We start from the raw sequence: 144,179 nt of genomic DNA on the forward strand, positions 1-144,179 counted from the left end.
ACAGCAGCGATATAATCTGGCTAATTGCAGGACAAGAGCCAGAATTGAAATGACTATCGGAATGCTTAAGGCCCGGTTCCAGTGCCTGCAAAGACTCAGGGTCACCCCAGAAAGGGCATGTGACATTATTGTGGCATGTGTGATTCTTCACAACATTGCCACAATTAGAGGAGAACACTGTCCTTCTGAACCAAACATCAGCAGTGATCCAAACCATGAACATCCTGACCCTCCCACGGACATACAAGATGGAAGCGCAGTCAGAGACACCATATGTCACAATCATTTCTTTTGACCCATCACCTCAACATGTTGAAAGAGGAATAAACAGATTTTTTGTTCAACTGGCTTTATTGGTCGCCTGTATTTCCTGTACACAAAGTATTAAAAGATGTAAACCTCATAAAGTGTCTCTGTTGCTTCCTCCTCTGTAACAGCTGTCAATGTTTCTCCATTATTTTCCTGTAGTAAAGAAATAAACAACATTGCTGTTCTACTGTGAACTCATAATCTGTGGAGTATTACTCACAACTGCATGTTGGTCTGGCTCAACAGGAGGCTGCACCAGATGCAGTACACCACCACCATCAACTGATAGAATATGAGGTTTATACAGGTCACTTATAACTTACAAGGGACCAAATGGCAATTAACAAACATACCAATCAGCTTACACTTCATTGTCATTATGCTCTCAAGGACAACCAAGACTGAGGGAAGGCAAAATCAGTAGGAAAATAACTTCACTACAAAATAATTGTTACGTTCCCCCCGAAAGGGTCTAGGCATGTGAGTGAGGGGACCAGTAACAAATGAGTCCAGAACAGAATGAAAGGAAAACAGACCAGTGTTTTCAGTAAATAAAATAGTCTTTATTATAGATCATCTTAACATGAAGAGCCGGCAACGCCGTTTTACCAATAACACTTGGAAAAAGAGAAAAAGGGTTGCAACAACAAAGAACACAACAACCAAACAAAAACTCCACACCACGAGGAGGTACTTCCAGGGGCCCACAAGCTCACCCTGTCACTAACAGCAGCTGGCTTTACTGCTGCCAAGGCCCACAAGCCCACACTACTCACGCAAAGCAGCTATGCTGTTTCCACAACTCCACACTTTGAGCAGGCTAACCGCAGAGACACCAGAGAACACCCCACACCCTGCTCACAGCTCATCCCCAGCTTATATGACCTCCGAGAGGTGATTGCTGACTGGGCCCAGGTGGTAAATGAGTCCAATGAGCAGCAGCTGTGTCCTGGGGAGAGAGAAGAGCAAGAGAGAGGAGGCGGAGAAAAACACCACGCCCACACAAGGGCAGTATCAGGAGGCCCAGCTAGGGCCGTAACACCCCCTCCCATAATTACAAACCAGTGGTTTGTCATAGAATGTCCTACCCAGCTTTTAAACATATCACCTACTATCCACCATAATAACGGTTAGGCATACCCTGCCGAATCTGCCAAGACCTTTTTGATGGGTTGAAAACACTGCACGGGGTTGGCTCAAGTCCCTCAACATAGTGTCCCAAATGACAGCCAAATGTTTTTTGAGCCATCACATATGGAGAACCCATCAGGCAGCTAGAAGGCCTTACAGCAACACTTCTCTGACGCTTCTTCGCTAGGTCATGGCAAAAGGCATGCTGGTTAGCCAGAGGTGCAGGTTGAAATGGTTGTGTCACACACAATCTATCACACTGTAGGTCATCTGGACCCGAGAGACCGTCATCAGGTGGCAGATTACAATTAGTTGATCTCTGACAGTGACCAAATGACACCACTGAGCAATTATGCTCCAACTGTTGCCTAGGACTGGCAACTTTGTCGGTTTGTGAACCACAGTTCACTCTTTTGAAAGCAGATCGATTTTGCTTTGAGTTTGCTTTCAAACAGTGAGCAACCAGGTGGCCAGGTTTGTGGCAGAAGAAACAGAGCTTTGTTTTGGCTCTTGAAACCACGCCTGTATCGGCTTTGTTAGCTGGCACACTCCTAACTCTCAAGACTGACTGTTTCTGTTTGTAGGCTCCACAATTTGCTATTAAATGGCCAGACTTTAAACAAAAAAAACACTTTCGTTTCACACTGGAATGGGACACAAGTACCTCACCCTTTCGGTACTGTGTAGCTGGCACATCACTAACCTTCACTGGGGCATCGCGCCGGTCATACCTACTGACACTGGTTTTATGGACGAGCGCGAACTCATCAGCCAGCGTCGCAGCCTGCTGTAGCGAGGAAACCTTCTGTTCATTAATATATGCCGCGATGCGCTCAGCAATGCAGTTCTTAAATTCCTCTATGAGCATTAGTTCCCGGATCGAAGCCAGGTCAGTGGCTTTACAGGCCGCACACCACCGATCGAAAAGAACACCTTTTTCCCTGGCGAAATCAAGATAGGACTGACCCTGACCTCTTCTCAACCCCCGGAAACGCTGCCTATAGGCTTCTGGGACCAGCTCATAGGCCAGCAGGATAGCCCTTTTCAGCTTGTCATAGTCCAAGCTGTCCTCAGCTGACAACGAGGAACAAACTTCTTGAGCCTTACCCGCCAGCTTACATTGGAGCAAAATGGCCCATGAATCCCGTGGCCAGTGCAAGGCCGTGGCTATTCGTTCAAACGACTCGAAGTAGCTGTCGACCTCAGTGTCACGGAACATCGGAACCAGACGACTGTTTTTCCCTACGTCAAACGGGATGTCCGCCTGACGAATGGAGGCGGTCGGAGGAAGGGAAACCTGCCGGAGTTCCAGCTGTCGCAACCTCACAGCTGTCTCTGCCTCCACCTCCACCTTCCTCAATTCGACCTCCCTAGCCCTAGCCAGTTCCGCGTCCAAACGCCTAAGCTCTAGCTCCCTTTTCAGCTGGAACTCTCTCTCACGCTGCTCCTTCTCCAGCTGGAGACGAGCCAGACGGACACGGAGCTTAGCATCCAGCTTCGAGTCTTCACTTGATTCAATGGAGAGGGGTTCGAAGCGAGGCACTGTCATGGGTTTGTTCTCAGGCAGCCCCTGATCAACAGGTGTCGACACCAATGGACCTACAGCTTGAGCTGGCGCCTGCAGAACGGGCTGAGACGCTGCACCACGCTCACCCTTAAACACTGCAATATCAAAGGTAGCCATTGACTCTAAAACAAAAACTACCTGAGGCTAACAATAACAACAAAGAAGCACCACCTCCAATACACAAATGAGAAACAGGCGGGAAAAGCGTGGCCACAGGTTAACCAATAAATAAAAATACCGCCAACCCTCTCCCCAGACCTGCCTACTAAAATCTTAGCCTAGTTAGCTTCTGGAGTGTACCAGGCTCGAGGCAACTTTAAAGGCTAAGCGTCAAGTGCACAAAGCACCGACAAGCCTACCCCCGACAGGGAACTAATCCCCACCCGGGATTACTCCGAAAATAATAAAGGAAAAATAAAAAATGAGTGCCTGAAGGAGGAGCTTACGCTCAGCTAGACACTCCCCTTTGCTAACTGGAGAGAGAGCGCAGCAGATACCATACAACTAAACAAGCCACCGGCAAACAACTCACTAAAACTCAATTGTTGTTCCTTCCATTCATATCCCGGACGAGCCCCCACTTTGTTACGTTCCCCCCGAAAGGGTCTAGGCATGTGAGTGAGGGGACCAGTAACAAATGAGTCCAGAACAGAATGAAAGGAAAACAGACCAGTGTTTTCAGTAAATAAAATAGTCTTTATTATAGATCATCTTAACATGAAGAGCCGGCAACGCCGTTTTACCAATAACACTTGGAAAAAGAGAAAAAGGGTTGCAACAACAAAGAACACAACAACCAAACAAAAACTCCACACCACGAGGAGGTACTTCCAGGGGCCCACAAGCTCACCCTGTCACTAACAGCAGCTGGCTTTACTGCTGCCAAGGCCCACAAGCCCACACTACTCACGCAAAGCAGCTATGCTGTTTCCACAACTCCACACTTTGAGCAGGCTAACCGCAGAGACACCAGAGAACACCCCACACCCTGCTCACAGCTCATCCCCAGCTTATATGACCTCCGAGAGGTGATTGCTGACTGGGCCCAGGTGGTAAATGAGTCCAATGAGCAGCAGCTGTGTCCTGGGGAGAGAGAAGAGCAAGAGAGAGGAGGCGGAGAAAAACACCACGCCCACACAAGGGCAGTATCAGGAGGCCCAGCTAGGGCCGTAACAATAATCCATTATGGTAAAGAGTTTATCAAATGAATGAGTAGCACTGCAAAGGTGACTGTGAAGAAAGGATGTATGCACATCATGTATTATTTTGAATTTACCCCCTATGTAGGCACTTGTGTCTTGCGGGGTTATTGACTCAGAGGATGTCCCCGCAGAGATGCCTTCGGCCACAGGGCGCCCACTGTTTTGGCTGAGGGCCAACTGCTCAGCCTCTGTGAGTGGTGGTGGTGGTGGAGGACCCCCACCTGTTTTTTGGGCCTCCGCTTTTTTTCTGTTGGCTATAATGGGGTCACATTTGAGCATACAGAGTAAGCAAATATGTACTTGTAATGTGCTCAGATAATTTCAATAAGTGCTTACAGAAAGAATATTAATGTAGCCTCTAACTACAATTGATTTACATCGGACAAACAGACCAAGCACTATGGCTCATAATACAATTACACCTTACCTGTTTGGACTATATTTTTATATTTCATTTTTACTTGCTGCCAGGCACGTTTGGGGCCTGTTGGGTTGCACCTGCGCTCACATCACAACATAAAATGTATACAATAACAAATAAAATAACATATGATAAAATAACGTGTTAAACGGGTGGAAATCCCTAGATCAATGTTTAAATTAACACTCACGCATTGACGCTGTCGGCTATGTTTTGCCATGCATGCTCCCTTTCTTTTGCAGCTGAGGCTGTGTTACTTTTTTTCCGCAAAATTTGCATGTTATCGGCATATGCTGCCATCAGAATTTCGGCCTCAAGCGCTGTAAAATACATTGACCGCGCCTTCTTTCCCTCCGTCTCCATGGTGACTCGCTTACTCTGTGCTCCGCTTATCAGGGCTTTATGTATCCTCGTCCGCGCGCTTCACTTGGGGTTTAAGCAACTCCGCGTTGATTGAACTACTTGTTATCAGCCTTTCTGAAACCGAATATTCCGAGTTGGACAGTTCGGGGTTACTCAACCCTGAGTATCGTTTTTCACTCTGAGTTTTCTAAACCGGCCTCCTGAAATAGGGCCCTGGAACTAAAATATAACCCAAATATCCCAAAGTACTCTAGAGTTCAACGTTAGGCCATCTCTGTCTGACAGCTAAAGCATGGCAAAAACTGAGGCATGTAACAAGACAACGATCCCAAGTGCAGCAGGAAATACTAAATTGCAGAGACTTGTCGTGTTTTTGATCTTTAGTAACCTTATAGCAAAGATAAAGTTCAGTTTAAAGGAAATTGTGGAAGAAGTTGCAATACTATTCTAATTTTACTGCATTGTCTAAATACAAAGTGTTTTAAATGGATGACAGACTTACAAGTCAAATACACTTTGCATCTTTTAATCCTAATGTGAGAAACACCAATCACATTAATAGAACCCCCCCCAAGGGGGGAAAAAAAAAAAAAAAAAAAAAAAAAAAAAAAAAAAAAAATCCAACAATACATTTCAGCAATAAAAAGTATGTATTGAATAAGATACACCATCTGAGACAACATTTACCAGCAAATACTCAAAGTTAAAGAGTAGAGTTTCAGTCCCAACATGTGATGGCAGACCTCCGTTTTAAATGAGGCCATTTAAGATTACAAAAAAAAAAAAAAAAAAAAACCCCACACACAAAAAAACTACCAAAAAACACATTTAAAAAAGTTAAATGGGGACAAAAAGACTTAAAATACAATGGTGATGATTTGAAAACAAAATTCTGTTTATGGAAAAAAAAAAAAAAAAAAAAAGTGCAACAACTAATGCTTGCTGAGCTGCAGTTAGAATACTGCGGTAGTTTTTCCTTCTATCCAGATCAATACCAACACTGGCTGAAACTGATTTGCTTTCAACACTGCGGGGGGGAGGAAAAAAATGCAGCCTCAAAAATAAGCTGCAAGAAAGATGCAACTCCGCAATATACAGAGGGAAAAGTCCAAAAATGCCAAGCGTGCAACTTTAAGTTTTTATCATCTTATATAAAATTAAGTGTTTAAAAGGTTTGTGATAAAATGATTTGTACTGATGGATGTTGCCACTTCCATTCATTCCTGGAAGTCTAATTGTAAAATCAGTACAATATGGACAAAATTGAGTGTTCAGTCTCATATTGATGAGGGAATGTAGCATGATAACAACAGACAGTCAAACTATACCAGACAATGCTTCACCACTGACCCTTCTAAGAGTGAGCTTTTATAGTAGTAGAAGTATGGCATAGTTGTTGCTAACGGGATAACAGCACTGAATATGCTCTGAACAACAAGAGCATCCGAGGCATCTGCAACCCAGCAGACACAGTGATGAATAGCAAAGCACTTCTCCAAACCCCCAGCCAAAGGAGGTGGTATGAGCCTACAGTGTGTGTCCAAGTTGAAAACTACCAAATTTGTGTACACCTGGTACTTTTTATTCAATGTAAAATGTACTTTCTAAAAACCAGTAAGACAACTCAAAAGCATACATGACTTCAAGGGTCAACATCAGCCTATCACTCCAGCCTGATCTATGAGATAAAGCCTTGCCAACAGGCAGAAATGAACACGCAGGCGTTAAACTTGTTTAAACTCTCAGTAATAGTGGCATATTTGCAGTCTGCTGCCTGGGTCATTTTTCCCTGGGCTGAAGAAAGGGTAGACAGGCTCCTCAAAGCAGGTGTCAAACATGTACAGCCTCTTCATTGTTACAGCATCATAGAAGCTAAGACGCCCGTTGTCATAGTCCAGGTACACACCCACGCGAGGAGAATTCCAGTAGTCGGCAACTGGAATGCGTCCGTCCTCCCCATTGGCGTACAGCCGGTCCTGCAGGCACAGGCTCCAGTATCCTGCGGAGGGTGTGAGGCTGACGAAGCCCTTCCTGTTGCTGCACTCTGTGGTCACTCCCAGGTACCACACACCTTTGTCCCTCACATCCACCTCCCAGTAGTGCTGGCCACTAGCATACTGGGCTGTGGAGAGGACGCCACAGAACCGATTGAAGCGGGCAGGCAGGTCTGGCTCCTGGCTGCGGACACGGCCCTCCTCCACTTTGGTGTCAAAGTCCGAGATAAGCAGGTTCGGGTGAGCGGTGTCTGGGTCCAAGGTGAGGTTCTGGGGCACTATGGAGACGCCATGACAGATTAAATCACATTAGTCTTAAGCTGACCTGATACTACATTTTTAAAAGAGCAGACTTGGTAGACAAACTGCCTGCTGAAATTGATATTTTTTTATATTGTCATTTGTGCTTAGAAATATAATCATTTGTATGCTGATAAAAATCATATCCTTATTAGGACTGATAAAAGTCTGTGTGCAGAAAAAAAAAGGTAGATTAGTTGACTATCAAAAAGAATCATTAATTGCAGCCCTATTAGACAGTAACCCGTTTCAAAAAGAAAGCATGCAGAAAAGTTAACCTGCATTACTGCAGTTTCTTTAGAGACTTTAATATATTCACCATCCAGCAAGCTTTAGGCTGAAAATGCCCAACCTCATGCCTAAAAATCTGTCTTACAGTTCAAATATAGCATCTCTTAAGCACTAACAGTACATGATTCTTCAACTTACTGGTGTGCAGCACGTGCATCATCTTTTTCCACATGATGAGCTGAAAGGGCCCTGAGAAGTCTGTAAATTCTGTCGGACAGTTAACCGGCTCCAAAGAGGTGAAAGGCTTGCACTGTACAACTCTGCAGAAGAAACATGGAAATTAACATGCTGGGTTTTTGTAAAGCATTTTTGTAATAAATGAACAAAAAGCTACTTACTCATTAAATGTCTCAGCAAGGCTCTGTTGCAGGGGGGGGAAGAAAAGAAAGAATATACTTAATTTGTGGTTTAATGTATAATTCAAACCCTAACAAACAAGTTTCATAACATTTCTGTTGCTTTGAGCAGCCCCATGTGCCCATATGCCATTTTAAGGACGCTTTGATCCTTAATCCTTAGTGCACAGTGGTAAACTGTCATCAGGGTGTCTGCAGTTTATCACAAATTAATATTTAAAGTCCTTTTATAAGAATATGAAATCAGACCAGTTTCATGACCGTTTGGCTTTGCATGATGAATGGCCACGCAGTATGCTCACATCCACAGCAACTCTGCTTTTAATGGTAATTTGGAGAAGCTTGTCAAAATAAAGAATGTTGGATGATGGCGGCTATTTGCTGGTGGGGTTTTACTTCACGTTTGACTTCCCATGTGATATTTAAATACAACAATTTGGGCTCCTGAGTATCTACAGTAAACAGTATTTAAGGCTACTCTGGTTGACTAGGGGCGTGTTCCTAGGTCTAATTTTATAACTACAACTCTGTGCACCAAATTTTCCCATCGCATTGTTAACCTAAAGACAATGGCTGTGCTTTTATTTCAGCTTTAAAATGTATGATTATCACCCAGTTATAAACAAGCATTTTCACTTTTGCGTACAGTTTAAAAAAATTAAAATAAAAGGGGGCACATGTTTGTCATAGGCAGCATGATTGCATTAACACAAAAAGGTAAAGGCAATAGTGCAGCTTTTAACAGAAGAAGCCTGATAAAAAGGAATGTTACAGGCCTGCCAAAGCTGTATTTAAGACAGTCTCATTCTTAAGAATACTGCTTTATCCTTTTTGAAGCAAAAGGGTTTGGGATGGGGAACTCAGCAATAACGTTATCCAACTCTTATGTCATAGCCATGGTCTGACAATTTACAAGTTAAACTTTGAAGTCAACTGACCTCAAAGTTAGTTTTTCCATTGATCTGGCTGTGGATAGCTGCTATAGCTTTGTCCACAGCTGCTGCTTCCGTTTCCACAGTCTTCAAGTTATCATCTATAACAGCCATGGTGGCCACTTCCTCAGCGTCCAGGCTCTCAAGCAGCGAGTCCCTCTCGTCCAGCAAAAACTGGACCAAGGCACCGACGTCTGCTTCAATCTTTTCCTTGAGTCTCTGCTTTTTCAACTAGAGCAAAAGAAAAGTATAAGATAAATGTGTCGCATTCAGTGTTGGGTAAGTTACTTTAAGTAATTACTTAATATTGTATTTAAAATACTTAATTACTGTGTCGGGAAAGTTACTTAATTACTCAATAAGTAATTAAACTAAATACTTCTGTGAAGATTATGAGTAAAACATGTTATTTTATGACCATAGTCAATGTAGTTGAATTATGTTAACAGTTGTAGGACATGTATTATCCTTTAGTTTAGATGGTGTGCTGTGTATGTAGTCTAGTTCTCATTATACTCTTGAGTTAACAGAACATATTCACATATTAGTTTATTAGATAAATTTGCATCACTCTGTATCCTTGATCTGCTGTGAATGTCTCACACTGTGTTCTTGACATGTTTTATTGCTGAATCATGAAGAGAAAGGAGACTCTGAGTCTAGGGCAGAAGAGATAAACCACATTCTATACCCCCACCTTTGCAGGAAGACAGGGAGGCAAGGTCAGGAGCCAGTCTCGCTAAGAAGTAGAAAAACATGTGAAGATGTAGCTTTTATGACTAGGTGGGGCTGTCAGAAGCTATAAAAGTCTGTGAAAATCGCCACCATTTTGAGAGACATGTGCCTAACCCTCTGGCCGCATCTCTCCCGTCCGGACGTCTTAATGCTCTGTGTGTTGAATTGTATGGAAATAAATGATTGTTGATTGAGCATTTATACACCGAGTATTGTCCTTCCTTCAGCCCAAAGATTAAAAGAACTGGGAGATTACAACACTTCTTAAAAACCCTATAAACCTTGAGTGGACAAACAATAGAAATTAAAAAAAATAAATAAATAAATAAATAAAATAAAGTTATTATTTAAAGAGTTTAAAGACTGAGACTACAGTACGCAGCGGTAGCATCTCTTCCACAATGTAGCCTGCAATCATTTTTTTAAGCTCACCTTCAGATGCTTTCTGTGCTGCTGAAGTAAAATCGCGGTGTTATCCATGGATGATGAACAAGGATCAGTCAGAAGTGTTCGTCTCTGCTCTCGTGTCAGGCGCTTCAGTAGATCACTCCTGGTATTAACAGCGGCTGATTTTTTTTTTTTTTTTTTTTTCCCTCCCCAGGACATAGCTTACACCTTACTGTAATGTTCTTGTCTGCTTGTTTCAGACGAGTGAAGAGACAGGAATATGTCCATTTCATAAAACAGCCACTCGCTTCAGCCTAGTCCGACATCTTCCGCTTTAGAATACGACTACGCAGCAAACTGGCACGAAATGACGTGCACCTGGACTACAGCGATGTTAAAGCGGCAGAGTTTACTTCTACGTTTAGAAGATAAATTATTGAAATTAAATGATATTCAGCGAGTTTTAATTTTACAATGTAATGCAAGTACATTGTAAGTAACTAATTAAAATACCTAAAAATGAACAGTAATCAGTTACTCTACTTTTTCAGTGGTAAAGTAATTTAATTACAGTAACGCATTATACCCAATGCTGGTCACATTGCAGTTCTAGTGATGCCTACCACAAACAACGACACTGTTGGTTTAAAGTATAAATGACACACGATCTGTGGTTTAAGTCAACTTTTAAATGTGACCATGCATTTCCAAATAATATGGCAGAGTCATTTGTGCAAACAAGCATGTCAGCCTGAGCAAAGCGTTATAAACAGAACTGAGAATCTGCTAGAGTCATCCTGACAAGGCTCTTACCCCCCAACAAAAAACAAAAAAACCCCAAAATAATATTGACTGACCAGAACTATAATGTTAACATAACTTCAAGACGAATGCTCAAGAAATGCATGTTCAGCAGTCCACTAAAATTTCACCGTGCACAACTGAATGTTTGCATGCAATATGCAAAAAATGGCCACTTGAACACCAAGTTCACAAACAGAGCAAGTAAGAACGGTCATTCCATACCCTCAGTTCACTTTTAGTGAGCTCATCAGCCGTAACAACTTTTACACATTGAGACTTCTGCCAGTTGAGCTCCATTAGCCTCAGTTTCAGTTCCATCTGTAACAAATGTACAGGAAGACATGTAGTCAGGAAAGCAGGGCAACAGTGCAAATATTAGAGATGCAGTAAATAAGAGTCTAGGTTACCAATACATAATAGGAGACTACTTAAAAATAAAAAAAAAATATAATAATAATAATAATAATAATAACAATAACAACAACAACAACAACACTACTGCTACCTTCATGTCAGTCACAACTTCTGGCACTGGTGCCACATCATGGTGTCTGAAACGAAACACTCAGCATGTTACAGAACAATTTGTTTTAATCAAAAATAAATAAACATTGGACTCACTGTGTCATCTAGAACTTCCTTTCAGACAGATGTTTAGATTGTGTTTCTTACAAATCCCAATGGATTAACTTTCCACAATATAATTATCCAACAGAGCAAATGTTATTTTACACAATTCCTCATCTGAGGATAAAAAAGGAACAAATAAACACAAATCATATGATTGTTTTGCACAGTGTGTCGTTTATAAAGAGTTTCTTGTTGTTTGAATTAACTGGGAAACTGCTATGACAGAAAAATAGCAGTTTTAGAACCTCTCATAGTGAATTAGAATGGTTGAAAGTTTTCAGCGAGTCCTTTTTTAGTTATATGAATAATGTTTAAAAAGTGACTCGTAAATACCTAAGACAGGAACTAGCCACAATCAGTTTTAAGTTTCAGTCATCTTTCACTTTAATCAATGAACATTATTCGTGTCACATCAGGTCTCCGACAGATTACAAAAGTGAAGGCTATGACATCAATATGGAGACAAATTTGCCTCAAGAGGGTTGTAAAAGTGTATGATATGATCCACAAGCATAAACTAAGCTTTACAAATGTGTGCAATGTTGTGTGTAACTTATGGACTCATGAGCATGTGCTTCAATAAATAAAATATAAATACTGATCAGTTATACACAGTCAAGTTGAGCTCACAAATCCAATAAGTTTTCGAAAGGTAAAATTTTCTGTGTACAAATTATTCATCCTGAGGGAAATTGAGGGAAATTGGTGTAGGGTCTGGTGTAATTGAGCGTAGGTCTGTGTCAGTGCACATTTGTGTTCAGCCGAGAGAGAGTGTCCCTTCACCCAGTTAGGCAAAAGTCAACAGTCTTTAGTCGATGCGGGTGGCCTTGGGGTGGGGGAGAGAGTCAGTCTTGTTATCCAAGGAGAATTTTGTTATTCAGCTTTTGCCTTGAGCATCCAGCTGGCGCCAGGAGGGCCGCATGAGATGAAGATGGTAGTTGTTTTGTTTAGTGCGAACAAACTGCTTCCAATTTTGAGACCATCCTCTGCATTAAGTATATGCTCCATATTATGAATACAGATATAGTCGAGGTAAAGTGGAATAAATCCTTTGTTAATCTGAGCATTCTCTAATGAAATCAGGCCAACATTGATATTAGCGTAATTAATTATCCTTAACATTTCAGAATGTGGCAGGCTACTCTGTAGGGTCTGTAATTGTAAATCTGTATTTTCTTGTAAAAGGGATTACCAGCTGTTCTGTTTATTTAGAAAAAAAAAAACAAAACAAAAAACCCATATGCATGCAATGGAAGGCCAGATGTCCCAGTTTTACACTGGGATTTGAACATAGCTTATATTTGTGGATCTTGTGGAGCAGGGAAATTATTTTACTGCTATTGGTAAATAATCATTACTATTGCATTAATAATATAATTTACAGCATTGATATTGTATTCAGAGGTTTAAACAGTGTGTGTGTCTTTCAGAAAGACTAAGTTGCAGGAGTTGACAGGAAGTTGTAGAGAGTTTGCAGAAGTGAAAGCAGAGTAAGTTATTTTGAGGAGCAGGTTAGACGAGGCTATTTGAATTATTAGGTTATTCAAATTGTCTGTTATACTTTTATATTCTTTTAGTAGAAGTTCCACCCACACACACCCCCACACACCCACCCACACAGAGAGAGAGAATCATTTATAGGTGGAAGTTTAAACAAAAACCATAGTACACATTTGTAAAGCTTATCATGTGGATCATATCATGTGCATTTGGTCAGCTAAAGGCGTGTCCACATAAGCACCAATGCACTCATCCTCGAGTTGTTTATAATAACTTTATTTATAAAACTCTTTTAAACAAAGTTCTGAACAGTTATTTGAAGATAAAGATACTTTTTAAGTTGCTTTTTTGCAGACACTTTGTAGTTGACTAGTAGACTTTCCAGGCTCTGGTTGCCTAGGTACCACCACATGCTCATTGACAAGTTAGCTTATTTTGGATAATCAGCATTTCCTCTACTTAAATGTAGTTAAAGAAATTTGTTTCGCCTACAGTATGACCTGAATTGAGCAACCAAACCCAGAAATGCAGGAGAAAATGATTAACAGTTGTGGCAGAGGGAAGTTTTCCCTATAGAGCTCTAAAAGATGGGAAATCTTTTAGAACCATAACCAACATGCCCCAGTGCATATTTAAATAAAATGTTTAAAGCACTTTTGCATTGGCTTCACTTTTCAGAGGTACATCCTCTATATAATCTATGTGTGAGCCCCACCCACTTTGTCTGCCCTTGCTATAAGTCGCTTAATGCAGTGGTCCCCAACCCCCGGGCCTCGGACCAGTACCGGTCCGTGAGACGTTTGGTACCGGGCCGCGAGAGTTGAGGCTCAGGTGTGAAATGTATAGTTTTCAGGGTTTTTAATCTGTTTTCAGCATTATTTTGTTATCCTGTGTCTTTTCACGTGTTTTATGAATAAATTCTCTTTTTCTGTACCGGTACTAGTTTTATTTTGTTGTATTTATCCACGACACCTTAAAGGCCAGTCCATGAAAATATTGTCGGGCATAAACTGGTCCGTGGCACAAAAAAGGTTGGGGACCGCTGGCTTAATGTCTTGCTGAGGTCATTGCACACTGTGTGGCTGCCCCTCCTCAATACTGGTCTCAAACTAAAGTTAATTCACAGATGGACACTCGTACACTAGGCATTCACAATGATGCTTCCAAATTTCGTTGCCTTGTACCTGTGATGTGTGCAATGACCATAAAGTTGAATTCTATTCCAAATGAGTCTTGGGTACATTAGTGCCAAAAACCTCATTCTACAACCCTCCTGGGATCTTACTATGAAATGCAGATATACTGCAGTGCTTCCCAAGCTTGGTGTGGGGTCATAAGCAGCTGCCAGTCATGCTATGGGTCCCAATTTCCAATGATACTGGTTACATTAGTAAATGCTTGAAAGTTATTTAGGCGATACAGGATTGAAAAAACAAAAACCCCACAAAGCCACAAACTAAAAGTAAAAATGTGAAATTATTCTGCTAATATTAAGGTAATACCATTAAGCATGGCAGACAAAACATAAGATGAAAATGGTGCTTTTTACATCGCCCCCTTATTATTCCTAAAAATCTGGTTCATACTGTCCAGTGTACTAATATCTGTCATTAATAAAATCTTTTCAGGGCACAGAGCTGTGGTGTGATATTTGTAAAGTCAATCATAAAACCCAACCTGTGTGATCTAGATTCCCTGCAGACAACACAGATAGGCCTCTTATCGGTCTGGCAGTAGAGTTTCAGCTCTTCACCATGATGCTCACACTTTTCACCAAATTTCACAGGCTTGGAGGGGGCAGGACAAGCACCCAGGCACTCCAGATCGTCCAGTTTGGCCACCAAGTTCTGCACCAGATAGTTTTTAGTGAAAGTCCTCTTGTTGAACACCTGACGGAATAAAGAAAGAAGCTAAGGACGACTAACCAAGCACAAGGTTGCGTACATCATATCATTTTTGGAGCTAAGCTTTTAACCTGCCAGCTCATGTGTTGACAGGTTGACTATCGTTAGCTAAGGGAAGGAGGAAAAAAAAACCCCAACAATAACAACCAGCTATCCTAGCAACTGCAAAATGCACTGCGTAGGTATCCGTTATTTTAAAAGCAGTAGCCAAACACGCGGTGTTATTTCTCGTAGATATTTATAAAAGAAAAAAAAAAAGACATTGGAAGAAACACTGGCACCGCCGTGTTATTGTATTTACCTTCAGACGAGGTTCAAAAAAAGAAAACCAAAAAGGCGTATATAATGTATTAACTTACCGTTCGGCACTGAGGACACTGATACCCATAGTCTCCGCCATTTTCATCCCAGTGCATACAGATGCAAAAGCGGCAGAAATTATGGCCGCATTTCAGAATAACGGGGTCCTTGAAGAAGTCCAAACAAATAGCACATGTCAGTTCCTTCCTCAGGTCATCTCCAGATGCACCAGCAGTCGCCATGTTTACAAACCAACCAGCAGCGGAGAACTGCCACTGCAGGAAGTGAAGGAAGAGGATGGAGGGAGGGAAGTGGGCACATTTGTGCAGTGTCGCTTTCGCTCTCAGCCAATCAGTTTTCACTCTCTCTCTATTCAATTGTATTTCAATTATATACCCTTTATTGGCACAGCAGTCAAATGAACCATAGTCTTCAATCTAAGAAATCACAAATTGCACTTTTATTTTACTGCTTCCCAGAGGAGCATTTAAAACATTTTCCCCTACAGACATTGTGGAGCCTAACTCATTTCACTGACAGTCATAATTGTGCCATTTTTTCCCTTCTTAATCGTTCCTACTTTGCCTAGGAAGGTGAATTAACAATGTGTGTGCTTACAGGTCAGCTGCTAACTGAGCTACTTTAACTTATTACTCACCAGTCCAAATAAGCTCTTAAGTCTGTGATAGCAAATGGAAAATTACTAGTACAGTGGGGGAAATAGTCCCTAATTTTTGTGGTAGTTTCACTTTAATGGTGAGACAGAATATCAACTAGAAATCTAGAACCAAAACACATTATATAAAAATTGATTTTCATGCCACTGAGTGAAATAAGTATTTGATCCCCAACAACCCAGCCAGAATACTGGCTCCCACCAATTGGTTGTGTGCCCACGTGGCACATAGATTACAGTTAATCAATTAATCAGTCAATTAAATAGAGATAGTACTGATCTCAACTCATTATGTGTATAAATCACCCCTATTCACAGCATAAATATCTTCCAACCTCTCCCCCCATCATGGGTAAGACCAAAGGACTTCGGGACCAGACTGTAGAGCAGCAAAAGACTGGGATAGACCAGAAGACCATCATCAAGAAGCTTGGTGAGATGGTGACTGTTGGTGTGATTCTTTGTAAATGAAAAAAGTATAAAATGGCTATCAGCCGCCCTCAGTCTGGCGATCCAATGCAAGCCCTTGCCTCATGGGGTGAGGATGATTATGAGAAATGTGACGAATCAGCCCAAACTACAAGCGAGCAGCTTAATGATCTCAAGGCAGTTGGGACCACAGCCACCAAGAATACCACTGGTAACATGTTTTCCTGTATAACATGAATAACTGGATTGAAATGTTGAAGCGTCCGCAGGGTCCCCCATTTAAGAAGGCGCATGTACAGGCCCAACTCAAGTTTGTCAGTGAACACCTAAACGATTCAGAGAATTGTTGTGGGAAAGTACTATGGTCAGATTAAACCAAAATCGAGCTCTACTCGATCAGCTTGCAATCAACTTGACACATCATGTTTGATGGAAGAGAACTGCTGAGTGTGACTCAAAGAACACCATCCCCTCAGTCAAGTCCACAGAAGTGGAATCATTATGCTTTGGGGTTGATTTTCTGGTCAAGTTATACGTCGACCGCATTGAGGGACTAGTGACGGGGGAATGTAGTGTAAAATCTTGGACGAGAACCTCCTACTCTCAGCCGGAACACTGAAGATGGGTTAGTGATGGATGTTTTTTTTCAGCAACAAAGAAGTGGCCTAAAGAAGAAGCGCATTAGGGTCTCCAGACCTGGAGCTTCAAGTTGCCAAGTGGCTGCCAAGAAACCTGAAGGATTAAGGGAGTATCAGTAAAGAGGAGTGAGCCAAAATCCCTCCTGAGATATGTGCAAACTTGATGACCAACTACAAGACACATCTTACTGCTAAGCTTGCCAACAATGGTTTTTGCACCAAGCTTTAAGTCATGTTTTGCTTGGAGATAAAATACTTTTTTTGCTCAAAGACATGCAAATAAATTACCAACTTATATGTAATGTGTGTTTTTTTTTAGTTTTAATTGATATTCTATCAACTACTATAAAAACGAGAGAGAGAGTTCATTTCCTTATAAGTAAGCAAAGTTACAAATTCAGCAGGGCATCAAATAATTACTTCCTCCACTATATGTTTTTGTTTCTATGAACATAAACCAGTAAAACAGATGATTTTAACATGACAGAGACAAATTTGGGGAAAGCATTCTCAGTCTCAAAGCAGTGAAGTCAAATCAAGTATCAAAGCCGCTAAAGTTCATATGATCCACCCCACCTCTAAACCTAAATGTACTGATTAAATCAATGAAAATAACAAAAGGCACCGGTAAACAGTATTTATTCTTAAATACATATACATAAAAACCCATTCATAAAAAGACACAAAGTAAATATCAAGTCTGATTGTGCTAAATTTGTCATATTATGGGAATAACTGGCTGTGGGGTATACATTACATTGCATAGCTAGTAGTGGCGTGTGAGGGAGGCGATGCAGAAAAGTGCATTTGATACCAAATATGGTGTTATTTCCAAGTTCATCAGGGTAGAATTAAAAAAGGAAACGAAAAATAGAAAAATACAAACACATACGCAGCTGGCAATCAGATGTATAAATCCTGACATACCTCGAGGATTCACACCTCAGCTGCTTTCCGGCTCATGTCCAGCACATCAACTAACCCTGATGAATAGTAGAAATAATTATACAAGGATGACTAACAACACCATAAGAAGACAAATATTCAGGAACACTTACATCAGCATGTCGTATATTCATAGCAGAGTAAGACATAGTTTTAACAATACATATAAACAAGAACCTTCACCAGTGACATCGACAAAATTATGAGATTATATCAAAAGTCTCAAATGTGATATTTTCCATAGTGACATACTGATCTGTGAGCAGCTATTTTCTTTGCATCATTTGTTTGGGAAAAACAAAATGAGTCAGAACACTGAAATCCCACACAACACTAGTGACAAGTAATATGAACATAATGTGGGAAGAGCAGGGGATTAAGTCATTGGATATGGATACAGTATTTGAATGTTCACAGCACCACACTTATTAGCAGTGTAACACACACGTTGAAAGTGGCTCTTGAGAGCTCTCCAGTCAGCAGTAGTAAATTGTGTTATAACACACAGTCCATTCTTTGTAAAAGAAATAACTCCTGAGATGAGTGTCTCGTTACAAATGTACCTCAATCAGTGTTAAATAAAGAAACAAACAAACAAAAAACCCTCAAAATGACAGAAAGTATTAGAAAAACACAGAGCAACAACACTGTGAGGATAGCAGTGACAGCAGTGAACATTGTGCTATCAGACGCAGCGATGAGCTGAAAACTAAAGTGTCAAAACTAGTAATATTTAAAAAACTAAAATAAAAAGGAGCAACAGAGATGCCAAATACATGCAGGAAAACACTCTTCGGTATATGGTAAACATGATGAGGAACAGTAGATATGGTGGAGGAATAAAAAAAAAGTTTAGCTGGTGATTAAACATTAAATTATATCAGTAGTTGTTTTCAATTCCTGGAGTTTGATAATAAGAGTTTTGCAAGGTTTAATTCACAGATAAAACACAAGTGGTGCCATCTTGTCTTTATGACTGCCCCAACAAATATCTTAAGACTAAACTGTAGGCTTAAAGGCACAGTTCACCCCAGATTTAACATGAATGTGCTCATACAGCAAAAGTTTTGCAGCCAAACACTTAGTTCACAGAAGTCCAGTATTTACCTTTTGTTTTCTATTATCTCCCACCAGTGGATGGAGTTTCTAACAACCTCAGCTGCACAGCATGTGTACATTAACCTATTTTATCCTCAGCATACTGCAGAAATGATGGGATAGTTTATCATTCATATTTTTTAAGGAAACATCAGAGCGTTCTTTGTGAGATGAAATATTCTTTCCTCTGATGCACATATCGTTAATATCTAGCCTCCTTTCCCGGAGGTACACCCGCGGCGCTAAAGCTCTCGACTTGTCCTGTGTGACGCTTTATCGTAAATGTTCACTGGGTGACTGGGACTGTCCTGAAGGGATGTATTTGCTTCAGGCACTTTAACACCACAAAGCCACTCAGCGAGCACAGCAGTATTACGCTACTTGCAGGACAAGTCTGAGTATTAAATAATTTTTTTTTTAAAATGTTGTTGTTTTGCTGTTGCAGTGATAAGTATATATTCTGTACTGTAGAGCGCACCCCCATTTACAGGCACACTTAATACCATACGTGATGACTCTTGAGTTTTGGTGTTATGAAAGCAATTTAATGCCATTTTTTAAATATATTTTTTAAGATATTCCAAAGAAAAACTTATAAAAGCTCCCATATATTTCCTACATGTCCATCTGTCTGTCCGTGCATTCATTGCTCAGACCTCTGAGCTGTTGCGGCAGTCTTGCATCCTCACCACCAACATGGGCTCTGTACTGACAGACCCTTTCACCACTTCCTGCACGCCCTCCCTCCATCCTTCCTTCCCATCCTTCTGTCTGGATCTGAGCACCAGCACGATGGAGACAATAATGAGGACAATTAGCAGGAGGCCGATCAGCGCCCCTACCACAGTTACCAGACCCTCCTCTTCGTCATCTGCATGCAGCTCCCTGGGTTCCAGGCCATCAGCAAAGAGTTCATTTGGCCCCACTGGCCTACGCTTGGTGCGATCCAGAGCTATGTGCATGATGTTAGTACCACGGTTCTTATCCACTCCAATATCTTCAGCGATTTCAGGAACTTTATTGGCAGCTGACCTCCTCCAGCGGTGGCCTTTTGAACTGGATGGGGTCAAGGCCACATCATTGCTTGTGGAAGTCACAGAGTGGTACTCTAAGCTGCGTTTTCCAATCCCTCTGTTAGCATTCTCCTTGGAGCGAACTGTGTAGATGGTGTGAATGTACCATTCACGACCTGCAGCAACCTAAGAAGCAGTAAAAATGATGGATATTTTTAGAATTATAGTCACCTTAATTTGATGCAAAAGACACAAAGACTAAAACCAGACACCTAATAAAATAGAAACTGTAATCCTTAATTGTTCAAACTTAACTAGTGCAATGAAAATCTGGTATCTATAGCCAATTTATAGTCAGTTTTCTACTGGCCCTAATTTAAGTAATTTCTTAAAGATTGAGATTTTTTACATCCCTCCAAGTAAAAGTATCACAAATGCATAATCAGGATTATGTTATTCTCCTCATATCCTGCAAAGTTGCAGGGCCTCACAACTTTGTCATTCAGGTTATTTCTGTAGCTTTTGATTCATACAAAAAATGAACTGTTGGCTTCAGGAAACATTAACATATAGGATACCTGAAACATGGCTGCAGAGTCCAGTCTAAAGCCATCAGACCCTGGTTGCCTGATGAGTGACATGGCCAATGGATCGTCCGCTGCCAATACAGCATTAAAACTGACATCGCCGAATGCCCGTGCCCGAGTCTCCGGCTGAGCCTTGTCCTGGTGGAGTATTTTAGATTGAAAATCAAAAAGGGATGGAAGATTGTTAAATGTTATTTTGCATAATGAAATGTTATCATTAGAAAACAAGAATACTCACAAGAATCTTGAATCTATACAGCAATGAAGGGGAGTCTGCCAGGCATCCAAATTCAAACTTGGTCGGGTTATATTTGGGTACATATCCATCGGCGCCTGTGCAGAGGAACACCTTCTCGATGCTACAGAAGAAAGAATTTCCCAGGTTCTGCACAGGGTCCACCATGACACGGCCGTATACTGTATCACCTGAGGAAAGACAAACGTAAAATCTAAATCGTACCTTTTTTTAAAATTGTATTGTCATTTTTGTCCAAAAAAGAAACCATAGATGCATAATCTGCTGCCACTGCTTTAAGAATTATTCTCAATCAAACCAAACCAAAACTCTAAATTAAATGCTTTTATTAAAAGCTCATACGATATTTTCTTTTAATAATATAAAGCAAATCATTTACTTGAAGCAACCCTATGTCTGCATGTAAGGTAAACATTTCCTTTACAAAACTGACAGAAGCAATGTGAAATATTTTAGACTAGTATAGTTCTACTAGTATAATTCTGTAAATCTTGGGACCTAATAGGCCTTACCCTCAGAAAAGGCAACATCACTCTCCTGTCCAAAACCCATGGATCCATCAGAAAGCCATAGGCTTCTTTTGGACAGCAAGAGCATCTGAGTGTTGAGACTGAATTCTACTGCAACTGGATCACTCACCTAAAAATGTATGCACATATTTAGAAAGTGATAGCGTCATAAAAGAAGACAGATTGCCAGTTACAGCTGGAGACAGAGAATGGAATAAATAAATGAATACAAATGAATAAATCCTTCCTACAACGAGGAAACATGCCACTCTTGAATCTTAATCTTAGCTGATGCTGACTTACTTGCTGGAATCTGATGTCCAGATCAAAGGTGACGGGTTCTCTGGGACTGCATACAGGTGGAACGGTGTATTCCATATTTTGGGATGTTGTACAGGGAATCAGCTTCACTGTGTAGGTACCAGAGTAGTCTCTCACCTATATGCAGCAGCGGGGAGATATATAAAAACATCAGTCTGCATCTGCCCTTGTAGCTGCTTTGAAACAGACTACATGTCTCAGATTACATCGTGGCATTTAAACGTTTCATGCAGTCTTACTGCAAAATCAGAGGTGAAGGTCCACTGCTGGACTGGTTGGTTGTAGGTGGGCTCACTTCTCACTAAGGTCAGATTAAATGTCAGGCCAGTGTGGTCCACACTCATCACCATGGATGACATTGAGACTGCAGGGTAATTTTGAGAGCAAATTTTATACTTTATACTAAAATAATGGTCCCAGAATACAATTCTGATACGATGACAACATTTCAGTCTCACCAGATCGTTTTATTCTCCCAGAAGAATGAGACCTCACAAACAGACCCCTAAAGTGAGCCTTGGTATGGAAGTTTACCACCAAACGTCCCTGCTCATTGATGCGCATGCTCATAGGATACAAAGCACCTTGAAAAACACACACACATAATATACACATTCTGAATTTTGCAAGAGCTGGTCTTGTTGATGTGGAGAGTATCCTGTGCAAGAACAAAAACACAAGCTATAATATTCTTTCTGTCTTGGTGACATACCGTGTAGCTCTGCCTGTGGGGGGCTGCCGATGCCATCCTTCCAGAGGATGGCCGTGTCATACACAAAGGTGAGGCGCAGCTCGGACTGTAAATCAAAGTGCTGCCAGCCACCAGCAGCCAGAGGGGAGTGGAACACATACGATACATAAAGAGGCACACGCAGGGTCACATAGGACTGCACCAGGTTCAGCACCTGTAAAGATGTTTCAATGAAGAACTGGTCATTTGATTTTTTTAAAATGAAACAAGCTTATTGAATTGAAGGGTGAAAAGACACTACAGAAATCCTCAACATTGATGAAAAGAGGTAAAATCTTTTCAGATTAAAGGGCGATTGTAGGTCGGTAAGCTATAATAAGTGCAGAGAAGATGTAACAGATGAACACACTGTTCTCCTCCACAAGGTGTTTAATGTTTGAACTCTTTCACTCCCACTCAGTGTTTCTACAGAGATGCAGAAAACTCCTGTGTTGTACACCAAGAACCACAGTGGGCATTGGTGTGGGATTGCATTGTTTTTTAAAGGTTTTCCAAACACTTCAAAGCTTATAATTCATGTTGATCATTGATGAAATAAAGATGTGAAGGATGTTTCCAAGTATTTAAAAGTGATTTAATTACATTTTGCTTTTTCTGCTGCTACAAGATACATGCAATGTCCAGTGTTCCCTGGTAACAACAAAACAAAATCACCACTAGGTGTCTCTGTTCACCAATTTTGTTTTAGCAATGTTGTCTGACTTCACAGCTTTTGAACTATTTTATGTTCCTTAAAAAAACACAAAATAGTTCAGTTTGACAGAAGCTGAAACTGTAGTCAATTATCATTGTTTGGCTTGAAGGGAAAATTACTCGATTTGCATAGTCAATAACAGAAGTGGATTCAGAGGGGAGATTAAACGATGCGAGAAACTACGAGAAGCAAAAAATGATTCCGTAACAAAAAAATTTTGTTCTGTCTTTTCTTTTTCTGATCAACTTTTGCTTGTCAGTTGAGGACAGATGATTTAAAATCCAGTCGTATTTCTAAAACAGCATTTACATGCAAAGCACTGAACCAGTGTTGAAAAAGGAAATCAAAAGCTGGCTGATTGAGAAACAAACTCGCTCTGTCCACAATTTCACTACAACGGCTTCCTAAAATTAGCCATTCTTTCCTTACTTTCTTGAAAAATCATTTTCTTGCACTTTTCTTGGGCATTCAAAGTTCCACTTTTTCAAATACACGCACTCCACAAAGAACAAAATAACCTAGCAGTTACACAGAAAAGCAAAGCTGTTATTGAAAAAAAGCAAGAATAAATCACAGCTCATGATTTTTTCACCCAAAACTCAGGCAAAAGTTTGATTTCTGAGTTCATTTTTTTTCTGTGCTCTTTGATATGAGCAGCTGCATGGTAGCACCTGTCTTTTTGTCTTTCCACAGTCCTTGAGGAACCTTACAAATGACATGGACTAGACACTAGTGGAAGGCTTGCATCATGTGCAGCTAATTGGTGTTTGCTGCATGCTATGACTAGGGACAAGTACATTCATGTTTCCATCTATAATTCCCTTTCTCTCTCTCTCTATCTCTCTCTCTCCCTCTCCATCGCTGTTTCTCACACACACACACACACACACACACACACACACACACACACACACACACACACACACACACACACACACACACTTAGCAGTCTGATCAACAGCAAGAAGCTCCCAGATAAAAAGCCAGTGGAACACTAACGAACAGCAGGACATGAGCAAGGGAGCAAGGGTCTGTCTCCACAATAACAGGAAGCAAGAGGATAGTCCTTATAACATCACAACATTTGCAACATCTGCTGCAATGATGCAACAACAGAAAACAGCAACAGAAAACAGATTGCCACATTGCCAAAATTGAATGCAGTGCTTGACTTGGTAGTGAGCCCAACAGAAAGCCAGTAAAAGTACCAAAAAAAGCTTTAGAAAAGCTTTCAGGTAACTAAGAATTGGGGATATTGGTGTAGATGCCCAGGACTCAGAGATTTCATGCGGATGTAAGCTTTAGTGCTCTGTGTTGAGAATAGTATTGAGTATTTATGAGTGACGGACTGGCAGGTTGGCAATTCTTTGTATAAGTGTGTGTGTTTTATGTGTGTGTGTGTTTACCTTCACACTAAAAGCTGTCAATCAAATGCTTGTGTATAAAACTGGCAAACACACACACACAAACAGCAAATGAGACATAAAATGCAGGCAAACAGCTCTGGTGCCATTGAGTCTGGGTGTCCTCCTCATTCACAAGGCTGCAAATAAACTGAACATACAGGCAAGCACGCATACAGGTGAGCACAAACACTCACAAAGGAGAACAGTCAAACAGATGTACACGCAAAGCCCAGATTGGAATTTATGCATTGTGGAGAAAGGTACACAAGCAAACAGACTCACCTGTCCATCAGTCCCTATGGTGCCTCCACAGTCAGTAAGCAGCTCAGACATGTGGTAGTAGCTGGTGAACTCCCAGAGACAGGCTTCCAGGTTGAGGTTCCTGTAGAAGCGCAGTGTGCTGTTCCCCCGCAGAGAGCTGCTGAACTGATATGGCGCAGGGTCCCCCATGCTCTCAGGGCTGCCCGTCGATGCAGTGATGAAGCCGTGAGCTGTGGTGACCTCGGTGTAGTCAAGCAAGTTAGAGCAGCGGTGGTTTCCGACCCGGGTTCCATCGGGACTGAGAGTCAGTTCAAAGTTCGTGAGGCGGCGAGTTGAGATCACTGGAAGCATTCCTGCCAGACAAGGACATTTTTGATTTTGAGCGTGCCCAACTACCTTTGATATTTGAACTGAGAGAAACGATTATTGAAAAAAAAAAAGTAATGCAGAGGAAAGAAAGAGTATATAGACAGTTAAAACTGATGGGGGGTGAGGGGTGGGCATAAAAAAGGAGAAGTAAAAAGATGAAGCAGAAGGAAACTGATTAAAAATCAAGAAAGGATTGTTAAGTAGCAGGTGTGCTGGAGGGTTTCTACAGGTTCGGTACAACCCGGCGAGATCTATATTCTGGCTGTCACGCTCCTGAGGAGCCCCAGACGTGAATATTACACACACTACATTACACCTCACTTCATCTGTGGTACGAGCTCTGCCTTCAGCTCCTACATACCATCTATGTGAGGCATGGTGACAGTCACTTTGATGAGGTTAGGGTGTTTTGGGTCGTCTGCTCCAGTGTAGCGTAGCTTGGCAGAGAAAGGCTCGGCACCAACAGTGCCCATCTTGCGTGGTTGACACATACCTTTTAATGACAGAAGAGCAGAGAAGAGATATTCTAAACACAGGAATAGACACAAGACAGTTACAAAACATTAGAGAAAGCAAGATATAGTAACTGGCAATGGCTTACAGCTAATTACATGTGATAAATCCTTATGTAGTTATTCTTTTTTTTTTTTTACACATTACAAATGCAATATCCTCTTAAATCCCTTTCTGTTCATAACCTGCCCGAACTACTACTGAGTCATATAGTGATTTCCATATTTCTAAGAATACCCTGTGACCACCCTGAGAGAGTGAGTCTGAACTTGTTCCATTTGGGATGTGTAGGTGGAATGAGTGCGGCATAAGTGATAGCATAGCAACAGCAAAAATTATTATTATTTTCTTTCCCATTTGAGAAACGAGTGAGAGCTCTGACCCATTCTCATTGCACATAGCTTGTAGCTGCATTGGATTATGATTCATTAGGGCTATTGTAACCAATGAAAATGGTCTGTGGGTGTGTGTGTGTGTGTGTGTGTGTGTGTGTGTGTGTGTGTCTGTATGCCACTTGATTAATCTTTTAAAATAGGACAAAGTTGCAAATTAAACAATGTGTAAAATTGGTTCAGATCTTACCAGCTACAATAAAATTCCACTACATCAATTACCCAATAAATTATTCTTTAAAACTACAACATATGTAGAGGACACGGATCGTTTTCTCAATTAGGCGCTTTTTGTTTTATAATTAAGTACAGCAATAAGACTTACTTAATTTGATCAAGTACCATTGTGATTACAACCTTTATTTTTTTAGTTTCCTTGCTGGCATTAATATTTTTACTTAAAGATCTGAATACTTGTCAAATAATTTAAATCATAATTGAGAGATAAAAATACTGAACTTCAGGCAGTTTAATCACCTTATATCAGTGCCGACCCAAGTCAGCGGATTGCTCAGCTGTGGATCCAGCTTGCAAATCTTATATGGGGATCCCTATTTAGACCGCCACAGCCTGCGTACAGTTGCTGCTTCCCACTTGCATGCAAGCCGCTTTGCAACCCACCTTTGTCTCCAGCTCATCATTTTCATCTGTGTTGTCAATGATGGTACTTAAAGAACATGTTTTTCTACCCATGTTGAGTACTCAAAGAGTTTTGTTAATAAAAGCCTCATTCAAACATTTATGTGGGTCAATGAGGCAAAGGAGTTTTAATATAGCACTCACATTTGCTCTGATGCATTAATTGGAGTGTGAGTACGAGTGCGGGGATGACTGGGGATTCAGCATCTTGTCCAAGTATTGAATACCAATCCTTTTTTATCAAACGTTGCCCCGACTGAACAAAGCTGTAATGTATAGTAGGTTGTTTTTGCGATTCTTGTAGAATAATTCTCCAAAAAACACCTGGAAACATCAGGCCCAGATAAGATTTAATTCATTTTTCAGTCCTCACCTTCCACCCGGCTGATTGTGACAACGGGGCTGCTGAGCTCTAAGCCCTCATCCCCGTTCGAATTAACAGCTCTAGCAGCACACTGGACCCTGGAGCCTGCTTGGAAGTAGACTGAATCCAATGTGATCATCTTGGAGGATGTAAAGAATGTGTCAAAGTCCACCTCCCTCATGGGACTGGTGACGCCATCAGGGCCAGCTGGGGCACTGATGAGCCAGCGGTAGCGGGTCAAGGTGTTGTTGATGTGCTCGCTGACACAGATAGAGCCCGTCCTGTCATAATCTGAGTATTTTGTATTGCAAGCCTGGAGGATGGATAAGGAATTTAGCAGGAGTGGGTGGGTAAGCAAGGACAGCAGAGAGATGGAGAAAGATACAGTACATGCCAGAGGAAAGAAGGAGACAGATAATACAAACGAGTAAGTGATGGTTGCCAAGGAAATCCAGATGTTTCAGTGGTTTATATTCTCACATTTGTGGTCTTGGAAATATTTTTTTTATATTTAGAAAGCTACAAATATTGGATCGAGGGTTAAACCTCAAATAGATTCTGTAGATTTCCTTTGTAAACCTGTTGACACTGAGCTTCCTGCCACAGCACTCGACACTTCAATTTCGACAAGACTTCTTCATTTTGCCTCTCCAGGGAACCTCCTACGCAGCTGACCACACTGCACGAAAATAAACACACACGTGCACTCTCTCTGTCTCTCTCTCGCACATGCAAACACATACACAGTTCTAGCCACATTCAGCAGTCACCTGAGGAGCAAATGACTTAACACATCACGACAATCCATTAAAGTTTCTCACTGAACACGTTTTCAAGAGTGGCAGAGATTCTCCTGTGTATGAGAGCATGGCGACTGTGGCCTACCAAGCTGTGTAATGTTTATTTTAAGAACAGAATAGCTGATTCCTGGTGGACAGTTTGATCCTGAGGAAAAAAAATGCTACTTTCGTTACTGGAGAAAACGTAATAAATGTAACTGTTTTCTATTAAGCTGATCTCTCCCAGGTGTTTCTAGAAGGCATGTTGTCGTAGAGTGAGCAAGACTATTCCTCCAGGGCCACTTGTGTCCCTAAATACTATTTAAGCGTGACTCACTGTGACACAGATGAGTGGATAGCCGGCTGGTGGGTGGAGGCTGTCTTGTGTCCTGGCGACATCATCGTAATGGAGCAACGACGCCACATGAGGAAGGGAGGGAAAGGTGACATCAGCCATGCTGTTGATCTCCTCGATGTAAACGATCACTTTAGTCACCTGGTTCAGAAAAAGAGCTTTAAGGAGTACTGACACAGAGGTGTTTCTGAGTAACGAGTTATCAGTGAATGTGTTTAAATTCTTGGACATTTCTCTCTTCAGACTTTGTTTCCCCTTTTATTTCTCTTTCTACTCCTTACTTCTCCTCACTTCTTCTGTCTTTTTTTTTTTAACATAATCTATTATTCATTGCAAAATGTTTTCATTGCCCTCTTGGTTGCAACTATAGTAAAGTGCTGCCGGTGTCTGGGCCAGGACACCCTTGTAAAAAAGATCCCTGATCTCACTGGGACTGACCTGGATAAATATGGGTCAAATCAGAAAAAAAAAAGCTTTTAATCTTTTACGTTTTCATTAAGCTTTAAATTCCTGAGCCGTCAGTTTGGATTTTGTGTGATCGCTCTGTGGCGGTTAAGCACGCGCACACTTCTGACCTGAGTTTCAGCCACCATGTTTTCATCAGGCTTCAGATGGAGCGTAAACGCTTCCCTCATTTCTCGGACTCCGTCAAAAAGCACCTGCACCTCCACCACATTTTGCTTATTCCCCTGCTTGAACTCAAGGACTGGGCACACACAAATATAGAAGAACACAATCATCAGGGAAACAGTTTAAAATGTACACGATATAGCACAAATAGATCGTTATTAGGGAAAGTGTACTGCACCGATCGATATCTTTTCCTGAGATAAAAGTAATCGACTTGCAAGGCCAGATTTCCACCTCTTTTTTGCCAAATTTACATTTTTACAGGAAATAAAAAGGCCTCGCAGATTAGCCCAATGCACATTTTATTGCTTCAGAAGAATATATCACTTAGCTAAAAAGCATTGCAGGTTTCTATTTGCATAGTGCCAAAGGTGGTCCATCTCCTTGCACGGTAAGTAATAGAGCTTTGCATTAGAAATGTGCTGCGGCGAGAAAATATTGTGCAATATGAGAAATTCACGGCTGTATGATTCAAAACTGCGGGGAAATTTTAACGGTGGGTAGGCAGGTATAATTTGAATTGACTGAATGTATTCTATAAATATTTCAAGCCTTGATTAAGCTTAGAAAAGTTCACTTTGGGCTAAAAGCTGAACAGATAGAACAAAAGACCTCATCCTGCTGACATGAAGACTGCTGAAATTTTATTAAAAATTACATAACCTCCCACTGGACTATAGCAGAAATCACCTTTCTCCATTTGAGATAAAATTATAAATTAATGACCCTTGCCCAAATAAAACCCTATGCCCACTTTCATTAATCTAACATTCCTATAGGGACCCTTGTTTCACCTCTCTGGCTGCCGCAAATGCATAATAGAAATCAATCAGGAGGATATGTGTAGGTCATTAAGTGCAAATTTGGTGTATCTCGTGATTACTAATGGTGCTGTAGAGGTTTGTATTTATTAGTGAGTTACTGAACGTTCTGCTTCACATGTTTCAACGCCACTAACGTGCTGAGAAAAGGGAATGAGGAGAGGAAGACAGCTTTTGGTCTTTAATAGCAGTTCAAAAAAAGAACTGTGCACTGCATTGAAGCTATTTTATGCATCTGGAGCTTTTAATCATATCACACCATAAGAGGATATATGTGGGATTTACCTTGAGATACAGGATAATAGTCTTCTCCTGAGACAGCTGACCCATCTTTAGTGTGAACGCGAACCACCGACACTTTTGATGTGTCACCCACTCGTACCACAGGGATCTTCACAGTGGCTACAGCGCTGGCTTCCTTTGGTTCATTAACACTGAACCTGGTGTCCAGAAAACGGATGATGGGTTCTAAGGTGGACAGAATTAAAATGTAAAGCAAACTCATTGAAATGTATGCAACAACTTTTACAACATCAGTTCCAAGTCGATCAGAAAACTGTGTAAAATGTGAATAAAATACAGAATGCAATAATTTGCAGTAATTCATGCTTTATTCAGAGTAGAACATAAAAAACATATCAGATGTTTCGACTGAGATATTTTACTATTACATGAAAAATATTGGCTTATTTTGAATTTGATGGCAACGTGTCTTCAAAAAGTTGAGACAGTGGTAAAAAAAAAAGGCTGGAAAAGTAAGTAGTGCTAAAAAAGAAACAGCTGGAGGAACATTTTGCAACAGGTCAGAAACACGATACGAGAGTTTCTCCAAAGAACAGGTGGGCAGAGGTTCTTCAATGTGCAATCCCCCCCCCAAATAATAGTAGAACAATTTCAGAATATTGTTCATCAACGTAAAATTGTGTAGATGTAAAATATATATCATCATCTACAGTGCATAATATCATCAAAAGATTCAGAGAATCTGGATGCAAGTAGTTTTCAGGCCTCCGAGTGGACGGCATTAAACACAGGCACGATTCTATCATGCAAATCACTGCATGGGCTCAGAAACACTTCCAGAAATCATCGTCTTTAAACACAGTTCATTGTGCCGTCCACAAATGATGGTTAAAGAACATTTAACCAGTTCAAAATGGATTTTAAATAAAAAATGTATTTAAAATGTGGTAAATCATTGAAAGTGGTAAACCTCGTCCTCTGGAAGAGGAGAAATACCATCCAGCTTGTGTCAGCACTCAATTCAAAATCCTGCATCTATTGCACCGGCAGCTTGCACATTTAGAAAGACATCAGTGCTGAAAGTTATATACATTTATTTATAAGTCTTAGAGGAACATAAGCTTCCATCTAGACAATGTCTTTTTCAGGGAATACGTTGCATATGTCTGCAGCTATTACTGTCTAACAGCATTTATAGTAGTATGGGTGTTGACCTGACCTGCCTGGAGTGCCAACCTTTCACCAACTAAAACATTAGGTGTATCATGAAATTAAAAATAGGAAGAGCTGCTGATCAGCTAGAAGCCTATATCAGATAAGAATGGGACAACATTCCTCTCCTTAAAATCCAGCAGCCGGTTTCCTCAGTTCCCAGATGTTTATTAGATGTCTATTAAAAGAAGTTTAAACATTTGATATGCTTTCCATGCTCAGTTGTGAATAAAATAGGGGTTTTGAGATTTGCAAATCACTGTGTTGTGTTTTTACATATATTCTACAATATTCTACAAAAATTTGATTGTAATTACTACATGGTCATCAAGAATGATGATGTATTGGTGTACTTATTTTCTCTGCGAGTTATATTCAAAGCCAGTGCTCTTCATCGGCTTCTATTTTTTAAAGCAGTTAATTTCTGACCTTTTTCAACCTCTGCCTTCTTTCTTCCACTTACTGTCTGCCGTATCCTTGATTTTCACAAGCGTCTCGTTTAGAGCTCCAACTGATGCGCCAAAATGTGAATTGCTCTTCGGGTTTCCTAAAACCAGCCGGAGCTCCTCTCCATCCTCATACAGCGTGTCATCAACCAGAGACAGAACACACGGCTTCTCCACCTCGCCTAAAATGTACAGCAAAACGTGTCACAAGATGTGACATGTCAAAGAAATTGAAATGGAAGAAAAAAGGCTTCTACTCTTCTTTTATCTGTAGAGGATATAAAATCTTATTTATACAATTATTCTTCCCTTTATTCAGTCCCTCAATGGTTTAAGGAAGCTGTTTGCATGCTGAGTATGTTTGAAAAAAAAAATTAAAGAGAACAAAAACAAGAAAAAAAGGGAACCGTTAAAGCAGTATTGGAGTATGTGGATTTCTTTCTTTTTACATTTCTGCGAAACTTGTTTATTCACCTGAAAAGGTGTCAGCTTTCAGAACGCAGGGAACAAAAGAATTTAAGGAAAGCATGCATGATGTAACAGTGCAGTTACTGAAGAACCTGGTAAGAAACTGATGACAGAGGCATCTGTGTTTGGCCGCTCATCAAAGTCTGAGGCGACCTGCGCAGAGGCCTGACGGGTGTAACAGCGGACAGAAGATTTATGTCTGATGTCACCACTGCGGTACACTGTTGCTGTGATCTGGCCGTCGCTCTCCTCTCCAGTGTACACCGACTCACGAAACTGGACCTTTGGCACTGTAGTCAAACAGGATAGTTCAGTCATTTCATAAGATTAACGCAGAGATAATTTCTCCCTTGCTGGAATTGGAATAAGCCGCAAATGAAAGACCAAATCAAATAACATAGCTGTCACATCAAGCTAACAGTGGTAATGATTGCAGTGGAACTATGAACACACAGTGACAAATTAATTATAACTTTGCGTTTACTAAAGCAGCCAAATTAAAATCTGAAGAAGTTTGACAAACTTTCTAAGGCTTATTTATATATTTCTATACACATATATTAACAAATATCATTATTTTTATTATATTATTATCAGTAATATAAAGAACAGAAAAAACAGGCTGGATAGTGATGCTCTAGCTCAATGCTAATATCATTTTCCTACAGTAATGTGTTCCCAGTGCATTTCCAACACTTTGACCGTGTGAGTTAATCACATTAAACATAAAGTTAAGATGCCTTTATGAATGTATTTATGAAAATTCTCAGCAATATAGAGTGACTCACAGTCAGACACTGAGTCATTTATGAAGACTGTAGCCTTTCCAGGTTCTCCCAGGATGCCATTCACTGGCATGCGTAAGACCAGCTCAAAGCTCTCAATCCCCTCCAGCTCTGGCTGTCCCAGGTCATCCAGGATGATTACCCTGAACGTCTGCGTGCTGACGCCTGGAGCAAAGTCAAGGTTGTGACTGATGCCCACATAGTCAATACCGGCTGTAAATAAAATATACAGACAAACAGAATGCAGGTAAATGACAAATAATGCTATTGGTCAATTCAATTATTCTTATCTGTCAGAAGCAATACTTTAACTGTATGGGAGCTCACCTTCTGCAGAAACGAGCTCTGCCTTGCGAGAGCTGACAGTAACGGCTGCAGATTTGGACAAATCCGTTCCCGTCCTCCACACTTTGATCTCCACGTACCCATCGCTCTCATCCACATGATACTCTACCTCCCCAAAGTAAAACACAGGAACTGGGGAGAAAAGACAATAAATAAATAAATGGCTGTAATTAATGGTTCTTGATTCCAGACTACAGCTTCATAATATCCGTTTAGTTTCAATGATTTCTGTCTTTAACCTCCTAGGACCTGGCGTCCACATATGTGGATATCACATTTTGGGTTATTTAGACTAAAATAAATTATTAAAAAAAAATTGCTCTACATGGGCCTGATATCCACTTACGAGGACATTATACTGCTACTGTTCTATCAAAATTTTAAACAAATATCCTCATATGTGGCTCTTATTGTTCTTAAAAACAAAAATAAGGTAAAGAAAAAATCTGGTAATTCTTTGTTTTTACATTCATTTGGCCCCAATATGCCCAAGTATCAAAGAGAAATTAAAAATGCATGCCGTGGAAGAGTTTGGATCTGAGGAGGTTAAATGTATTAGTTGACTCATTATTTTCTTTAAATATTAACACTCTGAGATATTCAGTATTTGGGGACTTTTAAGGTCAGCACACATTTTTTCTTCATACTTTAACTTGACAGCTGACGTAGCATATATGAGCTAAATCAGCAGTGGTACTAATCTATAGATCTGTATAGATCTCCAGCAGCCACTTGCAGCCTGGCATGATTCATTTGTATAGCCAGTAGCTGGACAGAACGGTCAAAAAGCGGCAGGCCATTAGTCTGAAGCTAAACTGCAGGGGAGTGTGACCTTTCAACATCTATCGGCCTTAAATCCACACATTTCTTTATTTTAATTGTTTCTCCTGACAGAGTAATTAAGTACTTTTAACAAATATGGATGCTGTTAACACTGAAACAAAGCCTGTGTGTGTATGTGTGAGTCTGTTTCCCTGACTGTAAAGTAGTGAGATGGAGAGACAAAGAGAATGCGGCCCCCCAGACTGCTCAAAGGCTTGTTTGAACTAGGATTGTTTCCTGAGGCAGCAAAGTGGAGGCAGTCCAGTGTGTATTTGACAGTTTCATCTCTCACAAGCCGCCCCCCACCCCTTTCCCTCGCACCCGCGTTGAGTCATAAAAAGTGACAGAATAAAAGTTCTTCTGTCTCCATTTTAAACTGGCCTGTTTCTTATATTCCGGCATATAATCCAAAAATAGCACGTGTGTTATTGTGTTTTCGTGTCTCGATCAAATACTTAACAAGCCAGAGATTTTTTTTTTATTCTGAATATTACTCTACTGATATATGAACTTTCATATTTTATTTATATACTTTAACTAGGCCACATAACAAAAGCTAAGTGGAGTACTTAACAAAGGGACCGAGAAAAAAAAAATCTGCAGTTGCATGTTGACTGCCAGCTTCACATAACAAGTGACAGCTCAGGGTAATAACATCCAGCGAGTATTGCACATCAAGTGCAGCCTGTGCCCTCTCTCGCCCCATCCAAAGACTTCTTTCCTCAATGCATCTGTCTTTCTCATTTACCTTTTCTTCCTACACACTCACTGTTATCTAACAGATGCATCACTGCAAACAGAATGTGTGTATTTGCACAAAGGCAGAGTAAAAGCAAAGTAACAGACTGCGTAGGTAGGAAAAACACATGGATAAAAACGTCTGACCGTAAACACTGATAAACAAGGGGCTTGTAAGAGTGTGGACGTGTAGCTTATCTTTAAACACTAAATGCAAGCAATCTGGCTCCAGTTCCTTCTGTGCTCAGCGAGGACACTTCTGCTAAGATGCTAATAAACATGTCTGTATTCACACATGTCTTGACTGCGCTCCCCTCTGCGTGACACCACAAGAGGGAGGTGAGTGATGACTGATGAATGAGAAATGAATTCTCTCTCCCCTCTGGGACAACGCCTGTGGTTTAGCACTCTGAAGTGTGTGGGGAAGGTGTAAAGCCAAATTATGATAATTACCAGTGTGTGGGTGTCTGTAGCCATTTGTGTGTCACTGCACCTTTAAATGCAGTTTATAGTACATTCTCAGCTGTCCTGTAAAGAATGGGCCCTTTTTTGCAGGAGGCTCGCTAATACAAACTGTCTGTATGCAGTATTTCACTTGGTATGGAGGCTTTTAGGTAATAAACGTCATATCGAATCGTGGAATGATTAAGAAGGTAGGTCATATCTAACTATAATAAACAAACCTTTGTCTTTTTGTTGGCATTTAGCTTTTATCAGCTAGAATAGTGGAAAGGGCTTAAAACAGGGTATCGTGACACACAGGGAACAGGCTGGCTCACATTTGAACCCATGCCCCTTCAGCAGCCTTCACCTACTCCTCCAGGTTTTCTACAGTGGCACCTGTGAAACCTGTTGGTTTTTGGTTTTTTTTGTTCTTTTTTCTCCTCCTAGACCATCAAAACTTGGACCAAACCCCATCACACACAGACTGCTCGAAGAAATTAAAGGAACACTTATTAATCAGAATATAGCATCAAGTCAATTAAACTTTTGGGATATTGATTAAAACAGTGCTGTAAGCTAAACAGCAGAGGAGGTTAATCAGCTTTAGCAGCTGTACTAGAGGGGCAACAATGAGACAACCCCCAAAACAGGAGTGGTTTTACAGGTGGAAGTCACTGATATTTTTTCCCCCTTCTCATCTATTTTGAATGTTTTTTTTTTCATTAGTTTTGCATTTGGCTGGGTCACTTCTGTTGGCATAAGATGACACCTGGACCCTACAGAGGTTGCACAGGTAGTCCAATTCATCCAGGATGGCACATCAATACGTGCTGTTGCCAGATGGCCATGGAGGAGAGTCCAGTGGATGAACAGTTATTGTGGGATAGCTGGACGGACCAATAGAAGGTTGTTAGCCCAACTGCAGGACCAGTATCTGCTCCTTTGTGCATGTTGGCACATTTCAGTAAACATGCAAACTGAATTTCAGTGGTCATATTTCATATAAAAAAAATTAAGAAATAATGGGTAGTTGAAGACTTATACTGTAGAAAAATAGTATTGCTGATAGCAGCACAAACAAAAACTCTCTAAGTTCTAAGTTCTGTTCTAAGTTCACCTTCTGAAATGCAAAGTAACCCGACTGTTTCACCCCAGTCAGGGCGTACAAAATAGCCAGAGGTATTCTGCAGCTTTGGTGTGACCAACACTCAGGCTGCCCTAATATTGAAATGAAGGCCTGGGTTTCCAAGAGATACTCAGAGCTAATCTACAATTCTACAAACTCAGCTGTGGCCATATGCACCCATCCGAAAAGTCTGCGCGTTCGTCTCTCCTTGGCAGGGTACAAGGAGATGACAACACTCACTTTGAGTCAAAATGTGCATCCATGCAGAGCGCAACACTCAGGGCGACAGGTACTGTAGAGTTTAATCTGATAAAGTACTAAATCAAGCAGATATCTCTGGGACTTTTTTTCTCAGATGAAGTGAGAAAACCCTGTGTGTGTGTGTGTGTGTGTGTGTGTGTGTGTGTGTGAGAGAGAGAGAGAGAGAGAGAGAGGTATAGTGGATAAATAGATGGAAGGAGAGCAGCCAGGTGAACTTGACTCTAACCTGAGGGAAGGAAAAATGGGGCTAGAGAGAGGACTACCAGTCACACTTAAGTGTTCTTTAAGTGCTTTTCTCACCATTTACCTTACCTTACCTTCACACATAAACATCCATGCAGATGCAAGGAACCATGTGACACAAGTAAACACATGCTGCAAACTCTTGTTTCACTATTTTCCTGGCCAATTGGAGGTTGCACTAAAGAAAATGAGGCTGCAGTTTGACTGCCTGGGTGCAGGTATTAGAACACTGTCAGACAGCGTATTATCCTCTGGGAGGCTAAAAATGACACATAATCTCTCACTGGAGTTGGGCTCTCACAAACACATTTCCATTCCTTTGAACTCAGCACCAAGTCTGAAGTCTTCTGACAATTTACTACCAATCAGACCATGTGTCGTGTTTCTTGTTAACTAGCCCCCAGATGCCTCCCTGCACATATGCACAGTCAGTCAATTTGGCACAATTGTTTGTATCCCTAAATGAGTTCTCAGTTGTAAGTCGTCATTGTTTTATTTATCCCAGGCTGCTGTTTGGCAGTAGCATGATGAGGCCTCTGTGATACAAACAGTTCATGACAAAATGAAAGACTAAAAGGAAAGCAAGATTATAAAATGTCTGTAAAACAAGACTTCATTTTTCTACATTTTAATCTTAAACCCAATAAAGAGCCTTGCCACAAATTACAGAAAATGAGTAAGGATGTGTTCTCAGCTTGATTATATATCTTACAATTTTTTTGATTTGACTTTTTCCTTTGTCCTAAAACGTTGGCTCTTACTCTGCTGCTTTAAATCTGCCAGCCTGTATTTGTCCAGATAGATGACAAATGGGTGTCTGAACAACAAGCGTGTAAGCTGAGAACCACGTTGTGCATAAAGGGAATGAAGACTGTCTTTATGGCCTTTGTTACATCACTGGTATTTGACCCAAATTCATTATAGACATTACAGCCTTATCTCCAAAAGAGATACAAAAATTGTGACTTTTACCGACTTTCACTTTTTAATCGATTTGGTGGCATTTAGCAAAAAAATCCAGAGCACAGACATCATTCTGTCACCGTGAAGTCTCTAAAGTAAATCAATGCAGAATAGTGAGATGGTGGAGAACGCATACAGATTGCAATAGGTATTTCCCAGCAGGCATGTCAGTCCCCAGATAAATCATCTACACATTTCTCTTGCTTTCGGAATATTTAATCTACTTTGGTCCATGCGATGCTGTAACTGGATGAAAGCAGACAAGGGACGCGTGTGATAATGCAGTCCCACCGGACTTGTGCTTGCTTCTCGACTGTAATTAAAAATTGTCAGAATAGCAGCGTGACAGGAGTTTGATTCCATCTGTCTGCTGTGAGTGCAGGGTCTATTTCAGCACTCTAATCCTGCATGCCTTAACACCCGCTAAGTCTGTGAAACAAGCATAATTAAGAGAAATTCTGTGATATGAGGGCTCTGAAGAAAATTCAAAACAACAGAAATCCATGCACTTGTTTGAAAGAGTGCATATAAGCACGTGTGCTTTAACATTAAAGCCAAGCTGAAATAAATCAAATCTTCTAAATCTCTGGAGTGAGACAAGAACCTTTTGCAAAGTTCGCCACAGCCGCTGTGATTCAGGTTACGGTACATCACATCTGGCAGCAAAATGGTTTGACCACAAATAGATTTTGAAGTTTTCTCTATGAAGCTCTTAGAACTTCTAGAAATGATCACCTGAAAAAGATAAAGTTAGAAAGCTATTATTAGAATGCATTACCATCATCCGTATCTTCCAAGATGTTAACTTTGGTGGTGGGGTAGTGCATTCCCAGACGTCCTCCCACAGGCAGTGACAGAGTAACGTTGAAGCTCTCCTCTCCCTCGTACAGGGAGTCGTCTATGATCACCACGCGGCACAGCTTCTCCCTGTCACCTTTGTTGAAGCGAAGGAGGCTGCTGTGTTCCTCAGGACGGGAGATGTAGTCCGAGTAAGAGAGGACAGTGGTGGGAATGGTTCCTGAGGCCGAACCTTTAGAAAGACCAGCAACAAGAATGGTGAGTACGATGCACAAAAGCATAAAAAGAATAAAATATGATTGAAAAGACCTAATGAAAAGACCATAAATGGTATCCTCTGTACAAAGAAGATGTGTTATTGATACAAATCTTTTAATACAGTGTTCACAAAAAAAATTAAAGGAACAGTTTGAAAACGCAACAGATCTCTGTGGGAAAAAATCATGCTAAATAATAATATGGATATGGACTGGGTAATGTGTAAGAAATGAATGGATTGTCTAACGGAAATGAAATGTATTAACCTACAGAGGATTCAATCAAAGTGAAAAAATGATGCAACAGGCTTTTCCATTTTGCCGAAATTCCATTGCAGCAACTTAAGACACTCCGTAGTTTGTATGGCCCCCACGTTCTTGTATTCTTGACTGACAATGTCGGTGAATGCTCCTAATTAGATGACGCCAGGTGTCCTGGAGGGTCTCATCCCAGATCTGGACCAAGGCATCCTGGACAGTCTGAGGTGCAACATAACAGCATCACAAGGACTTAAAATGATGTCCTAGAGGTGTTTTACTGGATTTATGTCAGCTGAGGGTGGGGGCCACTCACTGCACCAGCGTAGGGTCTAACAATGGTTTCACGGTTTGTTCGTCTCTCCATTGGTGAACGATGTTACAAGCAGCATAATGTTCTCTGCGTCTTCTCCAGAGCCTTTCACATCTGTCACATGTGCTTAGGGTGAACCTGCCCTCATCCATGAAAACCACAGGATGTCAGTGGTGGTCCTACCAATTTTGGGGTTCTTTGGCAAATACCAATCACCTTCAAGGTGTCAGGCAGCGAGCACAGGGCCCACTAAAAGATGTCGAGCCTTCAGGCCATCCTCATGAAGTCTATTTCTGATGAGAGACATTCACACCAGTGGCCTGCTGGAGGTCATTAGTGTGACCTAACGGGAACAGGATGGCAGTGCTCTTCCTGTTTGTCCTTGTACAGAGGAGCAGATACTGGTCCTGCTGATGGGTTAAGGACCTTCTACAACCGTGTCCAGCTCTCCTATAGTAACTGCTTGTCTCCTGTAATCTCCTCCATGCTCTTGAGCCTGTGCAAACCTTCTGATAAACCCTCACCCTGGATGAGTTGGACACTGCACCTACTGTTCATGTCATTAACACCAAAGTAGCTGAAACTAATTAACAACTGTCTGTGCTACTTAACTGACCAGATGATATTCTCTGATTAAAAATAGTTCCTTTAATTTTTTTGAGGTGTGTATAAGAACTTGGATTAAGAGCATAAAAATAAATATGAAAATAATGAAATGAAGAAAATATGAATATGTTGTGTATCTCAGTGCTACAAATCTGTATTTGAATTTCATAAGATTCAGATTTTCAGCATAGCTAAACTTTGACTTTTAATTGCAGCAAGTCCATTAGGTCTGTCGGTGTATGGCAAGGAGCACAGAAGTAAATTTCCATCAAGTTCTGGCAAATTTGTTAGAAATCTTTCATTTTTCATTAACCGTGAAAAGCAAAAAAATAGTATGGCTGAATTATTAAAGGGGAAGCGGATGTTGTGGAGCATGTAAGGAATCAAGAATTCTTGCAAAACTTAACAGCTAAGTGTGATCCTGCTGTGCTTAGGCTGCTAACATGTGATTTGTGAAAATGCAAATGGTGTGTAAACAGCTTCTTTTCCAGAGAGCTGACTTGACTTTAAACAGATTTAACGGGTACTGTCAAACTGCATAGGTGAGGAAAAAAGCTGCACCCGACACTCCACCTACACATCAATATAACAAAGACATCGCCTGTCATCCAGACGCATATATCACAAGACTGAAACATGCCTCACTTTTTAGGTTTTAACAATTACATGATCTATTTGTTTTGTAATTTGAAGTAAGGACATCTGAGACTTCATTATACAGGTGAATATAACGAATGTAAATCAGACCCAGCTTTTTATACCGTTAACCAAGTGGTGCGATCACTGTCTGCAAATATGGCAGGATTGCAACGTATACAGGGGGGGAAATGGGTTAGATGAGGTGAAAAAAGGCCAGCCTGTACCCTGCTGTGTGTAGCAGACCACCATGAGCTCCTCGCTGATGTCTCCACTGCGGTGCACTGGGATGAAAAGCTCTCCAACATCTTCCTCTACTGAGCGGATCTGTTCAGGGAAAAATACAGTCGACTCTGTTTGGAAGGGGAAAAGAGAAAACGAGACAGTGAGAGAGAGTGAGAGTCAGGGAAAAAAAGAAAAGGGTAATGATATGTATAACAATCTGCAAAAATCCACAGTGCATTAGGCCATCAAGGACTCATACAGGCTTTTGTTCTGGTTCTGCATTAGCGAGCTGCAGCTGACATTTTCCTTTCATTTTTTTTTTATTCCATTGAAGTGGTGGTCCTGCAGTGTGCTTATTCATATTCGAGAATAACTCTCCATCGGTCTTTTGGTTTGGTGTAACCAGACGGGCTCTTCAAAGAGACCGCTTTGGAAGTTTTTCTTCTTGTCTCACGTATCGCGGACAATTACACAGGCAAGAATCTGAATTTATACCACAGAGTCAATCAGCTGGGAGTTTCACCCATCTACAGCTCCATACTCAGAGGGGTCAATCATCTCTCTCATATTTTCTTCCCCGCCTTTCTCTCCGTCTCTGACTGGAGTTTGTGATTGAGGGAGAAACTTTGAGCTAGTGAAAGCATCATCTATCAAAGCACAGAACTTACTGGCATTATAGAAACAACAAATTTTGGAGGCTATTTTCCACAGACGCACTGGGACCAATAAAAATGCTAACAGAGTGGCCGAAGCTTCAGCTCGTCCCAGTTCTTCGCGTGCCTTTGTTTCGTGCACTCTCTGAAAGAATCGATGACTGAATGATGGGAGGTGAAAAACACTGACGAAAACTTCAATTAAAAAGGCGAGGACTGGCGCGTGAAACAGATTTATATCTGACTCAATGCCCGGCGTAAAGAGAGATCAGCAACCTGAGCTGGCTGTTTGGGATGAAGTCATCAACATAAGACAATCTTACACACAGCGGGGGGAGGAGGTCGAACATTTCTTTTATCTTACGATAAGTCGCTAAATTGTTCTCACAGTCTTCTTCCACCTCTCCGACTTTTTTTCATTCTGTTCCTGTCCACAATCTGTCACTCCCCGGGGACTCATACAAGGAGACTGAGGTCCACCGCTTACCTATTCCACACACACGAGTAACGTTACAACCTGATTTTCTTCCCTCTTTCCACACACGTACTGTACACTTAGTCTCCTCCTCGCACTCTTCTATTGCCTCTAAATCCACCTACGGTTTGGAAAAGCACATTTTCAGCCAAGTGGGTCAAGTTCACCTCCTGGAGGAAAACCCACAGTCTTTTTTTAAATCATTCATGGGGATTGGAACATAAACACAGGCTTTTATGCTGGGTGTTAAAACAGCGAATACTTGCACCTGATTTTGCTATTGTTTTTGCTTTTGTTTTCTTTTACTCCAGCTTTTCTTTTCTTCCTATGCCTTGAACCTCTCCATTATTGATAATTTCATAAATATTCTATGGATGCTGGGATATTTTCCTTGTTGCTGCTGTTTGACTGCGTTGTGATAAATGTGCACTTTACTCATTACCACCTTGCAATGTTGGTCATGGACAAAATGGAGATGCACATGTATAACAAATGAGCCCCTAAAAACCTGCAGTTAATAGCACAATATAAGCAAAACACAATCCAGCATAAGAAGATGTAGCTCCTTGCTTGAAAGCTCTGTGTTTACGACTAGAGACAAGTGTCCATGATGACACACAAAAATACAAGTGCGTTCTTGTTTGTTTAGCAGAATGACACTGGTGCAAACGCAGTAAAAGTTGTCCTGATGTATTGTGTTCTTAATGAGAACACAAGAACTACACGACCACCTGTAGCAATGTGGCTGCTGCTTAGAGTATGCAGTCCAACAACAGGCGTTTCCCTTCATCTTTAGTCATCATTGCGTATGCATTACATATATAAAGAATAAAATCGTAGCAATCACATGGGCAGACAGCAGGTAAAAAGTAGAAGCACACTCACACATCTCTATAAAGTATGTGTTCTTGCTTAAAACACCAGAGAAAAACTCCAAGCATCGACACAGACAAGTGCAGTTTGTTCGCAAACTCCACTCCTTAATTTTGGAGCACTTTTACTTAACGATCCTCTCTCCTCCTCTAAAGCTGATATTAGCCAAGCTGACATGTTCTCCGGGGAGTGACTCTCTGGGATAACCAGACGACTAGACAAAGCCCGTTTTCATCATTAGAGAAAGAAGCTGGAGTACAGCTAACACCACAGGCATAGCTAAAGCTTCACTAACCCATTAGAGTACAGAGTGGCACATCTCTGCCACATTAGACAGTCCCCCGAGAAGACGGAAAACAAACCAGCCCCTGCCCTCCACACACTTCGTAATTAACCCACTGGGGAGGATAGATTGAGGAGGGAAAATGTGGCATGGGGAGTGATACTGAGAAACAAAGGACAAAAAAAACAAATGAGAGAGGGGTGAGAGCAACTGCAGTATGTCACTATAATGGACGCTTCAGCGTTTCCATCTTTGGTGCTCAACTGTAATTACTTGGAAGTTGCACTGAGGAGGGGGGTAATGCATGCAAAAAAATGAAAGTAAAAGCAGAAGAAGAGTAAATCTCGTCTGGATGGAGCAGAGGAGTCAGTTTGTCGCACCACTCAATATTCCATTAACATTTCAATTTGCAGGAAAAGACACAAAGAACTATGAGAGTGAAAATGGCAGATTATAACCTATTTAAGAAAGAAAGCGAAAGACATTGTGTGTGCGTAGATGTGTGTGTGAGTGTGTCAGGGTGTGATTATTCTTCTTTTTTTATGCCTTATTGGATTTTAAGAAGCACAGATTGTGCTCAGTATTTCCATTGGGTATAAAAAACACTACTACCATTAAGAGATGAGTATTATCCTTATAGTTATTTTTCACTGGCTATCATGACAAATATGTATTTCTGCTCCTTTCCTCAGGGCAGACCTGACAAGGCCTTATATTAGAAAATACTTATATTGACAGTTCTTGATTCTGCGTGTCAGGCATATGTATTTTTCAGCCTTCTGTAAAGAAATACTTGAGTGGCAGAGGAGAATTTTTGTGCTATGCTTTATGCATTGCAGAAACTTCAGTGAATATTCAGCCTTATTCTTCGATCTGGGTTAACAAAGGAATTATTTCCACTATGCACAGTGGTTTTAATTGATTTTAATTTGTAATGCTGGGTACATCCTTCTGAATAAAATAACATTTTAGTTAACCAGTAATGACAAACAATGTTGTCTCAGTTCTTTCTACTGCAGCTCAATGTATAGAAGTAAATAAATCATTTTCAGCTTTCATGTTGTGTTGTCTGTTGAGAAAACAAAGGACACACATCAGATTAGCAGGAAGAGCAAATTGGATCTAGAATGAAATACTGTCATGACCCTGTGCCTTCTCGGCTGACTCTGTATGGCTACAAGTGTTTTTGTTGTGCTGCATCTCCCTCTCTCCCCTTCCGCGCACTGCGCTCTACCGGGGCGGAGTCATGACGGCTCCAGCCCCTGGCTCGGACACCTGCAAACAATCCTCTCACTCACTTCTTAAGGCGGCTGCTGAGAGTGCTTCCTCGCTGGATTATTGTGTAACACTCGTCAGTGTCATCACCTATCTGAGCCCTTTTCCGAGTTTCTGTCGTGCCACTACTTACCTGCTTTTCCTCTCTGTGCCAGATTTCTCGCCAGCCTGAGGACCGCCGTTCGGTGACCTAAGACCGGAGCCCGAGCTGCCTGAGCTTCAGTAGATTGTGTATATAGCCGTTCCCTTCCCGTGCCTGTGTTCCCCGGAGACCCTCTTCCTGTGCCCCCTCACTTGTATATACCCGCACCTGGTGTCTACGTGTAAATAAAATTGTGAACCTTAGTGACGGTCTGCCTCCGAGTCTCTCCTGAGCCTGACAAATAAAATGACTGTAGATGCATGCCTCTGCCCCTCTTCCTTTTCTGTCCAAACACATATAATAAATACAGGTAACAGATTAAAGGAAAAACTGCAGTAATCTGTAGTAAGGGTGTCCGGTGGCTATGCTGCTGTAGCCATTTTGCCAGACGTCCTTGGTGCCATTTCATGTAGTTTCAACCTTTATAGTAATGTGCAAAATTCTTGCGCTACCCCTTTTCATTAAGAGTGCCGTCTTGACAACCACCCTCACACTGAGCCCATTTCTGATGAGGCTCAGTCAGCAATATATTTTTTCCCTATTTCTTAAAAAGATGACTTTCAGATACTGTAGACCTGCACTAGGCCTGCCACTTGTTGTTTTGTCTTCCACATGTCTAGTTTACTCTGATTTTTTGAAGGACACACTGTACAACATGTCAAGATTTCACGTTTTGGGCTAATAGTTCTTTGGGAATCACCTTGTTGAGGAGAAAACATTTTCTGCCTGTCAAGCTCTGTTATTGTTGGCAGATGGGAACAAATTATGTTTTACGACCGCTTGCCAGTAAAGTGCCTAAGGATATAATTTAAAATAGTTTCTTAATTAATTGCATATCATGTGTAAACATAAAAGTGATTAATCCCACGCGTTGAGTTCATTTTTATGATTCATAAGTTCATGTTAAGTGGCTTAACAAACAAATATAAAAACATACCTGGGAAAATGGTCAGGTAAAAATCTGAGCTCTTTGGAAGCCAAAAAATGAAAGAAAAAATGAAGACACAAGGGGCTACTACTACTGGCTAGATAGTTTAGCACAGTAATATAATTTATCACATGCCTGTATATGTAGGGAAGACTTAACTAAATGAAAGGTATCATGTGCATTATTGTTTGACCAATAAAACAGAACATAAAGTTGCTGATCAGGCTGCAGGGAGGTAAATATGTACATACATTTTCAAACCAGCAGCACAAATCAACACATTTCAAAGGTGGGCACCAAAGTGTCACTAAGTCAGTGCTCAAGCAGTTGTAACGAACTGTCACAAATGTGACAAATGGCAAAAATGATGATGCTGTAGTGAAGGAGGCCTTTGACTTTTAGGATATTAAGCACTTAGTATTGTTAGATTAAAGTATAGATTTTTCAGTTCTGGTCAAAAATGTGTTTTGCAAAGTCAACATGTGATTCTAATTAGTCCCTCATTTAATGCTTTGGCCAAATTTGGCAATATCCTTAATTACAGCTCTTAGAACATTAATAAAAGCTGCAACAATTTACTTTGTAAAACCATATCCTGTTATTTGTTCATGATTTGTTCTCTTCCATTTCACAGTCAGGAGCTAGCTTACCTGAAGTAACTCTGGCCATTATCATGCTTTTCCTGGTAATGTCACTAAGTTCATCTGCCTACTTCTCACACATCCAACACGCTTTTCTCTTTTTTTCTAGTACACTAGAGGCCATGTGCTCTTCTTATGAGATAATCCTCCACCTGCATCATTTGTGAATAGTTAATATTTGGCCTCCTCTGGACATTAGTTCATTAGAATTCATAGGAATTACCTTAAGGTTGGAAGCATTAAAGGGGCCTTGTTGTAACATCTTGAAACGGTGTGAGCAAGGATAATATATGTGCAATATTACATCATAATTCAGTAGGTGATTCTATAATGTGTCTGCAAATTATCAAGTCACTAAAGCTCTCAGAAAAATCGAGTTATGAGAGCAATAACTGCCTTACTTAAGTAAATGTATTTTACCACTCATCACCGCTGATAATTGTCACATAAAACATGTGTGTGTGTGTGTGTGTGTGTGTGTGTGTGTGTGTGTGTGTGTGTGTGTGTGTGTGTGTGTGTTGAAGGCAGGGTAAAAGGTGCATATGGGAAGGACTGACCATCACTGGGATCCAAGATCTCAACTGTTGCCATGACGGGGAACTCTATCACTCCCATCACCGGCTCCGATAATAAAATTTGAAAGGTTTCTGCCTGCTCGTACTTCCCATCATTCAGTATCCAAACACGCCACGTGGCTCTGGTCTGTCCCGGGTTGAACTGAATTTGCCGCTGGGACCTGCCCTTGAAGTCCTCCTCCTTCTTTGCGCTGCCGTCCTGGGTGCCAATCCCTGAGAGGTGAAGGCGGTGATGGGCATGAAAGAAGGAATAGACAAGAAAAGCAAAAAAGATGAGTTAAAAAAAACCCCAAAGGAGCAGAGACAAAGAAAATGACAATGAAAGGATGACAGGCGGGAGAGAGAAACAGATGACAAACAGATTAGATATTCACACCCTTTAATGTTGTTCAGAGAGGTGAGAAAAAGAATGCTTTGCTTCTATTTTTTTTCTCCACTGATCACTACAGTGCCTCAATGTGTGAAATGAATTTGTGACTGAAGGATTTAAATAAGCATATTTTAGCTTACTGAGATGGATTAGCTACCATAGTTGTTAGGTACGCATACATGAATGGGTATATGTGTGTGTGTGCGTCACGACCCTTTCCCTTCAAATGCCGCTCACTTCGTCTATCGAACGTCTTTCATGTGAATCCACTTTGCAGCAATCCATCAGACATTCATGCTTGTTGATACATTTCATAAAATGAGGAAAGCTTGCTGGTACCAATGGGGTTACACATTAAACAAAAAGGAATCCAGGTGGCACAGGCCATAAAATAAAGCCTTACATTTGGAAATATGCTGCTCAGATTCCTTCCTCTATATTCATAGAGGAAGGAGTCTGAGAACAAGGTGTGCATAGCCAGGCTGATGCATGTGTTTGTACATAAAAGGATTTGTTTTCTTTTTCAGATACCCCCCCCTCCCCACCACACACACACACACACACACACACACACACACACACACACACACACACACACACACACACACACACACACACACACACAAAAAGAGACAAACGTATGCAGATGGGCCTGAATCCATTCAATCATACGCACAACGAGATCGGAGAGGCGAGTATTGTATGCAAAATCTGAGCTGAAAATAAACACACATGCCGGAATGAAAAGTTGCACAGTCACAGTCTTTACCATGCCTGCGAGGACCTTCAGACATTATAATTATTTGCAAAAGCTCTAATATTGCTGTACATGATTTTGGAGTTTCTTCTATATTTTTTTCTCAGTCCACCAAATGCTTCTCTTTGGGCAAAGTGCTTTGGATGATGTTCAACAATAACAAAATCAAGTGAAGCACACTCACGGTCAAACCCTGCCGAACTGTAGCCGGCAACGCATTTAGGGTAACATCTGCTGTTGCTGCGTTTTTGTCAACAGCCCCACAAGTATCACTCGGCCTTTACGTTTCCTGTTTTTTTTCTCTCTTTTTCTGTTTTTTTCTCAACAGGAAAAGCCAAAGATGCTTCTATTGCTCGGTGCAGCTAAACTATCGCAACATAGAAAATCAATTTCTCTGGGGGTGTTGAAAGCCTTTCCGGAAAATCTAAGACATGCCTAGCGGAAGTGCTGTCAGGAGAAGTCTTGGATCCCTTTTTCTTACTTGCAGTGCTATCATCTTAAGCTGGGTGTGTGTCTAAGTGAGAGCTGGCTGGTGCAAACCGGAATCCAAATGTGAATTCAAATATCATTATTGTTACAAAACTACTGCTAAATAACGGCATTGTTGGATAGACTATCAAAGCTGGTTTCATTTGCTATCAAGCTTAATGTCCTGTTCCAGTTTCTTCACTTGAGTTTAAAGTTAAATAAAGCACAAATGCTCGGTTGATTGATTTCCTTAAAGCACAGTGGAAATCCCATCAGCTTTTACAATCTTAAACAAGACATGACGTCTGTCAGCATGGTGACCTTTCCCATAATGAGTGCTAGTAGTCATTAATCTATTATTTTGTGATTACCACTGGCGATAGATCCACCTCGTGATTCTGTCTAGCAATCTGTGTGTGTGTCGTCACGGCAAAATGTGGTCCTGGAGACATCAACTGAAGTGTGAACTACTACAAAGACAGTCTGAGTAGTTTGACAAGTGCTTTTGTCTGACTGTCACTATGGTGAGCAGCTTTACTGAAAACACCAGGCTCAAAATGTAACGTTCAAAATTCAGTCATGAAGCTCCGCAGGTGTCTAGTAGTTGGGATCAAAATCAAGGCCGAGTCTGAAGATGAGTGTGATCTGAGCGCTCGCTGAAGACTCGCAGGGCTGAAACATCAACATGCTAATGACTGTCCGTCCTGGTATTTTGCCACTGCAAGATGGTCACTATTATTCATCATTACGCAGAACTTATGGGTCAGACCATATCTGACATGCTGAAACACAGACTTACACACCCACGCAGAAACACAAAGTGAAAACAATACTCTTGCAGTTGGTAATGAATGCAGCGATGGCAGTCTTTGCATTATTAAAAGCAAGAGTAGGACTGAAATCAGTTTTGCAGGTACTTATATGTGCTGTTTAATGTTCTGCAACCAAGCAGCTAATTAGCTATCAAGCTTTCAAAATGAAGTTACCCAAGCACTAGTTAATGTTTATAAGGTTGTTGTTCAGAGTCTGTGGGTCTTGTGTTATGCAGCAGGGTGATTATTTTCTCACTTTGACTGTCTCTGCTGCATAGAAAGTTGATAATGGTGTTCTGTCAAGTGAAATCAAAATAATAGTGGGCAGAGTCATTAAAGTAAAAAGAATAAGTTTCTTTCTTGCGTTTGAATGGGATTACAGGGCAATTAATTTAGAGGAAATGGGCAATGATGAAGCAACACATTGAACTAGACCCTAATGTATAAAATTATTGTCCATTAGTACTATTTAAGTAAAAAGAAATGTGCATTTTCCATTTGTAGTTGAGTTGTATTTGTATTTGGGAGCATGGCTCTGTTCTGGGACTTTCTCATCTTTCCATGTGCAGACATGGAAAGCCTGAAGCAGATCAGGGGAGGTCTGAAACAGCACAAAAACAAAGAAAGGGTGAGTTGTAAAGTGTCTTGTTGGGGGACGCAACAGCAGTAGACCAGCTGAAACAACCTAAATAATATGGACAGAGTGTCAAATGTATAAACTAAATGCAAAGAATAGTATCAGGTGAGCCATCAGCTAATTTGGGACTTAACTTTGTGGTGACAATGTCTCTCAGCAGTAGTATTATGTCAACCAAACTGGGGATTAGTTTCAAGAAAGCTCGTTCACAAATCTTTCATTTATGCTCTACCATATTCATTATGCAAAAAACTTTGTTTTGAATGTTTGAAATGGCTACAAACAAGTTCAAAAACAAGAACCCGTCTGCATTAACCTTACTGAAATATTCAGACAGTCTTTACTGTCTATTTACAGTAAAATAATTTCCATTGCTCCCAGAAACTTCAGCTAAAAGCCAAACAAGGGTTATTACTGGTCAGAAGAAATGGGGTCACTTTGTAATGATTAAAAGAGAAAAGAAAATAATAACATACATCAGGGAAGACATGTTGGTGGGAAAAGAAACGTGAGGTGGGAAAGGTGTTGATGGGAATTTGTGACCAAATGCTGAGGGAGAACTAAAGCCTTCAAGCCCTCCCACTCCTGTGCAGTGTGAGTGATTAGACCATACACTGGGTTGACATGTTTTTGTAATGTTGTTGCAAATGTAGAGAGAGAGAGAGAGAGAGAGAGAGAGAGAGAGAGAGAGAGAGAGAGAGAGAGAGATATTGATTTTCAGTGTGTTATGATTATGTATGCTTTATGCGAGTTCTTTAGAGTTACATTCTAAAAATCTCATTTGGAGGCCAAGAAACATGTTAGCAATACAGACTACATGAAGAATTTTTTAAAAGTTGCTTCAGCATTGATTCATGCGCGTTGTAAATTTAAAATAAATCTGCGAGACTCTTAAAGGTCTGTAGACGATTCAGAGCAGCAGCCTCGCTCTAGGCAGCTTCTCTGTCAAGAATGCAACACATGTATCTGTTCCGAGCACAGAACAAATGATGGTGCATTTTGATAAAGAGGAGATGACAGTCAGTGCTGTTGTCTGATATGGAAATACTGTATCAGGACTTGTTGTCATTTGCATTGAGACGAACGTATGCAAAGAATCCTAAACGAGACAGCAAACTTCATCAATAACAAGGAAAACTATCGCGCAATGCAAACACACTGAATGGCCATCATTTCAAGAAACACAAGATTAGAACTTTAAAGAAGGGAAGTATGTTTGCTCATAGCTGAGTATTTCTATCTGATCTTCCTATTCTGATGATTTGTAGATCCACATCACATAAAACATCTGTACACCATGGCGTGCCTACTGGAGAGAGGAAGGGCTGTCCTTAAAAGGGTGGTGTCTCACTACACCACCCTCGATGGACTCCCTGGAGGGAAGAGGCACACAATTCCCGAGGTTGCGCTGGGGTTTCTTCTCCACTGGAGGATACATATCCTCTCGAGTGTTTTTGATCTCCATCGCACTGTTGCTTAGAGCCAGAGCGCCTTGTGTTTGTGTCTCCACAACAAGTACAGACTCGCAGATCCAAAGAGTTGCTTGCAAACACAAACACATCTTCTTTTTCTAGCTGCAAACTTTCCTTGTGTTTATTCACTGTTGTAGTTTCTTTAGCTTCTGAGTAACCTCAGCATGGCTCATTGAAACATGCACAATTCAAAAAAAAAAAAAAGCATGATGATTGCATGTTCATTATACTAGACTCATTTCACACTGAGGCAGCAAAGGTGGAGACTTGCGCAAAAAAGATGGAGGGGTCCAACAGATTCTTTTCTCTCCTGGTGAAATGCAATTATCTCTTCATCCCTTCTGCTTGGCAACAAAAATGAGGTTGGAATATGTCCCACAGGAGATAATATATCTTAACCTGGCAAAAGTACACCTCGTTAACAATTCATCTCTCAGGGCAAGGACAGACCAGAGAAGGACAGTGCTGAAATAAAAAAAAAAAGTCTTCAAAGGATGAGCTTTGACTTATGCAATAAGTAAAAAAAAAGAAGAATGAGAATTCAATTCCATCTTGTGTCCCTATGGGGTCCCTCATATTGCTCATACAGCAAGGAAGACAGGAAGCGAGAAGGAAATGGAAAAAGTCGAGGAAAAGAGAAGGCAAAGAAAGGAAATGAAAGGAAGGGAAGGAAAGATGTACAGGAGATGTGGATCTGAGAATGGAAGGTTATGTGGAGGGAAAGTGCGAGAAGGTGCAAAAGCAAGTGGAGAAACAGAGCTGAACCAGCATATGCACCGAAATGTGTAACAACCAAACAAAGGATACAACAGAAGAGGAAGGCAGAGTGGGAATAAGCAGCCAATGAGCACAGCATTGGACAGATATACGACTCATATTTCCACCCAATATACTGTCCAAAATTTGGAGTGAGACTGAAGGGGAAAAAGGTAGGTATAACACAAATAAGGGAACTTATAGAAAAGAAACAGTTGATGTCAAACACCGAAGGCTAGACTATTAGTCAGTAACGGCGCAAGAAAAGGAGAGATGGTGCCTTTGATGAGTAAAAGGAGGTTAGAAGCAAAAGGACGTCTCTACCGTAAAATGAGGTGAGGAGAGATTACGGATAAAAGGGAAAGAATGTGAGACGAGCTAAGTGGCCCGACGTCACTGGGACGGACGCTTTGGCAGAAGGAAAACAGCGACGGGACTTAATTAGCGGGATTTAGGCTGCACGTTTATATGTTTGGTCGAGAGTGGAATTTTATTGTTTTCATAAGAAATGAGAAAGCAAGGTGAAAGCTTAAAAAGTAAAAGAAGAGGATATGAGGATAGAATTCGGTCTAATCCGCATGGCCTTGTCCAGCCCTGTTCTGCCTGAGCTGTGCTTTGCGGGAGCATCTTTGAACCCTGATCTTATCTCTGTGTTCCTCCTTCACTGATCCTCTCTACCTGAACATCCTGTTGTGATGGACCATGTGTAACAACTCTCCTCCACTGTTGCCTGGCACCACACCAGCTTTCATCAGCTAACCCTTGCAACAGCAGCAGCAAGCTTCTGGCAGCATCATCGGGCAGCTTTCTCTCTGCCTTTCAATCCTTGACACAATCCTCATCAAATCCAATGCAATTTTTCCAACTATTTCCACATACGTTATTTACTTTTAACATTTCTTTTTAGAGCTGTAACAGTTTCATGATGGGATCCATGAGTCTGTCAGTAGAATTAATAAAAATATTATTTTCAGATGTAAATGTTTTGCTGCATTTTCTTTCTGTTTTATAATAACACTATAGTAGCTATTAAAGTCATGCACCTCACCTCAGTCCAGCTCGTGTTTCCCAAGGCCGGACCAAAACCGCAGAACAAGCAAGAAATGAAAAAATAGCTGTTCTCCTTGTATTTGTGTAAAAGACTTTAGACACTGGCTGCCACTTATTACGAGTCTACTGAAAGCTAGCAAAACTTTAATGCCAGCTGCCATACGTGTCTTTCATTTCATCATCAAGGTTTCCCTCTTCTGCTGGATCTGAGCTTTGTCCATCAAAACGGGCCTCGTAACGAGCCCTCCTGAATTTCACTCAGAATTCTGTCCATTTATTTCTTTTATAACTGCAAATGCAACAACACTCATGTGTTAATATTTTGCAATGAAAATAAAAAGCGAAAAAGCTCATAAGTTTGTACCATTCTAACAAACCTGAAAGTCAATATTCGCTATGATCGCCTTTATTCTTCAACGCCACCTGCACTCTCTTAGGCAAACTTTGTTGTAATTTCTTTAAGTAATCTTCAGGGACAGTTTTCCAGGTTTCTTAAAGGACATTCAAGGTTCTTCTTTGAATGTTGGTGAGGTCAGGCCATGACTGATGAGTGTTTCATTGTGGTTTTCTTCTTGGTCCAGGTATGCTTTTACTGCTCTCCCCGTGTGTTTGGGATCAATGTCAGGCTGAAAATTGAAGCCACTGCCAATCACATGCTTTCCTTCAGAAGTCTGATGCTACTTTTCTGTTCATAATTCTATCAGTTTAGACAAGAACCCCAACACCACTGGCTGAAATGGATGCAGCAAACCATGGCAGAGCCTCCATGGTGTTTTACAGAACGCTGCAGACTATCATTGTTGTCTCTCTCCTGACCTCCTCAGTACATACTGACAAAGACGAAACAGAAATTTTAAATTTGGGATCATCACTCCATCAGAGCTGTTAGCACTGATTTTTAGTCTAGTTCTTGTGTAATATCTGTTTTAATTCTTTAAGAATGGCTTCTTGACAGCCACTCTTCCACTGAGACCATTTCTGCTGAGACTTCAGCAAAAAGCACCTGGATCACGTCGAGGGTAGGATACATCTCACATGTACTGTGTCGGGTTTTGCTGGATTTTTTTTCCATCTGTCTTAAGGACATGACTTTCAGATACTGATGATCTGCTATAGATATTTTTTAGGCTTGCCCTTTTTCTTTGTTCTCCATTTGTTTGGTTTCTTCCAATTTTGAAATATGAAAAGGTCTCAGCTAATAGCTCTTTACCTGCCAAACTGTGTTATCTTTGGCATTTTTCATAAATAACCTAAAGACAGGAACAAATGATTTGCTTTGCCAACAGGCTGCTAGTAAAGAAAGTGCCGAAAGATACAATTTGAATTGGTTGCTTGCTAAGTTGACAGTTATGTGCAGGCACGACACTGGCCCTTGTGACTGTTTTATATATCTCACTGCAGTTTTTACATTTTTGCAATAGAAATTAATTCGTTTTAAATACTAAACATAACTATAAATAAATACATGTCTGTGTATAGCAACAACAACAAAGCAACATCCCTTAGTTGACAGTTACCAATAACAAGGGGAAAATGAAGAAACCTATGAAGAAAAACATGTTGGTTATTTTTTTTACATTGATCACTGTTGCTCTAGACTTCACCATATTTTATTATTAGTGCCTAAACAGTGCCACAAAGGCCACATTAAAACAAATAGACTGAAATTTGAACACTCCATGTGTATTTGCACTTAGAGTGATTTAGGTTGGTGCTGTGGAGGAACGGTGCACTTATTCTCTTAAGACTAACGGCACTTTCAGCTGCCATCTTATTCCTCAAGGGATCACCAGAGCAGATGGATCTGCATCTTCTGATTTGGCTCAGATTTTATACACAGGATGCCCTTTCTGATGCAAGATGCTCATTTATCCAGGCTTGGGAACAGCAGTTGAAATTTGCTTGTTAATGGCCCCCAGAGGCAGGGTTTATGTCACTCTCAAATCACTATTGGTTAACATGTTCACACATAAGGTGAACATGTTACCCACTACACTGGGGTACAACTCCGATGCTCTTAAGACTACAATAAACATTTCTTTCTTCTTGATGTTGCCTTCCTCTAAAATGTACTAACCATGTAAGTGCACATGAATAACACATTCATGCATAGCGGCACGTCAGCATGCCATGTTAGACATTCCTTTTAAAATGCTGGCTTGAAAGTCGATGTGTGCGTGTGTGTGTGTGCGTGTGTGTGTGTGTGTGTGTGTGTGTGTGTGTGTGTGTGTGTGTGTACTATGTGAGTGTGGTCAGAGATAACCAGGTGCTCACACACCAACTGTGCAAAGAGATGAGAGTCTGAACGCAAGCTTTCATGTGTGCCCAAGAGATACACTTAAAACCTTCCCAAGAGGAATCAAATATACACACCAGCACACAAACACACACACACACACACACACACACACACACACACACACACACACACACACACACACACACACACGCACACATACAAGCACACACACAGGTAGATGAGTCTTAAAGCTAACATTAACCGCTACACTGTGATGCTAACACCTGACCCCGCGATTAACAGAATAATGATGAGAGGTGAGAGAGTAAAAGCTGCTTACAGCTGCTACTTCTCGCAGGGCAAACGAGCTGAAGCATAACAAAGTACTAAAAGGGCCGTTCAGGGACAACATCATCACCATCCTTTTAAACTTGAAACCTCCACAAACAGTCAGACATAAGCACAAAAACATGCTGGGCTGTTCTTTCCAACACAAAATCACCTCCGTCTGTTGGTCATAAGGCTTATTAAGAACTCAGGCAGTGATGTTTGTGCGACTGGCTGGATTTAAGATTTGACTGACACACACCAGCATGTTCTCCGCCCACACTGTGTTATGTACATGGATGAGTGTCACAGGCAGCATGATGCCTCCTTTATTTCAAATCCGATGATTCACTTACAGTGGGGCAAAAAAGTATTTAGTCAGCCACCGATTGTGCAAGTTCCCCGACTTAAAATGATGACAGAGGTCAGTAATTTGCACCAGAGGTACACTTCAACTGTGAGAGACAGAATGTGAAAAAAAAATCCATGAATCCACATGGTAGGATTTGTAAAGAATTTATTCGTAAATCAGGGTGGAAAATAAGTATTTGGTCAATAACAAAAATACAACTCAATACTTTGTAACATAACCTTTGTTGGCAATAACAGAGGTCAAACGTTTACTATAGGTCTTTACCAGGTTTGCACACACAGTAGCTGGTATTTTGGCCCATTCCTCCATGCAGATCTTCTCGAGAGCAGTGATGTTTTGGGGCTGTCGCCGAGCAACACGGACTTTCAACTCCCGCCACAGATTTTCTATGGGGTTGAGGTCTGGAGACTGGCTAGGCCACTCCAGGACTTTCAAATGCTTCTTACGGAGCCACTCCTTTGTTGCCCGGGCGGTGTGTTTTGGATCATTGTCATGTTGGAAGACCCAGCCTCGTTTCATCTTCAAAGTTCTCACTGATGGAAGGAGGTTTTGGCTCAAAATCTCACGATACATGGCCCCATTCATTCTGTCCTTAACACGGATCAGTCGTCCTGTCCCCTTGGCAGAAAAACAGCCCCATAGCATGATGTTTCCACCCCCATGCTTCACAGTAGGTATGGTGTTCTTGGGATGCAACTCAGTATTCTTCTTCCTCCAAACACGACGAGTTGAGTTTATACCAAAAAGTTCTACTTTGGTTTCATCTGACCACATGACATTCTCCCAATCCTCTGCTGTATCATCCATGTGCTCTCTGGCAAACTTCAGACGGGCCTGGACATGCACTGGCTTCAGCAGCGGAACACGTCTGGCACTGCGGGATTTGATTCCCTGCCGTTGTAGTGTGTTACTGATGGTGACCTTTGTTACTTTGGTCCCAGCTCTCTGCAGGTCATTCACCAGGTCCCCCCGTGTGGTTCTGGGATCTTTGCTCACCGTTCTCATGATCATTTTGACCCCACGGGATGAGATCTTGCGTGGAGCCCCAGATCGAGGGAGATTATCAGTGGTCTTGTATGTCTTCCATCTTCTGATGATTGCTCCCACAGTTGATTTTTTCACACCAAGCTGCTTGCCTATTGTAGATTCACTCTTCCCAGTCTGGTGCAGGTCTACAATACTTTTCCTGGTGTCCTTCGAAAGCTCTTTGGTCTTGGCCATGGCGGAGTTTGGAGTCTGACTGTTTGAGGCTGTGGACAGGTGTCTTTTATACAGATGATGAGTTCAAACAGGTGCCATTCATACAGGTAACGAGTGGGGGACAGAAAAGCTTCTTACAGAAGACGTTACAGGTCTGTGAGAGCCAGAGATTTTCCTTGTTTGAGGTGACCAAATACTTATTTTCCACCCTGATTTACGAATAAATTCTTTACAAATCCTACCATGTGAATTCATGGATTTTTTTTTCACATTCTGTCTCTCACAGTTGAAGTGTACCTCTGGTGCAAATTACTGACCTCTGTCATCATTTTAAGTGGGGGAACTTGCACAATCGGTGGCTGACTAAATACTTTTTTGCCCCACTGTATTGTCAACATTCAAAAGAGGGGACAAAATGCGACTTTGTCACTGCTGCCATTGTTTTCAGTTCCGCCTGTTTGTTTGTCTCTTAGCAGGATTACATAAATACGACCAGGCTGATTTTCCTGAAAGTTGGGGGAAAGTCAGAGCACGGGTAAAAGAGGATTACAATAAAATTCTGGTGTCTGTGGCCTACACACACCATAGCACCACCAATGAGTGGGGTACCTTTATAAATACAGATTGTAAACCAGGAGAACAATTTTCACGTCAGTGTTGGATTTCATGGCTCAAACCAGAATCAGAAGACATCATTTTCCATATTGGATTTTATCTGTATTAGAAATTATGAAAGAAAAAAAAATTTGTGCAATTCTCAAAAAATGTATCTTTAGCTCAAAGCTTGCAAATATTACCTTATAGATTTTTCAAAAGTATTTCTCTCTTACAGCCCATTGATAAAGCTGGCAATCAAATAATTAAAATCATGTATTATATAGACAGGGTGTAGGCTCTGGGTCAAAAAATTGATGCCAATGGAATGACTTACACATGATCTTTTCTTTGTGAAAGTAGGGCGTAACTTTGGCTGGAAAAAGAAGTACATTGTATAAAAATCTGTGTGTACTCCTATCACTTGTCCTCAGTCTGGATGAATGGTGAGAGTTGTAACATCTATGTTTCTATGATCTGTAGCGTGAGTAGAGAGCAGGTCGAGGAGAGCCTGGAGAGGTGGAGATGTGAACTGGAGAAAAGAGGAATGACAGTAAAAGAAAAGGAACACAGGTGTAGCAGTAAATCTGCAAGGAGCAGAGTGTAAATACCTGGGATCATCCATACAAAACAAAGGGCAATGACAAGAGAGGAGAAGAAGAGAGTGCAGAGAGGGTGGAGATGAGTGTCAGCGGTGATTTGTGACAGATGGATTGCAGCAGGAGTGAAAGGGAAAATTTACAAGATGATAGTGAGACCTGCTATGATGTATGATAAGACAGCAGGTGGCAGAGCTGAAGATGTTAAGATTTTCCTTGGGAGCGACCAAGATTGAAAAGATCAGAAATGAGCACATCAGAAGAACAACTGAGGTGAGCAGTTTGGGGACAAAGTTGGACAGGCAAGGTTGAAATGATTTGGACATGTGCAGAGGAGGGATAGCGGATATACTGGACAAAGGATGTCGAATATGGAGCTGCCAGGGGGGCGGAACAAAGACAAAACACCACAGGGGCGATTTATGGATGTATTGAAAGGGAATATGCACAGGGTTGGTGTTATAGAGGAGGATGCTCAGAACAGGGTGAGATGGAGGCAGACGATCTGCTGTGGCGACCCCTAAAGGGAACGGCATCGACCGGAAGGCTTGCTTAATTTATGACCTCAGTAAAGATATTCCCAGTGACTTTATGGTCTTAATTGCTTGACTCAAGTCAAAATATCATTTTGTGAATTACTGTCCCATAAAGAATAAAGGCTTCAAACCAGGATTTTACAAAGCAATAAGCCAGGTCACAGTGCTTTGTTTTATATTCAGGTATTCGGGCACCTGCATGGACACAGGATTCAGTTTCACAGACGTTACACTGTAGCAACCGAGCACCATCAACAAGCAAAAATGCACTTTTTTCAAATAACTGAGTGTTTTTGACTCCAATAAATATTCCAAATCATTTTTCTTTTGCATCGACTTAATGTCGTCTTAATCAATTCCCTGCTCTTTCCTTTATTTTGCAGCTCAGAGTGCTGACTCATCAAACCTGCCAGCAGCTTGACAGTGATCGACTGAAGCATATAGGCCTGCTTTCCACTTCCTCTACTGTTTTCAGTTGCGCTATGCACTACAAAAACCCCCCCAGAAGAAAACAACACAAGTGGTCTATAATAGAGTGCAACTAGCATGCCATGAGTGATACCCAACTCTGCTTTTGGATGATTGCGGGAGATGGGGATCAGGGGCATGGGGAGCAACCACCTGCACGCAGATGCATCTTTATTTGGAGCGCAGAGTGTCAGAGTGGTGCTGTGGTTAGCAAGGCAGAAAACTTGCTCAGGCAATGGGAGACATGCAAACTACACACAGAAAGGTCCCCGCTGATTAGAAAGCTGTTTATATGAGGCACTGCTAACCAATGCACCACTGTCTATTCAAAACAACATTCTGATAAAATAAAATGACAGTTTATTGATGTGAATAAATAAAATAACATGTTTATTTTTATTGTATACATATAATGTTATTAATAATTTGCTTCTTCAGTTAGCTAGATAAGTGATTAAGACATAACAAAATAAATAATAAACTCATTCAAAAGACTGAAGTCCACAAGCCGAGCAAACAGACATTTGTCAAATAGCTAACAATGACCGTGGCATTAAAACTGCAGGGGACGGTCGGCCATAGTAGACAGAGTGAAGTCCAAAAGTCAGAAGAGAAAAACATATAAATATTCATTCACATCTACAGCTTTGTATTACTTAGAGACAAGGTGATAATGGGGTGAGATTTCTCTTGATATGAATGATAATGACCTAAGTATGTAACAGGAACTTAATGTACAACCTCAGTAAAAGCCATAAAACTGTCAGTGTTTTCTTTGCAAATGTTGCCATAGCCATCTGGTCAGTGCATTTTTTATTGCCTTTTGACATGCACGTGTTTTAATATTTATTTCATGTCCTTTCTTAACCGTCTGGGACAAATACAGCAAATGAAAAATTATGGGTTGCATTACACCGGTTTCCTGTATGCGCCATTAAAGACAAAAAAAAAAAGAAAAAAGAAAAGAGTTACATCTCTGTACATAGCAAAGCACTGACCTTGCAACCATCTCAGCTTCCTAAATCTAATAAAACTTTTTTTTTTGCAAACTAAATTGGCTTGAAGCCAGAAAATATTACTCTGACTTTGAGGACAAATCTGGTCAAAATGTGCGTTAAAAGGAAATTCTGCAATAGATTTTTAGCTTCAATAGCATTTTCATTTTGCGTGAATGTGTGAGCTTTTGTTAAAAAATTTTTTGTTGCAGAAACAGGAATGTGTAGCTATGAAAAGCCTGGCATTTCAAAAGACACTGTAAAGCACTGAAATTTTAATTGAATTCTACGGAAAAAAGACAGTAAGAGAATATGAATTTGACATCAAAACTAACAGGCCATGCTGGAAGTACTGTAAAGTTGTACTCTTTGCTTTTACTAAATGGTTGCCAGCATGCAAGCATGTGCTGTGGAATGCAAAGCCAGAGCACCACCAAATTATTACAGATCATCTCTATGGGGGATGATCTGAAAGGTTTTCAACAGTTGTTTAGAATTTGCTTGCATGCTAAAGTCTCAACCTCTGCATTTGACGAGAGATCAAGGACTTTGATAAGTTGGCTATGAATATAATATAAAAAATTGAAGCAATCCACCGGACATTATTGTTCAATGCCATCCCTTGAAGACAAAATGCTAGACGATAGAACATATGTCCTCTGATCAGAAAGGGAGACTAAACAGACTCACCAACGAAAGACGTCTCCCCCAGGTATCCTCTTCGTCTGAGCACCACGTCCAGAAATTTCTCCTCCTCATCCACCACATAGTACTCTTTCTCCAAAGAAATCCAGGCCCAATCCAGACAAAACTGCTGTCCTTTCAACTTGTTCCCACCTGAAAAAAACCCCAAAAACATAAAAACACTCCTGACTGTAAACTGTAATATTTTATTAATAGTTTCTCACTTATTAGAAGTTTAGCCATTGATTGAATTCTGTCCCTTCAACAACTCGTACAGTTTTTCTAAATATGGGAGTATTACGGTATTGTGTATGTGCTGAGGTGGATCTGGACCTGTTTATTTCTCTGACATAAAGACTACATGCTGCATTCATTTTCATTTTGCAAAAACTAGAAACTAGAAAACTATGATTGGAAATTCTGCCACCCGTGGGGGTAATTACCGTAAAACTGAACGAAGACTAAGGGTTTTAATTATTTTTCAACGCACAGTCCGAATGTTCACAACACATCTGCTGCAGATTTATGAAAAAGGATCGGCACAATTTTATACCAGGCAATCTTCTTCTTTTTTTTAATGTGCCCTATAATTATATTTCAGCTTTCCTTTGGTGAACTGCTTTTTTCTCTATCTTCTCTATCATCTTGATGATTCAAGCACACCAGCTAACCAGTGTTATGAAAGAAAAGTTTGTTGAACAAATGGATGTATTAGTGCTAGGTTAATAGAGCACTCAATAGCTGCCACTTCAACAAGTAGGCCAGGAGGATGATGCTTTGTGGAGCTGATTTGCCCATCTACTGCTTGCAAAAGTGGATTGGAAAAGGTAGAGGAGGGTCGATTTTCTTTTTTTTTACTTTTGTGTAGAAATGAACAATACCTAACTCTGCATGCCATTCCTGGAAATTATGCCTGAGTGGGTGTTATAGTGGTAGAAGATAATGTAGAAGTGAAGAACTGTTTATGGAACCGTTATTTGTAGACCGTCAGAAAGGAAATCTCATTTAGCTCCTCTGACGACAATTTGCACAGCTGTTTGTTCTTCCAAGTCATTTATGCAGCTTACATTCAGAAGCAGAATTGCTGTTGAAAGCACACAAATCATAGCAATTTTACCTCCATCATCACAGAGGCATCCCAGTGCCTCTGGGGGAAAAAAGAAAAGTCAGTTGACTCTTTAAAACTGTAAAGTATATTTACTTAAGAGTATAATCAAGACTGGAAAAGATATCGAAAATTTGTACTTCTACTGTGAATTCAGGTTCTGCTCATGATCAGCAGAGGTGAAAAGTTAAGTACTTTCCAGCATGGCACAGACACATACGCACAACATGCTGAGGTGAGGAGACAGCTAATCAGAGTTCATGCATCCTCAAAAAAGCCTGTAGGCCAAGTTCAAGCTTCATTTAGCAGGTGCAAATCCAAAATTGCACACATGCGCATCTCTTCGATTTTAACTCCACTGCAGCCTGCAACCTTGACTTTCATCCCGGCTCTCTGTTAGTAAATGCAGCATAAGCCTTCTGAAGTCGTAGTTGTGTGTGTGTGTGTATGTCTGTATGTGTGTGCATGTTTGTGCATGTGTGACCTCTCACACTGGGAGAATATCTGTGGACAGACAATAGCGATCTGAGTCAGTGGGCTTCAGACTGTCTCATTCCTCCAGCCTTTTGGAGGGATAAAAGACCTCTCACATATGCTGACCGTACAAAAAAAAAGCAGCTTTGAAATCATCCTCAATAGAGCTAAATTCGCTTTGCAGCGTCTTTCAAAGGCTTTCCAAACAGAAACTAAGCAGAAGCTTTTTTTTCTTCACCAATTAGGGCTTCTAGTTCCAGAGCAATACATTTTGAGGATCAAGTTGCTCTGAGAAATCTGAAGATAAAACTTTGATACTTACAGTTCTGATGCTGCATTGTGATGTAGGATCTATTTCATGGCACAATCACTGACTGCCTTACTGCTGTGTGTTTCCTCCTTTCCACTCTATTTTCTAAGATTTGTTATCCAGTTTACCAGCACACTGCTACACATGATGTGAACTACTGTATCTCATTTGGGTCCTTGTAGCTTGACTCAACTTGGATAACTTAGATAATGTTGCATAATTAAAGCGCCACCTATACTTCTATATATTATTACTGAATCAAGTTACTACACATAATCTGAAAGGGTTGTTTGAAGCGTCGAGCTGTGGAACTTACTGCCAACTCTGCCTCTGCAGGGTCTTAAAAGGGCTATTCAGTGTTTTGGTTTTATGCCCTGAAAAAACTGTTTGGTTCAATCTCAATGCTTTCATTAACCCCACTGTCAGGTGGAACAAACAGCCCTCTTTAGAAAAAGAAACACAAAAAAACAAACTCCAGTATACCCACTGCATGCTACTCGAAAAGCACTAAAAAGGAAGCATGCTACTCGAAAAGCACTAAAAAGGAAAAATGCCAAGGAGTTACAACTTACAGAGTTATAACAGAGCAACCTGATTAAATTACTGTGTAATTGCAACTGTAAGCTGCTATAGTTGCAAAGAAAAAAATGCATAAATACATAAATTAGGTACATAAATTGTTAAACAGAAAAGCAAATCTACACTAACATTCCCAGTACTGACTGGAGACAGATAAAAAATAAATTGGCTGTTGGACAGAGTTGAGAAATGAAATAATAAATATTGGAATACATTTGGCTAATGCAGGTAATATCATGTCAAAACAGTAAAAGTGCCCTTTTAAAAAATAGTCTTTTCAAAGCATGCATAAATCTCATAGTAACCAAAATCTCAGTTTTTCCCCTTCAATGTTCTCCTTTTAATGATATTTAGATCTTTACCACCAGAGGAAACCCTATTTGAAGCTAAGGCATCAAAACAACTGTACCTTCACACAGGCCTGAGTATCAGCTTTGTTCTTGAATATACTTCAGGGACCAGCCTAAATTCTCACACTTTGGGCTTAGGGAGGTTTTCATGTCACAAAACTTGAGGCTATGCAAAGTCAAGAGATGTTAGCGTTAAAGTCAAAGTGGAGTTTAAAGCAGTTTTTGATTTTGTAAAGCTGAATCTCATTAACTCCTGAATCTGACTGAGCCAAAGCTCTCAGATTCAGCTAGTGAGCTATCTGAAGTGAGAGTTAAGCGAAAGGAATATATCAGCAATACTGCAATAAAAGTAGATTAGGTTTTAGAAAATGCTGCTAAGGCAAAGGGTTTCTTTTTTAAATTTATTGATAATAAATGACTATTAATATTGATAATAGTCACTAACCCCCACTATAACAACTTTATTGACATATTCAAAGTCTTCCTCCTATTTTACACAGTGTGTTGCTATGCTGGGTATGATGGAAAAACACATTTACAGTATTTTTAAATTTTCTAGAATTTTTACAGTTTATTGTGTTTTCTTTTTGCAACCCTCCATCTTTTTTTTTTACAGCAATGAAACATCTTTCAGCTATAAACAGACATAAACAGACTACCTTGTTACCTGGCGGCACTCAATGTGTTATTCAATGGTGTAAAGGCGTAAATTTAGCAAATATCAGTGTTACAAATTATTAATTGTTTTAAAATCTCAAGTGAGTCATGGTATTTGCTGCATCATCCTACTGACTGGGGTCCGTGCAGACCCCAGAAGTATATTTTTGTAATATCTCATAGATATATAAATATATCGAGAGATTTTTTTATCATTCCATTTTTGTATGACTTTGTGAATCATTTTGTTCCTAACGATGCTACATCATTCCTTTTTATTTTTCTTTGATTTGTGCTTTTTAAAAATCCAAATGTTCTATGAAGTTTTAATAAAGGGAATGATTTGCTCAGTTAGTGCTTACAGTGAGTCTTAAATTAAAGTGTCACACAATATCCGGGCAGTAGGGACACTCTGACACTCATTTAAGGAAGAAAAACTCAGATGCTATCACTTCATTCATCACCTGGTTATCATAATATTGGAGACATCCACAGATCTACCTGAGCGAGATAGAGGTCCCGATCATGCAACACATAGCTACACTTAAAGCCATATTTTGAGAAGCAATGATCCTCCAATGTACCTTTGTTCGCGATTTGCAGGCAGGAAGGTAGCACTATTGGTTCCTACTCTAAGATGTTATCATGGCCTTAGCAAAGCATTAGGCAAATTGTATGCTATAACTGCCTTTAGTGTGTGTTTAGCCTTAGTTTCCAATGTTTGTACAACAGTAGTGAGAGTCTGGCAGTAAAGAGCCAGACTGGTTGCTGGGTGTGGGTCTCCGCCAGGACTGCTGCTTCTGACCGATTCTGTTCTCATCTCTGGTTTTCACAGATGATGTGGTTCTGTTGGCTTCATCAAGCCATGATCTCCAGCTTGTTCTGGGGCTATTTGCAGCCAAGTGTGAAGAGGCTGGGATGAGAATCAGCACCTCCAAGTTTGAGGCCATGGCTCTCAGCTGGAAAGGAGTGGAGTGTACACACTGGATTCAGAATGAGTCGCTGCCCCGAGTGGAGAAGTTTAAGCATATGGGTGTTTGTTCAAAAGTGAAGGGAGAGGGCAGCATCAGATTGACAGAGCCATGGTAGTGGTGTGGAAGCTGTACTGATCTGCTGTAGTGAAGAAAACACTGAGCATGACGGTAAATCTGTTGATTTACTGGCAGATCTGCGTTCCTACCCTCGCCTTTGGTCAGGAGCTATCTATAGTGACTGTAAGAATAAGATCACAGGTGCAAGTGCCAGAAACAAGTTTCCTCAGAAGAGTGTGCTCAGCCTTAGAGATCGAGTAAGGAACTCAGTCATTTGGGAGGAGTTCAGACTAAAATTGCTACTTCTCCAGATGAAAACGAGCCAGCTGAGGTAGTTTGGGCATCTGGCCAGGATGCCTCCTGGGCACCTCCTAGTGAAGTGTTTTGGGCATGTAATGGAGGCTCCGGGGAAGACCCAGAACATGCTGCAGAGATTACATCTCTGGACAGCTGGTTGTGTGTATAATTTTATAGTGGGGTTAAAGTGACCACAAATGATGTGTACTTGAAATGAATGAAAACTAAGTCATAACAGATCTAAAGATGCTGAAAAAGCTCTAAAATAATTTTGTGAACTGCATTTGGAATAATAGCTCAAAGTTGCATTCAATAAAACTATAGATTTTCATTTTACAAAATATGCAAATTAACAGTAACTTTTGTTTCTTTTGATGGAATTAATTGTGTAACTGACAAAGCTTTGAGATTGCTACTAGTATTATTATTATTGCTATTTGTCTATGCAATAAATTATTCCCCATTCAATGTTCAATGTCAGTAGTATGAGGGTTAATTTTGGGTTATTAATTTTTTAAATATTTTTTAAATACAACATACTGATTTATTTATATTTAAATGTATTTAAATTGTGTAATTATTGGCTGTTGCTTCTAAGCTGTGGCAATATGTTAGAAATATGCAAAATTAAAACAGCTCTGGTTTATTGTCTTACTATAATACTATTTGCCTGCAAACTCTTCTTACATGATCAGGAATTTAACCACCAACATTTGCACACAGCTACAACTGCAGGTTCTAATCTACCTAGCAACCACATAATAATTTATTACATTATATTATATTATAACAATTTGCCCATTTGAAGCATTTATGATATTAAAATGATCAAAAGCAGATTATCATTTTATTTCAGTCAACTCATTTAAGTGCAGAAAACTTGAACTAGGCATGATATATCATGATGTCACCATGTTGCCTAGCAACCACTACCAACAGGTTAAAGTCACAAACAATAAGTATAAAATGCAGATGCACTAGTACACTACTACCACTTTAACAATAATAATGGATTGCATTTATATAGCGCTTTTCGGGGCCCTCAAAGCCACTATTCATTCACTCTCACATTCACACACTGGTGGAGGCGAGCTGCAGTTGTATCCACAGCTGCCCTGGGGCAGACTGACAGAAGCAAGGCTGCCATATCGCGCCATCGGCACCTCTGGCCATCACCAGTAGGTGAAGTGTCTTGCCCAAGAACACAACGACTGAGACTGTCCTAGCCGGGGCTCGAACCGGCAACCTTCGGTTACAAGACGAACTGCCAACTTTTTGAGCCACGATCGCCCAACACACAGCGGTATAGATAATGCATGTTCAGTCACATGGTTTAGGGTGTGTGTGCATGTGTGTGATTATTTGTGCTTTTAATGAAAGTGGCTACTGTAACAACCACCAAATAAATGTCTATGTTTTGGGTTTTTTTATTTTTAGAATTCAACACCAAAGTTTGTTTTTTAGCATCTTTCCTAAAAATCAGGGCTGCCTTCAGTTGTGTATATTTGTGTGTGTGTGTATGTGTGTGTGTGTGTGTGTGTGCTTGAGATTTCACACTCAAAATCAAAGGAAATTTTTCACAGCAAGATTGTGCGACACACTACTTCTCTTCTGCTGCTGGCGGTGTGGCCTTTCTCTCACTGTTATGTCTCCATCTGCCTTCTGTACTCCTTTGTATTTCAACCCCCAACTCCCTCTGCAACTGGCAAACAGAGCTATATGCAACCAACAAACTGAATGATCTCTCACCGTGGAAAACTTTTGAGAAACATTGGTCTACGAAGGAAAAACTAAATCTAAAATTCTATTCGTTCAGTTGCCATAATGTTCCTCTATTACAAACCACATTGCATGTTTAAGTGCTGGGACAAAAATAGACTACCAATAACATTTCAGTAGTAACAGAAGCCCACGCATCATCCACCTGAAAGGAGTGCCACACTACATAAATTTTGATGGTTGACAAAATAGAGATATCTCACACCCCCCAGGATGTTTCAGTAGCTTTTAGTTTATCCTGACAGATATGTGGCAGTCATTCTACTGAGAGGCTTGGCATGCGTGCAACTAGTGGCAAAGAGGATCAGAAAGACTGTGATGGGTTTTGCACTCAGCTGTTCCTTTCTTCTAAGAGTAGTGTCTGTGTGTGAGAGTGTGTGCGTGTGTGTGCATGTGTGTGTGTGGGGCTAGGCTTATAGCAGACAGAAAGCAAGTTATTTTGCAAGTCTTTTAGCAGCACTATAATGCAGTGTGTCTGTGCATAAACTGTACATGTGTATTCTGCTACATTTACACTTCACTCAAGGCAATCAGCATGATAGCGGATATCTCCAGAGGTGTAGGGAGTTATCAGTAATCTGACCAGGAATTCACAGCCCTGGGCAATTTCAAGCATTTAAAATGCTGCTCGACTCAAAGGCAAATATAAGCCAACATGTGTGAAGTATTTTTGTTGTTAATTTGCAAGGATCAAGTACATTTTGACAATCTTTGTATGTGTGTAGGTAATTAATTCTCCTAGTCATCGTGTTTAGTATTAGTATTTATTTATTTATTGTCATTGTCAAGAACAATGAAATTGCGTTTGGGGCTTCCATACAACCCAAAAAAAAGAAGAAAATAATAAATACCCCTTAAAACCCAAGTGTACATATTTAACCCAGTGTGACTCCAATGCAATAAGACAATCCTTAGCAATAATGTTCGTAGAAATTCAGACAAAGACCTGAGAAACATGACAAAATACAACAATGCAACCCATTCAATATTATTGTACTGTGAGATATGATATCAGATATGATAGTTATCTATTTAAGAAAGAGGGGGGGGGGGGGGGGGGGGGGCAGGAGGGGGAAGAGAATAAAGATATGATGCACCAATGCAGACCAGTTCATTGCTATTAAGAAGTTGGATATGGTTATTGTCCGTGAGAGGGGGGCAGAGAGTTCAGGAGCCTCACAGCCTGTGGATACAGGCTGTTGGCCAGTCTGGATGTTCTGGCCTGTATAGACCTGTACCTTCTCCCTGAGGGCAGCAGATGGAAAAGGTGGCGCGCAGGGTGATGTTGGTCCCGCAGGATACTGTGCACCCTCCTCAGACAGCGAGTGGGGAAGATATTACTGATCTCTGGCAGACTTGTTCCAATAATTCTGCCAGCTTCTTTCACCACCCGCTGGAGTGCTTGCTGATCGGCCTTGGTGCAGCTGGGGAACCACACTAGAAATCCATACGTCAGAACGCTGCTGATGGCACAGTTGTAGAAGTTCAACATCAGAGATCTGGGAATGTGTGCGCTCCGCAGTCTCCTCAGGTAGTAGAGGCGCTGTTGGGCCTTCCGTACAACTGAGGTGATATGGTTGCTCACAGGAGTTCAAACTAAACCAAACGTAAAGCTGAATCTTATGCTGCTGTTTGTGCATCAGAGAGCACTGTGTGTGCCTGTGGGCTACAAAGGAAATGAGTGCACATACATTACTTCCCACCTACCCACTCGTAAGAGATAAAAGTTGAGTGTGACAGAATAATGCATTGTTTCCTGCCTACCTTCAATAGCCATTAGGCATGAGAGTACCGCAGAAACACCTTAAGCGACCTTGCACATGAAACCATTTGAAATTGACATTTGGGGCAAAGAATACTCAAACCTTTGAAGTTCTTGCAATACAGTTAATAAATGTGAGGTTTTTCACTGATGTCTACAAAGACAGCCTTATACAACCTGCGGCATAGCTTCAAGGGTAAAGACCTGGGGACAAAGACAAGGTGGAGTGTAATATTTAATTAGGTTAACTTAAGCTTCCTTGCATTCTCTCTCTCTCCTGGCTTCCCAGAAGTCACTTCTTCTCAGCTATTCTGAGTTTCTTCCCTTACATACACTTTGAGCAAACAAGAATGGAGAGAGAAAGTTTCTGGAGGAGGATACAGATAGGAAATGTTCTATGTAGAAGTCTTTTATCAAGTGGTGTACATAAAAATGTCTCACCAGCACGTGTTCTAAGTTACTACTGGCATAGCTTACGACTGTCACTACAGAAATCAAGAATTACTCATTTTACAGCTTCGGGTGCTAGCATTTCTTCCTCCTCCTCCTTTGGACCACATCAGTGCTAATAATCTTGACATGGTGCTTTACTGGCAGTGCATAGATGAGATTTTAGGACCTCTGTTTAAATGTTGGAGCTATCTACTGCCACTTGGGAGCAGTGTCAAAAATATGTGGCATAATTTGTTTTAAGAAAACAAATGATAAATTCATCTGTTTGTCAACAACAATAACTATGACAAAAAATCTTGTATTGTGCACAGGAGGCCGGACCAGAAGTAGGTTTCTCAGGTGTGTTTATATTTGTCTGTATTTAAAGTCATGTGAAAAATAAAGTGGACCCTCTTTTCATTTGTGTATGAGGGCATAAAACCAAATCATTCAGTCCTTAGCAGGTCTATAAATTAAATAAATACGACCTCAGATGAATAACAACATATTACATCATATTATTTATTTAACAAAAGCTATGGGAAAATAAAAATGCCCAAATGGGTGAAAAAAGCACACACGTAATCTTTCCACAGAAATTAAAAGAATAATTAGCAGCCAGGTGGTTTTAATCACAGCATAGTTTTTAGCAGTTCTCAGGTTTGGTTCAGGAGTGCGTTAACAAACTGACAAGGAGAAAAGACATTCACAACGATCTTAGAGAAGCAACTGTTACTGCCCATCTAATCTGGGAAAGGTTATAAGATTATTCACAAACATTGAGGACAGTTCCTTCCCATTAGTGAATGTTCCAGCACATTCACCCCAAGGTTAGACTGTACGAGAGAGAAACTGCAAAAAACAAAACAAACCCAAGAGTTACATTTAAGACTCTACAGCAGGGGTGGGCAATTCCAGGCCTCGAGTCCTGCAGGTTTTAGATCTCACCTTGGGTCAACACACCTGAATCACATGATTAGTTTGTTACCAAGCCTCTGGAGAACTTCAGGGCATGTTTAGGAGCTATTTAGCCATTTAAATCAGCTGTGTTGGTTCAAGGAGGCATCTAAAACCTGCAGGGACACCGGCCCTCGAGGCCTGGAGTTGCCCACCCCTGCTCTACAGGCTTCAGTTAGCATAAGAGTACAATTAGAAAAAGACAAGAGTTTTGACTAGTTTTGAAGGTTTGCCAGGTCTCTAAAAACAACGAGGCAGCACAGATTAGGTTTGCAATGTTGCATCAGAGCAAACCAAAATAGTTCTGGAACAATGTCCTTTGGACAGATAAGGCTAGTGTAAAGATGTCTGGCCATACTGCCCAGTGCAATGTCCAGTGAAAACTAAACAAAGTATATGAACACAAACATCTCATCCTCACTGTCCATCACAGCCGTAGAGGACTGATAATCTGGGCTGGGCTGTTTTGTTTGCAATCATTGAGTCGACCATGACCTCCCCTGTATACCAAAGTATTCTAGAGACAAATGTGAGACCATCTGTTTGACAGTTAAAGGTTGACAAGACTGTGTCGTGGCACAGGAAAATGATCCCGAGCACAGCAGCAACTCGACAACAGAATGGCTGAAAAAGAAAAGGATAAAGATGTTGCAGTGACCCAGTCAAAGTCCAGACCTCAACATGATCGAAATGCAGTGGCAGGAGAGCCGTGCATACATAAATGCCTGCAAACCTCAACAAACTGAAGCAATGCTGTAAAGAAGAATGGGTCAAAATTATACTCTGCAATGATGTGAGACACTGGTAAAGTCTCGAATCATCACTTCTTGTTTTTCAAGCTTTTGAATCGTGGGTTATATTTACTTTTTCCAGACACTGCTTCTGCTTTTTGGCTTATTTTTTGTTAAATAAATAATGACACTGTATAATATTTTATGTAGTGTTTACAACCTAGAAAGGAACAATTGATTTTTCATTCTGTCCTGATACATAGAACTTTAGATTTGAAAAATGGTGTAGCTTCTTTTTCACTTGATTGTATGTGTAAGTGACTGCAGTGTATGTATACATTCTGGGCTTTTATTTTTTATTTTTATTTTTTTTATGAATGATGACATTTAAAAGCATTCATTCTCCTGCAGGATCTTTTAGTGCTCATCACAAAAAAGGAACTCTAGCATGCATATCAATCCAGCTTCAGCATACATCTCCCCATTCCTCCAATGTAATATTTAACAGAAAGATGAGTTTAATGTATCGCAGGACAGTTACTGGCACTCCTGAGAGCAAACTGTGCCTCAGCAGAGATGATAAACTAGCTACTGAAAGCTCTGGTTTCTTCTTTTTTTTTTTCCTTCTGCTCTCATTTCCTTCCATCATCTCCTCAGCCTCCTTCAAACAAAATTTTATTCTGTCAGTAAATCCTCATTTGTATTTCAGCCAATACAATGATTATGAATAATGTTTACTTTTAGATGTAAGGAAGTAAAATTGTATTTGTATAGCACCTTTCAAGATAAACATCACAAGATGCCTCACATTAAAAAGCTGGATTTATTTAATTTTTTGAATCTGAGCGATTTAATAAATAATGAATAAGGGATCAGAAAAGCTCTCATTTTCACATTAAGATGAGACGCTTATTAATTTTAACAACAAATTAAAGCTTCATTAAGATGCATTAAAAGATAGAAAACAGTTTGGTGAGCTGGAATGGTAATTTTCTTCTAATTGTACTTTGTACAGTGTGAATCACACCCTTATATGACAGAAGAAGGACAGGGTGAAAATTGGAGAAACTGCGAAGAAACAAAAGAGTGAAATGTGTTTAAAAAAGGCAACTAAGTCACTAAAAATGAATAAGATCCAGTGCTGATAACTGGAAGCAAAATAATGTATTCATATAAATGGAAATGTTTACATGACAAGAAAAAAAAAAGTTTACTCCAGAGATTCGAGGATGTTTAGCCGCGTTTCAGTGTTTGAATTACATGTCAAGCATCAGCTGTCAGCATGGACAAACACAGAATCAAAGATGATGAATATGCTGAAAACCCCCTACACATCTCTCAAAATCGAATGCTCTCGTTTCAAGGTTCTAATGAGATGCAGATCATCACAAGCGACGCTGCGCAATGTGCCGTAATCCTACAACAGAAAGAGCCATCAGCACGTTGACATCCACACAGCAGGCGGGGACAGACGGCGGCAAAAAACAGCGAGGGTTAGACAGTAAAACCGAATCCTGATGCCTAGGACAGCCTCGACGCTCATCACAATAAACCGCAACACCTTTTTAAAATTTCACTCGACGAGACAGGGAGGTAAGCTCGTACCTCGGGAGGAAAGAAGGACAATGATGGGGAGACAGTCAAAAATAACACTACAGAACAAAATATATAATGAACACAGATGCCGAGCTGTGTAAAAGAATTGAAAATGAATGAAACACATTGAGCACAGATCTAATAGTGACAGTGTGAGAAGAGGAGATGAAGAGGATAAAGATAGGAGAGCCGGGCCCTGGGAGAAGAGTGACAGTAAATTCTTGAATGCAGACAGATGAAGAGAATCCTCTACTAAAGCCAGGGGATGCTTTAGTGTGTGTGCTAGTGTGTGCATGTCTGTGGAGCATGCTGATATATCACCTTGCCATTCTGCCCTGATCAGTACACATTGCTTTAACAACAACAGAAAAAAAGGCAAACAACAGAGAAAAGGTCAAAGGATTAAGCTGGTCCATTTGTGTCCATGGTGACAGCCGGTTCAACCCTCTAATTGTTTTCCAGGTGCCTTCAAGTCAATCTGAACTTTCAAAGCTCACAGAAGAGCGGGAAAATACAGTACGAATACTACATGAGTTTATTATGCAAACAAATGCAAACGCTCCCTGTGCTCATAGATGACTACAGATTTCTGAGCCATTATGAGTCATTATTCCACCGGTAAAAGTTATTAAAGATGTTATTTAAAAATGGACTCTGTTCTTTTTCAATAACAATTTCTTTCATCCATTGGAAAGAAAATCTGTATGTACATAAATAATTTGCAATGCTTATCATTCAGTAGCGAAGAGGACAAACCAAGGAGGTCATTTCATCTTAAAAGTTGGCACTCCTTTTATGAAAAAAGGCCTTTTGAAGAGATTAGAAAAAAAACCTCAAAGTGGGCCCACAGAGCCACAACCAATCATACATCACGCGCAAACAAAAACTGATGATAAAGAAATGTGACCTTGCAGTATATATGGTGATAATTAGTCTTCTAACGCTAGGAAAGGAAAAGTTGCACGCAAAGTATTTTGCCATGAATAAGACGAATGCTTGAGGACTCAGAACTACATTTAATGCGGACTGTGCGCCGTGAAATGTGACTAAAATAGGACTATCAAAGCAGCAGGGAGCGCTTTAAGTGGATATATTGTACTTATACTTTAGATAAAGCAGCCGTGTGTCTGAGCTCCTCATGTGCAGGTGGGGGGTAGAGGGGTGAAAGGGGCCTATCGTAACATTCAGTCTCATTTACATTAGGGTGGAGAAACAAATAGAGAAAAGCCAGGATCACGGGCAGTTTTTCTTCCTTTGTTTTTAGGTTTTTTAACCTGAGATTTTGAGACATCCACTGGTGCTGCTGCTACCCGCTGCAGCTGAATCAAATTTTAGTTCTAGTGTTAAGAGATTTAAAAATTTAACAGTACCATCTTTTTAGGTACAACGTTTTAGCAACTGTGAATACTCTGAAGACCACAAAGACCTCAAATAACAACTATGCCAGCATAGTTTCAGTGTTATACCTTTAATTAAAACCATCAACTGCACTATTGCTCATGAAAAAATAATATTACATGCTGATATTCATTTTGTATGTTTGTTTTGGTGCACCCAAAACTCAATTTTATTCACCTACATTGTGTCTTACAAGGGGACCACATATTACAGACGTATCTTTAATCACGCATGCTACTAGAGTGAAATCTAAGAAACGTAGTGCTTTCAGTTAGCTTTTAAAAGTAAAAAAAATAGGAAACTAATAATATCCACATCAACAACTGCTATGATCATCACAGGATCTTTTTAAGCAAAGTCCCCCTAAATGTTTGATCTCTAGCTTCTGTAATATGTATTTCTGCCTTTGTTTTTTAAATAATATTTTATACCTCTATGATGAATTATTTAATTGATAATTGAAGCCATTGTTACCTTCTGTACTGTATTTCAGATTTGCATGACTAGTAATCTCTGTTGTTTTCTGCTGCTCTATTATTAACTTGCTGCAAAGAGAAGCCTGGGAAACAAGTTGTGTTCCAGCCCATTGCAGTTAAGTGCAGCTGTCCTAACTTGTCTTAATCTGTGACAGAAGGTTCTTCCTGCCACTCTTCTCCTCTAGATGAGCCTGTAACGGGGCCACACAATTACCAGTGCTTGCCTTGGAGCTCTGCCCCGCTCAGACGCCCAAGGCTCTCATTACCCGCAATGTTGCCTGAGCTCTTAAATATCAAACACCTCTTTGTGCTGGAGGCCTGGACGCCCCTTTGCCTACGGCTACCCCTCTGTTCTCTGCTCTGCGTCATTGTCTGCATGAGCGTGTACATGTACCAGTACACGACTGGAAGAGTGTCTTAACATACCTTTATAACATAAGGAAAGATTTGCTTACACGTGCATTTACATAATAAGAACGTAATGCTAAAATATTTTAAACTTGTTACCTTTAGGCTTTTAAATATATTTGTCCTTACTTCTTAAATTCTATATCTGGAATCAGTTTGCAATAACACCAACACTCCAGGGGAGGAAGGAAGACCAAGTGGCTCCACAAACTTATGGACCAATGATGATGTGCAGTCATGTACTTCAAGTAGTGTTTCTTTTAAAAGCCTAAAGCCTTTTTAGTTAAACAAGAATGTAGTCGAGAGCAGAGGCAAAGAAAAAAAAAGCTCTAAGAACAGGAGCATGGACAATCAATTAGTCAATGTTTTTGCTTTTATGTGCATAAAGGAACTGTTACTCTTTTACGCATTAGCACTTTCTTTAAAGTGCATTAGAACCAGAGTATGAAAAAGACTGAAAAATGGGGCCTGAATGGAATTCCCAAAACCAATAGTTCATGTAGTTAGTCCAAAAATGTACGATGCAGGAATTCGTTCTTGAGTTGTTTTGCAGATTGTATGAACAGGACTGTTATAATTTATTCAACCAAAGAATATATGTTTGGCCAAATGTGATATATTTAAAAAAGACATTATATAGTACTGTGCAAATGACTTAAGCCATCCCTTATTTCTTTATACTTTGCTTCCAGCGCTTCCTGTAATTTTAGTCTCCTTTCTGAAGGTTTTTCTTTGGATATATGCTGCTTTCATTTTTAGTCCACTCCAGGAGTGTTTTTCTTTTTGTTAACACTGATCTGTGAATCAATCAAGCACAAAAAAGGTACATAAGACAAGGGCTGAACCAATGTTGTGTCTACACATAACAGACAACTTTGCAAACAAACAATTTGAAAATGTGTCTTTAAGCACTTTGTTACTAGCAGCCTGTCACAAAAACACATAATTTGTTCCCATTTCCTTTTCTTGCAAAGATAACACCATTTGACAGGAATAAAATTGTATTTTTCACCAACAAGGTGATTCCCAAAGAGCCATTAGGTGCAAACGGCATATCTCAGCATGGTGTAGGGTCTGTCCATAAAAGATTGAGAAAACTAAAAGCTGGACAAAAGAAGTGGCAGATCAAAAATAAAAATAAAATCATCTATTGCAGATGAACAGTATGTGAAAGCCATGTCCTTAACAGGAAATAAAATGTGACAAAACAGGATCTGAGAGATGCATCAGATCCTTTGATTGATTGGTCTACTGTTCAGTGAAGGCTCTTCAGAAATCTGTGGTCTTAGTGAAAGGTTGGTTGTCAAGAAGTCATTCTTAAATGTTCATCAGTGTGTTTAGAAGAGGACAGAAGAGAGGTACAGCAGTGAGTGTCTGCATACGACACAGTGGAATCTCTGTCATGATCGAGGGTTGCATTTTAACCAGGGGTGTTTAGTCAAAATTGATATGTAGTGTGAAAAAGTGTTTGCCCCCTTCCTGATTTCCCATTTTTATACATGTTTGTCACACTTCAATGTTTTGGATCATCAAACAAAATTAAAATTTAGAAAAAGATAACACAAGTAAACACAAAACGTCAATTAACTGTGGTGTATCACATCTTTGAAAAGCTGAAATCAATTTCTCTAGACACACCTATGTCTGATTATTGCCACACCTGTTCTTAACCAAGAAATCCCTTAAATGGGACCTGCCTGGCAGAGAGGAAAAGACCGAAAGACCCTCAAAAGCCAGACATCATGCCGCGATCCAAGGAAAAGGCTATAAAACCATTTCTAAAACTTTGGGACTCCAGCGAACCACAGTGAGAGTCAGCTCAACCTTCAGGTTGAGGTCATGACTTGGGTTCTGCAGCAGGACAATGATCCAAAACAAATCCACCTCTGAATGTCCTAAGAAAAACAAAATTACTCTATAGCACAGCGATGGCTCATCTAAGAGGTCACAAAAGACCCATCCGCTTTGGTCACTTGCCTCAGTTAAGGTCAGTGTTCATGACCCCACCATAAGAAAAAGAGTGGGCAAAAGCGGCCTGCATGGCAGAGTTCCAATGGTGACCAAAAGGAACATAAAGGCTCGCCTCAGTTTCTAGCAAAACTGAGGCGTGACCTCAAGGTGAAGAGCACTTGGATTCTGCATCAAGACAATAATCCAAAACACACCAGCAAGAATTGCCAAAGAAAGATGAAGACTTTGGAGTGGCCTAATCAGGAGGATTGACCTGAATCCAATTGAGATGCTGTGGCAGGACTTTAAAAAGGCAGTTCAGGCTCGAAAATGCTCCAGTGTGGCTGAAATACAACAATTCTGCAAAGATGAGTGAGTCAAAATTCCTCCACAGGGCTTTAAAGTCTCATTGCCAGTGATCACAAACGCTTGATTTCAGTTAAGTTCTTATGTTAAGTTCTTATGTTCTTATGTTTCAGGTACATGGGCCTACCTGTTATTAGGTTTGGGGGGGTATTTATTCACACAGGGCCATGTAGGTTTGGATTTGTTTCCCCTTAATAATAAACACCTTCATTTAGAAACTGCATTTTGTGTTTACTTGTGTAATCTCTGTCTAATATTTAAATTTGTTTGATCTGAAACATTTAAGTGTCACAAACACACAAAAAATAGGAAATCAGGAAGGGGGCAAACACTTTTTCACACCACTGTATTTATGATAACCATTTGAAATATGATTGGCAACAGCCTAATTTTTCAACATGTTTCCAGACATGCTGTCAATGCAGTAAAAGCTCTGGCAGTGTGTTGGGGTTTATAAGTAATGGCCTCCTCAGAGCTTGGCCCACCCAAAGAAGAGCTCTGAATGTCCTTCATGAAGCCTGCAGAGCTATTCCTGAAGACTAAAAGAAAGTAAAGAAAGCTGATCTAAGAGAGTTCAGGCTGTACTGAAGAATAAAGCTTGTCATATTAAATATTGACTTTAAAGTTCATTAGAGATGTGCTCTAGTTTTGTATTATATACTGTTTTTTCATGTACGGCATGTTTTCACATGCTTAAATTGCTGCACCTGGTTTCCAATTTTTCTAGTAAAATATGAAGAAATGAAGGAGGTTTAAGATTTTTGCACAGTACTGTATTAACTCAGTCCTCAATGATACATACTCTTGTACATAATCTTGTAATTCACAGAGAAGCTGTGTTGGTAATCTTTAAAGACGCTACATGAGTGAGTAGTCTTTAATGTATTGTGTTGTATTGTCGTGCCTGATCATAGAGGAGGAAAATGAACAGATGGACTGAGCGGTGGTGTCAGCTGCACCTTGTTTCAAATGTGTTAATATAAAACAGATACACCTGTGTGTGTGTGTGTGTGTGTGTGTGTGTGTGTGTGTGTGTGTGTGTGTGTGTGTGTGTGTGTGTGTGTGTGTGTGTGTGTGTACTGTACATTAAAAGCAGGGCGTTGTGTTGATTTATTCTGGATGGATGAGTTCTGCTCCAGGAAAACTTTTTAACTTTTTATAAGCTCAGCGTAAAACTAGTGTTTTAAAAAATCTGTAGATTTGTAATAAAATGAAATGAAATGGCCACTGCAACAGAAACTACATCACTTACACAAAATTGGTGCTGTATTTGTAATACTGTACGTTAACCTCAATTATGTGTCTCGGTACAAGACAAGGTGATCAGTGCATTGCATTATTTAAAGAAGACAGATGTAAAGAAACAAAGCCAACAATGACTAAACTTGTAGTCCAGTTATCTGACTGTTTTAAAACAGCTTAAACCACACTATGATCACATCGTGAAGACAGCTGCTGAAGAAAGTTTGCATTATATTTTATGATAGGACTCCACCATCCCATGTTCTTATTTATTTATTAACATACTGCTTTGCTTTACAGACCCCTTTATTTTGGTTGTAGTGATACGTAACTTTGAACTTTAGGGCTCACCAGAGCAGCTCCTCTGCCTCCATCTCACCCTATCATAAGAATCCTCCTTTGACACACAACCTTCTGCATATCCTGCTTCTCTACATCCTTCTCTGTGATTTTTCTCTTTTCCTCCTGCCGGGTAGCTCCATCTTTAGCATCCTTTGTCCAGTAAGCCCACTATCCCTCCTTTCCATATGTCCAAACAATCCCAGCCTTACCTCTCTAACTTTGTCTCCAAAGCAGCCAACCTGAGCTATCCACTCATTTCTGATCCTGTCTATTCTGGTCACCCCCAATGAAAACCTCAGCATCTTAAACTCACCCATCTCTAGCTGAGCCTCCTGTCTTTTTGTCACCACCACCGTTTCCAAACCATACATCATAGCAGGTCTTGCTACCATCTTGTAAACCTTCCCTTTCACTCTTGCTGCTATCTTTCTGTAACAAATCAGCCCTGACACTCGTTTCCACTCACTCCACCCCTCCTGCACTCTCTTCTTCACCCCTCATGTGCATTGTCTGTTGCTTTGTCTGGCTGACCCAAGATATTTAAACTCTTCCACATGCATTACCTGTACTCCTTGCAGCTGTGCTGTTAAACCTCACTCTCTTTCATTCACACACACACATGTATATTGTATTTGAAGACATAAAAAAAGAAGAAGAAAATGCTTCAAACAAGACGGGGACTGCAAATCTTTTGCATAAATTTTGGTATTTTCAATATATCCCACTTAGAGGGATTGTTTGGAATGATTCTACTCGTGTATGTTTCTGCAGCAGTTTTTTCATGCAGAGCACATTTTCAAATATTTTTTCCTGTGCAAATTTTTATTCAATAATGAGCATATATACTCAGTATTATGAGGTTTCTTCTTAGATTTAGTCTTAAATAAATTCAACTGCATCTTAAGCTCTTCCTCCCTCACTGAGATTTTTGGCATCTGCTGATTACTTAATTAGCAGCTGCCTTCATAAAAGGATGCTAAATTAATGCACATTGGAGAGATGCATATAGCATAAGATATGGTGAATTGTACGTGTTAATTTCATGTGCAAATTGGGCCCCAATTGGCAGTTATTATGCATGTAATGTTGGTTTGAACCAAAATAGAAAGGAGGTAATATTTGCCAATGTCGTCACATGTAAAATAAAAGCAAGCAGTTATTTCTTCAAACTAAAATGTTCATCGCTTTATAAAAACTGTACATAAACGGAGACTCTGCATGAAACCACCTTATGTCAGTGTTTATTTTAAATACACATTGTTAATCTTCTGTTCTGTCAAAAAACTCATGAGAAATTTTCTTGCATTCAAGATAAAATATGCACTAATACTGCTTGGCATATCCTGTCATATTTACAAATTACACAGTCAGTCTCATTAACTCGATGAACTGTAAAAATGATCTTCACACCACAAAGAGTTTTCTATCTCCAGTGACCCTGGACATCTAATCAGTTCCCTGGTAAGTTAACAGAATGCAGCAGTACACAGTTACAGGCTGAACACCTCTGCTGGCCTATGCAGATTTGTCAGAATTGATATTCTACGAGGCCGCTCTGAATGGCAGATTATTTTATGGGCAAATCCTGAATCAAATGCAATCAAAGCAAAAATAAACTTCACTGATCTGTTTATAAAATCTGCTGGGAACAATTTGCAAAATTATATAACTGATCTCAGTCTGGGTTAGAATAAAAATGCTTGACAGGTGACTTGTAGATCTCAATTCTGAAATACTGAATGGTTAAGTAGTTTTTTTTTTGTTTGTTTTTTTTAGCCGGACAGCTATTGTAGAAACTCAGAGCAAAGAGGAGTAATACTGACAGACAAATAAATGCAAATATAAAAGAAGGTGAACTCTTACCATTATCCTCAACAGAGAAATGGAAGACATCAGACGTAGCGTTTTCTCCACTCCGCAACACATAGCAGACGCTCAGGCCATCGATATCGGCTGCAACAGAAAAGTAACTTTAGTTTTTTAAAAAATATATATTTTCTTTTTATGAATTTTTCTTTCGTGAAACTTTGAAGTGTCAAATCAGGTGTGAAAATTAGATCTGGAAATAAAAGCACAGTGAACTGAAAGTTTGTGCAAACAGAATAAAACTCAGTCACCTGAAATCCAACAAAGGGCAAAAAACAAAAATCAAGATGATAAGCAAACAGAATTTTTTTTAAAAAATATAAGTAATTATAGAATGCAAATGAGTGCCACTGTAGCCTGCTTTCCATTTTAAAGTCATGTCTTGCGCTGTGAAGTGAATGTGAGACGATGCACGATAAACAATATCAGTTTGCTCCAACTTAAAGCAAGGTGATGGCCAAAAGTACTAATTTCATCGTGCAGAGATCTGTCCTTGTCAAGATTTTTTTTTAAAATACATATTTAGTAAATAAAATTTGCATTTTAAGAGTGTAAAAAAAGGCCCTTCATGTTGTGTTTCATGCTGACTACAGAAATAGCCTCAAACACACTTTGAAGTTGCATTATGGCTTGTTCAAACACTCTCTCTGTCAAATAATTGCTTAAAGATGGAAGCTGTCCCGCTCCAGTACTATATCAGCTACAGTAACAGCAGGTCTCTAGTATCACACTGATTCAGTTCCTTATCAGTACTCAGCATGAACAATTTTCCACCAGAGAAAGCATTCTGAAAGTCATGCATCCGTAATCCAGGACGATAAGGCCGCAACCTCAAATCCAAAAGAGCTCAAGCTAAAGCAACAGAATACATTTAAACCCAGAAACGGCCAACTCGGTGTTTCATCAGCGCTGAAAACCAGGTGACAGTGGATCTTTTTTAATGACAGACAAGGCAAGAATGTTAAAACCAGGAGTTTCAGCAGGCACACAGACACACCTGTTTTTCCAACTTTTCTGAATTACAGGGCTCTGCCTACATTTCTTTTTCCCACCAGTCTCTGCAAACACCCATTACAGTACAGAAAAATCATCAAGACTGTGAAAGGGCTTTGCCCCTTCAAACCACCTCCTTTAATAATAGATGTCAGAGGAAGGAGGTTCATAAAAGTATAAACCCCCGACTCCTGCCTGGGACGAAGCTTAAGTCTGCTTCTCTTGTGCCGAACATGAAAGGTGACAAAAAATATACCTTTCATGTGATGCAAAGACTTTGTTCGCTTCCAGATTGCTGCTCATGTTTTTCAGATTATTGAGTGTCGAATCTAATCGAACGGGAGGTGCAGCCTGAGAAGGATCCTCTCTGTGGCACATACTTGAACCTGAGGGCCTTACAAATACAAAGTCAACACTGTGAACTAGGGGCACATTGTTCATTAAATATTTAAAAAGAAAGCCTCACGGGATGTGCCCTGGAAATAGGATGAGTAAATAAAGAGCGAGGGATTGTCTCTTTCACCTGACTGATTCTTCTGACGAGCCTGTTTGCTCCCCCCTTCCCTCATTCGTTATTTCTCTCATGTCACCCACACATCCCCCACCCCTCCTCTTCTCTTGCCTCTTTTGCACTCTCCTCCACTTTACTTGCTCTCTCTTGCCCCTCTACTGCCCTTTGTTTCTCATCCCCACTGCACTCTTGTCTCATCTATGCCCTTTATTTTTTTCCAACGACTGCAATCCTCACAGTGGTTGTCAGAAGTGTCCATCTCCTGCAGGCTCAAGTGCTGCTTTTTTTTTTGGCACTGTGTTCTCACACCACGTATGAGCTTAAGCCAAGCTGTGTCATAAGCAGGTGGATTTCCTTACTTGTTGCTCTAATTGCCTCAGCGTGATATGAAATACGGCATTGATTGCATCGCTTTGAACCTCAATCAACGACATTGTTGTCTTGAATCCCCGCCTGTAATATCAGTCACCGAATGTGCACAAATGCAAAAGAAATGTGTTCAAACATTTAAAGCGGCACAGTGTGCTCTGCGTGTTGGTGTAAAAATGCATTTTGGTGAGAGCTCTCTGCGTTTCAACAAATTCTTTCAAATTGACTTGACCCTGGTCAAACTATCAGAATGTGCTGCAACTCAAATGCCATCCTGTCACTCGAAGCTCCGCGCTGACCTTTTCACACGATCCCCCTACTTCTGTCCTGCTTCATTTAACAGACCACTGTAGAGAACATCAGATGTGAACATTTCCCCAGAGATGCAGAAATAATAAATTATTCATCCCTAACTGTCTACAAGACATTTGTGCGAAACATCAGCCTCTAACTTTGCTCTGCTAATTATGATTTGATGAGCAAGGCACATCTAAATCAGGCGCACAAATTAACTATTGAAATTCCCAGGCCTGTACTTGTCACACGTTTGAATAATTATTACTCCATAAATTAAAGTCTTTGGTGGGCTGGAAAAATTAATCAAAACTTACACATTTGCAACGAATTTTGATGTCTAACACTTTGCTTCTCAGGACGATCTTGTATTTAAACATATATGATTACATTTTCAAGGACAGGCATGCAGAGGTAATTTTTCTTGCAAAAAATAATAACTGATAGACTTTTCTCATAGAGTGGAATGAGCATTCTGGTTATTAGATCTGACTGATTACTAAACAAAATCAGTGCTGTTTGATTATTTCCTCCACATTCAATATTCATGCTGACACATTATAGAGCTGGTAGGTGTTTTGTTCAAAGCTTACCTTGACTGAAGGTGTTGATGGAGTTGTTGCCGTGCCCGAGATGAATGATGTAACCATGTTTTGGCTGGGTGGTGATGTGGAACAGCAGCGAGGCCGGACTGCTGTCTCTGTCCTCTGCCTTCAGCGCCTTGGAGCTGATGGGGAACCCCAGGTGACCCGTGGCCAAAATCTTCAAAGTGGGCGCACCTTTGTTTACAACAATTTGGGGGATGCCATTGTCGACTCCCACGATAGTAATCTTGAGAGTTTGAGGGCGCCTAGTCTCAAAAACAGTGTTGGGGAAAACATAAAAGTCAGTGTGTGTGCCATCGGTGACAGTAAAGGAGAGCGAGTCCTCTGATGATTCAGTTCCGTCGTGCTTGTAGCTGATGAGGTTTTCATTGAGGTCTTGTTTTGTGAAGCTGCTGATAGGTGTGGACTCGTTGTAGCGCAATTTGCCATGAACAGGAAGCTGGATGATCGTAAATTTGATCAGCTTCTCGGCTGTATCCTGGTCTTCAGCCGTGAGCTCAAAAGGTGTTATCAGCTTAAGCTGCCCTTCTGTGACAACTAGATCATTTACAGTCACAACAGGTTTTTTGTTATCGACGTCCACAATCGAGATTCTGAATGTTCTGAAAACGGGATTGTAGCCATCAGTGACTTCAAACTCAAAACTGTCCATTTTCACCTCATCGTCTGAGGTATGAATGTAGTAAATCTTACTGCCAGCCAGTTGGAGCTGGGTAAAAGACACAATGGGAATCCCAGGAGTGTCTGTGCACTCTAAGTGGCCTCTAACAGGGGCCCTTGTGACAGTGAAAGCCAAGTTCTCATCAGGACTGTTGAGGTCAGTGGTACTTAGGAGATCAGTGGTCAGAGTCACCCTGCCACCTTCTCTCAGAGAAACACCTTTACTGACCACATCAGGGAAGACCATGTCAATGCTGTCCACTGTGATGTAGAAATAACGATCAATTAGTGGGTTTAACCCGTCAGTGACATCAAATTTGACCATGTCTCGAACGCCCTCCTGTCCACTGTGCGTGTAAACTACGAGCCCTGCATCAATTTCAACTTGCGTGAAATTCATGCCCAGCGTGATGTTTTCCAGAGACCCCGATGGGGTTTTTCTCTGCAACAGACCCTGACCAGGCCCAAACCGGATAATATATGTAAGTGTACTGTCATCTGAATCTAAATCTGTCGCTTTGAGCACTTTGTTGCTGATTTCTTTGGTCTCCCCAATTTCCACCTCTAGACCATTATTAATGAGCATTCTGGGGGTTTCATCATCAACAGCGATGATCATAACCATGGCTGTTTTTTGAACCAAGTACTTCCCATCAGTCAGAATGACATCAAAGCTGTCCTCGATTGTCTCTGAGTCATCGTGCTCATAAATAATACTTGACGCCTCTCTAATCTGCTCTAAAGTGAAATTAGTCACCAAAATGGGGCCTGTGGCTAGCTGGTTTAAAATTGCACCATGTTTGGGAGGTTTGGAAATCATAAACACCAGCTCCTCAGATGGGATATCGGCATCAGCTCCATTCAGAATTTGTGAGTCGATGGCGATGTTCATCCCCTCCATCAAAACTATCTCTCTCAAGTAAATCTCAGGTTTTTCATCATTCGCTGGGATGATAACAATTGGGAAGAAATGGTTCTCTGAGAAATTTATACCATCAGAGCACCTAAATATGAATCTATCATCTACTGGCTCGACTCCCTTGTGAATGCTCTGCACGTAGTAGATATTTCCCTCCCTGATGTCTCTGATGGTAAAAGCACTGATAGCTGTTCCTGACCTGGACTTCTCTGAGCCTGGAACGGGGGATATATTCTCCACATAGCCGGCAGTGGGCTGCACAATGATAGTGCAAAGGATATCATCAGTTGGAGTGTCGTTATCATCAGCGTTCAAGTGCTGAGGGCCAATGGCATATTTTTCTCCTTCAATGACACTGAACTGAATACCAACTCTGACCTCAGGGGCTTGACTGTCAACAGGAAGGATGGTGACCTGAACATGGACTCCGGTGACCTTATTGCCACCTACTGCCCAATCATCAGACATGTCACTAAGAGTCAAATTGAAGCCATCCTGTTGAGAGGTGAGACCTATCTCACCACCAGTGTGTGCATAGACAACTGCACCGTTAATTATGTCAGCCTGAGTAAACTTTGTGGTTGGGACTCCTTTAACTAATATTTCACCCATAAGGGGAGGATCTTCCACAATAAAAGTCAGCCGAAGGTCATCTGTGTCATCATCACGACCTTGAATCACATTAGTTGTTATTTCTGTGGCTCCGTTTTCCAGCACCTCCATATGAGACCCGATTGTTCCTGCAGGCAAGCTGATGGTTGGAGATTCATCATCGACAGGCTTTACATTAACTTTGACCGTCACGGTCACAATATGAATTCCATCACTGACATCCAGCTGAAATTCATCGTTTACTGTCTCTTCTCCACTTTGAATATACAATAACTTTCCCTCTGAGATATCCTCAAGTCTAAAAACTCCCTTTTTTTCCAGGTCAATGAATGCAACCTGGATCTGACCATGCTTAGGAGGCTGACTCAGAGTAAAGGTTATTTGCTCACTCTCAGTGTCGGGGTCTGTAGCATCTAGTTCAGCGATTGTGATGATATGTATGCCCCGTTCAAGCACAGTAAAGCCGGTGTTTGTGATCTGAGGAGGTTTGTTGTTAACAGACTGGAGATAGATGGTGAAAGCCCCTTCTACACTGTTTCCAGCTGTGTCTTCAACAGTATAACGAAACTGCACAACGTGGGCTGTGATTCCAAGCTCAACATCTGGGGGCTCGTAGGAGACCTTATGGTGGTTAATTTGAGCTTGTGTGAACTCTGTTACTTCAGTGGCGGAGTGGTCTGTCAGAACCAAAGAACCGAACACAACAGGGTTATTTTCATCTGTATCTGTGGGGGACTGGATGACTGTATACTTGAGGTCACGGTCCTCAGAGTCCAAATCAGTATAGTGCAGAACTTCTTTGCTAAAGTGAGTAGGTTTGTACTCCTGAACAATCATTTGCAGGGTGGTGCCAGGGACCAGCTCGGGGGGTACGTCATCGACAGGTAAAACTCGGATTATAAACACACTCTCTTCTGACAAATTAGGGGGGTCGTTGTCATCCTGGACTGTGAATGCAAACTGATCCGTGATTGCATCTGTGTTGTGAGGGCCTGTGTGCTTGTAAAACAACCTCCCATCAGTGATATCTTTCTGAAGCCACTCTGTCACCTCTTTCTCATATACTTCATCCTCAGCATTAAATTTCCAAGAGGAAGGGTCCTCAGGGGCGTCTGACTGCCTTAGGAGCAGCGTGCCAATAGAAGAAAAAGGAGGCACAATGATGAATTTAATAGTTGAGTCCTCAGAATCAATATCAGCAGCGCTGAGCATGAGGGGAGATATGGGCATCATTTGATTTTTGAACAGCACCAAACCGGTGTTGGCATTTATAATCGGTGGCTCGTCATCAGTGGGAACAATTGTAATGGGAAAGAGAAATTCAACTTCATTTTGCCCATCTGTCATTTTGAAGACAATGTTGTCGCTGTATGTGTCAGTCCCGTCGTGCTGGTACACAACAACTCCTGTTGCGAGGTCTGCGGGTGTGAAGAATTTCCTGTGAGAGCCCAGCACTGTGAGGTCCCCGTGGCGCAGCCCATCCACCACTGTGACTCTGACAGAGTCGAGGTTGTCCTCATCACTGATCTCCAAGTTGTGAGCGCTGAAGAGAGGCCGAGACTGCCCCTCATACAGCAGCTGACCTGTGTTGCGTGTCACGACAGGGGCCAGAGTGTTCATGGGCTTTACAACAATCATAAAAGCAAATGGGTCCGAGATGGCCCCGTCTGTGTCCACCACCTCAAATTCAAGCTGGAAAATCCTCTCAGTGTCTGAATCCAGGGAGGGGGGCTTATAAGCTATTTTAAGATCGCGCAAGTCTCTCTGGTAGAAGGAGGTGATGGGGAGGTTTCTGTCATCAGTGCTGACTATATAGCCTTCCTCATAAGATAAGGGGGAAGTAATATTGAAAATAAGCTTGTCTGGGTCTGACTCGGCATCTTCAGCGGCAAGCATATCAGGGGTGAGGGCGGTCATGACAAACTGGCTGACCTCCATCATCATCATGGACACAAAGCTGGGTTTGGGGGGAGTGTTCTCCTCTCCCCCTTTGATGCGAATCATAAGATGAAAATACTCCTGTTTCACTAGGTTGCCTTCCTTATCCTGCAGCTCCACAACCATGGGGACATAATCCCTGTTGGGGGATTTGCGCTGAAAAGTGTGCTCATAGCGGATATCAGCTCGCGTGAATTCATCACAGTCCATCATTGCAGAAAGTTTACCGCCATGGATGAGTTTCCCGTATCTAGGCAGCGAGTTGCTGCCGCTGCTGCTGGACTGGGATGTCACCTCGCATTTGTGAGATTCTCTGTCATAAGTGAACTCTAAAATCCTCTTATCAATAGGGTTACTGATCCCTTTGAGGTTATCAACAGTCAGAGGCATGTTTTTGGTGATTAACTCGAGCTGCGTGAACATTACTTCAACCTCCATCATAAACGGAATAATGACCGTTTCGGTTTGCGCGTCATACCTGAGCTGCATCCTCACTCTGTCTTTAGCCGGACTTCTCGATCCGTGGTGGGAGTAAGTCACATCATTTGGACCAAAATCGCAGGGAAACTTTTTGGGAGACAGATGACCCGGTCTCTGCGAGAGTGGATCATTATCGAGCACGTTGATGCTGCACCGGTCGCCGGGCTGTGTCTGAATGACCAAATCATTGATTGGATCGATAAAAACCGACCTCCCGAAAGGCACGCGTATTCCGTTGTTGGCCACCAAGATAGCGTCCTCAGACAGTTCTGATCTCAGTGCATAAAATAATCCAGAGCTGTCGGACTGCGCGAAGACAATACCTGTTATGGAAAAACACAGGAGAAGTCCACAGGACAACATGTTCACCAGTTATGTGAGCTCTGCCAAGGTGCTGCTGTAACAAAGAAAATGTTTTTCCAAAATGTCTGTTTTACTTAACAAAATAAAAAAAATCCCAAAACAATAGGGAGTCAGCGGGGTGCCCACGCAGTGACTCCCGTACATCTATCCGTGCGGACCCTCGACATACTCCGAGAGAATAGCGCTCAGGAGTTTTAACTTCAGCCGCTTGAGAGCCCAGCGTAAAGCGCCACCGCCCATCTCTGCACATATTGGAGGATTTTGAAGGCTTGTTAGCTCAGCCCTATCGCTAATGGGCAGTACGGCTGACAGTCACGGAGAGGTGGAGACTGGACGATAAACTGAAGTAGACGGATTGATTATAGCTTAATTACCAAGCGTGTCCTCTTGGTAGAACTACTCCCCCCGAACGATCATAATGGAAAGACGAGTTTAAATAAAATCCTCTTTTTAAGCACTCTGCCTAACACAGATAATATTATCATGTAATCTTTGGACATGCAGACACTGATGAAATTAAGAGAAACGGCAAGTTTATAATTGTTTATTTTCCACGGTGTGCCAGAAAAGGTCATTTCAACTCCACCAACGTTGTCATTCTTCTGGTTTTTAACTTGAGAAAGCTGTAAAAGTACGCATCATACGAGCATGTAAAATTATAGTCCTTAAACTAGTTATCTTACTAAGTGAACATTTGCTGGGACATATGCAGGCTACAGATAATTTATGTGTTCCTATACGGCAACCTATTTTTCTTTTATAAGAAATTACAGACAACCCCTTAATTCCATTGATCACTGTTGTATGCCATCTGCCCCCAATATTAATAATACATTTTAAGATTTGAGCTGTATCCCCTACTTAATGGGATATCTCCATTAGTCATTTGGTAGCTGGGCGTATTAATCCCCTGTTGTGTTTCCCCTCACTTGCTCTGCAGTAACTCCTCGCTTTCTGCAAAAAGTTAAAGTACGAAGAAGGTGAGGACGAATTTTTTTGCCCATTTCTTATTCATGTATGCCTTCATCCATTTATTTATTTAGCTTTATATTTTGAAGGGAATACGCAGCTCAGTGTGGACCTCAGAAAGATGACGACCTTCCCTTATGCAAGAAAAAGCAACAATAAAACCCCACCCACTGCCCATTGATTAGAACGAATGACCCTGTCCTTGTCAGTCCAGAATAGACCGTAATACGATAAACAAAATTCCAACTATAAGCAGGAGCGCGGGGACGTGAAATACGCATTCAGCTGCCGTGGCATGGAGCAAGAAATATTGCAATTGTTGCTTAGAACTGGAGGGAATCTAGTGCTAGACCTTGGCGAACCTGTGAGGGGGGGTTGTTTGAAAATCTGTCAAGGCTAATTCATGAGAGAATACACCCACTTCCCCCAGTTGCTTAGCAGACTGTTTTTATGTGATCAGATTTCTAAGATTTTAACATTTATGCATTTATTTTATTGATTTTCTTTTTTTGGAACGATATTTGACGTCGCACTGGCAAATGTCCTGGTCAACGAAAAAATATATGTTTGACATTAATAAAAGATGAGCATGCCAGGAGTTCTGTTTTGGCACGAACGAGTACACTTAACGAAAAACAAGGTCAGCGAACAAGGGGACAATCTTCATCAGCCCCATTCATAATTTATCTAATGTCACTATGAGGCAAGATCTCACAGTTGCTGTAAACCAGTTGAAGTTTTTGTGATTGTTCTGATACTGGTTATAAGTTTTGAACATGAATATTTAAAAAGTTCCACACTTGCAAATCTGACAGCTTTGAGTCGTTAAAATCATTATACCTAAAGCTGATCCGTCGAAGAACTGCTTGTGACTGCATTTTGTTCTCGACTCTACCCAGGTTGAAGATGCCAGGTGATTAGAGGGTTTCTTCTGCTTTGTTTCTTTCAAAGTACAAGGCACCTCCAGCTTTTCCAGCTGTCACACTCGCTGCATGCTCAAAAACACTCATCTTGTGACTTCACACGTGCATGTTAGATTCACCGCTATGGAAACTGAAATTGTACTGAATATTAAAACCCGATACTTCCGAGACACAAACTGTGACAAAGATTAAAGTGAATGCAAAGATCTTAATTAGGGAGGCAAAATAATAAGCAATAGAAAAAAAAATACACCTGGAAATTTAAGGTAATGAAAAACAACAAGAAAAAGTCCAACAATGATGGGACAGAGTTTATATCTACAGGGAGTGCAGAATTATTAGGCAAGTTGTATTTTTGAGGAATAATTTTATTATTGAACAACAACCATGTTCTCAATGAACCCAAAAAACTCATTAATATCAAAGCTGAATGTTTTTGGAAGTAGTTCTTAGTTTGTTTTTAGTTTTAGCTATTTTAGGGGGATATCTGTGTGTGCAGGTGACTATTACTGTGCATAATTATTAGGCAACTTAACAAAAAACAAATATATACCCATTTCAATTATTTATTTTTACCAGTGAAACCAATATAACATCTCCACATTCACAAATATACATTTCTGACATTCAAAAACAAAACAAAAACAAATCAGTGACCAATATAGCCACCTTTCTTTGCAAGGACACTCAAAAGCCTGCCATCCATGGATTCTGTCAGTGTTTTGATCTGTTCACCATCAACATTGCGTGCAGCAGCAACCACAGCCTCCCAGACACTGTTCAGAGAGGTGTACTGTTTTCCCTCCTTGTAAATCTCACATTTGATGATGGACCACAGGTTCTCAATGGGGTTCAGATCAGGTGAACAAGGTGGCCATGTCATTAGTTTTTCTTCTTTTATACCCTTTCTTGCCAGCCACGCTGTGGAGTACTTGGACGCGTGTGATGGAGCATTGTCCTGCATGAAAATCATGTTTTTCTTGAAGGATGCAGACTTCTTCTTGTACCACTGCTTGAAGAAGGTGTCTTCCAGAAACTGGCAGTAGGACTGGGAGTTGAGCTTGACTCCATCCTCAACCCGAAAAGGCCCCACAAGCTCATCTTTGATGATACCAGCCCAAACCAGTACTCCACCTCCACCTTGCTGGCGTCTGAGTCGGACTGGAGCTCTCTGCCCTTTACCAATCCAGCCACGGGCCCATCCATCTGGCCCATCAAGACTCACTCTCATTTCATCAGTCCATAAAACCTCAGAAAAATCAGTCGTGAGATATTTCTTGGCCCAGTCTTGACGTTTCAGCTTGTGTGTCTTGTTCAGTGGTGGTCGTCTTTCAGCCTTTCTTACCTTGGCCATGTCTCTGAGTATTGCACACCTTGTGCTTTTGGGCACTCCAGTGATGTTGCAGCTCTGAAATATGGCCAAACTGGTGGCAAGTGGCATCTTGGCAGCTGCACGCTTGACTTTTCTCAGTTCATGGGCAGTTATTTTGCGCCTTGGTTTTTCCACATGCTTCTTGCGACCCTGTTGACTATTTTGAATGAAACGCTTGATTGTTGGATGATCACGCTTCAGAAGCTTTGCAATTTTGAGACTGCTGCATCCCTCTGCAAGATATCTCACTATTTTTGACTTTTCTGAGCCTGTCAAGTCCTTCTTTTGACCCATTTTGCCAAAGGAAAGGACGTTGCCTAATAATTATGCACACCTGATATAGGGTGTTGATGTCATTAGACCACACCCCTTCTCATTACAGAGATGCACATCACCTAATATGCTTAATTGGTAGTAGGCTTTCGAGCCTATACAGCTTGGAGTAAGACAACATGCATGAAGAGGATGATGTGGACAAAATACTCATTTGCCTAATAATTCTGCACTCCCTGTATATATGATTCTGTTCCCATCTGACTAATTAATACAGAGAGTCCTACTCATCCCTGCAGCCCATCTCTATCACCTGCTAAGCAAAACAGAATTTTTGGGGGAAAGTTGAGGCTAATATTCATGACATTTTCACACTGTACAGGTTGTGGGGTTCCTTGTGCACAGCAGCCGTTCTGCTATTATAAGGCCACATGTGGAGATTTTTTCTTCTTCTTTCAATTGGTACCTATATTCAGGACTTTCAGGTAATTGGGTATGCCAGTATGAGTGTTAGGTATACATCAGATTTTTACATTTGCATAAAATTATCTGTATAAGTGCGGCTGAAAGCAAGGGAAATGCTCAGCATTGCAGTGTAATCACTGAGCCGGGAGCACACCAAGTACATTCATCTAAATCAGTTCTACATATTTGTGTCAGTCAGTATGAAAATGGATCGAAATTAGAGTCTGTAATACTTGGTCATAGGTTGTTTTTTTGTCTGGTTACCAGGCACCAATATAAATTAAAAAATTCCTGAAACATCTAAATGATAAATTCTCACTGCAAGGTGGAGTCCTTGAATTCTGACTGCACAGCACAGAGACAGTTTTGTTTGTTTACAGACACACACCACCCACATGCCACCGTCCCAGCAGAATCAAGAGGTAGGAGTTTTAATCTGTGATGCTGTGACAAAGCATGTGACAGTGAAAGTAAACAGAGTGCTTTTTAAGAAGAACAAAATGGAGATATTTTACGCTCATCATTTATCTCTTACTTCACAATATGCATTTGCTGATGCTCACTAGGGTTTGAGGCAAATCACAACACTGGCTCACTGTCTATGGAGGAGCTCCAGATTCTGCATCTTATTTAGAATATGCTGGCTGATTGCTTTGGGAGAAACATGCACTGATCTGAATCTGAAGTCCCTTTGTAACCTAAAGACCATATATTATTAGAAGACTTCACTCCCTGAGTGCAGTCATAATTGCGATTCCTAGAGTTTTCAAAAATATTATGGGAGCGGGGCATTTTGCCATCAGCCTTCTCTCGGGGTAAGTCCCTGAACCATCTCTTAGTTATGCTGCTATAGGCTCACACAGCTGAGTGACTTTCCATGATCCACTGAGGAGTTCTCCTACACCTTTTTCACTTCCCGTGTGTTTATATGCAATAAGCCTTGGTTGCTGCTGGTTTTCCATGATGCACTGACTGTTTCTTTTCTTCCACAGTGGGTCTTTTGTCCTGTCTTCCTCTCATCGTTGACCAGCAGGTTAAGGTAGATGGCTGCACCTCCCTGGACCTGGTTGTGCTGAAGGTTTTTTCTCTTAAAAAGGAATTTTTCTCTCCACACTAATACCAAGAGCTTGCTCATAGGGGGTGTCTGACTGTTGGGGTTTTCTCTGTATTATTGCACGGTCTTTATGTTATAGCATAAAGCAACTTGAGGCAACTGTTTGTGTGATCTATACAAATAAAACTGAACTGAACTGACTTTGTATACACTGCATGTCATTAAGTTTTTATCTACTCTCTTCCATAGTTACCCTACCCTGCTTGTTTTTTTTTCTTGTTAGCTCCTCATCTCTAATGAGCATAATCATCAAGACACATGGTCGCTCCAAATTTTAGACTGGTTGTGCTGGTGGTCATTTCCTGTTAAAGGGCTGTTCTTCCTCCCCACTGTTCCCCCACACGTTCTTACTCTTTAAAGTTTATCACATACTAAGAGATTTCCATCCATTACGGTAGGATCTTTACCATACAATACAAAGCTCCACGAGGAGATTGTTTTAGTGTTATGGTGCTGTATAAATAAACCTGAATGCAATTGAAGCTTTTGCATTCAAATGCATCAAATAAATGAGTCATAAGAAAACTAATGTATAATCAATGCACAAATTCAGTCTTGTTATTCTTTGCCACTTTATACTTATACTTCACATTGAATAGCTTTTTTTCATATCAGTAATTTAAACATAAACTTTTGTGGTACATAAATTGTTTAATGGCGTCTCCACTCGCCTGGCAACACCATCACACAGCTGTTACGTTTGTGCTTTCAACGCCCGGCATCTACGAAAGGCAGCGGGCCTCTTATCACTCTCTGTTCTGTCGCCACTATCTCCATAACCACAGAGAACATGTTTCTTCTTGAGGAAGCACACGCATAAAAGCAACAGCTCAACGTGCAAAATCACTGGTTATATGTTACTGCAGAAGATGAAACAGCTTCTCTGTCTGGGTCAGCTGAATGTGTAATAGAACCCCCCACTTGCTTCCAATTTGCACATAAGCATTCTCACAACTGCGTACATAATCACATCTGGGCTTTCTTTGTTCATATGTTACAGTCAGAAAATGTAGGTTTTCAGACGACACACCAGGAACTCTTCTCCAAACACAATCGTTAGCTCCGCTGCTGCTCTGTAATCATCAGCACAAGGACTGTGTGAGTTTACATTTACACAAAGTGCCATTCTGGTTCGAGTTTGCTGTCTCGGGAAACCGCGGGTTTGTTCCTCCATCTCACACGCTCATTTCCATTACAGATGACAATGCTCTTGCCATTCAGTTAGGGGAACAGTTAGCATTATAAATTAGAGGGGAATTGGGTAAATATCTGTGTTTCTGTGAATTCTAGATTGATTGCCAGGCAAATTGTAAGAAATAAAGGCTTTAAATTAAATAATTAAACTAGTTTCTGTTAGTTTTAGTTCTAGGTAGTGTACTTACAAACAAAAAGAAAAAAAGAGAAGAAAGAGAAAAATCTGTCACTCAGGTTGACATTTACTGCTGAGACTTTTATCTTAAATACAGAACAGACAGTAAACAAAACTGGCTCTAATGATTTGTTTACATCTTGTGTGTGAGACTTCTTCCAGTTGGTTGGCTTTGTGACATGCCCTCTATAGAGCACATTCTCTCTATTTCATGTGATTTTACAGAGGTGATGAGTCTAATAAGGGACAAACCTGCCACACTCCATCACACATCAGACAAAGCACTCAGCTCTGAGCCCTCCAGGCAGTGTCAATTTCTGCTGGTTGTTGTCGGCTCTCGTGGCCTGTTGGAGGTGAACATTTGTTACAGTACTTCCGCAGCATTTTCTTTTTTTTCTCCGGTGAATTACTTTATTGCAAGAGAAGAGCAGTGATTCATCCCTTTTACCGTGCTTTCAGCGCTTCCCCTTTAATTGTTTTCTATTTAATAGAATCCTTTTGGAGCAAAAGTACAGATAAGAATAGAAGGCCCACAGAGAAGAACAAATTAAAGTTGTTTATATTCCAGATATTCCTGTGTTGCACGAGCACTATCTTGCATATTTTTTGGCCACCTAATAGTATAAGCAAGTTTATCTAGGATAAAAGAAGAAAAACAACAACAACAACACACACGCACACACATTCTTCTAAATCAGTAAACGGCTTAAATGCAGTCATGACTTTCATCTAAATAAGACAAAGAAAATACTTTTTTAATAGGCTACTGCCCTCTAGTGGTAAAACGTGGTAGGGCAGTTCAGCAATCAGCTCCTAAGTCAAGTGCTGTTACCAGATTGAGAGATTAATCAGAAAAATCAAAATAATTCTCCGACAGGTTCCGATTCAAAACTGAATCCTTTCTGTGCTCATTGTTTTTACCTATTAATAATGGCAGCTTGTGTTACAGAGAACTATTTAGACTGACGTTTGCATTACTGTTGCCTGAAAGTGGTAAACAAAATCAGTTGGTAACTACCTTAGACCACACACCGTACACAAAACATCTACTTGCAAGTTAATGTCAGGCCAGATTTTTAAACCTGCACTTACCAATACAGACATCTATGTAATCACTGTGTTTAACCTGCAGTGAAGAGATCCACGCTTTATGGGAACTGTGCGAAAGGACTATGTTAAGTGCAGGCATATGTATGAGAGAGACAGAGAGAGAAAGAGATGGTCTGAGTGCCTAATTATAAGATTTGAACCCTCCTAAGTGTACTAAAAGTCAGAACACGAGGTGAAGTGGGTTTGAAGGTTAACAGTCCTCCTGCTTTTCCCTGTCCACCAACACACGCTGTGGACAGAAATACACACTATGCAAATGCTTTCTGGCATTTAACATCAGTGCAACGGTGAGATCCCTGTTACTAAAGGAAGGCTGCTCACTGCAGGGACATTAATGCTTTTTATTGCGTCAACAGTCCCTTTAGTTTGTGGCAATGCTGCACAACATGTAGACTTTCCCACAGGGAAGACGTCCAACCCTGTTTCCAGAAAAGTTTGAATGTTGCCTTAAATATACATGGGAACAGAACATGATACATACAATGTTAAAATTTAGATTTAAAAAATATGAATATGATCATTTCGAATTTGGTAAATGGCCTGTATTTGTATAGCTCTGTTAGAGATTTTCTACATTATACATTATAACCAAATCTCTATAATACAATATAATCAAGTAAGCCTTATATTCTAACCAAGTAAGCCTTATATTCTAACCAAGTATGCCTTATATTTTGTGTGTTCATATATTTTCACATAACCAAGCCTATTGTTGAAGAATCACCTAACCAAGTCTATTGTTAAAGGAAAACTGATGCATTCCTTACCTCAGTGTCTGAGATGTTTGACAGCATGATATAATGATGCATTCTTTTCCTTCAGTGTCTGTGATGTCAGATAAAGCATGATATACTTCTGTATTCTTATCCCAGTGTGTGAAAGATCAGATAAGCTGATTTAATGTTTAACCTCTTCCCTGACAGTTAAAAGAGGAAGTACTATGTAACCCATTTTTGCCTTATAAATAAAGCAAGCAAGCCTGTGCTCGGTGTGTTTTGTCTTCTCAGAGACATTCACCCGTGTGGGTGTCTTCTCAGAGACATTCACCCGTGCGCACGTTTTCTAATTACACTCTGAGTCGGTCTGCAGTTGTCTCATTTCTCTTACTTGTGTTTGAACAAATGTCTACCCCTGACATTTAATTGGTCCTTCGAGCCGGAGAACTGACTGTTATTTTAACGTCTAGTTTTCCACAGACGGTCTCCATCGGATCCTGACGTCGTGACGCCTGCGCTGGAAGAAATCTGATCAGTAAAACGAAAAACCCGGACACGTGAATTCGATCTCCGGTCAGCGTTCGGCCTTCACGGCTCCAGGACCCGATGAGCACCGGATTCAAAAACGCAGCGCCACAGTAAGGTGAATATGAAACACTGCATTCCATCAAGCGCTAAAATACGTTGATATTGAGATTTTCCTTTAAAATAGTGTAAACCTGGTTAGCGCCGACAGATCTCAGTCCAGAAGGGACTTAGAGACAACAGGCAAGAGCGAATTCTAGAAGTCGCTATTAAAAGTTCCGGTTGCTCTGGGTAGCAGCTGTAACGGAACGAGTTCCGGTCGCTCTGGGAGTGGCTGCAACGGAACAGGTTGAAGGTGTTACATGAAATAGGCCTACGGAAAATCTCAATAAAAATTATAAAAACGCGCTTTGTTTGTGTTGAAATAGAGGAGTGAGTTGTTTTTACGACCCAATAAGCGGTCGAACCACTTCTCAAACTGTTTTCCTGTGTACACTCACGTATTGGTTAAAGTGGAAAAAGGGTTGTGCTTCATCACGTAAAATCAATAACCGCTCTCTCGGATAGCGGGAGAGTAGAAGCCTGTTATTGAAAACCCATTCCCACTTTTTCATGCCAAAGAAGGTGTCACAGTTCTGACGTAATTAGTTCAAAATGGGTAATTCTAAAACTAAAGTAAAATTAACAGCAGATGAAGAAAAGCTTGAAAAAAACTGTCAAAATGCAGGAAGAGTCAGTGCAAATAGGTGGAGAAATCCACATAAAATTTCTTGTCCAGCCTGGCAAGGCAAATGCAACCCAGAGTCAATAAATGCTTTAAAAACCGCTTTGCAAAAAGAGCTATATGAGGAAAAAAGTCAAAAGAAAGTAAAAAGCAGGACAAAGAAGGGACAAAAGAGAGATTAAATGCTGTAATTGTGGAAAAAAACGGGCACTTTGCTCGAGACTGCAGGAGTGTAATTCAGGAACAGGAAAGTGATGAATGACTAGCACGAGAGGAAGGAAGTGAAACAGATGAAGCGGAGGTTTACAATGTAGAACAACTACTGTTAGGTTCAGAAGACAAGCCAACAGTTGTAATATATGTGAAAGGTGTGCCGTTAAAAAATGTTTTGAGACACAGGAGCTTGTAAAACTGTTTTAACTGTAGAAGTCCCAAATGTAACATTCTCAAAAAACACTATAATTGTGAAATCAGCCTCAGGACATGTGACAAAACAGCATCTAACCGATCCCCTTTTATGTCACATAGAGATAGTGGCTGTGGCGGCAAAAATCAGTGCATTTATGACCCATCATGCCCAGATTGTATGAAATAAATAAAAGGAAATCATTCATATGAAGACCTTTTCTATAGAAAAAAAAAAAAAAGAGATGCATAAGGTAGATTAAGGCTGTGTCATTGTTCAGCCAAGGAAAGTGTGTGAAAAGATAAATGTTTCCATCCTGGAGGGTGGGTGAGACTGCAGCTCACTCACAGTCCCTGATGGATACAAAATAAAATATAATAATCTGAAGGTTGGATCTGAGATGAGGCAAACAGAAGACCAGTCTAAAACTAGGCACAAACCTGTTCAGAGAAAAAGCAAATTTTGTAGAGATTGGATGAACTATAAATTATCTGTTTGCCGAGTAAGATGATCCTAACTATTAAATTGGCTCAGTAGTAGTATAGTGATATACACTAATAAAATATTGTGATATACTATTGTTATTATATAGAGAGAAAAAGATGATAATAATTAATAAAAAATATAATATTAATATTGACAAGAAGTATCTTAGCCAGTATGATATGCTAAATATGGAGGACAGAGTGGAGAATCTCTATTATAGTCTTCACAGAGCTGATGTTTAGATACTTCACTGAATGACATGCAAGTTGAAAATGTGATTTAACAAGTGACTATGCATTGATATAAACCTGTGAAATATATTAACATCAGGAGGGAAATGTTAGAGATTTTCTACATTATACATTATAACCAAATCTCTATAATACAATATAATCAAGTAAGCCTTATATTCTAACCAAGTATGCCTTATATTTTGTGTGTTCATATATTTTCACATAACCAAGCCTATTGTTGAAGAATCACCTAACCAAGTCTATTGTTAAAGGAAAACTGATGCATTCCTTACCTCAGTGTCTGAGATGTTTGACAGCATGATATAATGATGCATTCTTTTCCTTCAGTGTCTGTGATGTCAGATAAAGCATGATATACTTCTGTATTCTTATCCCAGTGTGTGAAAGATCAGATAAGCTGATTTAATGTTTAACCTCTTCCCTGACAGTTAAAAGAGGAAGTACTATGTAACCCATTTTTGCCTTATAAATAAAGCAAGCAAGCCTGTGCTCGGTGTGTTTTGTCTTCTCAGAGACATTCACCCGTGCGCACGTTTTCTAATTACACTCTGAGTCGGTCTGCAGTTGTCTCATTTCTCTTACTTGTGTTTGAACAAATGTCTACCCCTGACAAGCTCTTTTTTTTTTTTTTTTTTTGCCTGTCCCGTTTGGCTCTTTTGCCATCAGAATTGTTGTCTAAAGGCAAAGAAAGATGCCCAACGGATTTACTTTACCAAACTGACCATCCCAGCCTTGCCGTAATGGTCCATTTGATTCCCCTTTTATTGTTTATTTTATTTTCACTTACTGAATACGGGACAGACTTGACTGGGGGAAAGAAGGGGAGAAAGAAAGAGGGAAAGAGAAACAGCTGAGAAGAGGGACGGGGGAGAAGGGCAAAAGACAAAAACCAACAGAACGGGCAGAGAAAAAAAATGCATATATCAATCACCTGGGTCACCTGCTGAGAAAGAAAAAAGAAAACAAGCAGAAGAGAACAAGAGTAATAGAATAAACAGCATCACAATGATATATGGGAATATGACAGTAAATACTAAATATTAAACATTATTGTGCAGCACATCAGATCAACAGAACACAGTGTGCTTTGAGGTAGGAGCCAAAAAGGGTGTAGTTTGTGGGTGTGATCACCCGTGTGTACACCTGTGAGCATGGACGCGCTTGTTTTTTGTTTTTTAAAAGGTTCCTTCATGTAATGATTTGCAAGAGGGTGTGGGGGGGCCACAGCCCCGTCCTCCAGGGCATGAAGCAGGTATGGAGGAGATCAAAACTCCAGACATCCAGAGGCCCCCAGAACACAAGAGACCAAGGAAGACCAACAGAGGGGCAGCCGCGCCACTGTCCCAGAAAGAGCTGAGGAGAGTCCCAGATGAGGGCTCACCCAGCAGCCGCAGAGCAGAAGCCAGGGGGAGTTGCAGTGACGCGCCCGTGAGCTCCGCCGGCAGCCAGCCGTGCCTGAGTGACCGAGCCCCAGGCCGAGAGGCCGGGGGCACCCCACCTCCGAAGTGGCCCGAGCAAGCCCCAGGCTCCAGGCCCCGATAAGCGGCCGCCAAGGAGTGAGCCGGTGTGTACCTGGACGCCCATCACCGGACACAAAGAACCACCAACGCACCGACGTCTGAGGGAGTCCGCCACTGGCAGGGGAAGTGGTGGTAGGGGGAGATAGGCCTCCATACCTTGGAGGGCCTGAGATGTCCCCAGAGAGGTGGCGCCTGACACCCAACCTGACATATAGACACAGAAATACAGGCACACACATATACAAACATCCATTCCCACCCTCATGCTCTCATATACACTTACTCCACACTCAACCAACGTGGAGACAGACATAAAGAGACGCTGTACACACGATCACACTCCCCAAGCGTACTCTAAGCCCCGGGTCTAGGTACCCTTGCCCCTGGAGGGGGGGGGGGGAACTGCACCCAGACCCAGGTGGTGTTACCCTTTTCCCTGCGGTGGGGGGAGGCAGACCGCCCCGACTCCGCAGCAGCAGGGAGGCCCCACACTCCAGACCGCAGTCGGACGGCCAACTCCTCCTCCTAGCCCTCCCGCTCCAGCAGGCCGCAGAGAATGGGGGTGAGAGAAGACTCCAAACCTCCCTCCACCCGCTCATTGTAGTGTTGATGCATGTGTGTTCTAAGGTGCATTTAAAACCCAGGAGGGCATGGAGCTACCTGCCAGAGAGCAGCAGGTAAGCGCATGGTCCCTCCTGCTGGCACGATACACGATTCCGTGTATCGTGCCCACCCCCAAGATCCTATATGTATGTGTAATGAGAGTGTGAGTAATGTGAATGTCTAAGTTGTGAGATCCCTGTTACTAAAGGAAGGCTGCTCACTGCAGGGACATTAATGCTTTTTATTGCGTCAACAGTCCCTTTAGTTTGTGGCAATGCTGCACAACATGTAGACTTTCCCACAGGGAAGACGTCCAACCCTGTTTCCAGAAAAGTTTGAATGTTGCCTTAAATATACATGGGAACAGAACATGATACATACAATGTTAAAATTTAGATTTAAAAAATATGAATATGATCATTTCGAATTTGGTAAATGGCCTGTATTTGTATAGCTCTTTACTTAGTCCCTAAGGACCCCAAAGCGCATTTAGTCATCCACCCATTCACACACACATTCACACACTGGTGATGGCAGCTACATTGTAGCCACAGCTGCCCTGGGGCGCACTGACAGAGGCGAGGCTGCCGGACACTGGTGCCACCGGGCCCTCTGACCACCACCAGTAGGCAACGGGTGAAGTGTCTTGCCCAAGGACACAATGACCGATACTGTAGGAGCCAGGGCTCGTACAGGCAACCTTCCAATTACAAGACGAACTGCCAACTCTTGAGCCACCATCGCCACAATTTGATGCTTGTGGCACATTTCAAAAACGTTCGGTCAGTAAAAGGCGTCAAAAGCTCAAAACAAAAATCCCCTGATTAAACTCCTACCTAACAGTCAGTGCAGTTAGTCGCATGAGTGAAAAAAGAGCTTCCCAGAAATCTGAAATAAATTTATTTTCACCAAAACAAGTTGTCTTTGTGAGTTTTATTTAGCTTTTGCAAAGGGGTGAAACAAAAAATACAGAATGTGGCAGCAGCCTGCGTATTTGGCCAAGAAGAATTACAAGCACAGAGGTTTGGCCTCAAAAGTAAAAATGTGGTGGGATTTACAACTGTGTGATAGACTGCACTGCACAAGCAAATATTTCAGCATTTTCATGTTTTTCTACATTAAAAATACAAAGAATTCAGTGATTTAATAACTTGTGATATGTATCACTGAAAGATTCAGAGAACGAAGAGAAACCTCTACATGCAAATAAACAGGTGTTAGTTTCAGACCATGGGGCAACGCTGTAGAAGACAAAACGTTGTGGTAATTATTAGATGAGCTCAGAAACACTATTTGAACCCTGTGCAAACCAAGTGCAAACCTGTGAATTTAGCAATAGCAGCAGCAGTACACTGTATTCAATTTTGTCTAGAGCTAATAATCACTCACAGTAAGTTTCTGGTTTGCAACAGCAGTGCTTTGTGCTAAACGCTAACCTGACTGTGCATAAATACGCTCAATGAAAACATGAAATCACAATTTTTAGTGTAACATTTCCGTCCCCTATTTTAGGCAGTCGTCCTTTGCTTTTTAGCAATATACAACAAAAGTGTCCCGGTGCTAAAGTGAATTAAGGCATTAGTTGATTTTGTGTCATAAATAAAAATCTCAACTGATGGTGGCACAGGAAATTAAAGGATAAACTCTACTGAAAAGTAAATGAGCATCAAATTTCATGATAATCCATTCAATTTTACTAAAAGCCTGAGTATCAGCCAAGGCTGTTCTAAAGATAAAGTCGGGGGATGATCTGAGGATCCATTGTCTAGGCAGCATGGGTGTCCAATCTACTCCAGAGTATTTGTGGAGCTCTAAATTGCTCTGGCTGCACACTCTCACAGCATACTATCGCTGAGCGCACATGAACTGCTGTTGGAAAACTACACTGGCTGAGCCTGCTTTTTCTGTTTTGTCCAAGCTGATGGAGTGCACATTGCCCGTGGCTGTTGTGCCCTTAAAATACACTCTCTAAGCAATTTATTAATACCTACACAACCCCTCTGCACACATAGTTGCAGAAAGTTGTTGCACAGATGGAAGTGATGCAAAGAAACTGGGGAAAATAAAAAATTAACTCTAGGACTGCCTTGCAGGTTCAAGAGTGGACAGCCAGTCAGATTCATACAAGACATTCATTTCAGTTAGCTGTTGTGTTGAATCACGTTATTGGTTGATAACACCGTAACATACGATGTGTGTCACTGCTGATTAATACATTTTTCAGTTGAATGAAAAGTAAAATGGTAGACCTGGTATGTTTGCATCATGTAGTGGTTGCCATAAAAGACATAAAAGTTGATACTTTTAATACCAAACACACTGAGTATTAAATGCAGGCAGTCTGACAGCGGTAAGAAATCTGTTCATTCATTTCACGGCAAAAACTTGTTAAAATAGGACAATACTGTAGTCATCGGACCATCTTCACCTCCTGTGTAATAATAGATGAAGCAACCTATCAGACACACACCAGGGGTGACAAAGAGAATTGTTGTTAAGCCAACTGAACCCATCAGACTTGTGGTTCTGACAGTAGGTTTCCTTTGGATCCTTTTTGGATATATTTTTAAGATGACATGTCATACATACACTGACAGGACAATTAATATTTAAAGAATTATTTGGGCTTACTTTCAAAATATAACTTGAATATATTCCTTGAATTTATTCACACTTGAGAAGAGAAACAAATAATTACTGCCAAACCATGACGTGACACGACAAACAGCGAGCGTTTTGTTAAAAAGAAAGAAAAGAAAGAAAAGAAACTGAGGAAGATTAAACCTGGCAAATTAGGGCTTTCAACCAGCTGCCATACTAAATTTATGACAGAAGGGGGCAGAATCAGGTCATTCATATAATTAAATAATCTTGATGTGATGCCTCAACTGGTTTTCCTCATGTTTCCTAATGTGTGACACTCTTTTCCCAGGGGGTGTGGACTTTGTGATTGAGGTTCTAGTTCAGCTGGGACTAAACTAGAACTACACGGTTTGCAGACTGAGCTGTATATCCACATGTTTTAGAGACTGATGTGTGGGAATGGGGGTGAAAATTAGCTGGACGGGATGACGGAGAGAATCTCTTTCCATTCCCTGGCTCCTGATTTCTTTATCTGGCTCACTGACCTGTGGCCACAGTGATGATCTTGTCTGCACGGAGAATTGAAAGATCACCAGATCTCATTTTAGATTGGCCGCCTTTACTCGGTGGCTGCACAGTGCATGGGGAAAACCCATTTCATAGCAAATGGGCTTTTCGCCGTCACGCAGACACAGACACAGTGTCAGGCACAGCCGCTGAGACCAGTCAGCACTACGCTGTCAGCCCGTGTCAGCTCCCGGTTCCCCGTTTGTCTCTTTATGTCTGTCATCTTTATATCAAGAGACTAAAAATACAGCTGGAGACCTCAAACTGTTTCCTAACTCGGTTCAAGACAAATCAATCAATCACTGGGACATGTCCAATCTTTGTGAGTGTTAATAATCTTAATATCAGTGGTTTGCAAATGAACTGTTACCTCCTCATACATCATCAATCACAGTCTCTCACATCTTTTAAATACAACTGTACACCACAAATGCTGTTATCAAAAACTCAGTATTCTCTGTTATCATTTCAGTGGCCTAACTGTTTACAGTGAGCTAAACCAGTGGCTATTTAAGACAGAGCCATGGCTTTAAAATTGCAAAGAGAAAATCTTAAATGGAGAATTCTGCAGCTTTTAAAGCATTTATCAAATTTGATGTGTTATCCTGTACCTGCACCCTTTTTTTAAAAAAATGTCTTGATTTGAAATCTAAATGAATTTGGAAAATTCAAAGAGTGAGTTTTCTAGTTTGGCTAAAGACATCCCAATTTGACACCCACTAAAGTGTCTCCCCTGAGTCTTTATATTCCACAGCAGAGGCAACAGACCGAACTGTATGAACTGCCTTTTGATTGTCTCGTCTCTACAATGGACCTGCTGAAGCCAGCTACAGTGGTGGTAGGAGCTATTTAGTTTGTTGATTAAAAAGCAGAACTCATCAGAGAGCTGTATATTTTAAATTTAGTTTAAAATATCCAAACCCTGTTATTTAGTTTATCTCCTCGTTTCGATTATTTTACTAACTGCATTATTTTAAAAGAGCAGAGAAACACCAGGAGGCTCTCATATTTCATAGAGCCTGTTAAAGGACCAGCATGCATGAGGGGCCTATTTTTTCCAGAGTAATAGAACCCACAGGACAAACTATTTTTTTTTTGTTCTATTGTTTGCTTGCTCGCATTTGATAAATAACCCAGAAAACCTATAGAACAAGTTTGTAATAGACTTCTTTTGCCCAAGTACGATACCCACAGTGCATCAGTGCCTCTTAAGTTAGGTTTGACTTTGGGGCACAGTTCAGCCTGCAGCTGACTCGGGACATGGAGCTCAATTAATGCGATTACGAGACTTTTTTTGCTTCTCAGAAATATTAAACCAGAGCATCCATTCTGTTTAACTGTGAAATTTTAATTTCATGCTTTAAAGAGCACAAATTCAGGTGTGAAATGAGCTGATCTCTTACCTTTTTTTTCTTCTTTTTTTATTTAAGTTTCATCTTATTCGGTTTAGTCAGCATGCAAAATGATCATGTATTGATCTTGGCCTAAAGACTATTCACCCGTTTAAAAAGTACAAAAAAATGTACTCTTTTTTTTACCCCTTCAGGAACACATGTATGAGAAATATCTGCAGCAATTAAGCAATTTTCAACCACCAACATTGCAACGCTGGGAGATAGCATCTGCTGCATTCAGGGCACTCTGCGGTCGACTCCAATTTAAGAAGCAAATTTCTGCTGTGCCCAGCAGTGATTTTGATTAAAACAGAAAAGCAAATCCATTTGCGATGGCCCTCATACTCCTCCCCCCCATCCCAGCCTGCATCCTAACAAATGGTGAGACACAACCGTAAGCTTTCTCTTGTGTATTACACCATGCACACTCAATTATTCACCCCAGTCTATTTTTCTTTACAAAGTGTGAATTGTATTTATTTTTGGGGGGTTGAGAAACTGAACCAATTCAGAAACAAATGATGCAGACCTTCTCAAATGAAAATGATTAATGCGGAGAGGATAGTCAGCTGCTTCTTTGCATTAATCAGTTAATAAAGCACATTTCATAAAGGAAAAAACACGGACTGGTCTGTTAGTCATGTTGTTTTGGGTGGAAATAATCAAGGAGGCTTGATATTAAGACACAATTTCTGTTTACTTGTTTTTCAAACTGCGACACTGTCAAAAAGAGAAGCCACATGACAAACGACTGCAAACACGTGACATTTATTTCCAAGATGAAAATCCGTGTTACCAGTGGCTGATGAATCTTATTGATAGCTACTCAGACACATCTCGATGCCAATTTTAATCTAAGCTCTTTGGACGCTTGGCTTGTTTTATCAACACCTGCTTTATCAGTTCATAATCAGGCAGCATTATTCAGTGGAGATTTTCTATATTTATTGTGTGTAGGTGCGCAGTGTGTGATTTCAAGTGGGGGGATGAGTGCATTTGATGCTCGAATGTAACCTGAGAGAGGGCAGCAAAGAGCCATATGTTTGAACAGATTGATTTAACAGTTTCATGCTTTAATCAGAAGCTGTGTTGGATCGACTCAAAGACAAATCTGGTCCCCAGGACAACTGCAGCATCTGTTTGAAGAACACTGCTCTGACACAAGGTGCCTGATTAGCACAGATAAAGTCACCAGTCGCTTAATGAAGCACTTAACAGCATCCTTTGTAGATATTATTACCAATTCCAGTACGAACAAAAGTAACGCTGCACTGAGCATGTGCTGTTGGTCATATGGATTCTTTATTGTCATTTACAAAGATACAAAAGTCAGCTGACTCAGTTGTTTGCTGATCTTTCCTGGGATGTAGATGCTGTGTTGTGTGAATTCATTACTCTCTTACTCTCTCCTGATGTTACTCCAAACTTTTGAACACAGGGAACATGCGCACGTCATCAATGTGTTTAAATATACTCTCATGTGAGTCACTGTCAGTGGTGGGCCAGAAAATAAAAATGACACACGCTGAGGTGTTTCCTGGGTCTCGAGCGTTACATGAATCTGCCGCATGAGTCATTATGCCGATGTCGACGAGGAAAAGCAGCATCAGTCTCCTTGTCCTCCCACTCTGTCTCTTGGAATGAGGCGAAGCTCTGAGCCGTGCTTCAGAAACACATTCCCTGCAACACAAGGCAGAGCACTATATAAAGATCATGGTTCATAATCAGTGTGCTTTAATAAGGGGTTTTATTGTCACCAAAGCTGCCAACAACATGTCAACTCACCAGCTGGGAGAGAAACTTGACAAAAAAGCATGCAATCTCTGACTCAAAGTCTTGGATTCGATTACAACTTGCACACAGATTCAGTCTTCACACAGACGCTTCGAGCTGGAACGATCACTAAACTGACAGATGAAAAAAATCCTAGTGCCTAATTTTCAGCTCTTCAGTCAGCCTACATAAACCAATTATTAAAAAAAGAAAGAAATGGATGTTAACAAGAGCATGCATTTTAAGCAGTTCTTATTGGCATATGTGCACCTTTGCCATTTTCCAAAAGAAGTGTGATTTTAACCTTAGAAAGCATGTCGGGAAAAAAAAGAACTTGACAGATTGATTTCCACCATCTCAGTCCTGTAAACAGGAGGTGGAGTGGCTGCAGTGGGTGAAAAAAAGCCAATCGGACAGAGGTTTCTGAACTGCTGCTATTCTTGGCAGCACAGCGCATGAGTGTAATTCAGATAAAAAGCTGAATGCCCACCAATGTCCTTCCTCAGCAGAAGAGACCCAATGCATAAGGAGAAGTAGGCCAAACTTCTACAGTTCTGATCACATTCAACATATAATATAAATGTGACAAGATCTCCGAGTATGACCAGTGGTGATGAAGTCCTGCAATTCTTTGTAAAGAGACTGGCTGAATGATTAGTAAGATTTTCAATACTTGCTTATCAAGGTAGCACTGTGACATCTCTGCCCTCCCAAATTCACATCTAACTTGTAAGAGCCAAAACCAATCAACACTATTTTTTTTTTTTTTAAGTAAATCAAAGACAACCTCATTAAAAACAAATTTCAGCTACCAAACAAATGGAAGATTGTTCAGGTGGCTGCAGTAGACTCAGATCAGTTAGACAGAGAACATTAATATCAGGCTGCACTCTCTTTTGCCTGCAGAGCTGTCTTAATTCTTCCAAGTCATAGATTTAACAAGGTGCAAAAAACATTCCCTAGAAAATTTTGGTCCACCTTGACATGATGCTATCAGACAATTGTTGCAGATTGGTTGGTTCATAACTCTCCCATTCCATCACATCCCAAATATACTCTATTGGATTTAGATTTGGTGACTGATGAGGCCATTTAAGAACAGTCTACTCATTCGAATGTTCAAGAAACCAGCTGAGAGGATTGGAGCTTTGACATGACGTGTTATCCTGTAAAGTGTGCATGTTAGTCCCCATAGGGAAATAGTTCCTCTGCATTTAACCCATTCACCCAGTGAAGCAGTGGGCAGCCACCAGTGCAGCGCCCGGAGAGCAGTGTGTAGGGATGGTACCTTGGTCAGGGGTACCTCAGGGTAGCCGTTCAGTGGAGTTGAACCCCCGACCTTCCGATCATGGGGCCACCACTCTACCTACTGAGCTATCCCTGCCCCCTTCCTGCTGGAAGCAGCCATCAGAAGAACAATACACTGTGCTCATAAAGAGATCAGCAATGCTCAATAAGCAATGCTCAGTTGATACTAACAGCTCCAAAGTGTCCCAGGAAAATATCTCCCCACCAACACCAGCTTGAACCACTGAAAATATGCAGTGTGGATCCATACTTTCATATTTATGATACATTCTTACCCGGCCATCCGAATACTGCAGCAGAAATCAAGACTCACACCAGGCAATGCTTTTCTACATACCTTGGTTGTAACAAACCTTTACTTGAGATACTGTCGACTTCTTATCTGCTCAAAGCAGTCTGGCCATTCTCCTCTGACCTCCGGCATCAACAAAGCATTTTCACCCACACGTGAAATATCAAGTGATACTCAAAGCATTTCTTCTCCCTTTCAGACCATTCTCAGTAATCCCTAGGCTGTGTAGGAAAATCTCAGTAATCAGCAGTTCCTGAAATACTCAGATCAGCCCCTTCTGGGACCAACAACCATGCCCCAAAGTCACCTAAATCACTTTTCTTTTCCTGTTCCTGATGTTTGCTCAGCAGTTTGTCTTGATCATGTCTACATCCCTATAAGCACTGAGCTGCTGCCATGTAATTGGTTGATCAGAGATTTGCATTATTGGACAGATAAACAGTTAAACCTAACAAAGTGTCTGTTGGATGTATATTTGATGATGCTGTAGCTAATAAAGTTAAACACTTAATGTGCTCTATATGCAACTATTGTACTCATATTCTAAGGTAGCGCAGATTTGTGATGGGACTCTCATTGTCATGTTAGATTCAGGTGCATAATAGTTTGCAATAACTTGAGAACAAGGCAAGAAAACAGTTAATTTTATTTATTAATATGTAAAAACAGACTTAAATGACCCAAATTTAATTAGAAATGACTGATCACAAAGTGAGCAAGAAAATACAAGGTAATTCTTACTGTATATTCTTGCTCTCTTTCTGGAACCATGCACAGTTACATCCCATTGAGTATTAGCAGAAATACTGGTGGTGACCAGTGGTAGCCCCCAGGCTCCCAGTAGATGCACCTATGGTTTCAATTTCAAAATCCTATCTTGCCTTGTTCTCAAGTTATTGCATTTGCAAGGTTTTCAGAAAACGACCGCTGACCTTCAGGCCAATGTCACTGAGATTTGAACACGTCCGAGATATAAAGCATAATGATTCATACTTTGTTCAAGAACTGTATTAATTGCTTAGGCTATTTATGATTTGACAAAAGCAGTCTGACAAGTGTCAACAAGCTTAAAAGAAAGCCCAGAGGTCATTTGCATATTAATACAACAGATGGAGAACATGTGACCTTAAATCACCTTGAGGATCAAAGTATTTCTAATACTTAAAAAAAGAAAAGAAAAAAGAAAAACATACATAAGAACACAAGAACTCACCTGCAGTCTGAGCTGGGTTGATTCCTATTCCATCTGCAAAGCAAACATTAAAATGAGAATGTAAACACAAAATGCAGAAAATACAAGAAAAAAACTGTTATCCAAAAGACAAGCAAAGAAATAAGAAATAAAATGTATTCAATAACTGCTTCATTTGTAATAACAGTTCACTCAGCAGCACAACTGATAGCAAAGAGATCTATCTGGAACAATGACAGACGAGCCATTTTTCTTTTGATAAATTTAAAACTTATCTTTGAACGTATCATCACTTCAGTCATTTTAACACAAACCTTATCTTTATGTTATCTGTCAACACAATATGTCCCCAAGAAAGTAATCTTCCTGTGATTTAAAATACAATTAAGTTCACTAGTCTAACCCTGTCAGAACAGAGCAGAAGAAAACGACGTTGCCAGCAATCTGCTCTTCGATTGCTGGAGTACAATGAAAAAGCCAACAATTTTTCTCCTAACACCCATCAAGGCAATTTAGTGTCATTTGCTCTGGTAATTTCTAAGAGTGTGGCTATAAGATCAATAATGTGTTGTGTAACTGGAGGAATCCAGCTGAAAATTTAGGCTCAGATTATTTCAGACATCCATCTGTTCGGTATGTGTTCTGCCTTTTAGAAAAGAATCTGTTGACCTAACAACTTATTGCATGCCCGAGAAAGTACTTGCAGAGGTTCAATATTTTACCAGAAAATGTATTTTATTGATACTTTTCATATCTTTTCTTGTCTTTGAGAGTTGGCTGAAATGACAGCAGCACAAACATTTATCCAAGCATGCATTTTACTTGTCCTACTCACACTCTGTGGACAAACTGCTCACTGTCAAAATAAATACAAAGGTAAGTGGCACAGAAACTTGTGCAACTGGTTTGTCATGAATACTTGAACATGAAAAGACATTAAAAATAGCTTAGTGTTGTACTTTTCTCGTTCATCCAGCAAATCTGTTTTCCGGAGTCAGGCTAATGGTTCTGAATTTGAAATCATACTTGTATGTAATTTTAAACTTTTTTCCTGTAGTTATAGAACCATGTTTGTAGCATGACTTCACTGAATTCGAGGAACTGATGTTGGATTTTAATGTGACCTAGTTTTCAAAAAAAAAAAGTTGAACGTTTTCTTTTCTTTCGTATTCTTCACACGTGGTTGCAGTGCTTTACTGACAGAAAGTGTAGTTGGTTTGTTTGAAAGAACTAACTGTGGAAACTGTTGACAAAGTGTGAAATAAATAAATAAATGAAATAAATGAAATGAAACGTTGTTTCTTAAGGTTGAAACAAGTTTAAACGTTCAAAAAAGATCTAAGAATAAATTAAGAAATAGTTTTCAGTAATCACTACTTGAATTACTAGTATGTTAATATTCAAATAAAATAAAAATGCGGGTGTTTTCTCTATTGGTGCAGGGGTTTATTTGATTGAACAGTTTCTCTGTGTATAATTGTGCAAAAAATAAAATCATTGTTTAAATAAAAAAGGCTGATTTTCATTTCACTTCTAATGACTTCTTGTTTTAATATAATTTATATATTTACTTACCTACTGAATGCTTGCCTATTTTGGTAAACTGAAGTGCTAAAAAAAATAATCACGTTTCACCTAAATATGGAAGTAAAAATAAAAAATTTTAATTGCACTAATTTACAACTTTGAACTCTATTTCTGTTTTATACACACACTAATTAGATGAATCCCCTCTAAGGTGAAGCTTTAGACTGATTTACTTTATACAGATCACACAAAGGGTCTTAACACAAACTGGGAGAAGCTATGCAAAACTTCTGCTAGTGGAGGATGCAGGATTCAGTGTTACTGAGTCCTGATGGCCTAAAACTGATATGCTTTAAAAGTACCAAGTAAAACGAAGATTAATTTAGCAATGAAAACCTCAGAAAGTGGACTTAAATTCAACCTTTTTTATAAGGTGCTCGTGAAATTACAGACACCTCCCATTTACTGTCATAAGAAATACAGTCGGTGAAAAACTATTACAACAATGCAAAGTTTAGGAAATATTTTATACGGATCTGTCTTGGCTTAAAAATAGTCAAAATACTGACAGAACATTGTTTTTATTTATTGAATATATCTCAAATTATTTTTACTTAAACACTCAGCTACTTTATTAGTTACTCCTTACTGGTACCAGGTTGACGTTCAGTTTTATTTGCTGTGTTCTCCTGTTTTAAGCAAGAAGATTTATACACTGCTGTCACAAAAGGGAGGGTGTGATCAGCAACAATTACTCTGGTAAGCTGTGGCATTTAAACAATTTAAAGGGCCCAAAGCGTGCCAAGAAATTATGCCCCACACCATCACCACCACTAGCCTGAACCTTTGATATGAGGCAGGAAGCTTCAGTAATGTTTATACCAACTGCTGACTGCATCAATTTAACATTGCAGCAGAAATCCAAAATTGGAAGATCAGGTGTCATTCGTCCGTACAATTTTGTTGAGCTTGTGTGAACTGCTCAGCTTTTTTTTTTCCACAGCTGGTAGGAGTAACACCCAGTGTTGTCTTCTGCTCCTCTTAAGGATCAACTTGTCACACTTTCAGAGATGCTCTTCTGCACATCTTGGTTCTAACTAGAGATGGACCGATCCGATATTACGTATCGGTATCGGTCCGATACTGACCTAAATTACTGGATCGGATATCGGAGAAAAATAAAAAAAATGTAATCCGATCCATTAAATATCACGAAAGCACCTCACAAAACTTGCAACACGCCGTAACTCACCTCAGAACGTTAGCACGTCGGAGCAGTATGCATCACGTGATAGAGCGGCTGTGGCATGCGGGACCTGTCGGTGGTCTGGATAGCATTTGGAGCTTCACTAGCAACCCGGCATTTCATCTCCGACAAAGTTATCCCGAGAGAAGTAAAGCAAGTGTGTAAGTCCATCTCTGAATGTTTGTAAAGCATTCCTGCGTTAAGCTTAACAAGCGACTGCCTCTCCTGCTGCTACTTCAATCATGAAACTGCTTAACGATCAGCTGATCGGCTTTTCTGTCGTGAGTCCGTGTCTCTAGTTTGCTTTTGGCCCACTTTGCACCAGAAAGAGGAAACCAGCGGCTGAACAACAGAAGCACGTTTAAGCTTGATCAGCTGTTGTTAGAATTTATTTAATATTACTTTCTACTCGAGGATCTTTTTCTACGTAGCTGACGCTGGTAACTGTGCAGGGGCGGATCTAGCAAAGTTTAGCCAGGGGGGCCGATAGGGCATTAACAGGGAAAAGGGGGCACAAAGACATACTTTTCTTTCTTATTCTCATTTAAAATGTCAAGCTTTTAATAAATAATTATCTGACACCCAAAGTTTTAATTTGATGTAAAATGAATAGAAGTCAATTACTGTATATAGTAACTATTAAGTCTAATATATATACCCTAGTAAGCTATAGTACTTTTTCCTTTGGGAAGGTACCATCTGTGCAGTCTGCAATTTTGTTGAAGAAAGATGTTGAATCTATTTAATATTTCTTGAAAAATAATTGATTTCTGTGCATTTTTTTTCACACTGCATCAAATTAAGGTTGATTACGTCGATAAAGCATCATGAGGTGGAGCGTGAGGGGTGGTTCCCTATTTTTTATTTATTTATTTTTGTTGTTGCTGGGAGTTGGAACCCTATTAGTTAGGTTGCTTAATATTTATGCTAAGTACTCTTTAAAATACCAGAATAGGGAGGATGGTGTAGGTTTAAGTTTATTAGATTGATCAGTATTGCTGAACTATGAAATATTTTTTTTTTGCATACAGGTATAACAGAATAGCTTTAGTGTAGTTGTTGTTTTAAACTTGAGTATGAACTTATACAAAATGCAGCAAGATATTTAAAAAACAGTTTTGTTGATTAAAAAACACTATATCGGATTCATATCGGTATCGGCAGATATCCAAATTTATGATATCGGTATCGGTATCGGACATAAAAAAGTGGTATCGTGCCATCTCTAGTTCTAACAAGAGATTATTTGAGTTACTTTTGGTTTCCTATCAGCTAGTAGAAATCTTTTTCACCCAGAGACACCCCGCACCCAAATTCTGATCCTTATTTTGAACTTCAGCAGGTCCAGTCTTGACCATGACCACATGTCTAAATGTATGTTTGATGAGATATTCCCATTACATTATGTTTGCTTGCTTTTGGTGATCAATATATCATTATATGTGACTTGACAGTACTTCAAGCATCAGCTTATTTCCAGACCCGCTGTGTAGTTCAAAGACCACAGCAAGCACGCCTTCACTTGGATGCATCTTCCACACATCCTTCCAGCTTTTTGTTGACTTCAAACCTGCCTGTCAAAACACTTGGCTTGTAAAAGCACGAGACTCTCTGTAACCATAAAATGGTTCCTAATAACTCGAGTTCACTTGGAACATCAAATAAATAAATAAATAAATAAATAAAATTCTGTGTACTCACCATTTGTTATTATTGCACTGGTTGCTGACGGCACTTTAAACTGGAAGAGAAATTGAAGCAGATACCAATGTTAACATTAAAAGTGAATTTCTCAACAGAAGTTAGCATTTGACATTTCAGCAGCACTAATCCATTCTAGTTAAATAATCAGGGACATGTTGCTCCCATATTTCACTTGGCCTGAAGACAAAGTGTGAAACTAAAACTACCATGAAAGACAGCTTCATCTACTGAGTCAGCGTGCTGCCGTTCTCTGACTTTATTGGGTAACAATTTCAAAATAGAAGCGAGAGCTACTACACGATGTCTTCACTACCATAGTGAGTAAAACAAGCAAAAATGAAAAACTCTTTTGTTTTTGTCCTTTGTCTCCCAACTTTCACGCTTGTCAGACACACAAGTGTTTTGCGGTTTCACACAAAAATGCACCTGAGCACACGCACACATTCAAATAAACACTTTAGAGAGGGCCTGTGGGAAAGATAGCCACGCTTGAATTTCTGGATGAAAATCACTCAGCACGGTTACAATACATGTCCTACTTCAGTGTTCGGCAGAAGAGGATGTGGGCTGGTGGGGATTTGCTGCAAACGGGTGGAGGAAGCAGTCTGTCTCCAGGGAGATAAGGTTAGCAAAGTGCTGCTCACCAAACTACTGGCTTGTGTAGCACAAGCAGCACACATGAAACAGTTTGATCAGAGACAAATGGGAGGTGATGAGCTTTGTTTTTGTGGCAGAAAGAAAAAAAAAAAAACTCCTAAAGGATTAAATATAGCATATAAATGAGTTTGAACCACCCGCCTGGTTGGTTGGTTTATGATAAAATATTTAACATTATATCTGAAAGAAAATAAAATCATTTTATTCTGCCAGTTGAACCATAATAAAGAAAATGTAAAATATAAAGCTACTAACACAAAAGCAAAATCTGTGTTGATGAATAAATAAATGTAAGTGAACAAGGCAGCAATATGAAGCCACTCCAGGAAACTACTCCCATGGCTAAGTAATTCAAAGGCTAACTTTTGTGGGAAATCAATGGTGAAATCTTTGTCGTTCTACTTAACCATAACTGTATTCTCCTCACAGTCAATTAACTTCTAGCAGCACGTATGTTCATTGCATGCAAATTTGGGGATCACAATGTGAAAATTATGTTTCATTAGTTTCCTGGTTTGTAACAGAATAACATTAATACCCTGTCAACACACTGAAAAGGAGCACATCTGCAGCCGCAGCTTTACTCATTCATTAGGATGATTTAAGCCGCAGTACTGCTGCGTGTTTATGCACAGAAAAGGGAAGAAAATACACTTCAAAGGCTAAAGAGAGGCTTTCGGTGACAGCAGACGGCTCTATTGATTAAAATATAAGTGAACCCGTTGTGTCAGACTGAAAAACGTGGCTGAAAAACACATCCAGTGCCTGAAACACTTACTGCAACAAGACTTCATTTTAGTCTATTAAAAGGTACAATTGTTTATACTAGAATTTTGTAACTATAAATAGATAAATGTTGAATAAATGTTGCAAGGGTATGTCACAGTCAAAACCATCAAATATAAAACTGTTTTTAAATTAGCTGACATATATTTTCACATGTACCATAGATCTGTATTAAGCTGAACAGCATTACTGCGCAATGCAATTATTCCACCGTAGTCTTGCACAAAGAACAAGGAGAAACAGCTTACCTCCTCAGCTGCAAACTTCAAAACCGCTGTGAATGGTGTGCTCTCTGGGACACTTAGTCTGCAACAGACATATTAAATGGGATTTTAAAAATGCTCTAAAATAACATTTTTATTTTATAAAATGCCTACTATTTTACAGTCTTGTGAAGAAGAAGGTTTACACAGATCTATTAGAGGTGGGAATCACCATACATCCCACGATACGATATTATCACAATACTTAACGCACGATACAATATTATTGCAATTTTTAAAAATATTTTGCGATATTCAGATTCTGTACATAAAGGTAAACTTTGATATTAGATAAAATGAATATTGATAAAGTCTCCCACTCAGTCTTTCTCTCATTTCAGTCAGTTATATTGGTGACAAACTGAACGGTTTGTATTACAGTCTAGTCCAACTTAACTGAATGCAACCATCTGGTACAACTATAGCTATTCTGAACTAAGCAATTTATGAAAACTATGCAGGCCCTTCAGCAACTGAAGAATTTGAAATTAAATTAAAACAAAATATAATTTTACATTAAATAAAAAAAGTTTTAAACTTAATTAAAATAAAACATGTCTTAAATTAAAATAAGTAAACTGTCATGTTTATTGCTGCCAAAAAAAAAGTTAAAACACATTTGGACAGTGAAGGAATGTCAGGATTCTTGCTCAGAAAAAGGATCAACATGCTCTGAAGTCAGAGCACAAAAACCTTTTTTGTAACAAAATATCGATTTCTGCTGTCCCTGTCCGGTTGTTCAGTCTGACGTCACTAGCCGTGTCTGGGTCTAAACTCCGCTGCAGGTCCATATATCAAATGATCACTATGGCATTACTGAGAGTTGAAAAACTGTCTAAAGTCTTTCATCTTTAATAAAATGATCAGCGTTCTGCTCTACCAGGTGTAACAATTGAGTTTAACACCCAGGCATCCATGAAAACGGAATTTATGACATTTAACGGAGTTAGAAGTTAGCAGGGAGTTAGCTCGCTAGCTTCTATCTAAATACAATATAGCATGTCCTGACTGCGGGGTTTTGGAAACAAATTAAAACGTACAGCTCTGTTATCACTTCCAATATAAATGAAGACAGAAAACTAAACAGCAGTGACGTTTGTAGGGTTACTGAAGTTGGGCTAGCTGGTATATAATGATGTGCTACGTGACTGCTAGCGACACAGCTATGTTGGCATAATATAAACAAGCTAACTGTTTTTCCACTCGATAAAAGTTAGCGTGAGTGTTCTCGGTGGTCAGGAACAAATGTAATCGCATGGCAGGATGCTGTAAAAGGACCAAACTTCAGCCAGGAGAACAACTGAGATAATCCATCCACAATACGAGGTTAGTCATTCATATACTGCTGCATGGGCTGGGCTGTAGTTACATCCTAAGGTTTTAAAAACTGAGCTTAAATAAATGATTAGCGGTAATAAAAGCCGAGGGAGGTCAACAGTGATCACTGACTGTTTTAGGAGCTTTTTGAGATCAAATAGAAGAAAATACATAACATTAAACATGTTAACAACACAAAAGCCATATTAAACGCAGACTACTTTAGACCCGGAAGTAGGATTCGTCGCGTCATCACTGAACAACCGGGTATCGATACATTATTAGCAAACAAAATATCACGATACTACACAGTATCGATTTTTTCCCCCACCCCTAAGATCTATGTAGTCTTGTGAAGAACTAACTACATCCTTACTGCTAGCATAGGAATTAAGAGGGTAAAGAGCAACCAAGTGCTACAAATCAAAACTTATCAAATGTGAGCAGCTCTATAAAAGCACAAGGTGTGTGCTACCACAATCTTCCCAGGAGTGGACATCCCCACAAACTCAGACCATGCGAAGCTCAGAGAACTTGCCAAAAATATAAGAGCAACATCTAAGACTCTACAGGCCTAAACTAACATGTTAAATGTTAACATTCCTGACAATATGGTGGAAAAAATACAAAACGAGTACACAAAAAGTAACTGACTTGGGTTGCCAGGACAGAGGCTCTTCTCTCTAGAAAGAACATGGCAGCGAAGGTTTGCAAAGCGGTATCTGAACATACCACAAACCTTCTGGAACAATGTCCTTTAGTTAAGACCAAAGTGGAGATGTTGCCCATAATGCACAGCACCACGTTAGGCAAAAACCAAACACAGCATTTCAGCACAAACACCTCATACCAACTGTGAGTACAGAGGTGGTTTGCAGACACTGGACCTGGACACCTTGCAGTCATTGAACCAACCGTATTTTGTAAAACTAGTTTGTAAAAATATTCTAGACTCAATTGTGAGGCCAATTGTCTGACATCTAAAGCTCGGCTCAACTTGGGTCATGCATCAGGAGAATGATCCCAAGAACAGCAGCAAATCTACAACACAAAGGCTAAAAAGAAAAGAATACACGAGTTGCACTGGCCCAGTTAAAGTTCACACCTCAACATACTGGCCAGGGCTGGTCCTTAAGGGTGCATAAACAGTTACACATACAACACTGTCAGATGGATGCTTCTCAAATGAATTCTGCAGAGCAGTGCTCAGTGGGGACCAGAGATCTCCCAAGGGCAACCCAAAAACCACCAGACTCTTTAAACAGATGTGAGAGTTTTTTTTAAATAAATAAAAAATATTTTAAAAAAAAAATCAAGGCCAGAAATGCAATTGCCAAGTAAGGTGATGCAGTGGAGATGAGCTCTAGGAGGGTGAAAATCAATTGATGTACTCAGCACTGCAGTAAAAAGAGAAAGAAGCTAAGCTTAAGCTGAATCTTCAGCCTATTTGTGAGAGTGAAAACCTGGGAGATTATAAAGATGACCTTGTGTTAACTGAGAGCCAGTGGTAACCTTTTTTGAATGTCTGACAGGGCTAATGCGATACCTCATTATCATCACCATCCCTCTGCTCAAGCCATAACATTATTAGCTCCAGCAAGGTTTTCTCTGACCTCATTAAAGAAAAGACGCTCTGTCAACATGTTAAAGTAACAACAGTCTCCAGTATTTTACATCTAATTATTTGAACCTACTCATTTGAACCTTTGTTGGAAATTATGACCATGCATTATGTGACAAAAATACCATGAAAACAAAACACTCTGCAACTGCATCTTGTTTACACCTCAATTCTACAAAGGGCACATCTCTTGAAAACCTTGTGTGAAACCTTAAAATAAGACATTTGGGATTTTTTTTATTCTTAGCCTCACTATTTGTATATTTTTTCACTAGATTGACCATCAAAGAAAATTCAACTTATATATTAATCAACTTTTTGCAGCTTAATACTAGGGTTTAGCTGGGTTTCCAACCAGAAAGGACAATCTTTAATTGACATAAATTCTAATCTTGCTTTCAAACTTTGCTTTGTAATAATATAGTTAAAATATAGGGATGTCATTTGGTGCTGCTTAAAAAATGATTGTCATAGAACATGATTTTAAGATTTAAGATGTTTTGATTGTATATGTTTTTTAAGAAGTTAGCACACATTGTTTTGCTACTAACGTCAAATTAGTCCATAAAAGGTCAAAAGCTCAACAATTTAAGTGCTTTGAGACAATGTGATAGCAGGAATGTTACGCCCATACACACAAAACCAGATGACATAATCCAGTATGTAAAAAACAAAGCCATTATACTTTTTGTTAATCTAAAAGGGAGAAAACAGTGAGACATCATTTATGTAAGGTGGCACACACTGCTTAAATTAACTACATGTTGACCAATCATGGCTTACATTTTAGTTACTTTTAGTTTTAGTTAAATAAAGAAAATGTAAAATTTTTTATTCATGTAGAAAAAAATGGTTTTATTTAGGGGTTAAAGTGAGATTCGACAGGGGGAGTGCAGCATGGGGATAAGAATGACTTAGAATTAAGTCACATAATGATTTGTTTGTGAGCTCCAGTAGATTTTTCTTTGTGTATACACTTTGATCAAATGACCTGTGCTGCTACTCTATGTTCTGCTCTAGTTATATGGCTGATTGCTAACTCCTAGACACAAAGCTAATAGGTAATAGGTAAAATCCAGCAAGTGAATCCCCTTAAATATGAATTGATGTTTGCTACCCTTGATGTAACCTAGTAACAGTACTCAGGAAGCAACCAGCCCAACACATTGCATCATTCTAAATTCTATCTCAATATTGCACAATAATCAGTTTACCCTGCACTAAACTGCCTGGTATTTTATGCAACCTTTGAATAACATAAATTTAATACACTTTTTTAGTTTTGCAAGCTATTTCATGAAAGCATTGATTCAGAAAAACATTATTTATATCTTCAATATCTCATTTCAAAAATTATTAGAAATAAATTACATGTAAGATTTAAATTTCCAGTCTATAAAGTTTCCCTGTTAAGCGGTGCTTACCTTTAAAAATAAAATGTTCTAATTTAAAAATAATCTAATTACCGGTACTCATTAGATCAAGGTGCTACAAAGCTATTCAGCTCCACTTTATTCCCTTGTTTCATTCATGGGAATACATTCATAATAAGCTATTTAATCATCTATTTAAATAAGACCTGAACAAGATTTTTTCTGGTCTTTTAGTGTTCATTCTACCACTTTATATTGCACTAAAAAAAAAACCCAAACAAACAAAGATGACACAAATCAGCTGCAGAAATGGCAAAAATGGATTCAACTATGATTTCTGCATAAAATCCATGAAGGATTTCAGGTAATTTGTCAGAAACCTGAAGTTCAAGCAGAAATGGAAATGGATCTGTTTAATATGCCAAAGTGTTGCTCAAACAGAAGAACCAGAGTATTAGAAAAAAATATTGAAAACCTAGATTTGAATACTTTGTTCAAGAATACCACTTAAAATGTTAAACTCTGTATCAAAAGCTATTGAATATTCAACAATATCATCAAATTATGAAACTTATACTAATAATACTATAAAAAAATAGATTCACTAAACTTACTTTTTCTAGATTAAAAAAAGACTTTCTCATACTCTGAATTAGCATTCTATTTTTTTAAACATGCCTGTGCTTGACTATGACAAAGACTTGGATTATAAAAAGCACACTGTGCCTTTAAGCAATGCAAAGTCAAACACCACAGCCATAACAGTCTGTCTGAGGGCTTAATGTTAAAAGGTCTGCTTTACATTTACCCTTGGCTGCTATGATTCCTGTTTCTGCTCGTCCTGTCCATGTTCTGATGTCTTTTTATCCTGCATATAGCAGGGACATCAATGCCATTTTAAAATGTGGGGCCCCAAACAGCCAACTTTTATTCAGTCTTTATTCATTCAGATCATTTTTAAAACTATAGACTCATTGTAAATACTGGAAAACCAGAAACCTTTCTGTCATTTAATCATTTATCTATTACTTTACTACTTTGATGTAGTACGAATGGCGGTCATTAATAGGAAACGCTGTAAAACTTATAGAAATACAGTTAAAAGTTTAAAATCAATTTAATAATATTTTTATGACTCTGGCTGTTTGTCAGGATTCACATATATTATACAAATTACTTTAATGAGTGCCATTTCCATTGATCACGACGTAAAGATGGTCAGGTTAATTCATAACAGACCTCATAAAATGCTGTGAAGCCACACTACAGAAAACGGAAGCCGACTGTGATTACAGTGTCAGCATCGGCACTAGCAGATGTTCACTCATTGCCCACGTGTTACGTTGCTTAATAAAAAACTACAAACACAAAATATCTGCAGTAGCCGTGAAATGTTAACTAAACGTTAAATAAAGTCGAAAATGTAGCTGGCTGACATATTAAAGCGGTGACTGCTGAGTTGTCAGTGTACTCACACTTTGTATGGTAGCCGGGGGTCCGACGTCAGGGTGATTTTAAACGTTACTTTAGACCTAATGAAGAACACACCATTACTGTTGTTAACAGACGGATACACGTGAATGCATGTGAAATATGTCCATGTCAAAATTTCACGAAAGTCCAAAAACTCACATCTTTATGGGCGAGGCGACTCCGCTTGATATCTGTTTATACAAACCCGGAAGTCAGAAGGACCCTCACGTACACGTCATCCATCTGGTGCCAAGTTTGAGAAGTAAATGTACCTATTTTAAAGTTTAATAGTTAGGTAAGTTTTTTTTCATAAATGACTAAATTTTTTCAGTTAAATTGCGTATTATTATTAAAACATAATCCATTTTATGTCCTATTAACGGACAGGCATTCATAGCAAATAGCTAACCTTTACCGTAAAGGCTGTAAACAAGACGCAGTTACTTCTGTGAGGCGCACTGACATCTTTCAGCACTGTTGTTCAACTCAATCCAGGTTCTTGACGTTAAACAAACATAACCCTCATTCAGATTGGAAATTTTCTACTTGACATGATGTTGTTGGGAAGAATTTAAGAATTAAAAAGAAAATTATTAAATCCAGATTTCCTTCACGTTTGTTTTAATGGCAGCCAGTAGAACCTACAGGTAGCTCAGTGTTCTGACTGATGCTGTGTATCTATATTGCAGTATGTTGTATATTTTCAGTCACTGTAAGACAGGATGATGAGACACCAGCCTAAGCCCAACCTGGACACAGATAAATCGACACCAACCACCAGGAACATGCCAGTGGTGCTTCTTTCTGTGAAAATAGATAGGGGGAGATATAGTAGATAGAGAGTTAATCAATAGACCTTTAATTTTAATTAGTTTGTTGCATGTATATAATTTAACATTTACAGATATCTGAGGTTTGTCATACTCTGTACACCTTCCCACTGTGCTTTGGGGATTTTCTCCCCCTAATTTTAACAATTTGATATATAGCTTTGGTGGATTAGAAAAAAGCTTTCCAAACTATGAACAGTCTGTACCAGTTAGAACGACCGTCTCCCACAGAAAACACTGTTGCTCAATTGTTTCATATGTAGTCCTGCCCTTTCTTCTGTTACTTATCTGCACCACTGTCATAATGCCCGCCTAGTGGTTGGTTTGGCAGAGCCTCAAACAAAGAAAACGGCTTCATGTCCCGATGCAGCCAGCTGCCAGAAAGCCAGAGCTGCTTTCACTAAATCTGTCTCTAAAGTGTAAAAGCTATGAGCAAAGCACAGGAACTGTTTGGCTGTAAGAGTGAATCTAAGAATCTTCATGCATTCCAGCAGAACCTCTGGATTGCTTTTATTTTTCATGAAAATGTCCCCACTACAATGGCAAAATCTCAACATATGTTTTGTGTTAGAACCACTAACACAATGTATGGTAAATGTGCCTTACACCTTATTTCCTACTTCTTTTTGTGACATTAAAATACAGCCCGATAATACTTTTGAATTTTATTCCCAATAATATAAGAGTTTCTATTGTCAAATAACATACAAATATAAAATAGTAGCACATAGCACTTTTGGACTAATGTAAACCAGCTTTCGTCTTAAGTCACTTTCCGACCTGTTGCTCTGAATTAGTAAAGTTCCTAATGAGTCTAACAAAATAAATCCACATTCAAAGACTACAATTACAGCTGATTTTACATGCAAAATATGCTAAAAGAAAGGTAGAAGTGACTTAACGTGTCTTCAGTGTGGTTAAAGCAAAAGGTGGTTGTTAGCAGTAAATAACCTTTTCTTTTCTTTTCTTTTCTTTTCTTAGCCTCTTTCCTGGCACTACTGATACAGTAGTAAGAAAAAGTAGGTGATACACTGTAAGCAGTGAAATGATAACCAGCAAAAAAGATGGTAACAGACTCAATGACTCAGCGTTCCAGTGCAGACACTCAGGCAAACACCTCTGGGATTCAGTGACGAGATTTTCACAGGAAAATGTAGGGAAAAAAAGAAGTTTACTAAAAAGAAAAAACCTCACAAAGGATTAAAACTTTCATAGTAATGTATCATGGAATATAGAGGAGTGTGGCATGTGAGGAAATGAGAAACGACACAAGGATACCCGAAAAGGAAAACCCCACATAAAGCACGAGTTGCCAAAATAGCTTCAGAGCTCCTTGGCATTGATTTGTACAAGTCTATGCTGGAGGGAAAAACACAATTCTTCCAAATGATCTTCCTTAACTTGGTGTTTTAATAATGCAGAGCTGTGCCTACCCATATGGAAAAGAAATAGTAAAAACATACAGTGGGGCAAAAAAGTATTTAGTCAGCCACCGATTGTGCAAGTTCCCCCACTTAAAATGATGACAGAGGTCAGTAATTTGCACCAGAGGTACACTTCAACTGTGAGAGACAGAATGTGAAAAAAAAATCCATGAATCCACATGGTAGGATTTGTAAAGAATTTATTCGTAAATTAGGGTGGAAAATAAGTATTTGGTCACCTCAAACAAGGAAAATCTCTGGCTCTCACAGACCTGTAACGTCCTCTGTAAGAAGCTTTTCTGTCCCCCACTCGTTACCTGTATGAATGGCACCTGTTTGAACTCATCATCTGTATAAAAGACACCTGTCCACAGCCTCAAACAGTCAGACTCCAAACGCCGCCATGGCCAAGACCAAAGAGCTTTCGAAGGACACCAGGAAAAGTATTGTAGACCTGCACCAGACTGGGAAGAGTGAATCTACAATAGGCAAGCAGCTTGGTGTGAAAAAATCAACTGTGGGAGCAATCATCAGAAAATGGAAGACATACAAGACCACTGATAATCTCCCTCGATCTGGGGCTCCACGCAAGATCTCATCCCGTGGGGTCAAAATGATCATGAGAACGGTGAGCAAAGATCCCAGAACCACACGGGGGGACCTGGTGAATGACCTGCAGAGAGCTGGGACCAAAGTAACAAAGGTCACCATCAGTAACACACTACAACGGCAGGGAATCAAATCCCGCAGTGCCAGACGTGTTCCGCTGCTGAAGCCAGTGCATGTCCAGGCCCGTCTGAAGTTTGCCAGAGAGCACATGGATGATACAGCAGAGGATTGGGAGAATGTCATGTGGTCAGATGAAACCAAAGTAGAACTTTTTGGTATAAACTCAACTCATCGTGTTTGGAGGAAGAAGAATACTGAGTTGCATCCCAAGAACACCATACCTACTGTGAAGCATGGGGGTGGAAACATCATGCTATGGGGCTGTTTTTCTGCCAAGGGGACAGGACGACTGATCCGTGTTAAGGACAGAATGAATGGGGCCATGTATCGTGAGATTTTGAGCCAAAACCTCCTTCCATCAGTGAGAACTTTGAAGATGAAACGAGGCTGGGTCTTCCAACATGACAATGATCCAAAACACACCGCCCGGGCAACAAAGGAGTGGCTCCGTAAGAAGCATTTGAAAGTCCTGGAGTGGCCTAGCCAGTCTCCAGACCTCAACCCCATAGCAAAACATCACTGCTCTCGAGAAGATCTGCATGGAGGAATGGGCCAAAATACCAGCTACTGTGTGTGCAAACCTGGTAAAGACCTATAGTAAACGTTTGACCTCTGTTATTGCCAACAAAGGTTATGTTACAAAGTATTGAGTTGTATTTTTGTTATTGACCAAATACTTATTTTCCACCCTGATTTACGAATAAATTCTTTACAAATCCTACCATGTGGATTCATGGATTTTTTTTTTTTTTCACATTCTGTCTCTCACAGTTGAAGTGTACCTCTGGTGCAAATTACTGACCTCTGTCATCATTTTAAGTGGGGGAACTTGCACAATCGGTGGCTGACTAAATACTTTTTTGCCCCACTGTATATGATTTACTCATGAAAGTGGCCACTTTCATGAGTAAATCAAATCATATAAGGCTTACATGATTTACTCTTGAAAGTGGCCATTTTCTCATTACTTTTATATATTTTTTTAGAGAGTATACAAAACATACAAGTTTCATTATATAATTTTTCAAGGGATCTTATATGTGTTTTCACTCTTGTATGCTTTTCATACAAGTTTCATACAAGACAGATAAAAACTTTATAAGATTTATATATATCTTTTCCATATGGGTAGTATGTTAATCTTCCATCTCCCATAGGCTTGTAAATTGGTTGAGATCCAGTGACTGTGAAGAACACAGACTATAATTCTGTGTTTTTCAAAAATGTCAGTGATCTCTTGTGATGGTGGCATTGTCATTGTGGAAGAGACCACTACTATCAGCACTGAAGTATGTCATCATAGAATAGAAATGGACACTCAGAACAACTCTGTATTGATTTGCAGTGAACCTTCCCTCAATGAGGCCAAAGATGATTATACAATAAGAGCAAAATGGCACTCAGAGCATACTGGTCACTTAAGTTCAAGTTTTTTTGCAGAATCTTTTGTGCAGGACATTTGTACTGATGACGTATAATGAATATACACTGAATGCAGTTTTCAGTAATTGACAGCCCCCCCAAAAAGAGACAGAGACTTAATTCAGCATATTCAGGGCAGTTTTAATGAACTAGTCACATTGAAGTTCCTGTCTTGAGCTCATTCTCTTTGATCATAAATAGAAATGTAAGGCAAGGCAAGGCAAGGCAAGTTTATTTGTATAGCACAATTCAACAACAAGGTGATTCAAAGTGCTTTACAGAGACATTAGAAACAAGAACAAATAAAAAGCATGATTTAAAATTGAATAAAACAAGCAAATAAACTAACTAACTAATTAACAAACAAACAAACAACAGTATATAAAATCAAAACAGATAAAATCAGAACAGTAGATAAAATCAGTAGTTAAATGTAAGTTTTGAAATTTAAGCTTAAAGTGTGGATTTGGTGCTTTATTCAAATGCAGCTGAGAACAGGTGAGTCTTCAACCTGGATTTAAATAAACTGAGTGTTTCAGCTGATCTGAGGCTTTCTGGGAGTTTGTTCCAGATATAAGGAGCATAAAAGCTGAATGCAGCTTCTCCGTGTCTGGTTCTGACTCTGGGAACTGATAAAAGACCGGATCCAGATGACCTGAGGGATCTGGATGGTTCATACTGGGTCAGGAGGTCATTGATGTATTTTGGTCCTAAACCATTCAGAGCTTTATAGGCCAGCATCAGAACTTTAAAGTCTATCCTCTGACGGATAGGCAGCCAGTGTAAGGACCTCAGAGCTGGACTGATGTGGTCCACTTTTTTGGTCTTAGTGAGGACTCGAGCAGCAGAGTTCTGAATGAGCTGTAGTTGTCTGACTGATTTTTTAGGTAGACCTGTAAAGATGCTGTTACAGTAATCAAGCCTACTAAAGATGAATGCATGGACTAGTTTTTCCAGGTCCTGTTGAGACATCAGATCTTTTATCCTTGATATATTCTTGAGGTGATAGTAAGCTGACTTTGTTATTGTCTTAATGTGTTTTTCTAAGTTTAGGTCTGCATCCATCACTACACCCAAATTTCTCGCCTGGTTTGTGGTTTTTAGATGTATAGATTGAAGTTCTCTGGTGACCTGTAATCGTTTTTCTTTGGCGCCAAAGACTATTACCTCAGTTTTGTTTTTGTTTAGCTGGAGAAAATTGTGGCACAACCAGTCATTGATTTCCTCAATGCATTTACCAAGAGCCTGTACAGGGCCTCGGTCTCCTGGTGACATTGTGATATATATTTGTGTGTCATCTGCATAGCTGTGATAGTTTATTTTGTTGTTGTTTATAATCTGTGCCAGTGGGAGCATGTAGATGTTAAACAGAAGGGGTCCCAAGATGGAACCTTGGGGAACTCCACATGTGATACTTGTCTGCTCAGATGTGAAGTTACCTATTGATACAAAGTATTTCCTGTTTTCTACGTATGTTTTGAACCAGTTTAGTACAGTTCCTGAAAGACCTGTCCAGTTCTCCAGTCGTTTGAGTAATATGTTGTGGTCAACTGTATCAAATGCTGCACTGAGATCCAGTAAAACTAGGACTGACATTTTTCCACTGTCTGTATTCAGACATATGTCATTAAACACTTTTGTCAGAGCGGTTTCAGTGCTGTGGTTCTGTCTAAAACCTGACTGGAAGGCATCGTAGCAATTATTCTGTTTTAAGAAGTAACTGAGCTGTTGGGAAACTGCTTTTTCAATGATCTTACTTAAAAACGGGAGATTTGAGATCGGCCTGTAGTTGTTCATTTGTGTCTTGTCAAGATTGTCCTTTTTCAGTATAGGTTTGATTACAGCAGTTTTTAGTGATTCTGGAAACACACCTGATAATAAAGAAAAGTTGACGATCTGTAACAGGTCTGACTCTAAAGTCTTTGAGACCTTTTTGAAAAAACTTGTTGGCAGGACATCTAAACAGCAGGAGGAGGAGTTCAGTTGACCTAAGATGTCCTCCAGGTCTTTGCTGTTAATAGGTTGAAACTGTTTCATGGTGTTTAAACAGTTTTTTTGGTGGACACAGTACATATCCTGGATCTGCTGTTGATGTACCAATTGCTTGTCTAATTTTTTGGATTTTTTCAGTGAAGAATTTGGCAAAGTCATTGCAGGCCATGGTCGAATGAAGTTCAGCTGCTACTGACGCAGGAGGGTTTGTTAGCCTGTCAACTGTAGAAAATAAGACCCGAGCATTATGGCTGTTTTTAGTGATGATGTCAGAGAAGTAGGACCTCCTTGCATTCCTCAGTTGTAAATTATAATTGTGAAGTTTCTCTTTATAAATGTCATAATGAACCTGGAGGTTTGTTTTTCTCCATCTGCGCTCAGCTTTCCTACACTCTCTTTTTTCATTTTTCACCAGTGTGGAGTTTCTCCATGGAGACTTTTTCCTTCCAGAGATAACCTTCACTTTAATGGGAGCAATAGTGTCCATTACATTTAACATGTTAGCATTGAAGCTATTGACGAGCTCATTGACTGACCCTCTGGGCAGGTCAGGTGTTAATGGGAAGACCTGGTTAAAAATTGCACTACTGTGTTCAGTTATACACCGTTTTGTGATCACTGTTGTTGATATATTTATGTGGGCTGAGATTTTACTTTCAAAGAAAACACAGTAATGATCAGACACGCCCACATCAGACACAGTAACCTTTGAAATGCTCAGGCCTTTGGAGATCAGTAGGTCAAGAGTGTGTCCTCTATTATGTGTGGCCTCTGTTACATGCTGAGTCAGCCCAAAGTTGCCCAGAGTGTTACTCAGGTCTTTAGTCCCTTTGTCCTGAGGGTTGTCCACATGAATGTTAAAATCCCCAGCAATAATTACACAGTCAAAATCAACACAGATCACAGACAGCAGTTCACTGAGGTCATTAAAAAAGTCTGTGCAGTATTTGGGAGGCCTGTAAACATTAAGAAACACAACTTTGGATGGGGCCTTCAGCTGTAAAGCCACATATTCAAAAGACTGAAAACTTCCAGGAGATAGCTGCTTACATTGAAATGATTCATTAAATAAGACAGCAACCCCTCCTCCTCTCCTGCTCGCCCTGACCTCACTGATAAAACTGTAGTTAGGAGGGGTCGTCTCGATGAGAACAGCTCCACTGTTACTTTGGTCCAACCAAGTTTCAGTTAAAAACATAAAATCAAGGCTGTGCTCAGTGATTAAATCATTAATTAAAAATGTTTTCCCAGCTAGAGATCTAATGTTTAATAAAGCCAACTTAAGTGTTTTAGAGGTATTACTTGTCCCCTCATGTTTGGGAGCAGTCTGTGGCACACAAGGTATGTTTACTATGTTTAAAGATCTTTTAGAGTGCAGCTCTCTGTGTTTTGACCAGGCCACATGTCTCCTGTCACCTAAAAGTACAGAAATTTTAAAACCTTCTAGTAAACAGGGTCCCAGCTTCTCCTGGGAAAAGTCATCACTGCCATAATCCTCACAGCCCGGACCCTTCACACATCACACATCAGACTGCGGAGACAGGGCATGAAGAGGAACTAAGGGGGGCGAGGCTGGGCAATGTGACTTCGATTGCTCTGTTGAGGGTGGGGCTCGATGGCGAACCTTTGGCCGCTCTGGTGGGGGGTTTATGGGGGACAAAAAGGGATTGGGACGGGGGGTAGATCTGAGCCCAGCATTGACCCGCTCCATCATCTCCTCAGTGAATTTCAGGTGTGGGGAGGAGGGAGAAAGGGAGGGGGAGGAGGGTGATGGCCTGTCAGGGGTTTGGGGGACTGGGGAAGGTCGTGGTCCCTTGTCCTGGTCGTTGGTGTTGTTGAGAGAGTTGGAGGCAAATAGGGACCCCTCTTCTTGCCTTAGATGTCTCTCCTTTCTGAGGCTCTTCCTCAGATGCCATGGATGTCTCTCCTTTCTGAGGCTCTTCCCGGGTGGGGGCAAATGGAGCTCCTCCTCAAGGTTTCTGCTGGGCTTTGTCTGTTCTTGGAGTACTGTTTGTTCCTCTTTATGAGATAACTCCTCGTTTATCTCAGCCTTGGCACCAAGCACGGATGGATGACGTATGGAATAAAACAAGTTGGAGGTGAACAGTTTCACCCCTGACTTGTTAAAATTAAATCCATTTGCTTTGAACAGATGCCTGCGTTCCCAAAAAATATTAAAGTTGTCGATAAAATGCACTGAGTGGTCAGCACATGCTGATATAAGCCATTTATTCAGTGTAAACAACCTGCTGAATCTCTCGTCTCCTCCTCTGACCGGCGGTACAGGTCCACTGATGAATACAGCTGCATTCAGAGAGTTTACAGTATTTAATAATCCAGTAAAGTCCCGTTTCAGAACCTCCGACTGTTGTTTGGACACATCGTTTGACCCTGTATGCAGAACAATGTTTGTCACAGTTGGATATTCATCTGCAATTTGAAGAATTCTCTCCTTCAGGTTGTTGACCATATCGTTAGGAAAGCAGAGGACTTTAGTGTTCTTACCGCACATCCTTTGTACATCCTTTACGGCAGAGTCACCCACAATCAGAGTTTCAGGCCTAGCCTTTAGCTTTCCCTGTGGCCTTTCACTTTTCAACAGATTTTCAGACCTTATTTCGCTGCTTTTAGATGGATGGTTGTCCGATATAGATCCAGGGTCCTTTGATAGTGGAGCAAATCTGTTCTGCAGTTTCACATTCAGTTGTTTTGGAGGTTTGTTGTTAACCTTCCTATTCACGGTTGTCCAGTCCTGTTTCCTCCCGTATAATGAATGAGTTCCATACAGAAAGACACATTTCATGGAGTGCCTCTGTCAATGTGGCAAAGAGGAAATATTGCTTTGAAGAACATGACAGTTGCCCATCATCTTCTTCTTGCAGAAAGTCTGAGGGTGTGTTCAAAATGCATAACCCAGCAATAGGATTCAGTGCATTGTGTAGCTTCCACTGAAAAAGCATAAAAAAGGCAAACCTCATAGACAGAGGGAGAAAATGCCAGCATTACCAGCAGAAATATAACAGTTATCTACATTTATACTCCTCCTTATGCGTGTAGACATATGCCCAAATGTATGTGCCTAATGCACATTCCTGTATGCATGCAGCAGATATTAGTTTAGTTCCAAAAGGTCACTGCTTAACAGTTTGTATAAATTTTCATTGGATTGGCAGAAATATTGACATAATTGGACGTCCCTAGGAAAAGGGCATAGACATCACGGTGAAATAAAGCAAGATGAGTAATGGTAATGCAACGTGTAAATGAAATAGTGTCTATAGTTGCTGCTGAAGAACTCTGGCTCACACAGCTATCTATTTATATATAGGAAATTCTGCTGTGCACAGTACTCTGCAACACCCACCAAGTAATGCTCCAAAGTGTTTGATTGTTGTGTGCTATGCCTGTTTCAGCAGTGTTATGCTTTTCTGTGTTGTATTTCTACTCGCTGCACAATGCCAGTGCAGAAGCTAAACACGAAACATCAGATATTTTGATCTGATCAGAAAGGCTCATGCTTTATTTTATTATTCTTTTTACCTCACTCACTGTTGATTTTAACAGAAAAACTGGAGACTTATCTTTTATCTGTTTTTTTGTATTAATTTTTTTTAAATGAACAAAGCTTAGGCTGAGCATGACAAAGGGTCATCAGTTCAGGAGGGTAACACATCAGCTAAGATTTGCGTTGCACAAATATCTAAAACTAATAGAAAAAAAAAACAAAGGCAGTCCAAATAGGATAAAAAAGTAATACAATTCTCATTTCCTGTTAATCACTGACAGGCTCAGTGGGTCTTGGCAAAAAAAAACTCATTCTAGGTTATTGAAATAAACACAAAATACCCCAGCTTCAAACATGAAGAACTCTGAGATTATTCACTTCACCCCACCTCTCTTTCATTCTGCCTGTGTGGCAGTTCTTCTCTGCAGGCACTGGAGAGGCGGTGTGGGTTTTTTTCCTGTAAGGCAACACTGGCAACACCTGAGCCCAGTGTGCCAGTGCTCTACGAAAGACATTAGTTGTTTGTTTCGGTTCCTGAATGACATCATATACACCACTCATCCACCAATTTACACGACTGGAATTGGAAATTCAAAGAAATGAATACAGATATAAAGTATAATCTAAATTTAAAACATTTCTGCTAAAGTAACTTTTAAGAAGCGCTTGTTGCAGAAGACATGGCTCCAGTCTCAACAGTTTAAGCACAGTAGATCTAAACTTTAAGGACACTGAAAGCTTCCTCTCTGGTCCTAATGCTGTTCAACATATTTGAAGTGTCTCCATGAATAATTTTTCACAGTGTTAAAAAAATAACATTTTGCACAGATGTTAGCTAAAAGAATTTAGCCCATATTATTATTCTGATGTTCTGAAAGGCTCGCTGAATTTTACTTCATCTCCTCACAGTTATCTCAATGTCAGTGTTCTCTTCCCCGTGCATTCTTCATGCAGTGGTATTAGCCGCTTGACTCTGCACTAAAACATGTATCCTCTGATAACATCCTGCCTAACAACACCTTTTTATGCCAGGATGGAAAATTCATGATCATTTTCGGCGCGGTTACATGGTCACACGTTCGATAAGATTGCCCCTCATGCGAAAAGCAATAATGAATAATTATATGTGACAGCTACGGCGACTATACCTCAGGGGACAGCCCCAATGTCATTCTTTTAATGTTTACTTACTTTGCATAATCCCCAGCATACTGAGTGGTAATTAAATTTGAGCTGGGGAATAATTTGCCTGTGCTGTGTTAACATGGGAGAGAGCAAAGCACCAAAGCTGCTTTCCTGATATATATTCGGATGTTTCTCAAGAGAACACTGTACAGTAACATACATGACAACCTGATTGTATAGAGTGCAGAACACTGATGTGCCACCCTGCCCCAGCCTCTAACCACTATTAATGTTATTGATAGATCTATTTAACCTTGCTGTCGTAAATGCACTCCCCAGATCCTTTTTAGGAGACAAGACATTATCCTGGTGGTACACTGAGTGCAAACAAAATGAATCACTGATGCAAGTGAGTGGCCAAATGTATATCACAAAACATAACTCTCTGCCTCTTTCTCTCTCTCACACAGACACACATATGCACACAATTACCAAAACCTAATAATGCATAACAGAATAATTTAGTTGCCTGCATGTGCTGTGGATTTAGACGGTGGAAATCAGCTGATGGGAGAAAAAAAATTATGTTTTTCAGATTTTGTTTGAAAATATCAGTTTACATTAGTGATGTAATATATTCCCCTAACTGGTTGACAGTCCAATCTTTAAAAAAAAAAAATGTAATCCAACTTCTATGCATGACCCCCACTTCTCATGCAAAGTGCATGCAGTTAACAGCATATCATCGCTACTGACAGATGGGTGTTAAGGTAGCAGGCCAGTAAATGCGTGTCAAAGTGATGTTGAGATGAGAGCGCAGCAAAGAGCGACAGCCAGGAGCAGACAAGCTTCCGTTTTAATTACACGCTCCATTCACAATGAATCAGATGTTGCGCTCCAGTGTGGAAAGGATGTGTGAATACTTAAAAATAAGGTGTTGATTGATGGTGTACAGTTTGAAGCCTTTATAGCTAAAACTGAAGACAAGTTTTACAGGACTGGAGAAGGAAAAAACAGAAGGCCAAAAAAAAGAAAGAAAGTTGTGTGATACGTGGGTGTTTGGTCCTTGTGGCAAATCAACACATCCCTGTAACAAACCGACACGTCAGAGATAATTAGCAGCACACTCTATTTCTGCTTCATCGAAGTATGTGTTTCCACAACGCATGTGTACGCCACATAGACTCTGTGATATGAACAGATTTGACTTGTTTTCATACTCAAAAAGATACAATTTATTTTGCAGTTGCTTTGCATAGTTTAAACTTAGTAACAGCAGATGTGGGGGCATCCGGCATGTGCAAAAGTCATTAAGAAATGACCGTTATTTGATCTGTGAAAAAGAAAAGTCTCAAGATGTAGAGAACATGCATGCCAGCATGAACCTACTGTGATATTTGTTGCCAAAAACGGACTCAGTGCATTTCCCAAACGCATGTATTGTATATGGCACGGTCATTGTATTTAATTTTTGCTTACTGTTTAAATTTGTGTCACATTTAACATTTACATTGGTTTTATTTATATCTTCTCTCTTTAGTTGTATGATTTATTTATTTAACTGGTGCACAAAAATTTGCATTTGCTGACTAGCAAAAAAAAGCATGTTAAATCACAAACAAAGGGAAAATGAATTATTCTCAGGCTGCTACAGTCTTTGCTTTTGCTTTATATTGTTTTTTCAATTTGTCTAATATGATAATTTAATACTGTACTGTAGCATATATTATTCTTTCCATGTGACAAATCTTCATAGTCATATGAAAATTGTGCAGTAATGTCTTTAATCATAAGTGACTCACATAGAGTGTTTTTGCAGACAAAGTTAAACAGTTTAAAAGTAAAAATATTCTCATAATTTTTAAATATTTTTTCCATCGTTTGGTATTGTTTTACCTTCCCCTTTCTTTTTCTCTCTTTTTTGTCATATATCTTTTTTATTTAAAAAAAGAATCCCTGCTGTCCAGATTTAGCACCTCTCTTCCCCTCTGTCTCTTTTCACCTTCACAGTTCTGGATTCAATTCTTTGTTACTGTCTCTCTGTCCCGCATGTCCTTCCTCAAATGTAGTAACTGAATGAAGCTGCTGACAGTTAAAGCAGCCTCTCGTCACAGTGAAGTGGCAGTAAAGTGGTTTTATTGGTGACTTTGCCCTCCTCACACTCTCATCCTAAAATCGAAAGCACAAACAATTGTGGTCATATAAGACCATTATATGACTCTGGCAGACACCACAGAAGGTTTGAGAAACGGTAATAACTAATGGGCTCATCACTGCCTTTACCATCCGTTTAAGCTCTCCGAAAGTAAACATCCATGGAGTTTATAAGTGCTGGTTATTCCCCACTGTTCAGCTGCTCATTAACACAAGTATCTAATCAGCCAATCATGCTGCAGCAACTAATGCATTAAGCACATGATCAAGACAACCTACTCGATTTGCTGAAGTTCAAATCGAGTTTCAAAATGAGGACGATTTAAGTGACTTTGAACTTGGCATGGTTATTGGTGCAGGATGAGCTGGTCTGCGGATCTATTGGGATTTTCCCACACAATCATCTGTAGGAAAAGCACAAATAAAAGTGAGCAGTCCTCTGGGTGAAAATGCCCTGTTAATGCAGGAGGTCAGAGAGGAATGGCCAGACTGCTTTGAGCTAATAGGAGGAGAAAATTCACTTAAATAACCACCAGTCACAACCAAGGCATGCTGAACCTCGATGCTCTGAATGCAAAGCGTGTCTAATGCTGAAGCAGGTACAGCAACAGGAGATCTGATCCGGTCTGGAAAGCCTCAATTTCGCTGTGACATTTGGATATAGGGTCAGAATTTTGCATAAACATCATGAAAGCACGGATCGATCCTGCTTTGTACCAACAGTTCAGGTTGATGGTAGTGATGTACTGGTGCGGGGGATATTTTCTTTACAGACATTTTGGGCTCTTGGTATCAAATCATCATCATTTAATACAAACAAAGGATACCTCAGTGTTGCGTACCCATCATCTGATGGCTGCTTCCAACAGGATGAAACACCATGTCACGAAGTTGAAATCATCTCAAACTGGTTTCACGAACATGACAATGAGTTCTCTGTACTCAAATCCCCTCCACAGTCACCAGATCTCAAACCAGTAGAGCCCCTTTGGGATGTAGTAGTCATGGATGCACATGTGACAAATCTGCAGCAGTAAAGACCAAAATCTCTGAGGAATGTCTTTAACATCTTGTTGAATTTGGTGAGTGTACATAATTCCTATAAATAATGTGTATTTATTTATGTTTGCATGTGTGCATGTATAAGCTGTGGCTGCCTACAGAGGACGAGGCCTAAAGCTCTAATTAGTATGATTACAGCTCATTTCCCTTCTGCTGTCACCACAAACATATATTTCCAGACATAGCCAAAGCCTCTATATTTATAAGAAGAAAATCATCGTTTCTGCCAGAAAACAACATAACATAATTTGTCTGGGATGTACATGAAAGGCATCTCTAAAAAGGTTTGTAAGCATATTGAAACCAGGCTATAAAATTTTCTGTACTGTACACTTGTCACGGCTGGCGGAGGGAGCCGTGTGGTGTGGAGGAAAAGGAGGACCCAAAATGCAGCAAACTGATGATACGAGTGACGTTTTATTTACAGGGTGGTAGTGGCAAAAACAGGCAATGAAGCACGAGTAATTACAAACGGAAACCTAAACTGGGAGAAACTAAGTGACAAACCTGGGACCATACAAAGGGGTGCGGGGCAGAGAGACGCAGAGACAGGAATGTAGATTAACGCAGTGATACATGGATGAACGCAGACGAGCCGACAACGAACACAGACCGACACCCACTAAATATACACACACAAGGTAATCAGGTAATCACACACAGGAGGGAAGAACATCCATCCATCCATCCATCCATCTTCATCCGCTTATCCGAGGTCGGGTCGCGGGGGTAGCAGCCTAAGCAAAGAGGTCCAGACCTCCCTCTCCCCAGCCACCTCCTCCAGCTTGTCCGGGGGAATACCAAGGCGTTCCCAGGCCAGCCGAGAGATATAATCTCTCCAGCGTGTCCTGGGTCTGCCCCGGGGCCTCCTCCCGGTGGGACATGCCTGGAACACCTCGCCCAGGAGGCGCCCAGGGGGCATCCTTGCCAGATGCCCGAACCACCTCAGCTGGCTCCTTTCGATGTGGAGCAGCAGCTGCTCTACTCTAAGCCCCTCCCGGATGGCCGAACTTCTCACCCTATCTCTAAGGGAGAGGCCAGCCACCCTTCGGAGGAAGCTCATTTCCGCCGCTTGTATCCGCGATCTCGTTCTTTCGGTCACTACCCACAGCTCGTGGCCATAGGTGAGGGTAGGGACGTAGATCGACCGGTAAATTGAGAGCTTCGCTTTTACACTCAGCTCCCTCTTCACCACGACTGACCGGTGCAGCGTCCGCATTACTGCAGCCGCAGCCCCAATCCGTCTGTCGATCTCCAGCTCCCTTCTCCCATCACTCGCGAACAAGACCCCGAGATACTTGAACTCCTCCACTTGGGGCAGGAACTCATCCCCGACCCGGAGTGGGCACTCCACCCTTTTCCGGCTGAGAACCATGGCCTCAGATTTGGAGGTGCTGATCCTCATTCCCGCTGCGTTACACTCGGCTGCGAACCGCTCCAGTGCGAGCTGGAGGCCCTCACCCGATGAAGCCAACAGAACCACATCATCCGCAAAAATCAGAGATGAGATTCTGAGGCCACCAAAGCGAAAGCCCTCCGCCACTTGGCTGCGCCTAGAAATCCTGTCCATAAAAATTATGAACAGAACCGGAGACAAAGGGCAGCCCTGGCGGAGCCCATCACCCACCGGGAACGAGTCCGACTTATTGCCGGCAATGCGAACCAAGCTCTTGCAACGGTTGTATAGGGATTGAATGGCCCGTAGCAATGGGCCAGACACCCCATACTCGCGCAACACCTCCCACAGGACGCCCCGAGGGACACGGTCGAATGCCTTCTCCAGGTCCACAAAACACATGTAGACTGGTTGGGCAAACTCCCATGCACCCTCAAGTATCCTCGAGAGGACAAAGAGCTGGTCCAGTGTTCCGCGACCAGGACGAAAACCGCATTGTTCCTCCTGTATCCGAGGTTCGACTAGCGGACGAACCCTCCTCTCCAGCACCCTGGCATAGACTTTCCCGGGGAGGCTGAGGAGTGTGATCCCCCTGTAGTTGGAACACACCCTCCGGTCCCCCTTCTTGAAGATGGGGACCACCACCCCGGTCTGCCAGTCCACAGGTACTGCCCCTGATCTCCACGCAACATTGCAGAGACGTGTCAACCAAGACAGCCCTACAACGTCCAGAGCCTTCAGGAACTCGGGGCGGACCTCATCGACACCAGGGGCTCTGCCACCAAGGAGTTGTTTAACTGCCTCAGTGACCTCGCCCCCGGAAATTGGTGGGTCACACCCCTCATCCCCAGACTCTGCTTCCTCCCCGGAAGACGTGTCAGTGGGATTAAGGAGGTCCTCGAAGTATTCCTTCCACCGCCCGACAATTTTCTCAGTCGACGTCAACAGCGCTCCGCCAGCACTATACACAGTGCAGGTAGAGCACCGCTTTCCCCTCCTGAGACGCCTGACGGTTTGCCAGAATCTCTTCGAGGCAGTCCGAAAGTCTTTTTCCATGGCCTCTCCGAACTCCTCCCACACCCGAGTTTTTGCTTCAGCCACTGCCCGAGCCGCATTCCGCTTGGCCTGTCGATACCTGTCGGCTGCCTCCGGAGTCCCACAGGCTAACCAAGCCCGATAGGCCTCCTTCTTCAGCCTGGTGGCTCCCTTCACCTCTGGTGTCCACCATTTGGTTCGGGGATTACCACCACGACAGGCACCAACCACCTTGCGGCCGCAGCTCAATGCAGCAGCTTCGGCAATGGAGACGCTGAACATGGTCCATTCGGACTCAATGTCCCCAGTCTCCCTCGGAATGCTGTTGAAGCTCTGCCGGAGGTGTGCGTTGAAGATCTCGCGGACTGGGGCCTCTGCTAGACGTTCCCAGCACACCCTCACTACGCGTTTAGGTGCACCAGGTCTGTCCAGCGTCCTCCCCCGCCACCTGATCCAACTCACCACCAGGTGGTGATCAGTTGACAGCTCAGCCCCTCTCTTTACTCGAGTGTCCAGAACATATGGTCGCAGGTCTGGTGATACGATTACAAAATCGATCATCGACCTACGGCCTAGAGCATCCTGGTGCCACGTGCACTTATGGACACTCTTATGTTCGAACAGGGTGTTCGTTATGGCCAAACTGTGATTAGCACAGAAGTCCAATAACAAAGCACCGCTCGGGTTCAGATCAGGGAGGCCGTTCCTCCCAATCACGCCCCTCCAGGTCTCGCTGTCGTTACCCACGTGAGCATTGAAGTCTCCCAGCAGGACAACAGAGTCTCCAGGTGGGGCACCTTCCAGCACCCCCCCCAGGGACTCTAAGAAGGCTGGGTACTCCGAACTGCCACTCGGCGCATAAGCGCAGATGACAGTCAGGACCCGTTCCCCGACCCTAAGGCGCAGGGAACAAACCCTCTCGTCCACCGGGAAAAACCCCAACATACCGGCAGCAAGCCGAGGGGATATAAGAATACCCACCCCAGCCCGCCGCCTCTCACCAGGGGCAACTCCAGACTGAGACAGAGTCCAGCCCCTCTCCAGGAGACTGGTTCCAGAGCCCAGACAATGCGTAGAGGTGAGCCCAACTATATCTAGCCGGTACCTCTCAACCTCACGCACCAACTCAGGAGGGAAGAACAGCTGAACCTAATACACCTGGGGACCGGAGGAGACAAGCTGAACACAATAACAACAGACACAGACCTTCAGAACAGAACAGGAAATCCAGAACACGAGCCTTCAAAATAAAACAGGAAACAGACTGATGTACAACACAACACGGGGACATGAACAGAGCACCAAGGACAGACACAGGTAGGGCTGACAATACACCAAACTTCAGGTTAACCCTAACTAATACAGATCAGAAAAAACGCAAGACGCTGGGTCAACGACCCAGGACCATGACAACACTGCATTTTGGAAGCCCAGGGGGTGCCGCATCTCAACCGCCTACACAGCCTCACTTTAGTTTAAGTCACAGAAAACAGACTTATTGTAGTTCTAAAGTTTGAACTTTTTCTCCTTCCCCCCTCATTCCCTCTACAATGGGCCAGATTTATCTATGTGGGGACAGCCCATGTGAAATCAATACTAACCTACTTAGTGCATATCGTTTGTTTTGCTACAGGGAGCTTTTTCAGCTCAGGACAGCATCTTCTAATCACTGGAAACTAAAAGGCTGTCTGGCGACACTAATGGATGTAACTTAAGCTATCAAATATGCTTAGTTAATTCATTTAATCACACAAGATGTTTTAGAAGTAAAAGAAAGGGACAATCTTCTCTGCAGGATGTCGGTGGCATTTAAGAGTAAGACTATGCCTGACCTTTCTCTTGCTTGTTCACTGTAAAACCTAAAAGTTGCCAGCAGTTTATAAAAAGCAATTATTCTTAATACGTTGTGTCCTCATAATGAACAAGTTGCCCTAACTTGGGTACCTTAAGTGAAATGTACTTAGTTTTTCTAAGTTTTTCTAAGACAAGTTTACATAATTTTTATAAGAACTGGCAGCTTATTAAATTTTAAAGTGCTAAAATTATTGGGAGACTTTAGTTATCCAAACAGTAACACATATAATGAGTGGATCATTACTAAACTCAACACCAAAAAAGGGAGAAATGTTTTTCAGATTCGGTTTTGGATCATTATACTCAGATAATAACAGAGTCAGATTTACACGCCATGTGGTCACTTAATCGCTTCAGTGTTGCGATATATTTAATTAGCATCCTTGAACAGACAGTTTTGATGCGTTTGCAGCTTCTGTATGTTTACTGTATAATTAAACTCCAACAGCTTTTTAAAAACATAGATTAAAATCAGGATACCAAGAAAACACCAAGAAAAATAATATAGGAAAAGAACAGTTCAAGTATAAAATATAATTTAAAAAGAACATTTTATTGTAATGTTATAATAATTTCTACAAGTCTGAAATTATTTAATGCCTCACCAATACAAACCTGCACTGTTGAAGCCATGCGCTCAGACTGATCTCAGTCCAGTTTGGTGATGTTGGATTGGGACCCGTCTGGCACTAACGTCTTTGCATCTCCTGCCATGTAAACACCAGTCAGTCATTGCAGATGGCCCATGTCCTGTTTCACAGTCCAGATCGCTCAAACACTTGCTTCCCTACCACTCATTAGCTTGGGGAATTATTTTCATGGTGCTGTCACGCTCGTAATGAATTTCATGGATGTCATCCTGTTCAGCTGACCGCCTGTTGCACTTGGCTGTAAAACTGCCACAGCGTTTTTACACGGCCATGCTGATGAAATAGGCACCCATATTGAATTTTTAAAAAAAAAATGTATATGCCAAGTGTTTAGTAGCTGTTTATTTTTATTGCTGTATTTCCTGTCGCCTTCTCTTTCCATATGTGCTGCGATGCCATGCTGCTCGCTAATATGTTCATAAAAACCAGTAGAAGCGGGCCACTTTGATGTACATTCAGTGCATTTGAATTACAATAAGATGTTTTTTGTGCCACACAGATAGAGGGGGGAACAGGAATTATCAGAGCTTGTCATCAAACGTAATATTTGACAGCGCTTAACATCTGACACAACTACAGATTTTCAATTGAGAAAAGGCTTAAATTGAAGCCCTGTCACAGAGGCTGTGATGTTAGCCATTATGTCTTGTCTTCCAGCAGGTTATTTGCTGTATTGTGAAGTGAGCATTATGAATGACAGTCAGAGTGTTGCTACAATGAATTTGAATTCAAAAGATAAAATTAGAAACATATGAAAGCAGCTTCCGCTCTGCTCCAGTTAATACTGAGGATGAAACAGAGATGAAAGGCAGGGTTGAGCATCATCAAACGCTGTGGTGCAAAGTGTTACTAAAATTACACAAAACACATAAAGTGCATCTAATTATAAAGTGTTCCACACCTAGTCTGAGCTTTAAAAAGTTGCCTGACCACCTTTTTACTCATTTCTATGTATCTATATATATATCTTCACATCAGGACTTTATTTTTAGAGTGCAGACTAATTATTTGGGAGCTGGGGAATAAGAGGATTAATATACATAGGCTTTTTTTTTGGAGTACAGTCACATAGTCAGCCTGATAGTGGTACTCTAAAAGAGCGGAAGTAAACCAGTGAAGTTAGATCAATGCTTTTATTATTCCAGCATAATTCCCAGTATAATAGGAATTATTGTAACCTGAAAGTCAATTGATGTATGTAGTTTTCTTTTTTTAAATACTATTAAACTGATTGTTTTTGGATAGCAGCTAACCACTGCAATTTAATTTATTAAAAAGAAAGAAAGAAGGATATTCATAAAAATGCTGGATAAAAGTAGCTCAAATGTAACTTGTTCAGCAAAACAATGTGCCTGATCTACAGGGTTTCTTCTTAATTAAAGAGTCACACTTCTTGTAGAGCTCACATGTGCAGTTGCTGAAAAGCCTGAATTTCTGAAACACTTTTAACACAAATCAGTTTTCATGCTTTGGCCTTGTTTCGCATTAATGCATGCCAAGGCACCGTTTAATGAAAGGGGAACAAAAAGATTCTCTATTTATTCTTAAACTTAACATTTTTACAAACAGAGATAGTGCGAGCGAAAAAAAAAAAGCTGTGAAGCTGGTGGAGATCAGCCTGCTGTTTTTGGCACCAGGGTGTCAGTACAGAGTGTACCCTGGGCCTCCTTCGGCAATCACAGTCTTAATGGATGACTGGCCTGAGAAACTGCAGGCGCTATACTGAAGTGTAAAGGACTAACTCAGGATATGCCAGACTCTCTCTCGTTCTCTCATGCACACACACACACACACACACACACACACACACACACTTATGCGCACTAAAAAAAGCAGCATTTCAAATGACTTTTAAATGAAAATGTGCGCTTTCAGAGACAATTAGCCGTAGGTTTTATACAGCAACTGACGTGTGTCTCCAATTTGGCTGGAAGCACACACAGTGTGGACAGTCCAGCAGCCTATGATTTGTGCTTGATGAGCCTACCTGCTCATCACGACTTGTGACACTAACTGCGGTGGAGGTCGGGACTATTTTCATGGCTTTCTGTTCAAAAGCTTATCAGTGCCTGTTTCTGACAGTTTCTCTGGAAATCAACACATTTCCATTAAAGGAAAAAAAATCATATTTATTTGAATTATTTGGAGGTCTATGAATATATGTTTAGCTTGTGTGTGTATATAATACACTTATTACATAAAGTGTCAATAATGGAGGTTGCCAGCACCTTGAAGTGCCTGTGGAGGTGTTATTCTTGTAGCAAAACTGTCACTGCGTGTAACCACTGCATCTGTTTTTGC

The 144,179-nt window shown here is 40.6% G+C and overlaps 3 protein-coding genes across 3 annotated transcripts; all 3 read right to left on the reverse strand.

Moving 5' to 3' along the window:
- Positions 1-6,536: 6,536 nt before the first annotated feature.
- Positions 6,537-15,368, reverse strand: trim47 (tripartite motif containing 47). The gene is made up of 8 exons (XM_085363816.1): positions 15,186-15,368; positions 14,600-14,811; positions 11,298-11,343; positions 11,015-11,110; positions 8,869-9,097; positions 7,903-7,915; positions 7,717-7,838; positions 6,537-7,265 (listed from the first exon to the last, which is right to left on the reverse strand). Exons 1-8 carry the CDS (start codon positions 15,366-15,368, stop codon positions 6,736-6,738), a joined length of 1,431 nt encoding a protein of 476 aa, XP_085219942.1. The 3' UTR covers positions 6,537-6,735.
- A 4,194-nt stretch (positions 15,369-19,562) lies between these two features.
- frem2a (FRAS1 related extracellular matrix 2a) lies at positions 19,563-88,795 on the reverse strand. Its single transcript, XM_085363817.1, has 24 exons — positions 83,812-88,795; positions 81,049-81,138; positions 60,950-61,096; positions 46,589-46,819; positions 40,764-40,889; positions 38,447-38,698; positions 33,054-33,203; positions 32,730-32,939; positions 32,034-32,231; positions 31,491-31,655; positions 29,858-30,040; positions 28,697-28,827; positions 28,104-28,262; positions 26,997-27,300; positions 25,441-25,572; positions 24,732-25,063; positions 22,311-22,503; positions 22,057-22,182; positions 21,838-21,962; positions 21,581-21,715; positions 21,281-21,407; positions 20,751-20,938; positions 20,504-20,650; positions 19,563-20,111 (listed from the first exon to the last, which is right to left on the reverse strand). Exons 1-24 carry the CDS (start codon positions 88,793-88,795, stop codon positions 19,563-19,565), a joined length of 9,384 nt encoding a protein of 3,127 aa, XP_085219943.1.
- Positions 88,796-106,868: 18,073 nt separating this feature from the next.
- ufm1 (ubiquitin-fold modifier 1) lies at positions 106,869-122,905 on the reverse strand. The gene is made up of 6 exons (XM_085363818.1): positions 122,860-122,905; positions 122,703-122,759; positions 116,902-116,959; positions 115,208-115,247; positions 110,755-110,787; positions 106,869-107,848 (listed from the first exon to the last, which is right to left on the reverse strand). Coding segments are annotated over exons 1-6 (264 nt in total). The 5' UTR covers positions 122,862-122,905; the 3' UTR covers positions 106,869-107,774.
- Between the last annotated feature and the right edge of the window lie 21,274 nt (positions 122,906-144,179).

Source organism: Diplotaxodon limnothrissa, linkage group LG10 (assembly GCF_057381915.1).
Source record: "Diplotaxodon limnothrissa isolate DT_005_m linkage group LG10, D_limnothrissa_male_GT1.1, whole genome shotgun sequence".
NCBI classification, from domain to species: Eukaryota; Metazoa; Chordata; class Actinopteri; order Cichliformes; family Cichlidae; genus Diplotaxodon; species Diplotaxodon limnothrissa.

What these genes read in the sequence shown, in the direction of transcription:
- trim47 (XM_085363816.1), bottom strand. Translation starts at nt 15,368, where the DNA reads ATGGCGACTGCTGGTGCATCTGGAGATGACCTGAGGAAGGAACTGACA. An exon ending in AGGGAATCTAGATCACACAG is followed by an intron (nt 11,344 to 14,599) that starts GTTGGGTTTTAT and finishes GTTTCGTTTCAG; the next exon opens with ACACCATGATGTGGCACCAG. An exon ending in AAGTTGTGACTGACATGAAG is followed by an intron (nt 11,111 to 11,297) that starts GTAGCAGTAGTG and finishes CATTTGTTACAG; the next exon opens with ATGGAACTGAAACTGAGGCT.
- frem2a (XM_085363817.1), bottom strand. Translation starts at nt 88,795, where the DNA reads ATGTTGTCCTGTGGACTTCTCCTGTGTTTTTCCATAACAGGTATTGTC. An exon ending in TGGGAGAATAAAACGATCTG is followed by an intron (nt 21,963 to 22,056) that starts GTGAGACTGAAA and finishes ATTACCCTGCAG; the next exon opens with TCTCAATGTCATCCATGGTG. An exon ending in ACTCTGCAGCCATGTTTCAG is followed by an intron (nt 20,112 to 20,503) that starts GTATCCTATATG and finishes ACTGCTTCTTAG; the next exon opens with GTTGCTGCAGGTCGTGAATG.
- ufm1 (XM_085363818.1), bottom strand. An exon ending in CCCCGGCTACCATACAAAGT is followed by an intron (nt 116,960 to 122,702) that starts GTGAGTACACTG and finishes TGTCTGTTGCAG; the next exon opens with ACTAAGTGTCCCAGAGAGCA. An exon ending in CAACCCAGCTCAGACTGCAG is followed by an intron (nt 107,849 to 110,754) that starts GTGAGTTCTTGT and finishes CTTGTGTTGCAG; the next exon opens with GGAATGTGTTTCTGAAGCAC.